The sequence below is a fragment of the Pelophylax lessonae genome, assembly GCF_965119305.1.
Source record: "Pelophylax lessonae genome assembly, chromosome: 8".
NCBI classification, from domain to species: Eukaryota; Metazoa; Chordata; class Amphibia; order Anura; family Ranidae; genus Pelophylax; species Pelophylax lessonae.
Genome location: NC_138775.1, coordinates 80,710,770 through 80,854,948, shown reverse-complemented (window position 1 = coordinate 80,854,948; position 144,179 = coordinate 80,710,770). Strand labels below are relative to the sequence as shown.

Genomic DNA, 144,179 nt, shown 5'->3' with positions numbered 1-144,179 from the left:
CCACATGCAATCTGCTTGCACCTGAGAACACATTACAATGTTTTGACCTGCAAATACCGTCTTTCAATCACCTGCCACATCTTGTTGTCTGCTATACCTGCTACTTGCAATAAAGATCCACGCTGTTTTGGTGAGTTTAGCTATCTGATAAAGACTGTCAGTGGTGATTGTATCTGCTTTTACAGGCCAGGCATAAAGGTCCCAGCAAGAGATAAGTCACTATTATAACAGCTTGAGTCAGAATACCTTTGTTGCCTTGGTGGTATATTTTGGGTCATTTTCATGCTGGAAGACCCAGCCATGACCCATATTCAGTATTCTGGCTGAGGGAAGAAGATTCCTGCTCAAGAATTTACAATACATGGCTCCGTCCATTGGCCCCTCAATGCGGCAAAGTCGGCCTGTAGCTTTAGCAGAGAAACAGCCCCAAAGCAAAATGTTTCCATCTCTGTGCTTTACTGTAGGGATGGTATTCTTTGGGTCGTAGTCAGCAATCCATGTGTTACCAATGGTTTGTGTGATGACTGTGGTCCCAACTGTCTTGAGATCATTCACAAGCTCCTCCTGTGTAGTTTTGGGCTGATCCCTCACTTTTCTTATGGTCATCCTTGCCCCATTGGGCGAAATCTTGCATGGCGCTCCAGACTGTGGGTGATTGATAGTTATTTTGAATTTCTTCCATTTGCAAATAATCACTCCAACAGTTGTCTCCCTTTCACCAAGCTTCTTGCTGGTGGTCTTGTATCCCATTCCAGCCTTATGCAGGTCTACAATCTTATCACTGACATTCTTTGACAGCTCTTTGGTCTTGCCCATGATGGTGAGGTTTGAATGGAAGAAAGAGATTCTGTGGACAGGTGTCTTATACACATAACGAGTAATCATTAGAAGCACCTTCTTAAATTGACAGGACTAATTTGTGTACCACATGATCACATACTGTAGCCAATCTGTGGGAGCCAGAATTATTGTTGGTTGGTAGAGGATCAAATACTTATTTTGCTCACTGAACTGCAACTCAATTTATAATTCTTGGATCATGTTGTTTGTTCTGGATTTTTGGTTGATATTCTGTCTCTATCATTTAAAATACACCTATGATAACAATTATAGACCCTTAATTTCTTTGTAAGCAGCCAAACTTACATTAGCTGCAGGGGATAAAATAATAATCCCCCCCCCCCCCCCTGTATATACACATGCTCTAGATTGTGCCCTGTTAAATGGGCCCCTATGTGACTACAATAATCATAGATTAGCAAGGCATTACAGTTAAGAAAAATACTAGTATATCGGTATTATGGAGATTGTTAGGTGGTAAAATTGTAATAGGTAAGTGTTTCCTAATCCTACTGTAGTATTATTGCATCAAAATTGAAATACCTAAATTAGAGAATGTGGTAAACAAATGACTTCTATAATATAATTGGTAAAGACGCGATCACTAAAAATGGAGGTGTAGTAAGTGATCCAGCACCAGATTTATATACAGACCTTGCAATGACTCATCCAAATGAACACAACAATAATTAACATGTGACCATATTTAAGATTAGATAATGAAGGCAACCTCTTTATGTGAAAAATAAAAATCACATTTTGTTGCTTTGCAGCCGTAAATGAAGACAGACACTGTTTTTGTTTTATCCAGCTGCATTTACTAGTGCAATTTAAACCATCCAAGTCAAAGCTATAACCCCAACATGTCAGAAAAAGTTCAAAAAAAGAGACTCACTGAGTTGGGATACATCTCTACAAACTTTGCAATATTTGTCCACTCTTCTTTGCAGAACTGCTCAATTTCAGTTATATATGATGGTGACCATTTGTGGACTGCAGTCTTTAAGTCATTCCACATTTTTTTTCAATAGAGTTTAAGTCTGGGCTCAGACTAGGTCATGCAATAACTTTCACCTTTTTTCTCCTTCCGCTGTGTGGTCATTTTTCCAGTGTGCTTTAGGTCATTGTCATGTTGGAAGGTAAACCTTCCTCCCATTGACAACTTTCTGGCAGAGATGAGACTAAAATTGAATTATTTGGCCTCAACATTAAATTATATGTCATTCGGAAATCAAATACAGCTCACCATCCAAATAACACCATTCCTACAGTAAAGCATTGATTTGGTAATATTGTTACGGGGGCGTTTCTCTGCAGTAGGAACTGGAGAACTTGTCAGGATAGGAGAAAAATGGATGGGGCAAAATACCATCAAATTCTTGCGGAAAATCTGCTGCCCTCTGCCAGTAAGTGGTCAATGGAAAGAAGGTTTACCTTCCAACATGACAATGACCCAAAGCACACAGCAATGACCACACAGTGGTTGAGGGAGAAAAAGGTGAATATCCTTGCTTTGCTTAGTCAGAGCCCAGACTTAAACCCCATAGCAAATCTGTAGAATGACTTTGACTGCAGTCCACAAACAGTCACCATCAAATTCAAATGAACCCTAGCAGTTCTGCAAAGAAGAGTGGGCAAATATTGTAAAGTCTAGATGAGAAGATAGTAGAGACATACCCTAACAGACTAATGGCTGTAATTAAAGCAAAAGGTGGTTCAACAAAATACTGACATAAGGGGTGGGTGATCCTTTTTCAAATTCAGTGATTCTTTTTTCAAAACCTGACATGCACACTGCGCATGCACCGCCGCCCGGGAAAGCCCGTAAATGTTCGGCTATTTCCGGGAATAGCTGAACATGTACGGGCTTTCCCGAGCGGCAGCGGCGCATGATTGGTGACGTGTTGGCGCCGGGCGGCGCCATTTTTAAATCCTAAGGCGCCTTTAGGAACAGGTAAGCGAGACTGCTCCACAGCCCTACTACCTGCCATTATGCGGGGCTGCAGGCATACTACAGAAGATGCAGTGCTGCGGGCATGGTACATGCCCGCAGCACTGCATCTCCTGTAGTATGCCCGCAGCACTGCATTCTCTTGCACCATGCTCGCAGCCCCCCATTCTCCTGTACCATGCCCACAGCCCCACATTCTCCTGTACCATGCCCGCAGCCCCACATTCTCTTGTACCATGCCCGCAGCCCCGCATTCTCCTGTACCATGCCCACAGCCCCGCATTCTCCTGTACCATGCCCGCATTCTCCTGTACCATGCCCACAGCCCCGCATTCTCCTGCACCATGCCCACAGCCCCGCATTCTCCTGCACCATGCCCGCAGCACCGCATTCTCCTGCACCATGCCTGCAGCCCCGCATTCTCCTGCACCATGCCCACAGCCCTGCATTCTCCTGTACCATGCCCGCAGCACTGCAGGGCACTGTGGCACTATAGACAGTAGAAAGCCTGGTGCGCTCATCTGCCCGGTGTCTACTGCTCTGTCCTGCTCCTGCTGTCACTCCGTACACACTCACACCCCTCTGACTGCTTTCATAGTCCTACAGAATGTGGGGGCCTCTTGGAGGGCGTGGATTTTTTTTTGGGGGGGGGCAGCATTTCATTCTTGGACCCAGGCAGCACAATGTCTTGGGCCAGCCCTGGGTACTATATTCAGAAGAGGAGTGCAGAGTGTATGATGACAGATAGAATTTCAGGAAGAGAGTGCGGAGTGCATGAAGACAAATTGCATATTCAAGAGCGGAGTGTATGATAGCAGGTATTATGTTCAGGAGAGGTGTGCAGAGTGTTTGATGGCAGATCGTATGCTTGGGAAAGGCATGAGAAGTGTATGATGGTAGGTATTGTGTATAGGAGAGGAATGCGGAGTGTATGAAGGCAGGTAGTATATTCAGGAGTGGAGTGTATGATAGCAGATTTATGTTCAGGAGAGGTGTGCAGAGTGTATGATAGGTAGTATGCTCAGGAGAGGAGTGCGGAGTGTATGACGGCAGATATTATCTTCAGGAAAGGAGTGCGGAGTATATAATGGTAGGTACGTTTAGGAAAGAAGTGAGGAGTGTATGATGAAAGGTGGTATGTTTAGGAAAGCAGTGCAGAGTGTATGATGGCAGATAGTACGTACAGAAGAGGAGTGCAGAGTGTATGATGGCAGATAGCACATACAGAAGAGGAGTGCAGAGTATATGATGACCAGTAGTATGTTCAGGAGAGGAGTGCGGAGTGTACGATGGCAGGTAATAGGTTTAGGAGAGAAGTGCAGAATGTATGATGACAGGCAGTATGTTTAGGAAAGAAGAGCGGATTGTATGATGACAGATAGTATGTTCAGGAGAAGAGTGAAGACAACAAGTAGTATACTTAATAGGAGTGCATAATAGGAGATAGTATGCTTGGGAAAGGCATGAGAAGTGTATGATGGTAGGTATTATGTATAGGAGAGGAGTGCGGAGTGTATGACGGCAGATAGTTTGTTCAGGAAAGGAGTGCGGAGCGTATGATGGTAGGTATGTTTAGAAAAGAAGTGAGGAGTGTATGATGAAAGGTAGCATGTTCAGGAGAGGAGTAGAGAGTGTATGATAACAGTCAAAAAAGCCAAGGGCTTTCCAGTCTCAACTTACTAACCAGCCTGCAACCAACCTGTAGTGCTGGCCAACACTGTATCCCCAATGTTGTACTCTCTCAGGGGATTACTTTCCCCTAGGTACATTATTTTACATTCAGAAACATTGAACTGCAGTTTCCCTTCTTTGACCAATTTTCCAGCAATGCCAAATCATGTTCCATGTTACAGACACCTCCAGGGATATAAACCGTATTAGGCACCTTTGTGTCATCAGCAAAAAGACATACCTTGCCCAATAAACCTTTATTTTTATCACATATAGATTAAATAAAACAGGACCTTGTGTACAGAGCCTTGTACCACTCAGTCACCACTAGTGACGGACCGGTTCTCTGTTCTGAATGAACCCCATTTACAACCACTCTCTGGTATCCAACCTTTAGCCAACCACATATTCACTCAACTTTTGTATTAGATCATTATGTGGAACTGTATCAAATGCCTTGCTGAAATCAAGATATGCTATGTCCACATCACCACTCTGTATTTGTTTTACTATATTACCACTGTTTTGGGGCCAGAGTAATCTGACATGATCTGCCCTCAGTAAAGCCCTGCTGCATTGGGTCCAGCAAGTTGTGTATTTTTAAGTGATCAATGATCGTCCTTTTCAGGAGTGATTCTGTTAACTTGACTACAACTGATGTTTAACTCACTGGCCTGTAAATGCCAGCTTCTACCCTGCTGCCCTTCTTGTGGAAATGTACATTATTAGCTGTCTGCCAGTCATGGGAAACTTCTCCTGTTAGAAATTATTGATTAAAAAGATCCATTAATGGTCCAACAACTATACCTCAAAGTTCTCTTTGAACTCCAGGATGAATACCATCAGGGCCCATGGCTTTAAGCGAGCCAGTTCCTGCTACCTTTGTTCTCCAGAAATCCTAAAAATGAACCGTTTTCACTAGAACCAATATGATTCCTCAACTTATTTGCTAATTGTATTTTTTCCTTCTATCACTAATGTACCTTAAAACGGTTTTCTCTAATTTCTTAATAGATTTATATTCTCCTCTTTCTGTGCTTTGGCAGCACTGATAGCGTTTGGCCTCTTTTTTGTCTATTTTTATACTCTTCTCTGTCAGCTACAGCTCCCGTTTCCTTAAATCTTCTATATGCTATTTTTTCCCTTTACTATCCTACTTGCCTCTTTAGTGAACCATATTGGTTTTTTCTTTTGTTTATTCTGACTAACTTGCCAACATATAATCTAGTTGCCTCCAGGATGGTAGACTTTAATAGTGCCCACTGATTACCTACTCCTGTCATTTTACTCCAACCTTTAATTCAGTTTTAAGAAATTTCGCAATTTCAGCAAAATTTGTCCTTTTGAAATCTAAAACTTTTGTTTTTGTAAATTATTTTTCAGTGTTTTCTTGTTTTAATATTAAACCTAAGACATTGGTGATCACAAGAACCCAATTCTCAGAAAGTCAAGCCCCATTTGTCAGTACTAGGTCTGGAATATGGTCACCTCGAGTCGGGCTTTTTACTGTTTAGAGAAACCCCATTCAGTGCTTCCATTACCAGTTAATGTCAGGCATGTTGAAGTCACCCATAATCAAAACCTCTCCCTTCGTTGCCATTTGAGTTATCTTGTCAATCACCAAGTTATCATAATCTTCAGTCTGTCCTGGGGGTCTGTATACTAGACCAAGCCTAAGGAAAGAGCCCTCTCTGTTTAGAGGGCAGACCCAAATGGTTTTGAGAATTTTTTTTTTTTTTAACAAATGTTAGCGTTATGCTCTTTTTGACATATATGGCAACTCCACCTCCCTTCTTCCTTACTGTCGTTCCTGTATAGTGTGTTCCCTGGTATAGGTATTTCCCAGTCATTTGAATCCTTGAATGTCTCTGTACTTGCAACAAGATCCAAGTTGTCCCTAGAAATAAGAGCTGTACATTCACAAAGCTTGTTGCCTAAACCACAAGTATTATGTGCACATGACATGACAAACACTGCTATCTACTGCTTTATTTACCACTAGAAACTTCAACTGAAGTGACCACCCCATCAGCCCAGTCCTTAGCAACACAAACCCTCACATTCTTCCCCCCATTACTTGCCATGGCAGTGAAACTTTACCTCCTCCCCCATCTCCCTTACTTATTCACAGGCTCCTATGTCTCGCTCCCCTAGCCTGGGACATTCCATGTACTGTGGGTAGAGAGAACTCTTTACTATTCCATAGTCTAGTCTGTCTCATCAGTAAGGGCCTGGGACACAAAGTGCCATCTTATGCCCAGCACCCGCTGCCACTTTGCTATGATGCCCAACAGCCTGCGAGTCACACACACAGAGGGGTGTGTATTGGGCATCAGGACTTTAAAGGTTGCCATTTACTATTAGGCCTGCTCAAATTTGCAGATTTGGGGTCTGAGGTGGAATCACAGCAATTCAAAATCACACTGCAATCCTGGGAAAATGCAAAATGCTAAAGTTTGGCTGGGATTGTCACTCAGCAAACCGCATTGTACAAAGCTTGTCACCCAAAAGAAGCTATTGCTCCTTTTTGGGCGACAAGTGGATGGGCGTTTCTTTAACCCAGAAAAACAGCACCACATTTGAGGTGACATTAAAACGAAATGGCATACAAACGAGCGTGGTGCACTTTGTCAGGATTGCAATTTCACCCACAATCCCCAAAGTGCAGATTAAAGGTGTGATCATCACCACACTGCCAGCCACCTGTTATCCCACAAGACAGGGAAGGAAAGTCATGAGCTATATCCGGGGGGGGTAGCAGATGAGGGAACACTGGGAGGTGATAGGGGAATATCAGCTATGTCTGTCCCCCCCCCCCCCCCCCAACCTTTCCTGGACTCCTGGACATTATCATCTCTACAGCCGTCCATTCACTACCTTCAGCCCCAACCAGCACAATATGACCTACACCATAAAGCAGCCCGGGCCTCTTCCACCCCCTGCATTCTACTCACCACCATCGGCCTACATTATCCATCACACCTCATCGTGGCCTTCTCCCCACCCCTCTGTCCTCACCTGCTCGACTGTGGTCTCCCCGATGGCCATCATCCCCACCAGACCGTTTCTCTTGCACCACGTACTGGCAGATTCCCCTCTCCTCCGGGCTCAGCCTTCTATACATTACACTAGACAAGATGGCAGCTGCAAGAAAAAGTATGTGAACCCTTTGGAATGCTATGGATTTCTGCACAAATTGGTCATAAAATGTGATCTGATCATCATCTAAGTCACAACAATAGACAATCGCAATCTGCTTAAAATAATAACACACAAAGAATGAGTCCCCGTTCACACTGGGGCGACCTGTCAGGCGACCTGGTCGCCTGACAGGTCGCCGTAGGTCGCTCGCCATAGAGAAGCTATGGACCCGTTCTAATAGGAGCGACACAAGTCGCTCCGACTTAGAAAAAGGGTCCGGAGCTTCTTTGGGGCGACCCGGCGCGACCTGCATAGACTTCAATGTTATGAAGTCCGTGCCGGCCGCTCCGAGGTCGCGGTGCGAGCAGCGCGCCGTGACCTATGAGGTCGCCCCGGCAAGTCGGATCGCCCCAGTGTGAACGGGGCCTGAAATGTTGCCATGTTTTTATTGAACACATCATGTAAACATTCACAGTGCAGGTGGAAAAAGTATTTGAACCCCTAGACTAATGACATCTCCAAGAGCTAATTGGAGTGAGATGTCAGCCAACTGGAGTCCAATCAATGAGATGAGATTGGAGGTGTTGGTTACAGCTGCCCTGCCCTATAAAAAACAAACACACACCAGTTCTGGGTTTGCCTTTCACAAGAAGCACTGCCTGATGTGAATGATGCCTTGCACAAAAGAGCTCTCAGAAGACCTACGATTAAGAATTGTTGACTTGCATAAAGCTGGAAAGGGTTATAAAAGTATCTCCAAAAGCCTTGCTGTTCATCAGTCCACGGTAAGACAAATTGTCTATTAATGGAGAAAGTTCAGCACTGCTGCTACTCTCCCTAGGAGTGGCCGTCCTGTAAAGATGACTGCAAGAGCACAGCGCAGACTGCTCAATGAGGTGAAGAAGAATCCTAGAGAGTGTCAGCTAAAGACTTACAAAAGTCACTGTCAAATGCTAACATCCCTGTTAGCGAATCTACAATAAAGTAAAACACTAAACAAGAATGAATTTCATGTGAGGATACCACAGAGGAAGCCACTGCTGTCCAAACAAAACATTGCTCCACGTTTACAGTTTGCACAAGAGCACCTGGATGTTCCACAGCAGTACTGGCAAAATATTCTGTGGACAGATGAAACCAAAGTTGAGTTACTTCTCCTCAGAAAAGATACTTTTCACATTCACTTGTCTGTTCTTCAAGAACAAAATGGCATCCATTGCAGCTATGTTAAAAAGAAAGTAATAAGATGGGAATGAGAAAAAACAACCATAGCTATTGTATCTCACTCACTCAGCGCTATGGTGTTAGTTGTGTGGCCACAAAATTAAATCAAAATACAATCAGGGTTCATACACATTTTTACCAATAAAATTCCATGACTTTTCCATGACTTCACGTAAATATTCATGACCTAAAGTTTCATGAAATGTCTATGTATACAAGTTAAATAAGAAGAAAATCCATGTCACACCCAGCATATTTTTACTAAAATAAATGACAATCTTTGTAGTGTACAGTACCTCTGCAGTTAGGGTTTCGTTTCTGGATACAGCGCGACTCAAAATGGTCCCTTGTTTTACAGTGGATGAGATGGAAGCACCACTGCAGCAGCTCGGAGCGGGTGTCACTTGAGGCGCACGGGTGAAAAAGCTGAGAACTCTGATGTAGGGGGGACTCTGGTGACCAGAGACCACTTTCCACAGAGTGAATGCACTAAGGAAGGGAGGGGGGGGGGTCCTGATATAAGGAGGAACCTTTATAACAGTGCCCCCTTACATCAGTGACCCCCCCCCCCTCAGACTGGCTGGGCAGCACTGTCACTGACCTCCTCTTAGGTGCACAATGCTCTGGTTTTATCCTGTAGTCTCCTCTCCCTAGTCCACACATGTCTGACTTCTCCTGTGATCCCCATCCCGACCGCACTCCCACTTTTGACTCCTCTCCAGACCCCCTCAGAGACTGCAAACATGATAAAAGACAAGAGATGGTCACAGATTACGGACATGATAGAAGAGATGGTTAGAGGCTGTGGACATGGTACAGGAGATTTTCAAAGGCTGCGGACATGGTACAGGAGATTTTCAAAGGCTGCGGACATGGTACAGGAGGTGGTCAGAAGCTGTGGACATGGTACAGGAGGTGGTCAGAAGCTGTGGACATGGTACAGGAGGTGGTCAGAAGCTGTGGACATGGTACAGGAGGTGGTCAAAGGCTGTGGACATGGTAGAAGAGATGGTCAGAGACTGCGGACATGATACAGGGGATGGTCAGAGACTGCGGACATGATACAGGGGATGGTCAGAGACTGCGGACATGGTAGAAGAGATGGTCAGAGACTGCGGACATGGTAGAAGAGATGGTCAGAGACTGCGGACATGGTAGAAGAGATGGTCAGAGACTGCGGACATGGTAGAAGAGATGGTCAGAGACTGCGGACATGGTAGAAGAGATGGTCAGAGACTGCGGACATGGTAGAAGAGATGGTCAGAGACTGCGGACATGGTAGAAGAAATGGTCAGAGACTGCAGACATGGTACAGGGGATGGTCAGAGACTGCGGACATGGTACAGGGGATGGTCAGAGACTGCGGACATGGTAGAAGAGATGGTCAGAGACTGCGGACATGGTACAGGGGATAGTCAGAGACTGCGGACATGGTACAGGGGATGGTCAGAGACTGCGGACATGGTACAGGGGATGGTCAGAGACTGCGGACATGGTACAGGGGATAGTCAGAGACTGCGGACATGATAGAAGATAGAAGAGCACGAGGGGGGGCCAGAGAGCACAGGGAAAGCAGAGAGCACTGGAGGAGCTGAAGGGCATGGGGGGGGGGGAAATAGACAGAATTAAGGGGGGGGTTTGGAAAGCATTGCAGGGGGGTTGGAAGGCGCAGGGGAGTGGAGAGCAATGGGGGGGGGGCAGGCAGGGAAAATGGGGATGATTGAGAGCACAGGGGGAGGGAGGAACTGGAGAGCACTGTCTGGGGGGGGGGGGAGAACAGAAAATCACTGAGGGGGAGCCAGACTAAGAGCACAGAGGGGGCTAAGAGCAGGGGGGAGGTAAAGAGCACTGGGGGGGCTAAAAAAGCACTGGGGGGGCTAAAAAAAAGCACTGGGGGGGGCTAAAAAAGCACTGAGGGGGGGCCAGCAAAGGAAGTTGTATAGGAGGGGGATGGGGCAGCTGCATATAGATGAATTGAACTTTCCATATTCCTAGTGCAGCTTCTGAGAGGAGGAGTAACAACACTCAGCGACATGAGGAATATGAAAGTTCAATTCCTCTCTATGCAGCTGTACCATCCCATCCCCCTCCTATCCAGCACACGAGACTCCTCACTGACCTTCCTTCTGCCGCTGCCTTCTTCACACAGAGATGCGGCATGTACACCGGCCTGACACCCCGAAGTGATCGCGGCCCCCCCGCCCTGCCCGATGGACACCGGCCTGACACCCCGCAGTGATCGCGGCCCCCTCCCGCCCGCCCTGCCCGATGGACACCAGCCTGACACCCCGCAGTGATCGCGGCCCCCCCGCCCCGCAGCTACGTCCCTCAGAGCGGGACAGTAAATGCACAATTTCTCTGTTTCAGTTTCAGCAGATCAATCCGCCGCAGAGTTCCTAGCCTGTCACGGTCTATTCATATTGAAGAGACCAGTGATCAGGCTTCAGCTGTGCAGTGCACTGCGGCTGATAAATCCACCAAACCCGAAACAGAGAAAATAGTCCACTTACTGTCCCCCGCTCCCACAGAATACAGGGGGCCCAGAGACAAAAATAAATAGTGTCACAACACTTTTCCATGACTTTTCCAAAACTTAGTAATTTTGCCCATTTTCCAGGTCTTTTTTAGGCCTGGAAAGTGTCATGTCAAAATCCCATGACTTTTCCAGGAATTTCATGACCGTACGAACCCTGTACAATGCACATAAAATTTATAAAGCAGCTGCTATTAAAAGTTAGTAAATCTAAAACGTAGGTGTATGTATACTATCTTATTGGAAATGCATACAGACACTAGCAGCACTATCTGCATGACTCAATGCCAAGTCCCAGTGCAATACTCCATAAACAGAGAAAATTCCGGGGTGTTAAACATGTGTCATATAATATAAGAGTCCAGCAAAATAAGCAGGCCCGTCGTCACTTCCTGGCTCTGCAATAATTCCTGGGAGCTGAACGTCATAGCTCCCAGGAATCATTGCGCCTGCACCGGCCCCGACGTCAGTTCTGGGGCGCGCGCGTCATCCCCTTCTAAACAGCTTCTGGGCATGCCCAGAAGCTGTGGAGGGATGACGCGCGCGCCCGGAAGTGACGGCGGAGCCGGTGCAGGGCATCGTGGGACCGAAGAAGGCGGAAGAGGACTCCGAAGAGGATCGCGCTGGCTTCAAGCTGCCCACATCTGAGATGGCAGCGCTGGACAAGACTTTTTCAAGGTAAGTATTTGTCCTAACAGGTAAGTGCAACCCGGGACAGATCAGAGGCTAGCCATTGTGGAATGCACTAGCCCTGACTGTCCCGGGGGTATTTAAAAAAAAAAAAAAAAATTCCAGGGTGGAACTCCGCTTTAAGGTCATCAATCCAACTAGCAAACAGCAGACCACAAATCCCTTTGCTCCGGATGGATCCTCCTGTAGACTCACAGTGCATAACATGCAACAAAAAATTGGGACTCAGTGTAAAACCGCACACACAGCTTTATTTAACTAGAAAAGTCCAATGGTTATACTCACAATATACAACATATTAGACAGCGTTACTTGTTGAGCAGGCTCCCTCACAGCTGTATAGTCAATCACCGATTTCCGAGACTCGTACTATCTGTGGCTCGGTACCAGCCAGCGGACTTCCGGGTTGCGGGGTGTGACGTTAGACGCTCCGGTTGCCGGGGGTGACCGCATGCTCACGAATTAACACGTTTCGTCACAGAGGACTTCTACGGAGGGCGTGGCCATACGGCGCAGTCACCTCCTTGGTGCATACCTCCCAGCCGGCAGTGACACCGGAAGGTTAACAAAGATGTCTCAGTCTACGCTTTCCTTAGTATCTCTATCCGGTAAGATAAAAACATCAAAACATAGGGTTGTTTCTCTTCTTCAAACAGCCATACATTATCCACAATCACCATCAGATTAAGCTACGGGACAATGCCGCACAGGCTGCTTAAATCGCAAGAAGGTCATCAACATCCATGTATGACAAAACCCACACTGTATATATGCATCATAATTAACTAGATATTCCTAGAACTAGAACATATATTGTTATTAAAAAAGGGGACTTCACATTTTATCTACAAACAGTTGCAGAAAGCAACCAAAACATGTAGATACAATTGCTAAAATTTTAAATTTCCAATGTTATATTGAAAAAATATATTAAAAATATATATATTATTATGGAGGTGAGGAAAAATAGGTAGAACATCTACCCAGAAAATAGCCTGGGGTGCGGATAATAATATCTAATTATTTTGATCACTAATTATATATTCCTGCCATAATCCTGCCAAACGAGACGGGAAGCTGGCTGGAACAAAAAACATAGTACATCAGGAAAACATGAGGAGGGGATCAAACTGAAAACCTAATAATTGTTTATAAAGCAGTTTGAATCAAACTCCACATTTAATCCATTTGGATGGAGGACATTGGTGAGATAAATCCAATACGTTTCCCTTTTGGATAACTCTGACTAGATTTGAGCCCCTCCATGATCTATTGATTTTTTCAATACCCCAAAACCTTAAACCAGATATGTTTATGCTTGCTGTTATGCTTGCGTTTGAAGTGTAAAGAAACGCTGTGGTCTTTATAGCCCTTGCATATATTTTCAATATGTTTAGACACTCTTTTTCCTAGGGTCCTCTTCGTTCGCGCAATATAAATCAACCCACATGGGCATTCCAGACCATACACTACATGTGTGGACATACAGGTTATGCAATCCCGAATATCGAAAACTCGCCCGTTAGCAGAGGACCTAAAGGAAGTGTATCCTCTTAAGTGGGTATTCACCTGCCTGCAGGCTTTACACCGTCTGCAGAAATAAAACCCCTCTCTATTATCCAAAAACATATTGGGCTTGTGGGGTGGATCCAGAACCTTTTTAACTATTTTATCCCCAAAGGTTGGGGCCCTCCTGTAAATGAACACAGGATCCTTAGGCAACACTTTGCCCAGAATCTTGTCCATACACAAGACGCCCCAATGCTTCTTGAAAACCTCAACTTCCTTATGTTGAGCATTGTAGCCAGAAATAAAACCCCACTCCTGTTTATTGTTTGGTTCCTTGATTCTCTCCTTTAACCACTTAAGCCCCGGAGGATTTGGCTGCTAAACGACCAGGGGGTATTTTGCGATTCGGCACTGCGTGACTTTAACGGACAATTGCGCGGTCGTGCGACGCCGTACCTAAACTAATTTGACGTCCTTTTTTTCCCACAAACAGAGCTTTCTTTTGGTGGTATTTGATCACCTGTGCGACTTTTTGATCACGCGCTATAAACAAAAAAAGAGCGTCAATTTTGCAAAAATAACAATATTTTTCACATTTTTTTTATATGAAATTCCCCAAAAAAAAAAAAGTAAAAATCAAAATTTTTTAACATTTTCGGCCAATTTGTTTTATGCTACCTATGTTTGGTAAAAAAAAAAAAAATCGCAAAAAGCGTATTTTGATTGGTTTGCGCAAAAGTTATTGTGTTTACTAACAAAGGGAAAGATTTTTGTCATTTTTGTTGTTTTTTTTTTAACGCGTAATGGCGGCGATCTGCGATTTTTTTGCGGTACTGCGACATTGCGGCGGACAGATCGGACCCTTGACTGACATTTTTGACACATTTGGGGTTACAAGTGACATTTCTACAGTAATCAGTGCTATATATATGCACTGTTACTGTAAAAATACACTGGCAGTGAAGGGGTTAACTTTATTTGAGAGGGAGGGGCTGTGTGTGTCCCTAGGGGCGTGATTCTAACTGTGATTGGCTGTCTGTTGAGCTGTAGTTACACTGATCAACGGTCCTACATAGTAGAACCGTATGATCGGTGTCTCTACACAGGGGAGAATGACAGGCAGCTTGTTTACACAAGCTGCCTGCCTTTCTCCCTCTCCCCCGCCGATCGCAGAGTGAGCGGCGGACATCGGGTCCGCCGGTCACACGCGCGGGGGGGTGACCAGAGCCTCACAGGCTAGTGACGTTAATTTACGTCACTTTGCCTGTGAGGGGCTGACCGCCGCAGTAAATCTACTTGTGGCGGTCGGCAAGTGGTTAAACAATCTTCCTGTGAGGATTCCCCAACTTCTTCAATAATTACGTCCAGATTCCTCCCATCATAGCCTTTTTTCCATAAAGCGTTCTTTGATGACCTCCGCTTGTGTAAAATAGTCAAAGTCTGTGGTACAATTCCTCCTGATTCGTAAAAGCTAGCCCTTTGGTATATTTTTTAGCCATTTAACATGGCTCCCGCTTTGAATGGGAAAATAGCCATTCCTGTCGGTTGGCTAAAAATACACCTTGGTAACGAAGCTTGATTCCTGGACCATCACTTCTACATCCAAATAATGTACCCTTTCACGACTCCAACTACATTCCAATTTAATATTATTCGGGTTGGTATTGAGATCCTCTGCAAAACTCTAATGATCCCTCAGAGCCAGACCAAATGAAAAACAGATCATCTATGTACCTTTTGTATATAATTAACGCTTTCCTCTGAGTGGCATAGATGTATCTGTCCTCCCACTCCCCCATAAAGAGATTAGCTAGACTTGGGGCGAACTTGGCTCCGATAGCTACACCTCTCCTTTGGGTATAGTACTGGCCCTCGCACCAGAAGTAATTGTGGGATAGACAGTACTCGAGAATATGGCCAAGTAATCTCTTCTGGGGGTCAGGTAGGTCATCACGCTGACTAAAAGCCCAATTAAGGGCTAATAGCGCATCGTCATGTTGTATGACCGTATATAGAGACGCCACGTCCACAGTAACTAAAAAGACATCTCCTGTAACTGGAAGTTCTGTTTATCTCAAAATTTGTAGGAAATCTTTAGTATCCCTTAAATGGGATTTAGTTTTCACTACACTATGCTGTAGGAAGAAGTCCAAATATTGTCCTTTTCTGGAGACAAACGAATCGATACTGTTGACAATGGGACTCACAGGGGTATTTACTTCATCCTTGTGGACTTTAGGTAATGTGTAAATCGTAGGGATCCTACTGAAACTAGGTACCAAAAAACGCTTTTCTTTTTTTGTTAAAATCCTTCTATAAGTGTATCATGACAAAGAATTGTGAAAGGAAGAAGCAGGAGAAAGCACCCAAACCAGTGAGCGAAAAAGGGAGAGCACCGCAGATACCATGCCAAAACCGAAAATATATCATGTTCTAATGATCCAATAGAGGAGGGGATCCAATCCAGAACCCAAAGCCCAAAACAAGAGGGAGATCGATCGAAGATCTCAAATCTCAGATACAGCGATGGAATTGGGGGATAAACAAGATAGTTAATGTAGACTTAGGCTTTCTAAAAAAAAACTGCCAAAAGTAAAAGCAAGAAACAAAAAGGGAAATTAATACATATCCCAATTGCTCAAAAAAGTCCATCAGGGAATACCAAAGTGTCAAACCCGATGGATGGCAAAGCTTACCATAACAGAAAAGTTGCATGTCATCTAGTCTCAACCTATGCAGTAAGTGTTACCCAGGTATAGAATGAAAAGACACTGAAACAGTCCTATGATTTAAATAGAGGAGAGGAAACCTCCCCTTCCGCACGCCTCCCGCCCCCCACACCTCCCCGCCAAAACGCAGCTAGTTGCGTGTGTGCAGGGAGATGTTCCTATATTCTGCCATGTCAGTTCCAGTGTAAACATACCCGGAAATTACGTGTTTGGCGGCTCACAGCGCAGCCGGAGGGAACCCCCGGCAGACGCAGCACACAGGAACTGGCGGAAGCCGGGAGAGAGGAGCGTGCGATCCACGCCCCTCCCCACCCAGCCGACACCAAGCAGTCCCACATGAACATGGAGAACGCCACCCATAAGACAACAATAAACAGCCCCCAACCGATCACACAATCAGGGAGAGGGGGCACAAATGCAAAAACCCTCTGCCAAGGGAGAAAACTAGCAAGGATAATCACCTAATCATGAGTCCATAGGCACTAATTGCATAATTGCAAATTTCTAAGATGAGCTTTCTTGCCCTTAGTAGCCTGCAGAAGTAAAGTACTCTTTCCCCCTGTGAGACCTTTAATAAAGTCATCCAGGGTAGCCCCAAACAGGCGATTCTCTTAAAAGGGGAGATCAGTAAAGGCCTTTTAATAAGTCTGATCCGAAACCAGCATTTAAGCCAAAAGAAACACCGAAGGACCACTGCCGAAACAGCCACTAGGGGAGCCGCATCCAAAGAGGCATCACAGATAAACTGCAGCCTCTGGACCAGCTGGTCCGCCAGCTCAGCAAAGGCAGGGGGAGATGTTCTCCCTCTAGATCACGACACAAAAGCTTAGCCCATTCAGTCAGAGTTTGCAACACCAGGAGAATGGTGAATACCGGCTTCAGTGCCGAACCAGCCAGAGTGTACATTTTGCTGGCCACAGCCTCTGCATTCCTGTCAGCCGGATCTTTAACCACTTAAGCCCCGGAGGATTTGGCTGCTAAACGACCAGAGGGCATTTTGCGATTCGGCACTGCGTGACTTTAACGGACAATTGCGCGGTCGTGCGACGCTGTACCGAAACGAATTTGGCGTCCTTTTTTTCCCACAAACAGAGCTTTCTTTTGGTGGTATTTGATCACCTGTGCGATTTTTTGATCACGCGCTATAAACAAAAAAAGAGCGTAAATTTTGCAGAAATAGCAATATTTTTCCCTTTTTTTTATATGAAATTCCCCCAAAAAAAAATGTAAAAATCAAAATTTTTTAATATTTTCGGCCAATTAGTTTTATGCTACCTATGTTTGGTAAAAAAAATCGCAAAAAGCGTATTTTGATTGGTTTGCGCAAAAGTTATTGCGTTTACTAACAAAGGGAAAGATTTTTGTCATTTTTGTTGTTTTTTTTTTTAACGCGTAATGGCGGCGATCTGCGATTTTTTTTGCGGTACTGCGACATTGCGGCGGACAGATCGGACCCTTGACTGACATTTTTGACACTTTTGGGGTTACCAGTGACATTTCTACAGTAATCAGTGCTATACATATGCACTGTTACTGTAAAAATGCACTGGTAGTGAAGGGGTTAACTTTATTTGAGAGGGAGGGGCTGTGTGTGTCCCTAGGGGCGTGATTCTAACTGTGATTGGCTGTGGCTTCAACTGTATGAGGAGTGATCAATGGATCTACATAGTAGATCCATGTGATCAGCTCTCATACAGAGAGGAGAATGACAGGCAGCTTGTTTACACAAGCTGCCTGACTATCTCCCTCTCCCCCGCCGATCGCAGAGTGGCCGGCGGCGATCGGGTCCGCCGGTCACGCGCGCGGGGGGGTCCGTGACCACGCGGGAGCGGGAGCGCGCCTCCGGCGGCGCGCGCTCGCTCCCTAAACCCTCACAGGCGAGCGACGTAGACCTACGTCACTTTGCCTGTGAGGGGCTGACCGCCCACGTAGATAGTCGTGCGGCGGTCGGCAAGTGGTTAAAGGTCGAGGACTCTTCCACTGGAATCATGGTTGCCTTGTTCAATCTGGAAACCAGAGGGTCCACAAACAGACAGTGGCGGCCCGTGCATAGCGGGCGCCAGGGCGCCGCCCCCCTACCCCTAAAAAAAAAGAAAAAAAAAAATGACAGCAAACAAATAAAGTTAAAAAAAAAAAATTGGGTTCGCCGGCCTTTGTAAGGGAAGTGGTGGCTAGGGGGGGGGGGGATGGGGTTACGTCCCAGAAGAGGCGCCGATCGGCAGCCTTCTGGGGGCGTAACCCGATCGCAAGTCCTTGCGATTGGACACCCCCACTTTCGGATATCCTGGCTGTGATTGGTCCAGTCTCCAGCCTGGACCAATCATCATCCAGGACATCCGATCCCTGACGTCACAATGGGGGCGGTGCCGGTGCGTGAGTCAGTCACTCACCGTCACCGCCGCTCGGAGGACGAGGGAGAAGCCGCTCTCCTTCCCGCCGCCGCAGAGAGGACGGACTGGATCGAGGAGGGAAGAACCCGCCGCCGCCAGGTAAGTGCATTAAATTGAAGGGAGCACGCACGCTGCACTCTGCATTGATTGGGGGACAATGCTGTGGGCACTCTGCATTTATTGGGGTACATTGCTGTGGCACTCTGCATTTATTGGGGTACAATGCTGTGGGCACTCTGCATTTATTGGGGGACAATGCTGTGGGCACTCTGCATTTATTGGGGGACAATGCTGTGGGCACTCTGCATTTATTGGGGTACAATGCTGTGGCGCTCTGCATTTATTGGGATACAATGCTGTGGCACTCTGCAATCATTGGGGTACAATGCTGTGGGCACTCTGCAATCATTGGGGTACAATGCTGTGGCGCTCTGCAATCATTGGGGTACAATGCTGTGGCACTCTGCAATCATTGGGGTACAATTCTGTGGCGCTCTGCATTTATTGGGGTACAATGCTGAGGCGCTCTGTATTTATTGGGGTACAATGCTGTGGCGCTCTGCATTTATTGGGGTACAATGCTGTGGCGCTCTGCATTTATTGGGGTACAATGCTGTGGGCACTCTGCATTTATTGGGGTACAATGCTGTGGGCACTCTGCAATCATTGGGGTACAATGCTGTGGGCACTCTGCATTTATTGGGGTACAATGCTGTGGCGCTCTGCAATCATTGGGATACAATGCTGTGGCACTCTGCAATCATTGGGGTACAATTCTGTGGCACTCTGCAATCATTGGGGTACAATTCTGTGGCGCTCTGCATTTATTGGGGTACAATGCTGAGGCGCTCTGTATTTATTGGGGTACAATGCTGTGGGCACTCTGCAATCATTGGGGTACAATGCTGTGGGCACTCTGCAATCATTGGGGTACAATGCTGTGGGCACTCTGCAATCATTGGGGTACAATTCTGTGGCACTCTGCAATCATTGGGGTACAATTCTGTGGCACTCTGCAATCATTGGGGTACAATGCTGTGGCACTCTGCAATCATTGGGGTACAATGCTGTGGGCACTCTGCATTTATTGGGGTACAATGCTGTGGGCACTCTGCAATCATTGGGGACAATGCTGTGGCGCTCTGCAGTGATTGGGGACAATGCTGTGGCGCTCTGAATTGAAAGGGGCATGCACGCTGAACTCTGCATTGTGGGGGCACAGCACAGTGTTTATTGCATTGAAGGGGGCACAGCACAGTGTTTATTGCATGGAAGGGGGCACAGCACAGTGTTTATTGCATGGAAGGGGGCACAGCACAGTGTTTATTGCATGGAAGGGGGCACAGCACAGTGTTCATTGCACTGAAGGGGGCACAGCACAGTGTTCATTGCACTGAAGGGGGCACAGCACAGTGTTCATTGCATTGAAGGGGGCACAGCACAGTGTTCATTGCATTGAAGGGGGCACAGCTTCAAAGTCACGCAATTTTTTTACTGCGTTTTTTGGCGCGAAGCAATACCTATTACATTTTTCTTTTTGCGCCCCCCCCAAAAATTTTGAGCACCAGCCGCCACTGCAAACAGACCACTTCTTAATAAGGGACTCCTCATAGGGATAACGGTTAGTAAATCGCTTAGGAACCCCAAGGAGATGCTTTGGTCATCCCCTCTCTTTAGCGACAATTCTGTCAAAATAGGCGGGAAAAGTAAACACCTTTACCGCTCTGGATGACTTGCGAGTGCCAAAGGGAACCTGCGCCTCCGTCTTCAAGGTCTCACGCACAGATACAATCAGTGCTTTCACCAGCGCCTTTTCGTGCGCAGTTGTAGATGTGAAGGAATCATCCTCACTATCTGAGATTCCGGGAGCGTGGTCGCAGACCCAGCAGGGTGACCCCCGTACACGGCCGGCGAATCAGATTCAGGATCTGATGAGACCAGGGAAATGCGGGGGCACTTTTTGCCAGCTCGTCGTCCGAAAATCACCTCCAGCCGGGACGCAAAGGTCTCTAGGACCACTGTCAGTGCATCGATGGATGGTTGGGACCCAGGGAAATTGGCAGCCTCAGAGAGGGGGTCAGGTAGAGTTGTGCTCCAAAGACTCCATGAATCACCAGGGGGACCCCACAAAAAGTGTAAAACACTGCAAAGGGACAACCCCTGCCGCACTGGCAGCACCACCCGGTTGCCAGGCACAAGCACTAAGCGATCCTCAGCAGAGAGGTAGAGAACCCCACCAGACTCCCCACCCAGCAGAAACAGGCACCTGCAGCCACCAGGATAGTCTGCACTCCACGTGCGACGATCAGGAAGTGAAAAGATCCAGGAGTCAGCTCCAGGGGGATGAGGAGGGGCTCCCACCGCTGAAATCGCCGCCCACAGGGCTCCACTGTCATGGCCGCCGCTATTTTTAATGGCAAACCACCCCAAAATGGCCACAGGACTATACAAACATGGCAGTCGTGCATAGAAACACACAGGCTACAGCAAAATGGGGACCCCATGAGGCTCCCAGGAGGGATCCCTAGGCCTCAAGGACAGACCCAGGCAGGACAGGGGGCCCTCGCAGGTGCCCCCATCAGGTACAATCCCCCTGCACAACCGATCGTCTGGTCACCGGCGGCGCACCCCTCGGGCCCCCATCGCCAGCACAGCACCCTGCCCCCCACCTCAGGAAGTGGACCAGATCACCCACACAGCCCCAGCATAAGTGGGGGGGGGGGGGTAGGATGGGGGACAGATGAAAGGGGGATGCATAATGGGAAGGAGGGGAACCCACGTCCAGCCCTAAACCCTCCAGGGGGAGAGGGGGGACAGCTACTCACCATACCAGGAACCAGGCTGGCACCGCTCCAGACAGAACCCCTCGCCATCAAAATGGCGACCTGGTGTGGAGCTGAGGTCTGTGTGCACTCGCTGGCAAGACTGAGGTGACCACTGGATCTAGATTATCCAGCTCGTCGCCCAGTCCAGCAGTTAATTGTAGATCTCACAGGGAAAAAACAGGAGAAAAAATTTCTATCTTAAAAAATTTGCCAGGACTAGACATCCCAGCAAGGGAACTAGGTCCTTACTCCTCACTAAGCAGAAAAAACGGAGTACCTATAGCAGGGAGAGGGAGTATACCCCCCCTGGGACTGCCAATAGGTGTAGCCAGATTATTGTTCTGCCTAGTGTCCTACTCCTGTAGGGGGCGGTATAACCCAATGGTTCTAAAGATCAGGAGCTGTGCCCGTCAAAGAACGAAAGAGAAATGCACAATTTCTCACTCATTCCTGTAACACACTTGGTGTGAACAAGCCCTGAAATGTAGTATGGGGGGCAAAGATCTGTGGTCAGTAGGTTGTGACGCAGAGTTGCCTTGTACCTGTAGAAATACACTCACTGGCCACTTTGATAGGTACACCTGTTCAATTGCTTGCTAACACAAATTGCTAATTAGCCAATCACATGGCAGCAACTCAATGCAATTAGGCATCTAGACGTGGTAAACACAACTTCCTGAAATTCAAACAGAGCATTAGTATGGGGAAGAAAGTGGATTTAAGTGACTGAACGTGGCATGGTTATTGGTGCCAGACGGGCTAGTCTGAGTATTACAAAAACTGCTGATCTACTGGAATTTCCACACACAAGCATCTCTAGGGTTTACAGAGAATGGTCCCAAAAAGTGAAAATAACCAGTGAGGTTGTGTGGAGAAAAACGCCTAGTCAATGTCAGAGAATGGGCAGACTGGTTCGAGATGATAGAAAGGCAACAGTAATTCAACTACTCGTTACCACCAAGATATGCAGAACACCATCTCTAAACAAACACATTGAACCTTGAAGTAGATGGGCTAAAGCAGCAGAGGACCACACAGGCTACAATTCGCACAGGCTCAGCAAAATTGGACAACAGAAGATTGGAAAAATGTTGCCTGGTCTGATGAGGCTTAGTTTCAGCTGCGACATTCAGATGGTTGGCTCAGTATTAGGCATAAACAACATGAAAGCATGGATCCGCCTTGTATCAACCGTTCAGGCTAGTGATGGTGTGGAGGATATTTTCTTGGCACACTTTGGGCCCCTTAGTACCAATTGAGCATCGTTTAAACACCACAGCTTACCTGAGTATTGTTGTTGACCATGTCCATCAATTTATGACTACAGTGTACCCATCTTCTGTTGGCTACTTTCAGCAGAATAATGCACCATGTCACAAAGCTAAAATGATCTCAAACTGGTTTCTTGAACATGGCAATGAGTTCACTGTACTTCCAATGGCCGCCAGTCACTAGATCTCAATCCAATAGAGCACCTTTGGGATCCGGAATGAGGGATTTGCATCATGAATGTGCAGCCAACAAATCTTGTAGCAACTGCATGATATGTCAACATGGACCAATATCTCTGAGGAATGTTTCCAACACTGTTGAATCTATGCCACAAAGAATTAAGTCAGTTCTGAAGGCAACATAAGGTGATCAACTAAGTAGCCATTTTGAAATTCTACCTATAAGCAATGAGCAGCTATACAGTTGATAAACAACAGGTCAGGGTTTTGGATAACAGTCCACAAGCAGTGTATGGGGAGAAGGACCTATCTACAGTCAGGTCCATAAATATTGGGACATCGACAAAATTCTAATCTTTTTGGCTCTATACACCACCACAATGGATTTGAAATTAAACAAGCATACTGTGCTTTAACTGTAGACTTTCAGCTTTAATTTGAGGGTATTTGCATCCAAATCAGGTGATTGGTGTAGGAATTACAACAGGCAACACAATATCTTAATTGTGGTGGAAAGCAGACACCACCTTAGGGAGAAAAGATTAGTTGGGTCGCAGAACAACCTTATCCCTATGAACGACCAGATAACGCGAACGGCAAGACAGCGCCGCCAACTCAGACACCCTGCGAGCAGAGGTGATAGCCACCAGAAAGGCAACCTTCTGGGACAACACAGGCAGAGAGACTTCTCTGATATTCTCAAAGGGAGTTCGTTGCAAAGCGGACAAAACCAAATTCATATCCCACAGAGGCAAGGGGGATCTCCTTGGAGGAGCAAGATGACGCACCCCTTGAACAAAGGTGCGAATCAAGGAATTAGTCGCCAAGGGACGCTGGAAGTAAATGGCCAAGGCCGACACCTGACCCTTAAGCGTGCCCAAAGCCAAACATTGCTCCACACCCTTCTGCAAGAAGGCTAAGACCCTCGCCACTGAAAAGGAACGAGGATGCAACCCTTGCGACTCACACTAGGCAAATATAAGCCTTCCAGGTATGATGATAAATCTTCCTGGAGGTAGCCTTTCGAACCCTCAACAAGGTAGGAATCACGGCATCAGAGAGACCTCTAGGCTTCAACAGCCACGCCGTTAAAGCCAGAGACCGTAAAGCAGGATGGAAGATCGGTCCTTGAAAAAGCAGACCTTTCCTCAGAGGCAACCGCCAGGGAGGCTTGACGACCATACTTACGAGTTTTGCGTACCAAGACCCGCGAGGCCAGTCTGGGGCCACCAGAATCACATGCACCCATTCCAACGCAAATCTGCAGAGGAAATTGACAGTTGAATCGGAGGAAAGGCATAAATCAGCCAAAACCGTTGCCAAGGCACCACCAACGCGCCCGTGTTGTCTGCCAGAAGATCTCGAGCCCTGGCCACAAACCTGTCCACCTTTCTGTTAAGACGAGATGCGAACAGATCCACGTTCGATGTTCCCCACCGGGCACACAGGAGACGAAACACCTCCGGATACAGGGACCATTCCCCCTGATCCAAGGACTGACGACTCCGATAGTCCGCCTGCCAGTTCTCCACTCCAGGAATGTGAACAGCGGAGAGAGCTGGAGCGTAAGATTCCTCCCTTGACCACACACCTTGGGCACAAAGAGTGCCCAGAACTCCACCCCAGCCCGTCAGGCTGGCATCCGTGGTGATCACCGTCCACAACAGTGGCACAAAGGACTTGCCCTGGCTCAGAGCAGGCGTCAGAAGCCATCACAAAAGCTCTGACCTCGAGAGACGGCTCAAACGAACCATGATGACTGAGGGTCCTTGTTCCATTTCGCAAGAATTTCTGCTTGAAGAGTCCTTGTGTGAAACTGGGCAAACGGGATCACCTCGAAGGCCGACATCATGAGCCCCAGAAGCCACATGCAGGTCCGCAGGGAGGAGAGATCGCTGTCTCTGAGGACTCTGATCTCGCCCTGCAAGGTCTGAAGTTTCCCCTCCGGGAGGAAAACTTTCGCTTGAACGGAGTCCAAGACCATGCCCAGATAATTCAGATGCACCAACGGGGTCAGTGCCAATTTCTGGATGTTGATGGTCCACCCGAACTCCTGGAGCGTCTGAACCGTGACTGTCAGAACGCCCGACAGAGTGCCACACGAGCTTGCCCATAGCAGGAGATCGTCCAGATAACCGAGGACCGCAATCCCCTTCTTGCGCAGCACAGGGGCCAAAACTTTGATGAAGACCCTGGGAGCATAAGCTAGACCAAAGGGTAATGCCACAAATTGAAAATGTTCCTCCACTACTGCAAAGCGGAGAAACCGCTGGTGACCTTCGTAGATAGGGATGTGCAGGTACGCATCCTTTAAATCGATGGAGGCCAGAAAATCCCCTTGATTTAAAGACGCAGCCACCGACCGGACGGATTCCATCCGGAACTTCTGCACCCGTACAAAAGTGGTTCAGATATTTGAGGTCCAGGATAGGACGCACTTTGCCCTCCTTCCTGGGTACCGTGAACAGGTTTGAGTAGAAGCCTCGAAACCTGTCCCGCTGAGGAACTGGGACAATGACGCCCTGTGCGAGAAGATCTTGCACAGCCCCCTTGAGATCCCTTAAATGATCCGCGGACAGACGGAGATTCGATGGAAAGAACCTGTCTGCTGAACGAGATCGAAATTCCATCTTGTACCCTGTACAAATCAGTTCGTGAACCTATTTGTGTTGAATCAGAGACATCCAGGGTTCCTGAAAGTAAAGCAGACGTCCCCCCACCCCTGAGCCAGGTGAGGGTGTCCCTTCATGCAGAGGAAGACTTGGCCGCAGCACCGGACTGACCGGCCTTAGGCTTACCTGGCCAAGCCTTCTTGTTGCCGCCAGAGGCTTTGAACGGTTTTCCTTTTTCCTGTGCCCCTGAGGCACGAAAAACCCCCCGGTGAGCCTTGAAGCAGGGACCCACTTACCACGGGGCACCTTGCCCTTCACAGACTGGGGCAGAAGAGTACTCTTACCCCCGTGAGACCCTTGATCATCTCATCCAAGGAGTCACCAAAAAGGCATTCCCCCAAAAAGGGGAGATCAGACACGGTCTTCTTGGAGGCTTGGTCCGCCAACCAGCTCTTCAGCCAGATCATGCGGCGAATTGCAATCCCCACCGCAGACAATCTCGCGACCAGGGGGGCCAGGGCCGCGTCACACAGATACACCATGGCTTGGGACATTTGGTCTGTGAGCTTGATGAGTCGGGGGAACCGATTCCACCAGCAGGTTGCTCTTAAGCACCTTCCGTGACCGTCTAAGAGACCAGCATGGAAGCGAACACAGGCTTGAGGAGCGAGGCCGCCACCAGCACTTGAAGGAAAGAGATTCCAGGTGCCTGTCCACCGGGTCCTTAAACACCGGGGAGTCCTCCACGGGAACCACCGTGGATTTATTCAACTGGGACACAGTGTGGTCCACTTTAGGTGACACCGTCCAGCAAGTGGAAACTGCATCTGCAAAAGGGTAGCGACGCTGAAAACGCATAGGCACTGCCAGCATGTGCTTAATGCACCGCCATTGCTCATTCACGGTCTCTTGAAACTCCTCGGGGCAAGGGAAAACCTGACCCGATTTCTGGGCTTTGTGGGAGCCGAAGACAACCCGCTTCCCTGACCGTGTGGGATCATCATCAATATGCAAAATCTCCCTGATGGAGCGAATCAGTCCTTCCACCAAAGCGCGTTCCCACGCTGCAGCTGAGGACGACTCATCCTCCTCCACCTCCGAGTGGGAGGATCGGGATCCCTCAGGGCAGTGTCCGTGGCAACCACTTCAGGCTCAGAATCAGAAGATTGAGAGGGCATCGGCCGTTTCTTGTGACATGACAAGATCAACTTTTGACGCCAGAGCTTCCACGACTGCAGACAGGGATGCTAGGGAATGAGATCCGGATGACCTGGATGCACACACAAGATCAGCGGAGAAATTTTCACTCTGGGACTCCATTTTGGTAAAATTGACAAAAAAAAAAACTGGCCCTTTAAATCCACGATAGCGGCCCGCATCGCCAAAAATCGCGCTACTGCTGGAATTCCCCTTTAGCAGGCAGACCCACTGACTAAGGCTAAATGTGTCTGAAGAATGCCCAAAAGGACTAAAAAAAAAACACACTTACTGTGTCCAGAGAAAACAGGATGAGCAGCCGCTATCCACGCTGTCTGCAGAAAGTGAAACGACTGGGAGGAGGTGACCTCAGATCACCAGAGGCCAAACTCGCCCTGAGCCACAAGAAAATGGTGCCAAAATAAAGAATAGGAGAAGCACAGGGAAAATGGCCGCCGCCCATATAGTGCGGCCTGCCCACATCCAAGATGGCGCCCGAACAAGGCGACAAAACACTTCAACAAGGTAGAAAATGGCTGCTGCCCTTACAGCGATGCAGCATGGCTGCCCACACCCAAAATGGTGGCCGAGCACGACACCAGTGATCAGGAGCCCAGGGAACAAGGCCACCGCGGGAATCCACCACAGGGACCCCCTCCAGGACAAGGTAATAGCCATACACCCCCCCTAGGCGTGAAACGCCACGATAGTGCCCCCATTAGGAGCAGGGAGGGCAAGACCTGTCCTGACAGGCCAGGGTGATCTTACAGAGACTGCAGCTCTGAAATCCCCAGGAGTGGGCCAAGATCCCCCCACCAATGAATGTCACAGGGAGCACCGTCGTGGCAAGGCCTGGGCGGACCATAACCTGCGCACGCTCATTAGCCAGGCTAGGAGACCACAAGGATCTAGATTATCCAGTGCAAAACCTTAGCCCGGCTGTCGCTTGTAGTTCACCAGGAAGATCCCCCTGACACTAGCTAGCGATAGTGAGTAAAGAAAAATAAACAGAAACATTTCTTAAAGAAAATAAAAAAACTGAGACAGGAGTCCCAGCAGGGAAACCTAGGTCCTACTCCTAATACTAGACAGCAAGAAACTGATTAGTAAGCTGGATGTGTCTGGGGTAATGTCTGAGGGGACAGCCCCCAAGGGTGTGTCTAGTGAAAAGACTTTCTAAATTGTTTCACTGCCTAGTCTACTCCTGTAGGTGGCACATTACCCATTTGTGAGGAAACTATGAAGTGGCTGCTTCTGTCAGAGGATGTAAGAGAAAGTTGCGTTTGCAAAATTCGCTGTGCAAACACAGTGTGACAAAAAATTGCAACCAACTTTTTATTCGCTAGGATCTCTGCTTTATAATATATATATATATATATATATATATATATATATATATATATATATATATACACACACACACACACACATATATATATATATATATATATATATATATATATATATACACATACATACATACATACATACATACACAAACACACACACACAGCTATATACAATAAAATTATATTATTATTAATTATAATATATAATAAAAAGTGCGTATATATGTTTGGCACTTCTAAGTACCAAAAAGATGGGATTTTTGACTTACAGTAAAATCCATTTTTCTGATGTTCACTGACAAACACAGCTTTTGATTCTTCTTAACCATTGGGTCATACTGCCCCTACAGGAGTAGGACACTAGGCAGGAAAAAGCTTGACTACACCTATAGGCAGTCTCAGGGGGTATATATACAAGCAGTGTCAGAAGAAAACCAACTCCACAGAGGTGTGGGTGCTGTGTCCGTCAATGAACATCAGAGAAATGGATTTTACGGTAAGTCAAAAAACTGGATTTTTGTCTTCCCGTAAAATCCTTTTCTCTGAAGTTCATTGACAGACGCAGCTCCATATAAATTCTTGACCATTATGGTCAAGAATTATATATAGATTATGCTGCACCCTACAGAAGTAGAACACTAGGAAGGAAAAACTTTACCACGCCTATGGGGCCATCCCTAAAGGCATACACCCACTCACTCTGCTATAGGATTCAGTTTCATTGCAAGCAGTGTTTAGGAGGAAAACCCCCAACCCACTCAAGATAGAGGGGCGGGTGCTGCGTCTGTCAATGAACTGATTTTACGGTATGACAAAAATCCAGTTTTCTCTATCGTTCATCAACAGTCGCAGCTCCATATAATTCTTGACCATTGGGACGTCCCAAAGCAGTATTTGCATGAAGGGTGGGAAAACAACACAGAAAAAGAGCGTAATTCCCAACAAGGCTAAAACTTTAGCCAACCAGAAAATATAGAGCTCAACCAGGAACAACAGGAGCTCACCCGGACAAACACCCTCAAAGAGACTAAGTTTCTTTCAAACAGCAGCCTGAAAACCTTGCTGCCAAAAGAAGCATCCGATGATGCCAACACATCTACTTTATAAAATTTTGTGAACGTGTGCACAGACGACCAAGTTGCCGCCTTGCAAACTTGTATCACTGATGCCTGATGGCGAAAAGCTCAAGAAGCACTGAGCGCCCTAGTAGAATTCGCCTTCACAGGGAAAGGTAGAACCTAATTTCAGTGAATAAGCCTGAACAACCGTCTGCCTGATCCACCTAGAAATGGTTGTATCAGACACAGCCAATCCCCTTCTAGGTCCTTCAGTAAGGACAAAAAGAGAATCTGATTTCCTGAAAGATTCAGTAATCGCCAGGTAACCCCTAATCGCCCGAACCACATGCAAAGAATGCAAAGCAATTTCCTTAGGATACTTTGGCCTAGGACATAAAGAAGGCAGCACGTCTTCATTTAGATGGAAATCAGAAACCACCTTAGGAAGAAACGACTGACTAGGTCGAAGTACCACTTTTTCTCTGTGGATCACCAAATAAGGCGAGTGGCAATTGAAAGTTCTGATAATTTGCGAGCAGAAATAATAGCCACCAAAAAGGCAACCTTCTGAGACAAGTTAAGCAGAGGAATCTCTCTAATGTTCTCAAAAGGAGGTTTTTGAAGAAGGACAGACAATACCAAATTCAGATCCCACGGAGTAACGGGGATCGCCTCGGAGGGGCCACATGACGGACCCCTTGGATAAAAGTGCGAATCAACGAATGCGAGGCTAAAGGACTTTGAAAAAACACAGCCAAGGCAGACACTTGGCCTTTAATAGAGGACAAGGCCAACTTCTGTTCGACACCTCTTTGAAGGAATGCCAAGATCCTAGCCACCGAAAAAAAGGCGAGGATGCACCTTCATGGATTCACACCATGAAATGTACGATTTCAACGTACGATGACAGATCTTCCTGGAAGTAGACTTTCTGGCCTTCAACAGTGAAGGAATCACTGAATCAGAAAGACCCTTATCCTTCAACACCTGGCTTCCAACAGCCACCCTGTTAAAGCCAGCGACTGTAAAGCAGGATGGAAGATCGCCCCTTGAGACAGCAGATCTTCCCAAGCATCAGCGACCAATTAAACCAGATCTGCGTACCAAGACCGGCGAGGCCAGTCTGAAGCCACCAGAATGACTGGAATTCCCCTCCACCTCTATTCTGCGCAGAAGCATCGGCAGGAGTTTCAGCGGCGGAAAGGGATAGATCAGCCGATAAGGACCCCAAGGAGCCACCAGTGCATCTATGGAGTCGGCTAGGGGATCCTGTGACCTGGCTACAAACCTTTGTACCTTCTTGTTGAGCCGAGAGGCCAACAGGTCGACATCGGGTGTCCCCCCACCGAGCACACAGGAGATAAAACACACCTCCGGGTGTAGGGACCATTCCCTCTGATCCAACACCTGATGGCTCAGGTAGTCTGCCTGCCAGTTTTCCACACCTAGGATGTGTAACGCAGAGAGAGACAGAACAAAACTTCTGTACCCGAACGAAGCGGTTCAGAGCTTTGAAATCCAGGATTGGACGCACTTTGCCACCCTTCCTGGGCACATTAAACAGGCTTGAATAAAACCCCTGAAAAACGTTCTTGAGAGGGAACTGTCACAGTCACTCCCTGTGACAGCATATCTTGCACCGCCTCTCGTAGGTCCGTTAACCCAGTGGTCCTAAACTCCGGTCCTCAGGGCCCACTAACAGGCCAGATTTTAAGTATTACCTTGGGGAGATGCAGACTGGAGTACTGCAATCACTGAGCAGCAAATTATATCACCTGGGATAAATTTCAGTTATCTTGCAAACCTGGCCTGTTGGTGGGCCCTGAGGACCAGGGTTGAGGACCACTGCGTTAACCGATCTGGAGATAGGCGGAGGTTGGACGGGAAGAATCTGTCCGGCGATCGGGACCTGAATTCAATCTTGTAACCCGATCGGATCAGTTCGTGAACCCATTTGTCCTGAATCAAGGAAGTCCACGGTTCTGGAAAGAAGCAAAGACACCCCCCCCCCACCCCAGAAACGGATGAGGGCGTCCCTTCATGCAGATGAGGATTTTTCCGCAGATCCGGATTGGCCTGTTCTCAGCTTACCCGACCATGTCTTCTTGGAACCCCCAGAAGACCTAAATGGCTTAGCTCGTTTCTCCTGTGACCCGGAGGTACGAAAGGACCGCCTATGAGCAATACATGAAAGCCCCCGTCTATTACGTGGTGCCTTGCCCTTGGTGGATTGGGGAAAGAGGAGTACTCTTCCAAGCCATAAGGCCTTTGATCAACTCATCCAGGGAGGATCCAAACAACCTATCCCCTGTAAAGAGAAGGTCAGAAAGAGCATTTATGGAAGCCTGGTCTGCAGACCAGCTTTTAAGCCACACCATGCGTCTAAAAGCAATCCCCACCGCAGACACTCTGGCTACCTGTGGAGCCGCATCCAGCGACGCATCACATATATAGAGAAGGGCTTGGGATTTGTGGGTGCCAAAAGACTGTAAATACAGACAGGGGCTGCGACCTAGAGGGTCCCGCAACCTCGCTGAGGAGGTCTGTGGGTGAGATTTGGTCCTTATTACTTAATACAAAAAAACTGTCACTTTAGGAAAAAACTGCAAAAAACAATCCACACCGCTGCACCACAAGTCCCAGCCCTAGCACAGCATGCAGCAGGGTGAATATGAAATACCTACAGAGACCCCAGTAACATACCACCAAAACAATATGGAGGGATATAGAAATGTTCTGTGCAGAGAGAAAAATTATCTGACACAGGAAATACCTGGGTCATGTACTAGAGTCACCCTAGCTTCTCCCTGCTGTCCAGCAACCGTGGACTCCAAGAAAATGGCCGCCCCATGCATTTCAATGGGAACATTTTTACATTGATGCAGAGTGAAACTAAAGCAAAATGGTGGCCCCCATGCGGTCTCCAAGACACCCCCAGGGGGGTCATTAGACAGTGGCATTGGGGGTCCCCAAGAAGGGCTCCCATCAGGATAAAACTCCCCCCCCACAGAACCGCCGCAGTGGCCGCCTCAGGTAGGAACCTGCTTGTGGAGGCGAAAAGCCTAAAGGGGGGGGGGGGCCTGGTATCACAGAGGCCAGGGGAACAGAGGGATACCCGAGGGTCCGACTTTCTCAGGGAGGGGCCCAAGTCCACCTTGAGACCGTCAGAGAAATAGGGAGACACTTACCATACCAACGGCATCAGGTGGCACCACTCCGAACAGACTACCTCTCCACCCGGGGTGGGGATGCTGACGGCCAGGGGGTACGCTGCAACTCAGGGAGACCCAGGTCGTATGTGTCCCAGCGAGGTGTTTCACTCGCAGGCCAGCCCCCGTCTATCGGGGCTCTGTCGTGGCGAGGGCTAGTGCTGGACTATAACCTGCGCACGCTCGCTGGCCGGGCTGGGAGACCTTAAGGATCTAGCATATCCAGTCCGAAACCTAGCCGGCTGTTGCTTGTAGTTCTCTCAGGAACAAAACAATATAGTCTTACAAAAAGGTTCCCAAAAAAAAAAAAAAACAGCCAAGCCCAAAGTCCCAGCAGGGAACTAGGTCCTTCTCCTAAACTAGGCAGAAACAAACTGAATCCTATAGCAGAGTGAGTGGGTGTATGCCTGCAAGCATGGCCCCATAGTCTTGGTAAAGCTTTTTCCTGCCTAGTGTTCTACTCCTGTAGGGGGCAGCATAACCCAATGGTCAAGAATTATATGGAGCTGCGTCTGTCAATCAAGGATAGAGAAATCACATTTTCTCTTTCCTTCATTGACCCAAAGCAGTGTTAAACATGAGGGGTGGGAAAAAAATTCCCAAGGCTAACCATAGCCAACAGGGTAACATGGAGCTCAACCAGAACGACTGGAGCTCACCTGAAAAAAACAATACACCCTCAGAGGATATGGTCTTCTAAACAGCAGCCTGCAAAACCTTGCGGCCAAACAAAGCATCTGCCAACACATCCATTTCATAAAACTTTGTAAAAGTGTGCACAGGCGACCAAATGGTCACCTTGCAAACCTGCATAACTGATGCCTGATGACGGAAGGCCAAGGAGGCACTAAGAGCCTGAGTAGATTGTACCTTAACAGGGAAAGGGGACACCTGACCTCTAATTGAATAGGCCTGAATCACTGTGTCTGATCCATCTGGAAATGGTCGCAGCAGAAGCGGCCAACACTCTGAGATACAAATAGTGAGAGTCTGACCTCCTAAAAGACTCCATAGCTGCCAGGTACACCCCGAAATACATCCAGGGAATGCAGAGCAATTTCCTTAAGGTGTTTATACCTGGCACATAGGGAAGACAACACAATGTCTTCATTCAAATGAAAAATCAGAGACCAAGAACCACCTTAGCTCTATAAGCAAACAGGTAAGGTGAACAACAAGACAACGCCGCCAGCTCCGACACCCTGCGTGCAGAAGTAATAGCCACCAAAAAGGCCACCTGCTGGGACAACGTAAGCAGGGAAACCTCCCTATATTTTTGAAGGGAGATTCCTGGATAACTGACAACACCAATTTGAGGACCCACGGTGATAATGGAGACCACACTGGAGGACCCAAGTGTCAAGCTCTCTGGATAAAAGGTACACACCAAAGGAATGTGTGGCCAATGAACGTTGAAAGAAAACTGCCAAGGCCGAAACCTGGCCCTTGATGGTACCCAAGGCCAGGCGCTGCTCAATTCCTAGTTGGAGAAAAACCAAGATCTGAGCCACCGAAAAAGGAGAACCCCAAAAGACTCACACCACGCAACATACGTCTTCCAAGTACTATAGTAGATCTTTCTAGAAGTAGATTTTCTAATCTTTAAACAGCATAGGAATCACCGATCCAGATAAATCTCTATCCTTCAGCACTTGACCTTCAATAGCCAAGCCATTAAAACCCAGCGACTGTAAAAGCAGGATAAAAGATTGGCCCTTCGGACAGCAGATCTTCGCTGAGAGGAAGTCTCCAAGAAGCATCTGCGACCAGCCATACCAGATCGGCAAGGCCAGTCTGGAGCTACTAGGAAGACTGGAATCCCTTGCTGCCTCGATCCTGCACAGGAGTCTTGGCAGAAGTTTGAAAGGGGGAAAGGCATAAATCAGACGATACTGTCTTCAAGGAGCCACTAATACGTATGCAGCGTCAGCCAGAGGATCCCGAGACCATGCCACAAACCTCTGTACCCTCCATGGAATGTGTACAGCAGAGAGGGCTGGAACGATCGCTCGGTCCACCTTAGAATGCCGGCTACTTCCTGATCCACCAGGACACTTCTTTTGCCCCCATGGTGATTGACATAGGCCTCGGCCATGGCATTGTTTGATTAAATTCGTACCGGATACCCCTGAAGATAAATTGTCCAATGATACAAAGTCTGATCGATTGAAGTTCCAGTACGTTGATCGGCAGTCTGGACTCTTACCGAGTCCAGACTACTTGAGCACAAGCTGTGCCAAAAATGCCTCTCCACCCGGACAGGCTGTCATCCATGGTGACAACCGCCCAGTACAGGGGGAGAAGGCTTTCCCTGTCGAAGTGCCGGCGAACGAAGCCACCTCTAGAGACTGTGGATTCTTGTCCCATTTCCCCGAATCTCTTTTTGCAGAGATCTCGTGTGGAACTGTGCAAACAGAACCGCCTCAAAAAGGTAGACACCCTCAGGCCCAGCACCCGCAGGGATGACCGAAGCTGAAATTTCCTCCTGCAATTTCTGGATTTTTTCCAGAGGAAGCAACACTCTGGCTGAGGCCGAATCCAGCCAGATAGTGCAGTTTTGTGGACAGAACCAGAGCAGACTTCTGAAGGTTCAGAATCCAACCAAACTCCCTCACAGAGTAATCTCCAAAGTGTCCATCAGAGCAGTCGGAGACTCTGCTTGCAGAAGAAGATCATCTAGGTACCCCAGTACCGCAATCCCCCGCTGATGCAACAATGCTAGCACCGGGCCAACACTTTGTGAAGATCCAAGGAGCGGATGCGAGACCAAAGGTAAAACGCCACAAACTGATAATGCTCCTCGCCCATGGAAAAGCGAAGGAATCGCTGGTGACCGGCACATATTGGAATGTGAAGATAGGCGTCCTTTATGTCGATAGAATCAAGAAAATCCCCCAGATGTAGGGACGCCACTACCGTGCGGATGGACTCCATTTAGAACTTCCGTACCCGCACAAGGCAGTTTAACGCCTTGAGGTGCAGAATTGGACGTACCTTGCCTTCCTTCCAGGGAACTGTAAACAGGTTTGAGCAAAACCCCTGAAAACATTCTGAAGCCAGAACCAGGACAATCACCCTATGAAGTAACAAGACTTGCACTGCTCCAAAGAGACCCCGTAAGCGATCTGGGGACAGGTTGGAAGGGAAGAACATTTCTGGAGGAAAAGACCAAAATTCGACCTTGTAGCCGGACCGAATGACTTTGTGGACCCACTTGACTTGTACCAGAGAGGTCCACAGATCCGGAAATCAGCAAAGATTTCCCCCCACCCCAGATACGGGTGAGGGTGCCCCTTCATGCAGAGAAAACCTTGTCGAAGGTCTGGAAGAACCCGCTCGTGACTTCCCGGCAGGTCTGGAAGAGCCCCTCGTGGCTTGCCAGACTCGGTCCTCTTGGAGCCTCTGGGGGAGGCCCTGAAGGACTTTTATCCCTTGAGGGACGAAAAAGGACTCTTATGAGCCAAGAAGAATGGCCCACGTCTACTAATGATGTTATCCAAGGAAGCACCAAACAGGCAATCCCCCACAAAGGGGAGATCAGATAAGACCTTCTTAGAAGCCTGGTCCGCAGACCAGCATTGTCAGCCAGATAAGACACCGAAGGACCACTGCCGATACAGGCAGCCTAAAATCAAAGGAGCCACATCCAAAGAGGCAGATAAACTGTAGCCCCTGGATCAACTGATCTGCCAGCTCTGCAAAGGCAGAAGGGAAGCCATTTCCCTTCCAGGTCCTGGTGTAAAAGTTTAGCCCAATCGTCAGAGCTTGCGACACCAGGGCAATATTAAATACCGGCATAAGCCGATGCAGCCATAGTGAAACATATGGCAGACCAGAGCCTCTGCTCTCTTATCAACCAGATCTTTAAAGGCCAAGAACTCCTCAAATGGAAATAAGGTAGCTTTATTTAACCTGGAAACCGGCGAGTCCACTACAGGTGGGACCGTCCAATTTTTAAGCAGGGAATCCTTAGGATACCGCATAGCAAAACGCTTAGGGTGCGTTTTGGACATCCCCACTGTTATGTGACAATGTTGTCAAAGTAAGCAGGAAAGGGGAACATCCCCGCCACAGTGGAGGACCTGTGGGGCCAAAAGAGACCGGCGCCTCCGACGCAGCATCCTCGCCATGTTTAAAATTTCCCACTCTGACACAATCATTGCATCCACCAGAGCCTTTTCATGCACGGCTAGAGGAGGAGAGGAAATATTCTCACTGTCTGATCACTCAGGGTGCGTGGACACAGACCCAGTAGGGTGACCCACTCCCACCGAAACAGATTTAGGATCTGAAGGACAGATGGGGGAGGGAGGTGGACGCTATATACTATAATAAGTCACCCGGAAAAACAATTGGGGGGGGGGGCGGCCAACCAGAGATCCCAGCAAACAACTAGGTGACTATAGCTGAGTGTGAGTATATACCCCCTGGGACTGCCCATAAGTGTAGTAAAGCTTTTTCCTGCCTAGTGTCCTACTCCTGTAGAGGACAGAATAACCCAATGGTTAAGAAGAATCAGGAGCTGTGTCCGTCAATGAACAAATGAGAAATACTGATTTTAACTTATAAACAAAAAGTGTCAGAAGAAAGCCTGGTCTTGCAGTGGTTAAACAACTCTGGCATTTAGACCAGAGACTAAACAATTTAACTCAGCAATAGACAAAGCCATGAACTGTGTAGATAGCAAGAGATTGTTCTTAAAAAAAAAAAAAAAATAATAATTTAATTACTCTGTCCATATATACTGTATGTTACCATGATATGCCAAATAAAGTGTAAAAAGTGAGCCAAAAAGAACCTGGTTATAATACCCAGGTCTTACTATAAATGTCTAAAAAAACCAGATCGTCATACCAGATAGTACAAAAATCAGTCTATATTTTTTTCTCTGGAGTTTCTGTACAAAAAGTAACAAAACATGGGAAATATACAAGGATCTCAAGGGTTGGTTTTAGTATTTACAATATTATATGCCTAAAAGTCGCTTAGCATCTTCACTCTGCGCCATTAGGGCTTCGCTGGCATATTTTTGCAGGAGTTCCATTTTCTTTCGTCGGATCAAAGCTTCCTCAATCTGTACAAAACAGACAATGTGAAAGACTCAATAGAAATCTTGATGGCAACGGATTGTTATAAGAATTAAAATAAACCACAACTAGAAATAACTTTTGGAAATAGTGCTTAAACAAGATTTATAGACACAGCATACACTTTAATTTTGAAACATTTACATTGTAATAACAAAAAATAGTTCATTTTGATAATCCAATACAAGCTTACTTGAAGAATCTCCTTTCATGTTATGAGTGCTACCTGTCTGCTGGTCATCTCTTTGTACCTTGCTGCCATGATGCCTTGCAGCAAGGATTCCTATATTGCCTGCCTCCTGAAACTCCTCTATGCCCCTCTGTAGTTCAGGCAGCACTGTGTAGGTGTGACACAAGCCATGAATATTCACAGGGCATAGTAAATACGTGTCACAGAATCCAAGGAAGTAAATGTGTGGGATTCTTCAAGCCTCCTAAAACTCCTCCTCTCAGCACCTCTGTAGATCAGAAGGCAGGCTCTATGAAGTGTGTGACGCATCAGTGCTTACTCACGGGCATTGTGAATATGTGTCAGAATTCAAGGAAGTAAATGTGTGAGTATCTTCTTCATTCAGATTATTAGGAGTAGAAATAGTTGAACTACAATGTGAGGATGAATATATGATTTTACATTTTGATTATAGATACATTTGAGGATTTAGGCCTCATTCACATGCCCTATAAGGTCTGAACAGTGCATTCTTGTAGCAGGAACCACAGGTGGTTGTGGACAGCTGTCTGCAACTGATAACATTATCATCAGCTGAAAGCCCTGTCCTGGTGGAGCAGAAGATACCTGTTGGAGGTCAAGTCATGAGTAGAGCAGCGGGTACCCTTTCCTTGAGTGCGGGCTGAGTACTTTAGGAGCGGATCAAGATTATTACCCTCCTTGGGGGCGGCACCACCTTTTAAAGTTCCTCTTATCTCCTCCATCCGTTGTGGGCGATTTCCATGGTCGCAAGAATACCTGATCTTTAGGATTGACTTCAACACTTTCCTTTATATGGCAATTTGATCTTTTGTTTCTTGTATCTGGTAAGCAGAATTTACTTATGGTGGTGGATTGATCACTGGCGGTGGAGGACATCATATCCCGTGTGATCATTATTTGAAAGATTTTCATATTTATCACCAGTTGTGTTTATATGAAGATCCGTGATTCAAATTTCACAGTATTTTGGGACATTTTTTATTATTTTATATATAATATATTATTATTTTTTATGTAGACGCCATTCATGTTTGATTTATTTAATCAATTTTCTTTATTTATCTGTATATTTATATATACTATTGATCACTCTCTATCATCACTTTAGCGCAACTTGTATTATTATTGTTTCTTGTGGTATCTCACTGGAAGTTGCTGCTGTTCTTGATTACAAGCGCGGTTAAATACATGTATCCACGCACATCCAGCAGTTACCTGTGGCCGGGAAAGTAGTCATCTGTACATATAGTAAATGCTTTCAACCCCTTTCTCCATAAAAAAGGGGAATGATCAGCAGTCAGTTGTGCATAGGTTTTCCAACATGTTAGAAGTTCACTAACATGTACCCCACTTATCAATTCAGACCAGTCTGAGTACTCTGTATTTATCACCACCCTTTGGACGCACCCCTGTAACCAGTTTCCTACCCAAGAACAAACCCTATGATCCATGCCTATAGACTTATATCGTTTTTAAATTTGGGGGACTGTAACAAATGCTTTTGCGAAATCGAGATGCACCACATCCACAGGCATACCTTTATCTAACAATTCAAAGAAAATGTGACCGCACTCAGGAGAAGTTGAAGAAAGAAGTGTTTAATCCCCCGTATAATAGAATACATACAGTGCTTCACATAGACACGGGACAGGTAAACGCGTTTCACGGTTCCACAGATCACTTAATCATTCCTTGTGGAATCTGTGGAATCGTGAAACGCGTTTACCTGTCCCGTGTCTATGTGAAGCACTGTATGTATTCTATTATACGGGGGATTAAACACTTCTTTCTTCAACTTCTCCTGAGTGCGTTCACATTTTCTTTGAATTGTTGGACTATTGGATGACGGAACCGACCTGCACCGGAGCACTTTGCCTCACCTGAGCAGCTTTTTCCCTTTACCTGCATTGTTTCTCCCTACCTTTATCCAGATGGCAGCTAACTTCGCTGTAGAATGTTAACAGATTAGTTTGGCAAGAACGACCTTTTGTAAACGCATGTGGAATACTACGAATGATACTATGCTCTTCTGCAAATTCTTAGATATAGTCCCTTATTATCCCCTCCAATAGTTTACATACTATTGATTAGAGCCGAAACAACCAAATCGAATTAGTTGGTCAGCCGATTAGTTGGCCTGCATACAGAATGCATTATTTATTTGTTTACATAACAGAAAATACAGTGCAGCACACATACAGCTCAGTACACCGTCCATACATGCCTGAGAACTTGTGAATGTGTGAGGAACATTGCCTCATGGGACATATAGTCCTGGACAGGAAGTGGGTGGCTCTAAAAGCAGAAGCTTTTTTTTTTTACCTTGCTATAGGGGCACTCTAAACAATACTTTGCAGCTTGCTATTGGGGCACTCTGAATGCAGTAGGATCCAGAAGCGTCAGCAGGGGACCTCAGGAGAGGAGAATCAGGGCTACTTTGTGCAAAACCATTACACAGAGCAAGTGAGTATAACATGTTTGTTGTTTTTAAAAACAAAACACTTTAAAGACTGTGCAGGGAAGATTAGCATGACCCAGAGAAGGTGGAGACTGATAGACTGGAGGTAATAGAAGGCATTACAAAACTTTTACCAGTGTAGTGCAAAATATTAAAAATGAGCATATCCATGAAAAAAAAAAAGTCTCCATTTTTAGTACTACTTTAATATAATAGATTTATATCCCTTCCACCCTTCATATAGCTTCATGTGTGACTCCTAGTTAAAATGCCCATAAATCCTACTTCTCTGTGTATTTAATTAGGGCTGCAACTAACGATTATTTTAATAATCGATTAGTTGCCGATTATTTTTTCGATTAATCGATTAATCGGATAAAATAATAAAAAAACTCAATATGCCTTTTTTTTCATTTATTTAAAATAATAATGAGCAAACAGAGTGTAAGTGCCGGTTCACACTTGTGCGATGCTGGAAGGCTGCGTATTCGCAGCCTGTTCCCGCATCGCATCTGCACAAGAGGCAGTCTACACTGCCATATGCGATACGCAGGGGGTGTCAATTAAATGTTAACGACATCCCCAGTTTGATCGCATATCGCAGTGCGATCTGACAGTTCGCACAGGATCGGATCGCACAAGTGTGAACCATTGTGCGATCCGATCCTGATGCGGCTGAAAAAAAGGGTCCTGTGCGACTTTTGTGCGGGTGTAGTGCGAACCAGCGCACCTGCAGTAGTGTGAACCAGCACTTAGTGCCGGTTCACACTTGTGCGGTTTGCGAGATCGCATGTAATTCGGAGCGCACTGCTCCTTCATTACATGCGATCTCATGTGCGGATGCGAGTTCAGCCATACACTTTGTATGGCTGAATTCGCAGCGCATCCGCACCAAACTCGCACATGAGGCATTTTTTGAGCCGCCTCAGGATCGGATCGCACTGCACAGTGGTTCACAGTTGTATGATCCGATTCTGTGAAAACTGTCAGATCGCACTGCGATATGCAATCAAACTGGGGATGTCGTTAACATTTAATTGACACCCCCTGCGTATCGCATATGGCAGTGTGAACTGCCTCTTGTGTGGATGCGATGCGGGAACAGGCTGCATATTCGCAGCGTTCCCGCATCGCACAAATGTGAACCGAGCCTTATACCAAAACTTTTTTTTTTTTTCTCAATTAAGCTCCTATATACTGTAAATAATATAATAAATGCTTATCTAGATAAAAGAGTTAATATTCCTTATAAGGTGCAATATTATAATAGAAAAATAAGTGAATAAAAACATCCATGTCAGCCATAGATATGAAATAGGCAGCATAGAAAGACCCCCTATATGTGCTCTATGGAGGTTTTTAATCACTTATTTTTCTATTAGAATATTGCACTTTATAAAGAATAATAACTTTTATCTGGAGAAGCTTTTATTATATTTTTTGGCGGGACAGTGCATGGACAGTCACAGGACACTGTAGCTCTAATCTCGGCACTCACGTTCTGCTGGCTGCTTCTGTCCTCTTTTCTGCCTTGATATGACTCACTGACTCCCTCACTGACATCAGCAAGAGGGCGGGGAGGAAAGGCAGAGAGGAAAGGAGGAGGGAGGAGGGGGGAAGTCACGGAAGTGCAGAGCTGTGTGTGAGAGAGAGACACAGTGAATGCAGCCGTCGGCTTCACAGAGCAGACAGCTCGCTGATAGGCGGGGAAACTTCACAAAGCAGCACAACTAATCGACGGAGCAACTAATCGATAATTACAATCGTTGACAACGATTGTAATTATCGATTATTATCGATTTAGTCGATTAGTTGTTTCAGCCCTAGTATTTATTATTATATACAGTTGTGCTCATAAGTTTACATACCCTGGCAAAAGTTTTGATTTCTTGGCCATTTTTCAGAGAACATGAATGATAACACAAAAACTTTTCTTTCACTCATGGTTAGTGTTTGGCGGAAGCCATTTATTATCAATCAACTGTTTACACTTTTTAAATCATAATGACAACAGAAACTACCCAAATGACCCTGATCAAAAGTTTACATACCCTGGTGATTTTGGCCTGATAACATGCACACAAATTGAGACACAGGGGTTTGAATGGCTATTAAAGTTAACCATCCTCACCTGTGATCTGTTTGCTTGTAATTAGTGTGTGTGTGTATAAAAGGTCAATGAATTTCTGGACTCCTGACAGACCTTTGCATCTTTCATCCAGTGCTGCACTGACGTTTCTGGATTCTGAGTCAAGGGGGAAGCAAAAGCATTGTCAAAGGATCTGCGGGAAAAGGTAGTTGAACTGTATAAAACAGGAAAGGGCTATAAAAAGATATCCAAGGAATTGAGAATGCCAATCAGCAGTGTTCAAACTCTAATCAAGAAGTAGAAAATGAGGGGTTCTGTTGAAACCAAACCACGGTCAGGTAGACAAACTAAAATTTCAGCCACGACTGCCAGGAAAATTGTTTGGGATGCAAAGAAAAGCCCACAAATAACTTCAGGTGAAATACAGGACTCTCTGAAAACATGGGGTGCGGCTGTTTAAAGATGCACAATAAGGAGGCACTTGAAGAAAGATGGGCTGCATGGTTGAGTCACCAGAAGAAAGCCATTACTACGCAAATGCCACAAAGTATCCCGCTTACAATATGCCAAACAGCACAGAGACAAGCCTCAAACCTTCTGGCATAAAGTAATTTGGAGTGATGAGGCCAAAATTGAACTACATAAATGCCTCATTTGGAGAGTGTATGAAGGTCTATGATGAAAGGTACACGATTCCTATTGTGAAACACGGAGATGGATCGCTGATGTTTTGGGGATGTGTCAGCTACAAAGGCACAGGAACTTTGGTCAGAATTGATGGCAAGATGAATGCATTATGTTATCAAAAAATACTGGAGGAAAATTTGCATTCATCAGCCTGGAAGCTGCGCATGGGACGTACTTGGACATGCCAACATGACAATGATCCCAAACACAAGGCCAAGTAGACCGGTCATTGGCTAGAGCAGAATAAAGTGAAGGAGTGGCCATCTCAGTCTCCTGACCTCAAAATCATTGAGCCACTCTGGGGAGATCTCAAACATGCAGTTCATGCAAGACAGCCCATGAATTGATAGAACTGGAGGCTTTTTGCCAGGAAGAATGGGCAACTTTACCATCTGAGAAGATAAAGAGCCTCATTCACAAATACCACAAAAGACTTCAAGCTGTCATTGATGTTAAAGGGGGCACTACACGGTATTAAGAACTGGGGTATGTAAACTTTTGATCAGGGTAATTTGGGTAGTTTCTGTTGTCATTATGATTTAAAAAGAGGAAAACACAGTTGATTAATAATAAATGGCTTCAGCCAAACACTAGCCGTGAGTGAAAGAAAAGTTTGTGTTATCAGTCATATTCTCTGAAAAATGGCCAAGAAATCAATCCTGCAAGGGTATGTAAACTTATGAGCAAACAGAGTGTACGCATACGCAACACAGGATAGTATATTATTGAGTGGATTAAATCAAACACTGTCTTATTACATCTCTTTAAATGTAATAGTGTCATTGTAAGGCAGGCCGTACATTATACAATTTTCTTTCGACCATGGTTAGAGGAAAGAAAATTGCTAGTTTCCCCCATCAGTGTCGTTGAAGGGATCCTTCTTGCTGCACTTTTGTATTCTGACAGTGGGAGGTTTCCCCGTTGTCAGAATGCAGTGATCAACGCTGTCAGCTATAGCTGCCAGCAGTGACCAAACACAAAACTCCTAACAGGCTGGTTGTACTGAAGACTTTTGATAGCTTGACTTCAGTACAACCATCCTGCCCATAAATAGATCGAAATTCGTACGGTTCAGAATTTCGATCCATCGATGTCCAGCTTAGGATGACAGATGTGACAACTGGCCTCACTGCTACATTTCTTCTGTTAGTCCTATGGACAACTCTGTTCAAAGTTGTATAAGACACTGCACAGTCCTTGGTTTCCCTAAATAATGGAAATGTATGTCACTATGCCAAAAATAAAAAGGTTTATAGTTTAAAGTCAGATTTCAAAACTGTGCTTTTGTGAATAAGAAGCTTTTCTAAATGGGCCAGCATAAATATGTACCTTGTCCCTTATTCCTTTATGCCCATCTTGTACAAGGGTTACAATTCTGGTTAAATCACAACAAGGAATCAGAGTTCAGCCAAGTCTAGTTCATTTTAAAATTAGCCAAGCTGTGTTGACATTGGCCCATATACCAAGTTCAAACACAACCAATATTGATCTATGTATTGTCCTTTGTAATAAATCTAGTTAAACTAAAAAAAAAAAAAAAAAAAAAAAAAACATTTGAACCATGCAAACCAAATTGACTATTTATGACAGTAGAGTTTTCTCTTATTAAAATGAAGAAATTATTCTACTCCTGAATAAACAATATTTAAAGAGGACCTACTATTTATTCACATATTTCACTTGACTCTATAGGGCATGTCAGGAGTCTCTAATGGTGTGAAACACACACAGTGCTTATGTCCGGCAAAGACCATGTGATCTTTACTTAAGCTTTAGGTCATATGACGACACTTGAAAGCAGCGTATTTATTATTTTGCATGGTTTTCTTAGGAAATGTAGGTATTTAACAGATGCATTATCCCATATATGTTCAGGAAAGCACAAGTGTTACTGCAGCTTTCACTGTGTGGCTGTCATTGGCAATAAAGGGTAGGTGGACATGCAGACACATAGTGATGCCCTCAAGCATCTATCCAAAAGCAAACTTTAAATAAATACACTAAAAAGCCTATATAGGGAATCCAAAGAAATATACGCCAACTGACTGGGGTGGATTTAATAAAACAGGAGAGTGCAAAATCTGGTGTAGCTCTGCACAGAAACCAATCAACTTTCATTTTTTTTTGTCAGAGCCTAATTAAACAAGCTGAAGTTAGAAGCTGATTTGCTACCATAAACAGTTGCACCAGATTTTGCACTCTCCGGTTTTAGTAAATCAACCCCTGGCATATAAATCACGGCCAAGTCAGTGACCATATTACAGAAACCAAGTGGCATGTAAAGAATATTCCAACTAAAATCTTTTTTAGTATAAAATCACGCAGAAGGGCATATTATTTACACCTAAATAGTCAAAACATCTACCCACTAACAATTACCACTTTAAAACAAAGCAATGTCGTCTTTACACTAACACAGAAACATTATCCAGGAGTCATCTTGGGTATAGCCCAGGTTGGACTGATGACAGAGATGCAAGATGTTTTGATGAAGCATCAAAAGCATATGTCTGTGCTTGACTTAAGGGCCATACACATGGGCCGAATATCGGGCGGTATCAGACCGTATTGTCAGGCAGCCATATCAACAGAAGCCGGGGCATGACCGAAAAAGGTCTGCTGATCGGCATCGGAGAGGTGTGTTCTGTTGGGGGCATGGGGGAATAGTCAGTACAGCGGCTCCTCTCGAGCGATTCAGTTTTTTTTTTTTTCCTTCAGCGCACTGGGTTGAAGGAAAAAAATACAAACATTGTGTACTAGGCTTATGGCTGGGTAAGTTTGTATCAACTAGGGACAGTGTATAAGATAAAGTGATGCAAATTGGAACACTATACAAGAATCAGCCAATTGATTAAGTCTCTATGCTTGCATGGTCTCTGAAGGATCTGTCTGCATGACCAATTCTCTTCTCCTATTCATCTGTCCTTATGCTTTGCAATCACTACTTGCTTTAACAATACTGTGGCTGAACTTTAATAAGTGCAGCTGTTGCTGAGATCTGCTTCATAGCTCTAACCTATACATGAGTGCAATGAACATTTGCTTAAGGTTCATGATATTCTGATTTGCCGTGGTGATTTTTGATGAGTGCATGTATGGTATGGTATAGGAGTTAACCACTTGCCGACCGCCGCACGACTATCTACGTCGGCGGTCAGCCCCTCACAGGCAAAGTGACGTAGGGCTACGTCGCTTGCTTGTGAGGGTCTAGGGAACGAGCGCGCGCCCCCAGAAGCACGCTCCCGCGTGTTCACGGTCCCCCCCCACGCGTGTGACCGGCGGACCCGATGTCCGCCGGCCACTCTGCGATCGGCGGGGGAGAGGGAGAAAGTAAGGCAGCTTGTGTAAACAAGCTGCCTGTCATTCTCCTCTATGTAAAGACACTGATCACACGGATCTACTAAGTAGATCCGTTGATCAGTGTCCTTACAGCTCAAGCCACAGCCAATCACAGTAGAAAGCACGCCCCTAGGGACACACACAGCCCCTCCCTCTCAAATAAAGTTAACCCCTTCACTACCAGTGTATTTTAGCAGTAACAGTGCATATATATAGCACTGATTACTGCAGTAATGTCACTGGTAACCCCAAAAGTGTCAAAAATGTCAGTCAAGGGTCCGATCTGTCCGCCGCAATGTCGCAGTACCGCAAAAAAAAATCGCAGATCGCCGCCATTACGCGTTAAAAAAAAAACAACAAAAATGACAAAAATCTTTCCCTTTGTTAGTAAACGCGATAACTTTTACGCAAACCAATCAAAATACGCTTTTTGCGATTTTTGTTACCAAACATAGGTAGCATAAAACAAATTGGCCGAAAATGTTAAAAAATTTTGATTTTTACATTTTTTTTGGGGGGAATTTCATATAAAAAAAAAAGTGAAAAATATTGCTATTTTTTGCAAAATGTACGCTCTTTTTTTGTTTATAGCGCATGATCAAAAAAATCGCACAGGTGATCAAATACCACCAAAAGAAAGCTCTGTTTGTGGGAAAAAAAGGACGCCAAATTCGTTTAGGTACAGCGTCGCACGACCGCGGAATTGTCCGTTAAAGTCACGCAGTGCCGAATCGCAAAATACCCCCTGGTCAGGAAGGGGGTAAAATCTTCCGGGGCTTAAGTGGTTAAAGGAGGCATATTGACACATCAACCATCACTGCAAAATATTTAAGCTTTAAACGGATGGATGGCATTTGCCATAATTGGTTGTAATGTGCTTTATAGACCTAAAATGACACCAAGACAACATTTCTGTGTGTGTGAATACAAAGTTGCCTTTTTTTTTAGGTGATAACTGGTGGAGGGTTGATGTTTAGATTATGCCCTTTTTGGCGATTCTGTACTAATAAAGATTGTTCATTTTATAGATTTGTTGGATTATCATTTTCATGGCACATGGTTTCAATTAGTATGGTCGCTGTCTTGGTCAGTCTTTTCTGTGCATACATCTATCCCAAAGCAACCCTTCAATAAACAATCACAAAATGCCTATGGACTAGGGAGATGAGGAATGCTTCACCTTCAGTGCCTGCTCAGCACTGGTTAAAAAAAAAAAAAAATGAACTTGTCACTAACACTCTCCATAGAAACTGTGAAGCAATGCTGGTAGGCTTCCTAAACTGTTCAATTGTTAAAAGCTGGTTGAAATTACCTAAACTTTTCAAGTGTATAAAAATCGGATAAAATTCGGCCTCAGAACTATCATGGCAGCAAGTGCAGGTAGACCATGCCATAAAGCCGGCCATAGATGGTTTCAATCTCAGCCAGTTCAGCAGGGACAGGGATAAGGTTAAGGAAGGCTAAGGAAGGTTGAATGTACCCAAGTCGATCCAAGTCTGTACAACCAGCATGTTGGATTTTCAGAATGCGATTATTGCTAGCGGCTATAATCACTGTATTCTCCTGGCAGGGATGGCTCCCTGAGTTTCCCACTTCGGGGAACACAATAGCTCCATGGGAGGGATTTCCCCATCAACAATGACTGTGTTGATGGGGGAAGAGAGCACATTTCTTTTCAGCAACCTCTGGTTGCAGGAAAGAAAATCGCACCATCTATGACCTGCTTTAACAATCAAATATAATATTGAATCCATCAACTCTGAAATACCAACACAAATTATTACTCAATAATACAGCAAATAATTAGCTTCTAAAAGTGATGCAGTGAAATAAAACTGATGCATACTGCTCTTTTAAAAATATACATGTAACATATATATCAAGAGAAGTGGCGTTGCCACTCTGCCTTCTAAACAGAACAAGCCAAAGCTCTGTAAAAAAAGGAAGCAACGATTAGAACATGGAATCCTTAGTTGGGACAGAATTAATATATCTTTGAAGCCTTTTTTAGATCAGGGATACAGATGTAATATGAAAAGAGAACCAAAAATTAAATACATTGTGTTAAGGTGTTTAAAGGCATTAGTTCATAGTCTAGTATCTGTGATTCCAGCACATCATACGGCCGGACTGACCATATAGGATTCTTGGGACTAAAATGTAAAAGGTTATTGGTTAGCTGGGAACGTTTAGAAAATATCCTAATTTTTCCCAACCCAGAGAGTAACATAAAAGAAAATATGTGTGTAAGAGCCGCAAGAGGAGAACAGGAAATCTGATGGGAAGAACATGACCTTAAATCTGTGATTATTTCCATTAGAAGGGGCACACTGTGCCAAAGCAACTTTTTATATATTTTTTATCAGTTCTTCCTGTAACCTATTAGCATTCTGTTAGAACTTGGAGGGTGAATAAGCCCACCAGCATATAGCCTTTATAAAAGAAAAATGAATGCCATTATTTGCGAACCTCTTTTTCAAAATGATAGTGGTTTGGCTGGTTCTTGCTTCAGTACTTTACAAGTCAAAAGCTAGAATATGTAGGCAGCAAAAGGACCTAGCATGTTTCTTTTAGGTACATTTTCCTGGGAATATGTAGTTTCACATCTTCACCCATAAAATAAAGCTATTACAATGGAAATTTACTCTCTCTGTTGGATAATTCATGTTACATTATAGGCTGCTGACACTTCTTCTACAGCCATCATACTGTATATTGTTTATGTGTAAAGAACAGGAACAATAGCTAGGAATCTCATTATTGGAGACTTTCAAGTTGCATTAGTAATCAGTGTATTATGCTCATCCATAACACATCTATTGAGATTTTGCCTAAATGACCTTGTATGTAAACGAAAAATGAAAACATGTATTGTTTCAATACAGCTTACCTCTTTCTGAGATGGCACTGGTACATGAGCAATAAACTGCTGTCCTTCCTCCCTTTCATTTTCAGGGTCGCTGTCTTCTCCAGACTTAGGAAAACAATATAACACAATGATCAAATTGGTGAACAATACATAAGCATTATAAACTTGTGATTTAAAGGCACTATGCTAGAAATCTCCATCTTGTCTTTAGGGAGCTCATTTTTGTACTGTTAAGCTTGTCCTGCAAATAGCAGGATAGAGGGGCCAGCATTTTTTGTTGAGAGGCCTTCCTAAAAACTACAACTGTAATGGAAGGATTTGCACCTTTTAAAACAGGAAGTGCACTGCTATGTACTATTCAGGGGCAATGCAACAGCATAGGGGGATCTTTGGAAAATCTTGCTGAAGAGGCACTTACATTTTAAAGGACACATTATGTATACGGACAGATATTTTAATAAAAACGACAGAGTACATAATAGACATAAAAATGTGTTTCTGGAAACTCACAACTAGACATAAAAGACATAAACATTGCTTAACTACCAAAAGATATCAACAAATATTGAGCAACAAAAGCATGCAGCATTTTCATGCTCGGAGTGTCTGTTTGTTTTATGACATTTTGTTCTGTCCAGGTCATATGATCTGTATTCATAAGCTTCCCTGGTCAACTGACCCTTTATCATGCTCACAACACGTGGACCACCCGTTCATTAAAATAACAATGCTCTACTGGAAAGCCAAAACTGCCCACCTGTCAAAGATAAGCATCGTTCTGATTACAGGAAGTATTGCAAAATACAGTGTGTACACACTCCTAGCACAAAGGGTATAAACCTTATGAGGTTGGCCATAGATAGGCAGATGTCTAGGTCATCATACCACACCTGAGACCTGCTGCATTATTTTTTCTGACAGCATATAATTCATATGCAGTCACTCTTAGTGTACTCAAGCAGCCACGGGTGTCTCAGCTCGACTAATACAATAGCCGACAGCAGAGACTCCCCTATTTATTATACAACAGAAACCTATGCGTGCATGGCTAGGCTTAAGCTGGCCATACACTGTTCAGTTTTTTCTTTTTGTTCAGTCAACGGGTTGAACAAAAAACCTGAACCAAATCGACTATCCAAACAATCGAGGTGTGTAGGGGAATCCTCCCTGCTGTGCTACTGCATTCTGACAGCAGGGAGACTCCCTATCTGTCACAATACACATATCAGCTCTGCAGCCAACAGAAATCGATCCATAGATCAAGCTCGGTTCAACTGCAGTAGTCACACATGGATCGAAATTTGGCCTGTCCCTACAGAACTAATAACATTTTGATCAATGTATGACCAGTTTTAGAAGTACAACAAGAAAAACCTCCCTGTGCTGTGAGTAGCACCTCCAACTGCCTGAGACACACCTTACTAACCTCCAGTGCAAATGTAAAAGCCTGATATTACAAACAATGCTAAAATCGAGCAGATCACTTGCTTTTCTTTAGCCATTTATGGGCAGCCTAAACACAAAAGGTTTAATTGTGTTGCAGTGTAGGCAATGGTTAGGTTGGTCTATAGCGCAAATTTTAATCTACTGAACTTCTACTGCCCATAATATTAAATTTAGATTGGGTTACTGTTCAGCTCGGTAGAAAACAAAATATTCTTCACCAACGTGTTTAAAGAGACATCAAACGATATTGATGCCCGATGACGGAAGGTCCAAGAAGCACTCAGCACCCGAATAGAATGCGCCGTGACAGGGAAAGGTGGAACCTGACCTTTAATAGAATAGGCCTGAGTCACTGTCTGAAGCGGCCAGCCCTTTTCTTGGTCCGTCTGTAACCACAAAAAGCAATTCTGGCCTCTGAAAGGACTCAGTAGCTGCCAGTTACACCTGAATGGCACAAACCACATCCAAGGTATGCAAAGCAAATTCCTTGGAATTAGCCGGCTTGGGACACAAGGAAGGCAACACAATGTTCTCATTCAAATGGAAGTCAGAGACCACTTTGGGCAGGAATGATGGAAAGGGACAAAAAACCTATTTATCCCCATGGACCACAAAATAGGGACTGCAACACGATAATGCCGCCAAATCCGTTACCCTGTGGGCCGCGGTAATAGCCACCAAGACTGTCACCTTCTGGGATAACATAGGCAAGGGAATCTCCCAAATATTCTCAAATGGAGGTTTCTGGAGAACAGAAAGTACTAAATTTAAATCCCATGGCGGCAAAAGAGACTGCACAGGTGGAGTCACATGTCGAACCCCCTGAATGACGGTACCAACTAAAGCGTGCGTGGCTAGGGGTCGCTGAAAGACGATTGCCTGGGCAGACACCTTGCCCTTGATGGTACTCAAGGCCAACTTCTGATCAATGCCCTGTTGAAGAAAGGTTAAGATCCAAGCCACAAAAAAAGGATCGAGGATGAGCGCCAATCGACTCACACCAATAAATGTACACTTCCAGGTACGATGGTATATCTTCCTGGAAGACGACTTCCTCGCCTTCACCATAGTAGGGATCACTGATCCAGACAGACCTCTATCCCTCAGTACCTGTCTTTCAATAGCTAAGCCATTAAAACCTGCGACTGTAAAGCAGAATGGTAGATCAGCCCTTGGGACAACTGGTCTTCTCTGAGAGGAAGCCCTCAAGGCACGTTTATGGCCACCAGACTGATTTGAAGATCATCGCCCTTGGTTCCTTGCAGGAATTGTGGAAGAAGCCTGAGCCGAGGATGATACTGGCCTTACCGTGGCCCTTAAACGCCTGCAGCATCTGCCAGAGGAACCCGTGATCTCACCACTAACCTCGGTATCCTCCTGTGAAGCTGAACCTGCTAAAAGGAGCTGCATGTAGGACTGTGCAAACAGAACTGTCTTGAAGGTAGATACCACCAGACTCAGAACCTGTATGCAAAATGGGAGAGAGAGCTGTGTGTGTGACAGCACTTGGTGAATCATGGCCTATGGTTCCTGAAGTTTGTCCAGAGGAAGGTCCACCCTGGTCAGAGTTAGAATCAGACCAGGGTAAATTAATGGACAGGGATAGGGGGGACCTTAGGTAGTCACCTAAACCTTTTCAGGAATCAAATCCACACAAGGAGACTCAGTAAAAAAAAAACCTGAAAAAAGGACAAACTTTGCCCCCTTTTTGGGTACCCCCAAAATAATCATTTCCTGGATACCCTTGATGTTAATGAAGGAGGTCCACAAGGCCGGAAACCATTGAAGATGTCCCCGCACCTCAATAATGGGTGAGGGCAGACCTTCATGCTGAAGGGGTCTTGTCTGCAGGTCCGGCGAAGCTAGCGCTAGGCTTACCAGACCAGGGATGGTCTGGAACACCATGATCAGTGCTCACAGCCATTGGCTGCCAGTGCTGATCAGATCTCAATCAGCTGCTGGTTTTCTACCATGCTTTTTTGACAAAAGCCAGTCGTGGAGTTGTACACATGGGCCAAAACTCGGTTGGTAAATGTTTAACCGACCGTTTTCGGCAGATTTTCGGCCCATGTGTACTTAGCTTTAAGCTTGAGATTTTACTTGAATTTGCTACAGATTCCTATTCTCCCCCCTCACCTGCCCTGGTTAAAGGGGGAAGTCCAGCCTAAAACTAAAACCTCTAAATCGAAGACTAACCTATCTAGCCCTGTAAAGCAAAACTCGCTATACATACATTTTCTGAAGCAGATCCGGTCTGGTCTCCAGCAGCAAATGCTGTGTACAGGACACAGCCGACAACGACTGTGAAATGCCTGGGAAGTGACGTCACCCATAGATTTACTATGAAGCTTCTACAGAGAAGCCGCCACTGACAGCTCAGCGTGGGATCGGATCGGCTTCAGAGAAGGTATATATAGCGAGTTTTGCTTTACATGGTTAGATAGGTTAGGCAAGTAGATTTAGAGATTTTAGTTTTAGGCTGAAATTCCCCTTTAACCTATATCCCCCACACCCCCACCATTAATGTTGTTGGGTCCAGTTCTGTGAGGGATACAGAAAATATTTTTTGCACAGCAATCTTAACTATCAATGTTCAACTTCATTTTACAAATGTATAATTGCTGTTTAACATGCTGTACCTACTGTTCTATAAGGAACGCATGGCTGAAGTTAGGATTTTCATATTGTAATCTTACAGTAGAAATTTCCATTTATTATTGTACTACGCTGTATGTTGTAACTTTATGCAACCAAAAACTGAAAAATAAAAGATTCCAAAAAAAAAAAAAAGGCTGTTTGTGTTCAAATTTTTCTCTTTTTTTTTTTTAATGAAACCTAGGCAATATGAGCATACGAAAGCAAAAGCAGAGGATACCTTCATTAAAAACCATATATAACATGATCAGTATTATACAGGGCTGTTACTACACAATATTACCAAAAGTATTGGGACGCCTGACTTTACACGCACATGAACTTTAATAGCATCCCACTCTTATTCCGTATGGTTCAATATTGAGTTGATCATCCCCTTTGCAGCTATAACAGCTTCAACTCTTCTGGGAAGGCTGTCCACAAGGTTTATGAGTGTTTCTTTGGGAATGTTTGACCATTCCTCCAGAAGCATATTTGTGAGGTCAGGCACTGATGTGAATGAGAAGGCCTGGCTCGCAGTCTCCACTCTAATTCATTCCAAAGTGTTCTATCAGGTTTAGGTCAGGACTCTGTACAGGCCAGTCAAGCGCCTCCACCCCAAACTCACTCATCCATGTCTGTTCATGGCACGGTAATGGGATCCTCATTGGGTAAATCATTTGGTGGAAGGGGGATTATGATGTGGGGTTGTTTTTCAGGGGTTGGACCTTGTTTTGTGCACTGGTAAGCAGTTATGTTGGAACAGGAAGGGGCCATCCCCCAAACTGTTCCCACAAAGTTGGAAGCAAGAAATTGTCCAAAATGTTTTGGTATGCTGATGCCTTAAGAGTTCCCATCACTGGAAATAAGGGGCCAAGCCCAACCCCTGAATATCATAGACATGGATGAGAGAGTTTGGGGTGAAAGAATTTTAATCCAGCAGCATATACCAAGAACTGACATTTCTAACCCTTTTAGTCCTCAAGTCATAAAATAATAAAAGAACTGACAGCAAATTAGAAGCAACATTCTCTCAATGTGCTGTATAGTTTTATTACTCCCACAACATTCTAGCTTCCTCTCCTTTTTTGGTTAAAATGATAACTGTCCTTGGATGCCCTCTCCTTTAAAGATATTCCTATTATTAGTTAGATTTATATAGGGCCAACAGTTGAAGGAGAAGATCAGGCTCGCAGAACACTATATAACTTCTTTAACAGCAATTTGTGATGAGATACTACTGAAGAGGGGGGCAACTTTCAGACAAGTGTAAGTGGGGTCTAAAAACTTGTTTAAGATGCCACTATTCTCACATTTTTTGCAATCAAGTTTTAGAAGAATGGCACACGGACTGCTGTGGCCTTAAAACAGTCAAGTACCCCAAACCTACCATCATCTGATAAGATTAATAAAAAAAATTAAAAAAAGACACTTTACTGAACCAAAAAAGTATTTTACCTCATCCGCTGTCACTGCATAGATATTGACTTCCTCTTCTTCTTCATTCTTATCACCAGATGCAAGGCGAGCTTCCTTCTCCACTCTCCATTTTTCTATGGCCTCTGCAATGGCTGATAAAAAAGGAAAGCAAAACAACATTTACTGTACAAAGAATATGTATTACAAAGATCACACCAGCTTTCCTAAAATGTACAACTAAGTGGGTTAGCCTCTCAGAGTTTGATAGGCTGCCTGCAGTGGGGCTGGAAAGCGCAACTGTGCCCTCCGCCTGCAGTTAAACACTAGAGCCCTATGCAGAGGGGCAAAACACCCTGTGTGCATGGATCAGAAGGGTTCTTTTACACAGTTTTCATTAATTTAGTCCCATTTTGTGCCCAGAAAAAAAAATTAGGAATACTGGTTCAAGTTAAGGTCCCTTTTACATAGATTAGATCCATTTTTCACAGCAGGGGATCTGTTTGCTGATCCCCTACTGAGCTAAGTGGAGTAGGGGGATTACAGGTTGGTGTCTGCCCCCCTTATGCAGGCACGGACACCAGCTGTCTGTTTACACCCGATGGAGGGTATTGGATCCCCTTTTGTTTGTTTTTGCGGGATCGGATTAGGCTTGAGGTAGGTGGGTGCAGTGTTAATTTCGTCGACTAAAACCGACTAAAACGTTTTCGTCGACTAAATTAACACAATTTTAGTCGACTAAAATATGACTAAAACTAAAACAATTCAGATGACTAAAATACGACTAAAACTAAAATGGCATTTTAGTCAAAAGACTAAAACTAAAACTACATCGAAATTTTCTGCCAAAATTGGTGCATGCTCAAAGCTTAATACCATAAATAATAACATATTAGATTTTTCACTCCAGGACCAGCAGTAGTATATAATGAGTTTGGAAATTGTAGAGAAATGCTTAAATAATGCATTACAAATCACAATTGAACTACACCCATTCGATTATAGATGACTAAAATGAGTTTTAGTCGACTAAAATGTACTGGAGTTTTAGTCGACTAAATACGACAAACTAAAACACTTGCAGAAGACTAAAATGGGACTAAAACTAAAATGCCATTTTAGTCCTAAGACTAAGACTAAAACTAAATTGAAATTTGCTGCCAAAATTAACACTGGGTGGGTGTAAAAGGGACACAAGTCTGTTTACATCCGCTGCTCCATAGAGGAGAACAGAGGGTCTGATTGAGTCCACCTGAAAAAACGGACAGGCGGACCTGATCTGACCGCTCGTGTGAAAGGGGCCTAAATCAGTTTACACATCCCTTTTCAGTTCAGTTCAGAATACATGTTTTTGCATCCATTTTTTACATGTCGGTTTTTTAAATTGAAGAAAATAGTCATAGGTGACAAAAGTATACACAAAAATATGTTTTTTCCCTAAAAACGGATGTAAACAGAACAAATTTCATTTATTTACATCCTGTTACGTCTACAAAAACATTAAAGTTTGCAGACCTTTTCCATTTTTTTTTTGTTGCGGACATAAATGGATTTGGATGTAAGCAGGCGTAAACAGAAGTACATCCATTCGCCCGATCACAGACATGCACTGTGGTTTAGTCTGGATCCATCTGACACACTGGTAGATAGATGTGGAAGGGCCCCAAATACTGTTGTAGGCTGACACACAAGATGTTTTACTAAGTGGTGTCAGTCCTGCCCACTGTCTTTTGATAAGCTAATCAATCCACTTTCAGATCTCAACAATATAAAGGGTAATCATTCTGTAGTCCAAAATATAGACCGCTAAATAGCCTCTGTAATACGCAGGTAGTCTGTAAAGGACACCTCTGAATTTTTGAAAAGATTTTGTTTTTTTTAAACTTATCAAACCTATAAATTAAAACGCTTTCAACTGTATATTTAACAGATAAAAAGGAAGCAAATAAGAGAAGCTGTTTTTTAACGTAAACCTTCATATTCTACATCTTTTACTATCCCTTTAAATCCTTTTCTAGTATCCTTTGACAAAAATACCTCAACCACTGCTCATAGCACAGCAGTGAGAGGAACCATTTACTCTGCATCATTAAAATGAAATATAAACATTTTAATGTCAAGGTGTGATTTTTACATTTTTAATGACCATAGAGGGGAATTTATCAAAACAGGAGCAGCTGTCTACAGCATCCAATCATATTTCTTTATCAGAGCTTAACTGAACAAGGTGAAGGTAGAAGCAGATTTGCTGCCACGCACAGCTGCTCCAGATTCTGTCTGTTCAGCCTGTTTCATACTGACCTCCACATGTGTAAGAGCAGTGTGAACAGCAATATTTAACAAAGCATGTGCAGAGCTTTCAGCAAGCTTTGTTGACATTTTTAAAGTACCATTCAGCTTTTGTGGTTTACACTCTATTTTTTCCTATTTCGGATGATATTTGTTCCCCTTTTTTTTTCTCCCTCTCTTTTTTTTCAAATTTTCTTACCATTGTGAGATCCTGGTATTGCTTTCTTTAAGATACTTCAGGTATGATTGCCTTGTACACTACTATCACTCTGATATGGTTTACTGTTCATTGTAATATTCTGTATTTGTATCAGTTGTACAAGTGCCTTATTTGATGTCTGTATTATTGGAGAAATTAATCTATGGGTTTATACAATAAACTTTTTTTAACTGATAAAAAAAATAAAAAAAGTATCATTCAACTCCAGTTTGTAAATGTTGAACACAGATTCTGATGGGAGTGCTGATTGCCACTTTAAACCAGCTCCTAGCAGGCTTCAGCACTTCTTGAAGCTTTCTGAAAGCCTGCTAGCAGTTTGTTTAAAGTGGCCATCAGCACTCCCATTAGGATCTGTGTTCAACATTTACAGCTCGTTTTACACTCCTGCTAAAGCCCGCATGTTGGCTGATGTCAAAGCTGGTCCAGGTCGGAAAAGATCACAACCATATGGTTGGGATCTGTCCACATGCCTGGAATAGCATCGGGCTCAGCCTGTCGGCAAGCTGCTGAGAGCCTGAGTTGGCCGCTCCTGCCCCCTCTACAATCCAGCCTTCCAATGAGAGTAGGAAGACAGAGCTCTGAGGACTGAGCAATCGGCTGTGTTTGATCGCTCAGTTCTCAGTCTTAGAGCTGGCAGGGGACAGATGCAGCATTGGATCGATGCTGCATCCACCTAGGTATGATTCAAGAAAAGAAATAAAAAACATTCCCATACTTCTCTTTTAATACACTATGTTATAATACCTCGTTTCTCTTGTTCTTGTTCCAAAGGTATGAGCACACCATCATCTTCATCCCGGTATCCATAATACTCAGCATCAATATCTTTCATCAGCTCAACACGGGTTTTCCGAGGCGGTGGAGCAGCTACAATAGAAAACATTGATCATTCACATAAAGAATGTTTCAACAAATGAGACAAATAACTATGAAAGACTTTTTGAAGATGTTCATATTTAGAACAGAATTAACAACACAAAATGTAATTTATAGATGACCAACTCTACTATCCTACAGATTAGCCAGCACAGTGGTGAAAAAGCATATGAATTCAATGTTACTGCCTTGAAATTCGTGTGTAGCCCATGAGTCCAATAATGGCACGCTATCGGCGAGTACTTGTCCGGAAATATCGGTCATACTTGCCGGTAAAAAACTGTTTTCGGTGCATTCCTACTTTCTAAACTTATTTAAAAAAAAAATGACAATAATTGAATTCCATGTTGGTTAAGCCCCCGTTCACATAGGGGCGATCCGACTTCGGGTGGCGACCTCCGAGAACGGGTCCGCAGCTTCCCTATGGAAGGCGACCTGCGGCGACCTGTGAGGCGACCAGGTCGCCTCACAGGTCGCCTCTATGTGAACGGGGGCTAAAGCTAAGAATAAAACAAATAGCACTGTGTTATTGGCTATTAATAAATAAATAGAGCCCTGCCTAATCTAGAAAAAAAAACATGATAATATAGCAATTTGGTATTCGACATTAAAAGTTTAAAGGGCTGTTCTGCTGCATTTTTTAAAGAGCGGTCATTGCAAAAAGAAAAAAAAAAAAGAAAAATAATCCCTGCTACAAACTCTTCTGTAATAACATGGATGAGCCCTTTAGCGCCTATTCACATATAAGCAATGCGGGAACCCTGCAAATCCACTGCGGGTTCCCGCATCGCACAACTCGCAGGCAGTTCACACTGCCATATGCAAAATGCTAGGGGTGTCAATACAAAGTTAACGACACCCCCAGATCAGTTTGCATATTGCAGTGTGAACTGTCAGTTCGGACATGAATCAGATTGCATAGATGTGAACACCCATGCGATCCGATTCTGGTGCGGACCAAAAAAAGGGTCCTGTGCGAGTTTGGTTCGAATGCGATGCGAATTTAGCCATACAATCTGTATGGCTGAATTCACAACGCACAGACATCCTATGTGATTTGCAGAGCAGTGCGCTGCGAATCACAAGCGATGTCTGACATTGGCTATGCGTGAAGCGGCAGTCAATTTCAGAACCCTTCATGTAATCAAATGACGGACCTACTTTACTGTGCAGTTGATATTTCCTGGGCATAAGAAAGGCTTAAGCCCACGGATAACATCTTAAGCAGGTTAAAGCGCAACTGCACTTTTGTGGAGTGTAACAAAAAAAAAAAAAAACCCCAGCATATAGAATTGATACACAAGCCATACTGTTATCGAATGTTGTTACAAATTACCTTACCCTTTCAATTTTGTGTAAAATTGAATGCAATATGGCAACCTGAAGGTGTTCCATACACCACTGGTGTACTCAACACCCCCAAAAACGTTTCCACCCCCAAACATTTCCTGCTTGTGTGATTGGTTTACTGATTTTTCCAGAAGTCTGCACTAAGATACAAGTCAGATTTTAGAGATTCTCTGCAACAAAAACGTCATTCTTCGTAAAATACTCTTAATCACGTCTAAAAGGATGCTGACACTGTATTTTCCTCATTAAAACAATGCATGTGCATGAGCTGAAAAAGTCACTCCCATTCAGCTTCACACTGCAAACAACAGATAACCATTTCTTCAGAGTAGAAACAGTTAGGGATCTGCAATAAAGTTTGCTAAAATACTTGCAATGTACATTGATCACCAAGAGGGGATTGTTTTTTTTCTCTCAACAAAAGTGGGGTTACTTTTTAACTAATATCATCCCATATATTTCAAAGCAGATTCATTTTAAAGTGTTGTATAGTTCATTTTTCCCCTAATTCAGATTTATGACAAGTTTCCTACCAAAAATATAAAAAGGTATAGTAGGTGACCAAACTCCAGATTTATATACAGACTTTGCAAAGATTCATCCAAATAAACAGAACAATAATTACCATGTGACCATATTTAAGATTAGATTATAATGAAGGCAAACTCTTTATGTGGATGGAGTAAACAATATACTACTGGGGTCCAGGGCACGCTGAATGTATTGTATGTAAGAATTTCTTATTACCATAATTTCCTTCAGGCGCTACCATTCATTTCAGTGACCATGTTAAAAATAAATCCAGCTATTCATCAGCAATACAATTTGAAGCTTGACATACAGTTTATAAATTATTTAATAGATGAATTTTTTTTTTTTTTTTTAGTAAGCTTTAAGTGCTAGGAAAACTCCAAGCAGAACAAAAAAGCTATACATTTTGTTCCATAAAAAGCCACCCAACACCCCCACACAAACTATCTTCACATTAGGCAAATCTGGTTTCTATGCCAGGGAAATACAGCTTCTGCTGTCCTTCCAGCCCACTGGGATGTAAGCAAAACAGGTCTGATAAGCACCGGCGATACCATATGTCTCGGCCTTCTACTCCAGGTCATTCACAAAACACACAGCTCCAGACTTCATTTTGTGAATGCCAAGGAGGAGAGGGAGGCTTAAATGCAACTGCAAATCTGAGGTCTATGAACCTAAAGATGGGACACAGTACAGTGGAACACTGACACATTAACAAGATTTGCCTAATGTAGTAGGATGTTTGCATGATGGGTTGGGGTGGCTTTTTAGGTTACAAAATGAAAAATTGCTTTAAAAGTATGAGTTTACCTTTCTTAAAAAATATCAAAGGCACATTTTGTGCAAAAAAAAAAAAAGTGCAATTATTATTTTTATAAAAGAAGCCTGAAAAGCATTGCACCCATAATCTGCAGATCACGGGTGCATTTTAAGGCTCCTGCAGACTGTCAGTGTAAGCTGTCTGCTCATACCTCGTACGGCAGGCAGTTACAGAATGAAAAGAAGCATCAATGAACTACCCAGAGCGCTCCCCAGCGCCCTGGTAGTTTATTGAGAACTACAAGCCATCAGCTGAAAATGATGTCGGTAATCGTAGTTCATTCATTCACAAAACACTATGAATGATGCAAATTGTGACAGTGGGTGCAGGTAGAAGATCCCCGACCCACTGTGACAATATGAACGGGGGTCAGAGACAGGCTGCAGGAGAGATTCCTGAAAACGCCATGTTCCCAAAAATGAAGTTATCCTTGAATGCTCGTAGGTTTTCTCTTCCCCAAGATCAACTTTAATTTAGGGACATATGTAGGAATAGATGGAATAGGGTTAAAGTATATGTAAACCCTAAATGTATAACATTTAGTTTGCTCTGAGCACTGTATATTAAAACAGCTGCCATTTTTTCCTATAAAATTTGTTTTCATCTTTATTTTTTCTACCAATGCTGCATCTCAAACAGCCACCGCTTGTGCATGTATTCTTGTGTTGGCCTTAAAGTGGATTACTTGATGGTAACAACAGCAGACTATTCCTGCAAAATGCATGCTGAAACAGTCCCTAATCATAATCAGAAGACCTGATCACAACACAGGAGCATCATTGGGAGACAGTGACATATCATTATCACCCAACAGGAAGTGCCTGAACAAGGACATTACAAGCAACACTATAAGGTAGGTTAAAGAAAGCTACAGGCTTTAAAATAAAGAATATTCCTGTTGAAAATTCATTAACACGGTAAAGCCTATGTGAGATTTTAGTGGCTTAGTTTATTTTAAAATTGTGTATGAAATCAGCCTTATTACAAAAAAAAAAAAATACTTCAGCCAAACTTTTTCTTTTACATTTTTAGCAAAGTGGGATATGGTCTGAACTTCTTTTGGGATTTAATTAATGCTCAGGTTTACTTGATTTTATATATATATATATATATATATATATGGTGCATTCCCATTAGTGGTGCACCAAAATTTCGGCAACCAAATTTTCTCATTTCGGCCGAAAGCGGGTCATATATGCCGAAAACCATAGCTGCAAACTGTCCCATTTTAGACGGGAAAGTCCTGCCAAATAGGACCTTGTCCCGGCTAACTTACTCTACCGGGACTTGTCCCCGCCGGTGGGGAAGCGTGGGGGAGGCTGGAGGGACCGTCTGACCTTTATTTTCCCCAACGGTGTCTCCCTGCTCCAGCCGCTATCTTCAGGCTCAGGATGGCCAGCGGGCGCCCTGCAATTGGGCGAATATGGCGGGGGCTGGTATATGCCTGTCCAGACACGGCGTAGCGTGGGTGGCGGTTTCTTCTGGAGCCGGGCCTCGCCCTCGCAGTCTCAGACCAGCGCGATCAGCCTCAGCACACCAGCCGCCTGCTGCTCCGCTCCGGACCCGACTGCGGACGCTTGCCCTCTTACTGTAAGTGAGTGCCTGCAGATAATTGTCACTAAAGGATCTGATGTAAGCCAAAAGGGGGGACAAGGAGTTTGAGAGCAATAAAAGAATAGAAAGTTAACAGAGTTACAGAAGTAAGTGACTGCTAGAGGAAGAGAGCAGAGTGCTGTTTATTAGAGAAGAGTGGGGAACAAAAGAGAGATATTGGAGAAAATGAGGGGACGTATTGGATGCTAGAGAGGGACTAGTCTCAGTAGTGCCATAAAACAAAAATTCTGTCTGGAAGAGAAAGATAGGGAACAGGGAGAGAATAGAGACACTGTCTGTGTTCTCTCCTTGTTCCTTATCTTTCTCTTCTAGACAGAATTTTTGTTTTATGGCACTACTGAGACTAGTCCCTCTCTATCATCCCAGGCTTCCCCTCATTTTCTCCAATATCGCTCTTTTGTTCCCCAATGTACTAGAAAAACTATTTTAAAATCATTTGGGGGGAAAAAAGTCATTTTCGGTTTTCGGCCAAGGGCATCCTGAATTTTCGGTTTCTGTTTTGGCACATCCCTAATTCCCATTGACTTCTAATAGGACATGGGTTTTTATGCTGCATCATTGATACACTTTCAGAAAATGCACGGTCTACTAGAAGTCAATGGGAGTGCACCTAAAACTCTGTGTAAAACACTGAAACAATCATGCTGCAACCAAACCGCAACAGACCGATGTGAACCCAGTCTAGATGGTCAGGTCTGCATCTCTATTCAGCAGATAAACCAAAGGTTTCCCTCTAACTCTGGCTTGTAACTGTGACAGCAAGTATCAGCATACAGCTAGGATAGTTGGAATTTTTAAACAGCAGATGCTGCATTTTGCTGAAAGAGATACTCAAAATAAGCAGGCTCCGTGTAATCTAATCTCAGGGCAGTGTACATCTCTGCACAGGCTAAATCTAATGCTCAAACCTTTGCATTGGATGTGAACAGAGAAAAATATGTTTAGGCTGGGTTCACACTATTGCAATGCGAGAACCAGCGCCGATCTAGTGCGGGTTCCAGCATGGCATCTCCCTTGCAGGCAGTTAACACTGCTCTCTGTGGGTGTCAATACAAAGTTAATGACACCCACAGATTGATTCGCAGATGGCAGTGCGAACTGTGAATTAGGACCAGAATCGGATCACGAGTGTGAACACTTATGCGATCTGATTCCAGAAAAAAAAGGTTCCTGCACCATTTCCATGCGAATGCAATGCGAGTTTAGCCATACAAACTGTATGGCTGAATTTGCATCGCATAGGCATCACAAGTGATCTGCAAAGCAATGCGGTGCGAATCACATGCAATGTCTGTGTTTGTAATAGTGTGAACCCAGGCTTAAAGTATATACAAAGACATAGATAAAAAAAAACTTGCTGTTTTTTTTTTGTGTTAAAGCCTAACTCCAGGAAAAAAAATAAATTCCACGCTTGCAGCAGTGCCCCCCCCCCCCCCCCCCAAAAAAAACTACAAAGGTAAATAGTAATTTAGATTAGGGGAAGAGAATTAAGGAGAAAACGCACTTTACTCCTCACTCCAGCAGGCTTCCTACACCTGCCCCAGCCTCCTAGACATACAATACAGGGTCTATGTCCCCATATTGTGCATAGTAACACTGAAGAACAGACTGAAGCTTTGGGCAGAAGAGGAGAGCGTTGGAGCCAGTTGGATTGAAAAATCAAGCAAGTTATAAAGCCTGTTTTGCAATCCCCTAGACAAAGCAAGCAATGAACCATTGCAGTGCAGTGTAGGTCCTGCTGCAAGGCTAAATTTAATTATTTTTTCATGGAGTTGATTTTTAAAGTACAGCACCATTGCAGTCATTTGATTGTTTATAACAACATCATTAAGATTTATCTAATTCCGCATGTGAAACACTTATCAAACCAGAGAAGAAACCCACACATCAGAAAATACTTACGTTCTTTTTCAAACAGCTCACGCACGCCTGGCAAATCTTTGGCTGCTCCAAAATACTTGTAACCACGGTTTCCTGGGACCTCTTTCCCTTCATGGTCCAACATTTTGGGACCTATACGCTGAAAGCACATAGATGGGACAGTTTACAGCTTTTCTAGCACAGGAGTAAAAGACCCCTCAAATGTAATGAAAAAGTATATGTTATGCCAAGGAAAGCATTAGGTACAAGATCATTTACAAATAAAAAAAAAATCAACAAGATTGTTATTGATGCTAAAGCTGAATTTTACTGCACCAGCAGTATATGTATGAGAGGAAATGGGCTAAGTTACCGAGAACAGAAAAAAAAAAAAAAAAAAAAAAGGAGGCAGAAGGGACTGGATAAGTCTGCATGTAAAGAAATCCCCTTTAACTACTGCAATACTGGACACTTTCACCCCTTTCCTGCCCAGGCCAATTTTCAGCTTTCAGCACTTTCGCACTTTGAATGATAACTCAGTCATGCAACAGTGTACCCATATAACATTTTTATAATTTTTTTCACACAAATAGAGCTTTTTTCTGGTGGTATTTAATCACCGCTGGGTTTTTTTTTTATTTTTCATGCTATAAAAAAGGAAAAAAGACTGAAAATGTTGAAAAAAAGCATGTTTTCCTTAGCTTCGGTAATAACATTTTGCAAATAAGTAATTTTTGTTTGTTGGTGGGACACTGGCACACTGTGACAGATGTTTTTATGCACTGGTACACTGTAACAGATATTGATGAGATACTTGGACAGATGGTGCTTGGTGTACTGTGTGGGGTTGGCTGCAGTCTGTGTGATCTGTGTAGTTGAACACTAAAATCATCAGCCACACACACACAGATGTGACAGGCTGCAGCATCGCCATCTCCGTTTACACAGTGTGAAGGCTGTGGATGGACACAGCCACCACGTGATCGAGATATACTCACAACCAGGTGGGTGTGCGCTATGTGTTGTGTTTATATTTAGTGGATGAGCTCCCTTTTTATCATGTATAGGTAATCTGTTCTGTACCTTGTAATCCGTTCACAACCATTGTGGCTGTGTTTTTGTGATCGGGAGGGCCAATCACAGAGCCCATGTCCTGATCTGCGATTTGCTGTGTCCAAGGGATACAGCCTTCACAGGATCGTGCCCCTGCGCGGCCCATGTGCTGACGTCAGAGCAGCGAAGCTCCCATCTGATGGTTTATGTGCAGTGGCTAAGTGGGGAGCAGTTAAGGAACCCATTAAACAGCAGAATTTCATGTCATACCCAAAAAACACGTAAATAAATACTGCAAAATACTCCATAGACAAAACAAGACTTAACTTACTGCGTAATCAGGACCCCCCAGTTCTTTAATGCGGACCTCCCAATGTCCCTTTTCTCTGATTAATTTATTAATTTCATCATTTAAATCTCGGATCCTAAACTCTCCAAGGCCAGCTGAAAGCAAAGAAAAATTTAACAGTGAGACAATTGGACAAAGCAGACCCAAAAGACAGCAATATTAAATACAGTAAATCTGAACAGGGGTATAATTGTATTACTTTTGCAAACAGAACAGAAGGATTAGAACCCTAAGGCCAGCCATAAACAAATCTCGAATCTCGGCCGGTTTAGCAGGGCAGACTGCATGTGCCAAGTTGATCAATCAGCTTGGATACTACCAGCCTGCAAGATTTTACATGCGATTATCACTAGCGGCTGGTATAGCCGCAAGCAACAATCACGGTTCCCTCCCAACAGAAACGGCTTTCCCCACTCTAAGAACACAATGGCTCAGCAGGAGGGGTTCCTCTGTTAACACTTACTGTTGATGGGGGGGAATCAAGCAAATTCCTTTCCTGAAAGAAAGTCCCTCAGTGTATGGGCTGCTTAGGAGTTGACATTCATGAAACCCAGTCCCTGCTGTCAGGATACAAAGACTTAGCGGGGAGGATTCCCCCATCCACCTCGAATGTGTGGATGGGGGAAAACAATTAATTTTCTTTAGTTCAACAAACTGGATGCAGAAATTCCAGCATACTTTTTTTTTTAATAACGGGGAATATTTGGTGCCATAGGGGGAAGGTATCAAAGTCCACTGACTAAACAAAGTCATGGGAAGTAGTCCTAAAACAGGGCAATTGGTAGTCCATGCTGACCAACATGATCAATGGAGGATGTCCACTCAGAGGCTGCTTTGTCCAAAGAGCAAGAAGCAACTCTGAAAAAAGGGTACAAGGAAGAGGGACAAGAACCACCTAAGTGTACCTTTTTCAAATTCTAGCATCTCCCAGTATTACTTTACCGTTTCTCCCAGTACTGTGGGAAGACAAAGATAATATCCTCACCAGGAAATGTAAATTATTACATTTAGCGACAGCTTTTACTTGATTTAATTTGGTTTTATTCCTGCAAGATTATTTTACAGTCACTTTAGATGTGGTTCCAACAAATCCAAACTTACCATTTTGAATCTGTGCTACTTTCTTTGAGATCTCACCAATAATCTGTTTCAAAAAAGGTTAACATTTTTTTTAATTTAGTTTCAAGACAACTTTCATAAACATTTCTATAGCTGTTCATATTTCATTTAAATGTACAAAAAAAAACTTGTAGAATATGTGACCTGAAATGCAAAACAAAATTCCTTCTATAAAACATTTAAAAAATTAGATTGCTAACCTCTATAAAAAAAAAAAAATAAAAAAAAAAAAAGAAGAAGTTTCTCGGGGTTTGCTTGAAGGTGAAAAAATAATTCTAAGGCAGCATATACATTCATTATTTTTTTATTTTATTCAACCAGCAGTTTCCACTACAAAAAATGATCAGATTCTCCCATCTACCCATACAATGTGGAAGGGGGAATCCTCCCACTGTGCTATTGAGTTCTGAGGGGAGAATCTTCCCCGCCATCAGAAAATGATCAGTGCTGCCAGCATTAGCCGGAGACACTGATCAATCGGGAAAAACCCGACAGGCGGGTTGTACAGACGTTGATTGGTAGATTCCCTTCTGTACACTCAGGTTGTCCATACATGGATTGAAATTCGGCTGGTCTCTGCTGAACAGGCCGTGTTTTGATCCATGTATGGCCGGAGTTCTGCTGAAAACTCCAACTTGCCAAAATCTCCAACCGCATCGATTCCTGTGACTCTCTAGCACAAAAAGTTAGAGATTTTGACGTTTTGCCTTTTTCACAGACCATCAGCAGCTTGTACACTACGGTGCACGACCAGCTGCCTCTTTACAAAGAACGACCGGTAAGGAGGAACAAAGTTGTCGCTGCCTTGGAGGCAGCCATGTTGTTAGTAGCTGGAGTTACTAACAGTGTGCAGTCAATATAGGATGTACCGTAGTGTACAGGCTGCCGGTGGTCTGCGAAAACAGCAACTTGTCTAAATCTCTAATTATTTCTGCTGTAGAGTCAACGGAAGGGACGTGGTTGGAGATTTTGGCGAGTTGGAGTTTTCGGCAGAATACCGGCTTAACTATGTGTTTTCCAAGCACTGAAAAAAAGAAGAAAAAAAAACAAAAAAAACTCCACAAAAAAAGATTAGCTTATATACTGACCATACAAAAAAACCCATATCGCAGTAAAACAAGAAACCCTTCTGGAGAGAAGACATTTTTTTAAAACTTAGGAGCTGTGTGTGTCCAATACTCCTTAGCTTATTATACATTGGCCGGTGTGATATAATAGCAAAAAAGCTCTACTCCTGTGTGCCAATAACAGCTTTCCCAAGCCTGCTTCAGCTGTGGGTGATAATGAACAGTATGCGGGACATATTAAAGTGGTTGTAAACCCTTAAGTGGGGTATACACTAGTAGAAAATCTGCGGAAAATTCCCGTCCGAGGTAAAATCGTACGATTTTCGGCTAGTGTGTACACAACTTTCAGCAGCCGATGCTGACATTTTCAACGAAAAAAAAACGGAGGGACAAACACCAAAATATTTATCGTCCGTCCCCAGACGACCAGTTTTCGTTTAATGTATATGCAGTACGTCCGCGAAAAATCGGATACAAAAGACCGCGCATGATCTGAAGTTGCTGACGACCCGGAAGTCTAGAAACAAATGTCCCAAAAAAAAAAAAATTTGGACAAGAAATTTTGTGAACATTTATGCACGGTCAACTAAAAACGGTTATGAACGCTGAGCAAGAAAGAGAAAAATCGGAGGATATTTCGTCTGATTTCCGTCAAGTGTGTACGGGCCTTTATAAATGACTGGCCTCAGGTGATACACAGAGACGAAACAAATCCTCATACATAAGTTGCACCTGCTTATCTGCAAATTCTTCAAAAGTGCAGAATTTATAAAGCTTGTCTGAACGGTCAGAAAAAAGGGGGCAGAGAGCTAAAATCACACTGCAGAGCTCAGTGATTGGAGGGAAGAGACACACCCCCCTTCACACAGAACATAGCTATAGCTGTCAATCTGCTGGAGCTCCCTCCCCAGTCATCTTTTTTCGCTTGGTGTCAGGAAAACTTGTCAGAAATGATTCATGCTGATAGAGGAACGAAGCAGCAGACAGAAATGGAACCCAATGTTCTTAATTGAGACACACTACAGAAGAATAGGCTTTGTTCATATTTTATGTCTAAGCTTTACAACCACTCAAACTATAAACAATGCCGCGCTAAAGATAGAAAATTGGAAAAAAATTGGTTCAACATGTGTTATAACACATAGTAAAATTGCAAAAATTCGGTACAAATATGTAAACGTATAAAATAGAAATAACAAGAGTGCATATGTGCAAAAGTCTTTCAAGTCCAATGATGCTTTCACCTTCTCAATGAAAAAAAGTGCAATGGTGCAAATAAAAAAAAAAATAAAATAAAAAAATGGCAAAGTGTCCAAATCAAACAATAAGATCCATTGATGAGAAAAGAAATTCTGTGATACAAAATAGGAAAAAGGATAGGAAAAAGGAAAGACACCGCCAGTGCTTCAATCACTAAATGAAGAAAACTTGGGAGCCCTTACTCTAATGCCAGTGGCAAAAAAAAAAAAAAAATCGCATAAGCATTGGGTATAGAAGCCTTGTTGAAACGACCCTGGATGTCCCTGGATGCTCATTTATGCAACTGTTGTAACATTGTCTGAACGAGTCTGAAGAGAATCCTCCAGATCCAACAAAAAGTGCTCACTGCCCGCTGGACAGTGAATAACTCTCATTGGTTTGAAGACATCTGGGCTTCTCTTGGGGACCAGGTCCCCTGGGCTACTCTGCTGCCTAGATGTGCACCCCAACCAAAGTGACTGGCAAGAATCTTTGTCTTTGTTTTTGGAGTAGTCCATTCAAGGCCTTTGCACAGGTTGTGCTAGGTCTGCCACCACCTAAGGGATCTCTTGATGCTCAAGGTAAGGGTAAATCCAAAGTCCAAAAAAAAAAAAATAAGTATTTTTAATTCCGTTCCAATTCCTTATTAGAAAGGCCTGCAATGGACATTGGTGGAATCTCGCCCAGGGGACTGTGGGAAAACAGGATGTCATGAGGCCCACTACCTGAGACATTTCCCTTAAAGTGACTGATTGATTGTCCTGAAGCTTTGACACTAAATCGGTCTATCTCTAGAAATTTTTCCTTCCACCGAGGAGATCTCGTACCCTAGGATTTGTCTTGATTGATCAGCCAACCCAATGCCTGAAGCTCCGCTGCTAGTTGGTGATATGATCCGGCAATCAAAAGTAGATCGTCCAAATAAGGAATGATCGTGATCGCGCTCAAGAGTAAGAAAGCCAAGGCTTCTGCTAGAATGTTCGTACAAATTTTTGGTGCCTAGGCTAGGCCAAACGGCAGAGCCTGACATTAGAAACGGCTTACCTCTGAGCCCATCTTGACTGCCAATCTGAGACATTTTTGAAAAGCCAGGTGAATCGAAACATGGAGAAACGCATCTCTGAGATCCAGCATGGCCATAAAACAATTTTGATACAGGAGATTTCTCACCGAAAAGATAGATTCCTTCCTGAAGTGCTTGTATTTGAGAGATTGATTCAGGGTCGGAAAATCAAGGATCAGGCGAAATTTGCCTGATCGCTTTTTTTAGAGCGAAGACATGAATAAAATCTCTGCCCCTGCTCTTCCTGGGGAACCTGGGTGAGGACTTTCTGTTCCCAAAGATCTCCAATTAATAGACAAAGTGCATCCGCCTTTTCCTGATCTTTAGGTAGGCTTGTCACTAACAGCCTCGTGGGGGGGGGGGGGGAGGGGAAGTGATGCGAACTCCAGCCTGTAGCCATTCTGGATTAGATCCAGAATGTACTTGCTGGTGGAAATTGCTGTCCATTGTGGGAGAAAGTTCCCCAATCCAACTCCCACCAGGAGACAAGAGTCATTGAGGCTTGGCGGTTTTCTGAGGAGGATTAAATAGTATCGCTCCTCTTCCCCTGCCCTTGTGCCCCGTTTTTTTGGACGGTTATCCCTGTCAGGTGCTTGCTGCCTCCAGGCCACTAAAGGAGCTGCAGCCACTTGTTCTCCTTCTAGATTCCAGAAAGGCCTTCTTTTTGTCTGAAGTGCGTTCTAGCACCTTCTCTAGGCCCAATCTGAAAAGATGATCCCCTGAAAAAGGGATACAGCAAAGGTATAGTTTAGACACCGAGTTCCCTGTCCATGTTTTTAGCCTCAGGGCTTGTCTGGCTGAATTCACCAATGCAGCGGATATCTCACAGCCAACTTCACTGATTCTGCCGAGGCATCTGCCAAAAAACTTTCAGCTTAGAAAAACAGAGAGAATGATTTTAAAATCTGTTGCCTTGAGGTCCCGGATGACAGGTGTGAATGAAGCTGGGAAAGCCAACACTCCAGATTTCTTGCAACTCAAAAATTGCTGCTTAAGCTGGTTTTAGGCTGATAGAGGTAGAGTCCCAGGCTCTGCAAAGTAGGACATTACCTCTTTTGTCCATGGGGTCTTTCAGAGCCCCCATATCATCGAAGGCTAAGTCTGATTTTTTAGAGAACTTCGAGAGGGCTGCGTATAGCTTTTGCACCTTATTGCAAGGTTGTGTCAGGGTGCCAACAAACCACACCACACAGGGATGCAGGTAAAATAAAGCAATTTATTGGAGCAAACATCAATAAACGCACAGAAAGAGTGAAGAAGTGAGAGCAGAAACAAGCTGGGGTCAAGTCCAGAAGCGGGTAGTCATCCAAGCCTGGGTCAAGTCCAGAAGCGGGTAGTCATTCAAGCCGGGGGACGAGTCCAGAAACGATAGTCTACCGATGCGGGGTCCAGAGCCAGGAGAGTCATCAGCCAAGCCAGATCATACACAGAACACGGAGAACAGAAGACTGCTAGCAGAGATGCATTTTGGAGCACAAACGCAAGGGCAAGGGCAAGGACTGCAACCATTCAGGTGATAGATATAGTCAGGTGTGCAACATCATCACTGTGTGACACCCAGGCAGCAGGCAAATGATGATGCAATCAGAGTTTATAAGAGGCAGCAGTCATCACATGTCCAAGATGGCTGCCAACAGGAGGGCAAGGTAAGAGCTTGACAGGTTGAGACATCTTCCTCAACGGGGAATCTCCTTTTTAAGAACCGAGAGAAAAAAAAAAAAAAGGCACTTTTCGGGTTTTGCCATTCCAATTACAGGGAATCCACCAGAGAGCTATGGACTGGTCTCTTAGCATGAGATCCCTCATACATCAGGTCATGCATGGATAGATGTACTTTTCTTCTTCAATCTCTAAGGTGTTGTAAATGGCTTTAAGCAGATCGACAACATCATCAAGAGACAATTTGTATCTTAAGCCCCTGGAGGAGTCACCCTTCGACCTGCGAAGAGGCTTGGGATCTGGGATCCTCCTCTGGGTCCTCTCTCCCACACCCCTTGGGTGGGGACAGATATAACAGGTACCGCATGAACGTGTATTTTCTCTATCAAACCTTTAATTGATTTAAAGGTTGAAACAATTTCATCCTTGACTGACGTCAGAATTTTGTGACATGCAGTTACAGATTCGTCTTTTACCAGACTATCCACACAACTACGGCTAAAGGGCTTTTCCCACACAGAGCTTAGCCTAGCCGCAAAAACAGCACATTTTCTTTTGGGGGCCGCCACCTCGGTCTTAACCTATGTCAAGACAGGAGACATAAACAGCATTTGAGGCCAGGCCCTATTTGAATACACCACTGTGCAGGATAACAACAAAAAGAGTACCCCTGACTACTAAGACTATGCAAATAGCCCAGGTCAGTAAAAGAAAAAACATCTCCCAGGTACATGCCAAAAGGACCCAATCCCCAGCTTACCTGAGAGGAGCAACAGCCGTTTCTTCTGCCTTTGAGCTCGCAGGGTTGTCCATGCTGTCCCCTAGGTGGTCTTTTCATAGCCTTGCAGGATCACACCCAAATAGCACCAGCAGCCCGATCTGTTTGCTGCCTGCGCCACTTTAAATGATGCCGGAACCAAGTGCCTCTGGTGCCCGCGGATGACGTCACTCGGCCGACCAACTGCCTATGCAGCTTCCGGTTTAACCAGCCTGGAACGCAATGGCTCCGCCCCCCGCCAGAAGGGACACGCCAGACTAAAAGCTCCTTACACAGCAAGGCACGCCAAGCCGGCTGGGACACATGGGAGGTGCTGGGAATCCATCAGCAGCTGTCCTCTCTCTACCCAAAGCAGAAGGCAGCCAAACCACAGTTCCACTCCACTTCTCCAAGGAGGGATCGTGCAGGCAATAAAAAAGGTACAGCCATACCTTTTCAGAAAAGCTCCACCAGACAACCTCTGAGACCTAGAGCTCCCAGGTTCCTTCATGTGCAACATATCCTCCTGGAGGAAACACTAATACTGAGGTGTGGGCCTGGAGGACCGCCTTTTATTTTAATTGGGGTACATGTTTCCTGTCCGGAGGGAGGAGCCCTAGGTCTCAGAGGCTGTCCTGGAAGACGATTGAAGAAAAATTATTACACATGCCAACATTTTTGGCGTTGGACCTGGAGGTGTTCTGTATCCTGTTGGCCTCCATAAATTTAATTTACTAGTGGTTTGATTGGCTCACTGATTTTCTCAGAAGCTTGCAGTAAGATACAATTCAGTTTCTAGACTTTCTCTGCAATAGAAATGTAATTTTTGGTGAGATACTCCCGAAACTTTTAAAGGGATTCCAACACTGCAACTTTTCTCATGAGAACACAAAGTGAACCAGGTGATTATAATGAACCAGACCCTCCCATTTAGAATCAGTATCCAAAGGACATGATGAAACAGACGGCTATTATCTCTGAAGACCAGAAACACACAGCAATGCACATTGATCACCCACTGTTTTTTTTTTTTTTCTTCCTAACAAAAGTGGAGCTACTCTTCAAAGTAACTTTAAAGGTGCCAGAGTATGCAGTGCAACGCAGTTTGTTGTGTAAGACTGCGCAACTGCAGACTGTGTCTACAGTCAAAAGTGCCTATAATGGGCATACAAGCATCCACAGAGCAATGTAAAAATCTGGAAGTTTTGAGCTTCACCGTCCCCGCAGAGAGTAATAAAGTGGTGTTTGTTTGGAACATTACAGCTCGGCTATCCGAAGGGGAGATCTATTGCTCCTTGATGGTGTTTTCTCAGTTTGGACCTCTGAAGCTTTTCCCAAACGCTGGTGTTGCTGACCCTGGTTATTATGCAGTTGTTAGATATTTATCATCACAGAGTGCCAAGAAAGCTCATGTAGCGTGTGACAGGAAGTCTTTGTTTCAGGACACTCCTCTAAAGGACATCCTGAAGGGGCCCCAGTTCATATCCACTGGCAAAGCCTTTTAGACCCCTGGACTATAAGGTCTTAAGGGTTCCACGCATTCTGGTAAGTGGACTCACTTGTGGGGAAGAGGGCACTTTTGGATCCACAAGAACCACTTGAATTCACTTTGAAGCATTTTGGATCACGTGTGATCACACTATTATCTGCACAAAAAACTATTTCACTGGACACTTGCTTAATAAAAAATTTTATTATTTCACTGGGCACTTGCTTAAATAATATATTATAATTTTATTATAAATTGAACCCAGTTCAATTTATCACTGGGAATTGGATATCACTTATTTATTGATTATTTGCTAATTTTTCATTATAGAATTTGTATGAATATTTGTGTCACTAGATTTAGATTTACACTGTTTCAGCACTGTGTTATTTCATGCATTAATGTAAAAAGGTGAATTGGTCTGATGAATTCAAGAATAGTTTGAGGAACACAATAACAAATTTTAGGTGTTGACTTGGCCTCTATAATCTACAGCAAACAGACTGCACTTTGCAAAGAGCAGTTGCTCCAGAGCTTAGTAAATGAGGTAACTCTTCACTTTACAATGAATACCCAATCACATGCAAGGAAAATAAAAAAAAAAAAAAGCATTTTTGCTCGCACATGATTGGAAGATGGAAGTCAGCAGAGCGTCTGCTCATTTACCAAGCTCTGGAGCAAGTGCACCTACACTTTGCACAGTCTTTTTTCCTTTAGTAAATCAACCCCAAAGAATCTGCTACTGACGGCTTAGTGCCAGATACCACAGCATATCTTTAGAGGTCTAGTGGAGTCCATACCTTGACGGGTTATAGCGGGTGGTCATAATGTTATGGCCAATCTGTGTACATTAAAAAAAACACTTAAAGCTCCATACATTTCCTTTATACGTTACCTGTCTTCTCCACTTCTCTGCTTTTGGCAGTTCATTACATTCAGAAGCAAGAAACGGCCTTCGTTCCTGAATGAAGAAAATAAAAGTCATATATTGTTTAAGAATAGTAAAATCACAGAAGGGAAATCCTATATTGTTCCTCTGAGTGGGCCTGACAAAACCATTGTTGCATTTTTTTGCACACCTTTAAAAAAATAATTTAAAGCCTGAAAATTAGTTAAAATCCCCAAAACAATATTTTCTAAAGATAAAAAAATACTGGTGGTTCCAGGGATAATTAAACATTCTTACCACCTACATAGACTGAAATTATAAAGGTCAAAACTCTTCCACAATTGAAAATGTTACCGTATTTTCCGGCGTATCAGATTACTTTTTAAAGAGGAAGTAAACCCTCCTCTACAACTTGTACCTATAGGTAAGCCTATGATAAGGTTTACCTATAGGTTCTGTAAATATCTCCTAAACATGCACCGTTTAGGAGATATTTACCTTAAATGCCGCCAGTGACGTCACTGGCGCATGCGCTCTGAAGGAACGGCCGATCGTGCCGTTCCTTCAGAGTCCCGTGCCGTGACTGTCGACTGTCGGCTCCCGCGCGCGTGACGTCACCGCGGCTCCGGCCAATCAGATGGCCGGATGCCGCGATCCCGCAAGACGGGCGACTGGACATGTCGCCCGTCATAGAGGTGAGTGAGCGGCACGGTGGGGGCTCGTTCTAAGGTAAGTATTGCATAATGAGCTAGTATGCGATGCATACTAGCTCATTATGTCTTTCTCTTGCAGGGTGTAAAAAAAAACAAAAAAAAAAACAAACGAGTTTACAACCTCTTTAACATCAAAAAATCCCCCAAAAATGGGGGGGGGGGGGGTCGTCTTATATGCGGAGTATAAAAATCTCCAAGGTAAGCAAGTAGGTGTAATCTCTGAAAGCGCTGGCTAGATGTGCCCTATTAATCTCCAACGTACCGTAAGTACCGTATGAGTAATCTCTCATATATCTCCAAGGTACCGTAAGTATTACCGGTAGCTGTAATCTCTCAAGGCGCTGGCTGTCTGTGCGGGAATCCTGTACCGGTAAACCGTAGCTTCGGCTACATACACTATAACGCGCTAAGCCAATCACGGTTAACGATGTATTCTATTATTAAATACAAAGCCTGCTCGGATTGGCGGAGTCAGAGAGAGTAACATCCGCCCACCTCTCTGAGTCCGCCAATCTGAGCAGGCTTTGCATTCAATAATGGAATACATCACTGACCGTGATTGGCTCAGTGCGGTATACTGTGTGTAGCTGAAGCTACGGTACATATACCAGTACAGGATTCCCGCACAGACAGCCAGCGCCTTGAGAGATTACATCTACCGGTAATACTTAAGGTACCTTGGAGATATACAAGAGATTACATTTACGGTACTTACAGTATACCTTGGAGATTAATAGGGCACAGCTAGCCAGCGATTTGAGAGATTACATCTAATACTTACGGTACCTTGGAGATCTATGAGAGATTACATTAACGGTACCTAAGAGATTAATAGGGTGTTCAATGGTGTTGCCTTGCCTCGGAAGGGGTAGTCTTATACGGCGAGTATAGCCCAAAACCTATGTTTTAACTTGAAAATTAGGGGGTCGTCTTATATGCCGGAAAATACGGTACTAAATCTTCATCTTAATAAATAGTGTTGTGCCATTAAAGTGCTTTTAACCACTTAAGCCCCGGAAGATTTTACCCCCATTCCGACCAGGGGGTATTTTGCGATTCGGCACTGCGTGACTTTAACGGACAATTGCGCGGTCGTGCGACGCTGTACCTAAACGAATTTGGCGTCCTTTTTTTCCCACAAACTGAGCTTTCTTTTGGTGGTATTTGATCACCTGTGCGATTTTTTGATCACGCGCTATAAACAAAAAAAGAGCGTCAATTTTGCAAAAATAACAATATTTTTCACATTTTTTTATATGAAATTCCCCCAAAAAAAATGTAAAAATCAAAATTTTTTAACATTTTCGGCCAATTTGTTTTATGCTACCTATGTTTGGTAAAAAAAAAAAAAAAAATCGCAAAAAGTGTATTTTGATTGGTTTGCGCAAAAGTTATCGCGTTTACTAACAAAGGGAAAGATTTTTGTCATTTTTGTTGTTTTTTTTTAATGCGTAATGGCGGCGATCTGCGATTTTTTTTGCGGTACTGCGACATTGCGGCGGACAGATCGGACCCTTGACTGACATTTTTGACACTTTTGGGGTTACCAGTGACATTTCTACAGTAATCAGTGCTATATATATGCACTGTTACTGTAAAAATACACTGGTAGTGAAGGGGTTAACTTTATTTGGGAGGGAGGGGCTGTGTGTGTCCCTAGGGGCGTGCTTTCTACTGTGATTGGCTGTGGCTTCAGCTGTAAGGACACTGATCAACGGATCTACATAGTAGATCCATGTGATCAGTGTCTTTGCAGCGAGGAGAATGACAGGCAGCTTGTTTACACAAGCTGCCTGACATTCTCCCTCTCCCCCGCCGATCGCCGAGTGGCCGGCGGACATCGGGTCCGCCGGTCACACGCGTGGGGGGGGACCGTGAACACGCGGGAGCGTGCTTCTGGGGGCGCGCGCTCGTTCCCTAGACCCTCACAAGCAAGCAACGTAGCCCTACGCTAGTTTGCCTGTGAGGGGCTGACCGCCGACGTAGATAGTTGTGCGGCGGTCGGCAAGTGGTTAATACATGTATAGATGAATAAATAATATTAGGTGATTGTAGAATATATAAAAAATATATATAAAAGTGCCCCACTAACCGAAGTGTTAGTGGGGCACTTTTATAGTAACCAAAACTTGTGAATAAATATGCATAATCGCTGACTATATAAATATATATATAAAATCCAAATAATCTGGTAAACAATGCACTCTTGAAAAGTGCCAATAATGCTATGAATGAGCACCACCGTGATCAAATTGGTAATTCACTTCCCAGTGAAAGGTGATTAATGAATAGTCCACTTCAAATGTGAAAAATCTGTGATAAATAGATCCTGTGATGAGTCACGCCTAAACCTCAGACACCCTGTGTGAATGGGTACTCACCTCAACTTCAGTGACCTCGCACTTAAGCTTGGTATAAAAGGGCAGTGCACCCTCTCAGGATCACCCTCTTTGGGGTCAGAGGTGGTTGATCGATCCCCCAGATGAGGGTCCTAATCTGGTTAGATTCCCCTTATGATGATCGATCGATATGCCATATAAAAGAAGGATCACCATTAGTGCTTATATCTTTATTAAAAGGTTCAATTTATTAAAATAAGAGATGTACTCACATTTTTAAGGTGCGGGAGTGCACCAAACTCAAAAAAGCATACGACAGTAATGCACAGTATAGGATTGCAACCAGGATAAGTGAATTAACCATTTGATCACAGTGGTGCTCATTCATAGCACTATTGGCACTTTTCAAGAGTGTGCATTGTTTACCAGATATATATATATATATATATATATATATATATATATTTTCAGCGATTATGCATATTTATTCACAAGTTTTGATAACTATTGTGCATGTGTTTTAACACTTCGGTTAGTGTGGCACTTTTATATATGTTTCATATATTTATTCTACAAACCTAATATTATTTATCTATCTATACATGTATTAGGGCCCTTTCACACAGGCGGACCGTTCAGATCCGCCTGTCCGTTTTTTTTTTTTGCCAGATCTTAACGGTCACCCCCATGCATGTCTATGGGGCATCGGATGTCAGCGGAGACATATCCGCTGACATCCGATCCGTCGTCAAATCTGGATGGATGGAAACCCTATTTTCCATCCGTCCAGCGGATCGGATGAGAACGGACAGACGGTCGGTTCCCACCCGATTCCCCCATAGAAATGCATGGGAACCTGACAGCTGTGTCTCCGCACACAGCATGGAGACACAGCTGTCATCCTCCTGCTCAGCGGAGGATCGGCGGATCGATCCCCCGCTGAGATAAACGGAGTCCGTCTGACGGACGGACTGTGTGAAAGAGCCCTTAGAAGCACTTTAATTGCATGACACTATTTATTTATTGAATCCTACACTTATGTGAGAGTGCTGTGCTCGCTGAAGTTTGTAAATAGTGCTTAGTCTTGTTTTGCTCGCAGGAATTTCTTTATTTTAAATCTTCATCTTACCTTGACTTTACCGTCTTCAAGCTGTGCCTGGCGAAATCTCGCCAAGGCCGTCCTAAAAAAAAAAAAAAAAAAGGATCAATTATCAGTTGGCAAAAAGGACTATAGATATTCAAATTTTTAGTAGTCCCTAAAGTCAACAACATGTAATCTTCTGGTACCTTTGGGTACCCTAATTACTCTTTCATAAGTGTATGCGCCCCACCATTCTCTTTTGGTAAGGTGCGCATACACCTTAAGACTGATGCTGTCCTCACTGAGCGCCGGACTGGATGGCTATTTAGATCGCCGGCTCTCACTCACATGTGTTCGTTCAAACTGCTTTGTGCCTTGATGCTAACCTGTCTTGAAGCTCTCATGCTTGCAAGCATACCTCGCTGTCGGAACCACGCTGCGCTGATCCCTGTATCCCGCTACCGGATCATCCGCTCTTGCCGAACCTCTCCTCTGCTACATTGCTATTAGTGATAAGTACCCCACAGGGGAAACCTCTATAACCTTCATACTAAAGCTTACACTATCTAGCTCTGCATACTAAGGACTATTACTACATCTGCATTATCTAAGATTGCTAGCTCTTGAGCCTACTACCACCTGTTCTTGCACTGGGTTGATCTCTCTTGTATGTCCACCTGCTACTCTGTCATCTGCTACCATACATGATTGCTAAACCTATCTGCATCACATCTGCTACTATCTTACTTTCAAGAACATTTCCTTTCAAGTGTCTGTCATCTACCATCTCTACCCAACCTGTCTCTTCAGCCTATCATCACTGTGTTACTATATACATAAGTCACTCTAGGAAACATCTTATTGAGTGTGTGTATTTACTTGCTGAATTGAGATCATCCACACATGATGAGTCATTGGGAGTTGGGATTGGTGTCTCAGCGTTTCTCTACATGACTACTGAAGTGGAATATTTCTGCAGCTGAAAATCCACATCATACATAAAACGCAGGAGCGCTACACAACATGGGTTCTAACCTAATAGCACAATATTCCTTAGACTTACTAACAACTATGTAGTGAGAAAGACTATCTGACCAATTTATGCAACTTGTGTCCAAACAGGTAAGTCTTCACATTATAATGTTCTTGGTATATCTAAAGAGGATTGTACAGACTGTAGTGCGTGGCCAGCGTAAGACTGCAGTAGCTATGCTTGGGTTCATGACTATGTGTAAGTGTGATAAAACATGACAAATATGGACAATCTATAAAACAAAGCACAGGAACTCTAACACTGTAATTTTAAGCTTGCAGGAAAGGAGGAAAAATGGATGGCAAATGAACTAGACATTCAGCTGAGAGCTAGAAGGCACATATTGGTGGACAGGGTATCTGACCACGGCCTTCAGTCATTTACCACCTGCATTGCACTGCAGCCTACACATTGTTAAGGTTTACATGTTGGTCCTGAATCCAATAGGCAAGAGTGTAGGATTTGTTTATGCTGTATGAATGTATTTTTTAGCACAAGCATTTACACATCATTTTTCTAGTTTTAGTTTACAAAGTTAAATGCTACAGATCAAAAAGGAACCATGTGAATTGCCCCACAGAAGAGCTGGCCGATTCTGGATAAAATGAGAATCACTATTTTTGTTGCTTAAAATAAAGATCATGATTCTCGGTGTAACATCATCTTTCACGTTATATCAACAAATTGGGCTGACTTTACTGTTTAGTTGTTTTTTTTTTTTTTTTTGGATTTTTCAAAGTGTATTTTTTCCAAAAAGATTGCTTTTGAAAGACCGCTGTGCAAATATAGAGTGACAAAAAAATATTGCAACAACCACCATTTTATTCTCTAGGGTCTCTGCTAAAAAAATAAATAAATATATATATATATATATAATGTTTGGGGATTCTAAGTAATTTTCTAGCAAAAAATACTGATTTTAACTTGTAGGCAACAAATGTCAGAAAAAGGCTTAGTCTTTAAGTGGTTAAACTGGCCTCCTTAGCAGACCAAAGGTCATCCCTTTGATCTAAACGAACCAAATGATACAAAGTTGCTTTTTATCTCTGCACTGAGTAATTTTTATTTTGACAGCTCTGAGCAGAGAACGGCTCTGCACATGATTACCATGAATCGTGGAAATGCCAGATTTGGATCATTAAGGGGGTTGAATCAAGATTGCGTTTTTTTTTTTTTTTAATGATTAATCCTGCAGCTTTACCCCACAGCATATAATACGGCAGTGTTCACATCTATATATAATACTGATCTGAGCTTAAGAGTACTATACGTCCCTGTTCATTTGCCTTAAGGGCCATTCACACCAGATGTAATAGGAATGCGTTGAGCGGCTATTCCAGTGCAGTCCCACAGCAGGACAATGCAAAATGCTTTGTCTCCTAAGTGCCCAGTTCACACCACCAAATTGTGGTGGTGTGCACTCAAGAAAGTAGGGTAGTCTGTACTTTTTTCCACTGCAGTGCAGTCCAAGGTAATTCATCACTTCACACCACACAGCAGCCACTAAACCTTAATGAAAGGTCACTGCGTGATACTTAAAAACAAATTCCATTTAAAAAAGTGAACAGTGCATTGTGCCAACATCGGCACTGTAGTTATCCATCTGAATTGATGTGAATAGACCCCAAGGCCTTGCGGTCAGAGGGCAGCAAAAATACACAGCGCATCTTTGCCGCCCGCCAAACATCCCCCCCCCCCCCCCCAATGTGCAATAAGCAGCGGACGGGGCTATTTACATGCAATCCTTTGCTTTGCACCGACAGCAAAGTTAACCTAACTTGTAGTGAACGGAAGGCCGCAAGCCTGCCAAACACTACACATTCAATCTAGAGGGGAAAAGCCTCAAACGCCTCGCAACCATGTGCAATGCGACATGTTTGTTGGCAAAAATGAGGTTGGTGGTGTGGAGGCTTCACATCCCTTCCTCACTGCATATCAGTTGTCTCTGGAGCACAATTCAAGTGTGCATCGGGATTCAGACGTATGTCTAAATCTATCCTAGGTGTACTGACTCTGATGTACTCAAAATAATCTGCATTTAAAAAAAAAAAAAAAAAAGTGTATATTAGCAATTGATGACACTTACATAGCCTTCTCCGCATTACGGGCCTGTAAAAAAAAAAAGGAAACAAAAAATTTTTAGTTACAAAATGTTCCACAATTCCATAAATGTAGTTAAACTAAAGGTAAGATTTTTTTTTTTAACAGTTTTGGATTTACTGGAGAGGGATTAGAACACTTGCCAGTTCTTATTGCTGCCTGTGTCCCCATTAGGGAGATTCGCCCTCTCTATTTGTCCTGTATACTATTATCATTGAAAGTCAAAAGTAAAAGAAATCCCAAATTTTGGGCTGTCCCCAAAAAAGTAATAGCATGGAAATCTTCCATATAGAACACTAGTTCTGGTGGCCTGGGGGGCCCCAAGGAATTCCCTTTATTTGCAGGGATTTCCTCTCACTTCCTGTTTGGCAATAGGACAAAAATTGAAGCGAAATATCTGCAATGGGTAAAAAAAAATCTGACAGGGGTTATAACCCTCCCTTAATCTATCCAAAATGAAAAAAAAAAAAAAGGTTTTAACCTTAGTTCTACTTTAAGTCAGGTTTTGATACAAGTACAGTGGGGATCGAAAGTTTGGGCACCCCAGGTAAAAATTTGTATTAATGTGCATAAAGAAGCCAAGGAAAGATGGAAAAATCTCCAAAAAGGTATCAAATTACAGATTAGACATTCTTATAATATGTCAACAAAAGTTAGATTTTGTTTCCATCATTTACACTTTCAAAATAACAGAAAACAAAAAAATGGCGTCTGCAAAGGTTTGGGCACCCTGCAGAGTTAATATCTTGTACTGCGCCCTTTGGCAAGTATCACAGCTTGTAAACGCTTTTTGTAGCCAGCCGAGAGTCTTTCAATTCTTGTTTGAGGTATCTTTGCCCATTCTTTCTTACAAAAGTCTTCCAGTTCTTTGAGATTTCTGGGCTGTGTCACGCACTGCTCTTTTAAGGTCTATCCATAGATTTTCAATTATGTTGAGGTCAGGAGATTGTGAAGGCCATGGCAAAAAGTTCAATTTACGCCTCTTGATGTAATCCCCCGTGGATTTTGAGGTGTGTTTAGGATCATTATCCATTTGTAGAAGCCATCCTCTCTTTAACTTAAGCTTTTTCAAAGATGGCATCAAGTTACCATCCAAAAGTTGCTAAAATTTTATTGAATCCATTTTTCCTTCTACTCGTGAGATGTTCTCTGTGCCACTGGCTGCAATACAACCCCAAAGCATGATTGATCCACCCCCACCCCCATGCTTAACAGTTGGACAAACGTTTCTTTGCTCATTCCGGCCAAAAAGTTAAATTTTAACCTCATCGGTCCACAGAACTTGTTTCCAAAATGCATCAGGCTTGTCTATATGTTCATTTGCAAAGTTCAAATGCTGATTTTTGTGGTGGGGACGTAGAAGAGGTTTTCTTCTGATGACTCTTCCATGTAGACCATATTTGTACAAGTATCTCTTTATAGTGGAATAGTGTACCACAACTCCAGTGTCTGCCAGATCTTTCTGGAGGGATCGTGCAGTCAAATGTGGGTTTTGAATTGTTTTTCTCACAATCCTGCGAGCTGTTCTGTCTGATATTTTTCTTGGTCTTCCAGATCTTGCTTTAACTTCCACTGTTCCTGATGACTGCCATTTCTTAATTACATTCCGAACAGAGGATATTGACATCTGAAAGCGCTTTGCTATCTTCTTATAGCTTTCTTCAGCTTTGTGAGCGTCAACTATTTTCAGTTTTCTAGACAACTGCTTAGAAGATCCCATGGTGCTGATTGTTGGGGCAAGGTCAGATGAGTCTGGGCATTTAAAACCTTTGAGATTGACATCAACTTTTGTTGACATATTATAAGAATGTCTAATCTGTAATTTGATGCCTTTTGGAGATTTTTCCATATTTCCTTTGCTTCTTTATGCACATTAATACAAATTTTTACCTGGGGTGCCCAAACTTTCGATCCCCACTGTATGAATATCCATGGAGGATCTGACTGGTAAAGTTGTTGAGCAGATGAATGGGCTCTTCTCCTGTACTGAAATTGTTTACTACACACTGAATTTCTGAAACCCCTATGTCATGTAATGACATATGGGTCAGAGGATAGAACTAAAGTGAGCAGCAGGGTAGAATGCTGAAGAGCCTGATGGAGGCTGCAGCACTGGAAGAGAGTAAATGTAAAAGACAAAGACTAACAGAGAGGGGAGTATCCTACTGATTCTTTTGCAGAGGATCACTATTTGTAATTTTTAAGTAATTATGTTGCTAACTAGAAATGTGCATTCAAAGCTTACTAACTCCTCAACAGGCACGGACTTGGATTTTTACGAGTTTGCAGAGGAACACTGTCAAAAGAATCTTCAGTAGCTGACACACTTACAGGTGTGTTAGCTGTCTGGGGCCCCTGTCATGCTCTGTGGTTCCATCCGCCAACCCCTACATCACTGCTGTGTCAGATCACCAGTGGATGGAACCACGGCAGGCAGAGGGGGAACTAGGAATCAAACACTCTTCTGGGGCTATAGCTCAGCAACAGAGTGAAGATCCAAGTGAGCACCTGATGATAAGCTAAGTATTAAGTATCTTGTTTTTCAGTTAAGCTTTTTTTAAACTCTGGACAGCCGTTTAAAAAAAAAAAAAAAAAAACACAAAATGATGTTAGGTAGACAAATTAGTTATAGGAGTTATAGTGTCTCTTGCCAAAACTTTTTGCTGTAGTTCTGTATAGAGTGTGAAAGGGGTGGAACACCTATCAGCTAGTTATTGCTGTCTGTGTGCCTGCTGGGAAGATTAGATCTCTATTTGTGCTGGTAATCATTGTAACTGAGAAAGAAAGTGATGAGAAACCCAACATTTTACAACTGTCACTGAACAGGAAGTGAGTGGGAATCTGCCACTTGCTGTGGCAAAAACCATCTAGGAGGAATTTCTACCCTCTCCCTGTTATGTCTCCAGGGCCGGAAGAGAGAGTTATCCCAACAGGACATAGACATCACACATAAAAAACAAAAAAAAGACAACTTAACTACAGATACACATTATCTGACTGATACTAGTCCTCCTGTTAGATTTAATACTTGTTGATCATGCCAGTGGCTCTGTCAATTTGCACTGTAATGGGGGTGAAACACTATTTATTCTGCAGTGAAATCACACAACAGCACTGTAACCACAGGGGATCGCTCAGCACGAGTACCATTCAGAGAATGCATTGCATTTCTCAAGAGTGACACTCTATGTTATACCCTTCACTGCTGCCCCAACTGCTAAAAAAAAAAAAAAAAGAGTTATGTAAGGAGGTATGTATTGTACAGTTGGGTGAATACGGTGCAGGGATGTACTGGATGCCTTCGCTGCCACTGTGCTCTTGTTGGGCATCATGCGTATCACTGTGCCTTCTGGGCTCCCCCCCCAGGCATAACTGCGCTTAATATATCCATTCTTATATGTGCTTCTAGTATGGAGGCGCAGCAAATTTAGATTTAAGATCGCAGTATATACAGAAGTCCCTTGGCATGGGGACTGCAGCCTATGCATAGATTTGTGTGCAAACAAAACCCTCTGATTTTTAACATAAAATGCCAGACAGGGTCAATTTGTTGTTTTGTAGGCTGGCAAGTGTGTTGGGAAATCACGCAGTAAGGAAGGGGCTATCCCAGAGAACTGACTCTCCTGGAGGAGTCCCATTTTCTAGTAAGCGAATAAAATATCACATATTTAAAATACTTGATCTTCTGTGCTTTGCAGTTGGTGACAGAGTCTCTTTAAAGCTGAACTCCAGAAAACTTGAAAGGCCTCCTGTGCAGTGCAAGGGTTAACTGCTTGCTTAGGTCTAGGGGGCTTGGAAAAGTTGATTTCCTTACCTGATCCTCTATGCTGCTAGACCAGGCCCTGAAGAGCCCTCTGCCCCATGCTCTGATGGTCTAAGGTCCTCTGATGTCTTCAAGACCAATCAGAATCCAATGACCCTTAACCTCTTGCCAACCGTAGTATTACTGTGGCAGGGCGGCTCGGCTGCGCAAAATCACTTAGTACTACGTGATTTTGTGCACAAGGCCCGGTTTCACAGACACAGCGGGAGGCGGGCCACGGGAGGATCGGCGGAGATTACCACCGGCCTCCCGCGATCGTCAAATAAACTGACAGAAGACCCACCTGCTTATGTAAACAAAGCAGGCGAGTCTTCTGTCAGACAGGCAGGGAGAGATCAGAAATTTCAGCTAAAATGAAACCCCGATCTCTCTGTGCCTGTCACAGAACCCTTCCCCCACACAGTTAGAAAGCATATTTAGGAACACATTAACCCCTTTGATCAACCCCAGAATTAACCCCTTCCTTGCCAGTGTCATTTATACAGTAAAAGTGCATATTATTTAGCACTGATTACTGTATTAGTGTCACTGGTCCCCAAAAAGTGTCAAAAATGTCAGTTAGGGGTCCGATCTGTCTGCCGCAATGTTGCAGTCCCGCTAAAAAATGCTGATCGCCGCAATTACTAATAAAAAAAAAAAAATTAATAAAAATTCCAAAAATCTATCCCCTAGTTTGTAAACGCTATAACTTTTGCGCAAACCAATTAAAATACCCTTTTTGGGATTTTTCTTACCAAAAATATGTAGCAATATACAAATTGGCTTAAACCGATATATAAATTCGATTTTTTAAATTTTTTTATTGGGAATGTTTTATAGCAGTAAAAAATATGGCGTTTTTTTCAAAATTTTTTTGTTTATAGCCCAAAATCTAAAAACCGCACAGGTGATCAAATGCCACCAAAAGAAAGCTCCATTTGTGTAAAAAAAAAAGGACATCAATTATATTTGGGTACAGTGTCGCGCGAATGGGCAATTTTTCGTTAAAGTAATGCAGTGCCAAATCGCATAAATGGCCTGGTCATTAGGAGGGTAAAACCTTCCGAAGCTGAAGTGGTTAAATTGGATGTGAAGATGCCTAAAGACAGTCCACCGCCAGGGCATGCCATCTACCGGTAAAGCAGAGGATCATGGAAATAAAATTGCTTTTATTATCCCCTCCAGTGAAGAAGAACCCTGGCACTCCAGATGTTTTGGAACTACGTTTCCCATGATGCTCATGCACTCTGCAGTGAAGTTAAGCATCATGGGAAATGTAGTTCCAAAAAATTTGGATTGCCAACTTGCCAAGGTTGGCCATCACAACCCTTGAAGTGAGAGTGCAGTCCCACCACAAGGAAGGATTTTCTAGCTTCCTGTAGTTCAGCTTTATAGCAGTATTAACCACTTAAGCCCCGGAAGATTTTACCCCCTTCCTGACCAGGGGGTATTTTGCGATTCGGCACTGTGTGACTTTAACGGACAATTGCGCGGTCGTGCGACGCTGTATCTAAACGAATTTGGCGTCCTTTTTTTCCCACAAACAGAGCTTTCTTTTGGTGGTATTTGATCACCTGTGCGACTTTTTGATCATGCGCTATAAACAAAAAAAGAGCGTAAATTTTGCAAAAATAACAATATTTTTCACATTTTTTTTATATGAAATTCCCCCCCAAAAAAATGTAAAAATCAAAATTTTTTAACATTTTCGACCAATTTGTTTTATGCTACCTATGTTTGGTAAATAAAAAAAATCGCAAAAAGCGTATTTTGATTGGTTTGCGCAAAAGTTATCACGTTTACTAACAAAGGGAAAGATTTTTGTCATTTTTGTTGTTTTTTTTTTTAACGCGTAATGGCGGCGATCTGCGATTTTTTTTGCGGTACTGCGACATTGCGGCGGAGAGATCGGACCCTTGACTGACATTTTTGACACTTTTGGGGTTACCAGTGACATTACTACAGTAATCAGTGCTATAAATATGCACTGTTACTGTAAAAATACACTGGCAGTGAAGGGGTTAACTTTTTTTTGAAAGGGAGGGGCTATGTGTGTCCCTAGGGGCGTGCTTTCTACTGTGATTGGCTGTGGCTTCAGATGTATGGACGGTGATCAACGGTTCTACATAGTAGAACCGTATGATCATCCTTCATACACAGGGGAGAATGACAGGCAGCTTGTTTACACAAGCCGCCTGACTTTCTCCCTCTCCCCCGCCGATCGCCGAGTGACCGGCGGACATCGGGTCCGCCGGTCACACGCGCGAAGGGGGGGTCCGTGACCACGCGGGAGCGCGCCTCCGGCGGCGCGCGATCGCTCCCTAGACCCTCACAGGCTAGCGACGTAGCCCTACGTCGCTTTGCCTGTGAGGGGCTGACCGCCGACTTAGATAGTCGCGCGGCGGTCGGCAAGTGGTTAAACCTAAAACCAAAAATATAATATATTGCAGCGTATCAATCTTTAAATGGGGTGGCTGCATTTGTTTTACTTTTTTAGGCTTTCCCCTCTGTTTTCACTCGGTGATCTGGCCAGTAACACACCTCCTGTATCAGACTGCCTACCCTGTGCTCATTCATTTAGAGTGTAGGTACTCTAATACAGGGGGCATGTTACTGGCCAGATCATCAGGTGATGGGCAGCAGCATTTGTGGGGGGGGGGGGGGGGGGATAAAGGTTTTACATAAATATCGGCTGATCATTGTAAGCACTCCTGTCAGTGGTGTTTCTCGTAACCCTAAATTTTGCTTTGCTGCCGGCCCCTCTCTTTCAAGCTCCCATCCTGCACTGTATAAGGGTTTGCAAGAAACAAAGGCTCTCAATACCTTTTTGTGAATTGTCTTCAGGCCGGTCACATGACTCCCGGCCGCTCTGCTATTACTATCCAGGGCTACAGCAGGAGGAGCCGAGCTTTTCCTCTGACGCCAGCTGGGAGCCACGTGACTGCCGAGCTACCGCTCGGCTCCTATTGCTGTAGCCCTGGATTGCGTTAGTGGCCGGGAGTCACGTGACCGGCCTGAAGCTACTTTCACAAAAAGGTATTTAGAGGCTGCGTTTCTTACAAACCCTTATACAGTGCAGGATGGGAGCTTGAAAGAGAGGGGCTGGCAGTGACATCATACTTTTCTTATGAACAGCAGCGGGGGGTGGAGACAGACACACAGACTTCCGAGCTGACATGCAGGGGGGGGAGCAGAGAGGAGAGCTGCGGATGACAGAGGCACGCAGGCAGACCACAGTGGTCGGGGCTCATTAGCCATGATTATCGTGGTCAGCACAGAGAGGGACACAGGAAGTGGCAGGGGGGAGGAGACAGAGACACAGACTTCCAAGCTGACAGGCACGGGGGGGAGAGGAGAGCTGCGGATGACGGAGCACGCAGGCAGACTACTGTAGTTAGGGCTCATTAGCCATGATTATCGTGGTCAGCACAGAGAGGGACACAGGAAGTGGCAGGGGGGTGGAGACAGAGACACAGACTTCCAAGCTGACAGGCGGGGGGAGACAGAGACACAGACTTCCAAGCTGACAGGCAGGGGGGGGGGAGAGAGGAGAGCTGCGGATGACGGAGGCACGCAGGCAGACTATGGTGGTTAGGGCTCATTAGCCAGGATTATCGTGGTCAGTACAGAGGAGGACACAGGAAGTGGCGGGGGTGGAGACAGAGGCACAGACTTACGAGCTGACGGGGGGGGGGGGGCAGAGAGGAGAGCTGCGGATGAGGGAGGCACGCAGGCAGACCACAGTGATCATGGCTCATTAGCCATGACTATCATGGTCAGCACAGATAGGGACACAGGAAGTGGCAGGATCAGCCAGGTTTTTTAGCTAGACAGCACAAGCACTGTTTAACCTGCTATAGGGAAACAGGATCTCTATTTTTTTTTTTTTTTTTTTTAGGGTAACAAACACTTTAAATGCTACACACACATGGCAACATGTCCTGTTGAAATACAACAGACTTACTGGCTGGATCAGCAGGTGAAAATAAAGGAAAGAAAGCCTAAAAAAGACAACGAATGCAGCCATCACATGTAAGGATTGGTAAGCTGCAATAGAATGTGTTTGTTTTGGGATTAATACCAATTCAAAGCTGAGAGACAGGATGCAATGTGACGTGACAATGTATGATATGTAATCAGATGTCACCAGTGTAGAGGGGTGAGATTCTCAGAGCAATGTACAATGACTGGAGGCTGCAGCAACTCGCCTGTAATCAGCTTACAGTCGCTACAAAGCAGTGCATGTGAACAGGTTTGTTCACTGACACCCTGCACTCAATATATAGTGATCTATGTCTATGAATCTCACCATCTCCGGCAATGTGTCACTTCCCAGCCACCAACTTCTGCACGAATCCTTCACCACCAGCCGGCGCACCGGAAATGACCTCAACAAAAGAAGCCGTGATGAGAAGATCATTAAAGTTCCACGTGCGCCACCTGCTGATCACACGATGGTAGTGCAGATTTGTATACCAGTTCAACATAAACAAACGAAAAGTTGCTCTTGCTGCATAGTACATAAAATTGCTTTCCTTTCCTTCTTTTATTTCCATTTTTTAAATGTACAAAACTAGTGAGCTGCACACGTGACAACCTCACATAACATATTATAAAATGATATTACTGTGACAGGCTGGAGTAGTCTTTAAAGTGGTAGTAAACTATTTTTCTTACATTTGTACCTACAGGTAAGCTTATAATAAAGCTTACCTGTGGGTTCAAGGAATATTTCCTAAACGTGCACTGTTTAGGAGATATTCTCTAGCTCTGCAGTCCGTAACGTCACCAATGTTCTGTCAAAATCTCCAACTCGCCTAAATCTCCAACCACATCACTTCCGGTGACTCTACAGCACTAATAATTGGAGATTTGGATGAGTTGCTGTTTTCACAGACCACCGGTGTTCCATGAAAAAACCCTACCCGTGAAAATTCCCTACCCTCGTCACTTTCTGTTCACATACGTCATGGAACAGTTGAGCCACTTCCCACAGCGCATGCTCATAGCTCCGGAGGGTAGGGAATTCTCACGGGGTAGGGTTTTCTAACGTTACACCACATCAGCTGTTGCCGCGGGTACATTAAATCATCTCCGCTGCCACATTGAATCATCTCCGCTCCTACCCCTGTGACTTCCCTGATCTAGGCTACTAAATGTAAAAGCGGCAGGTGTATGAAAATATAAATCACGGAGATCTTGGCTCCGTGAGTTATATTTTCATAGACCCGCCGCTGCTTTTACATTTAGTAGCCGAGATCAGGGAAGTCACAGGGGTAGGAGCGGAGATGATTTAATGTACCCGCGGCAACAGCTGATGTGGTGTAATGTTACACATCACTATCCCGTGAAAATTCCCTACCCTCCGGAGCTCTGAGCATGCGCAATGGTAACCTGCTCAGCTGTTCCATGACGTATGTGCACCGGAAGTGACGAGGGTAGGGAATTTTCACCAGGTATGGTTTTTCAACGTTACACCGGCAGCCTATACAGTACAATGCATGCTATAATGAGTGGACATTGTTAGTCCGGCAGCTATTACCCAAACAACATGGTCGCCTCTAAGGCAGGGAAAACTTTTTTCCTTCCTAACCGGTGTTCTGTGAAAACAGGCAACTACTCATGTACCGTACTGTATAGGCTGCCGGTGGTCTGTGAAAACAGGAACTCATCCAAATCTCCAATTATTGCTGCTGTAGAGTCACAGAAAGTGACGTGGTTGGAGATTTTGGCGAGTTGGAGTTTTCGACAGAACACCGCCACATGCGCACTGCGCTCTGAAAGGATGGCATATTGAGTACTCCCTCCCTTTGGAGCTCTCTGCTGCGATCGTGGCTTCCATGCCCATGCACGGGAGTGACTTTATTACGCTTAGCCAATCAAACGGCCGCAGCTCGCGAACCCAGAAGAAAGACCAGGTGAAGATGGAAGCCTAGTCAGCAATGACAGTACGCCACTGGAGGGCTTAGTTTTGGGGTAAGTGTTTCATAATTTACTAGTATGCAATGCATACTAGCATATTATAACTTTGTCTAGCAGGGAGAAGATTTTAATTTTTTTTTTAAATCAGCCTTAGCTACCATTTTAAGGTATACTGTAACTAAAGGCAAAGCTTTTTTCTTTTTTTTTTTATGGATGGACTGGAGAGGGTTTACAAAACCTGTCAGGTTTTTATTGCTATCTGTGCCCCTGTTAGTAGGATTCACCCTATTAGCCGTGTTTACCATTATCTTGGAAAGTAAAAGTAAAAGAAAATCCCAAATATTAGGTTGTACTCAGAACAGGAATAAGAGGAAAATCTTCCAATAAGGGCATTCGTTCTGGAGACCCTGATGACACCCCAGGATTCCCTCACTTTAGAGGGACTTCCTCTCATTTCCTTTTTTGACTATGGGACAGGAAGTGAAGGGAAATCTCCTCAATGGGACACAGATGGTAAAAATAAACCTGACAGGGGTTATTACCCTCCCTAAAGCCCCGTACACACGCAACGATTATCGGCCGACCGATCGTCTGTCTTTTGTCCAGGATTGTGTTTTGTTGGTTGGAATGTGCCTAGACTTCACACAAATTTTCTCGCACAACAAAATTCTACTTCAGAAGTGATGTCATGTGTTGGTTAGCTTTCTTTGTGTTCTTTCTTCACTGAACAAGCCCAGAATTGCTCATCAGATTTTTCCCTGTCGAAATTTGTACTGACTGCACGAAAATCGGCCGTTGTGTTGACGGCCAACAAAAATTTTATAGCCTGCACACCAGATTGTTTTCGGCCAAAAAGTCGAAGTTGGTTGTTGGAAGCATCATACTAACAAGCCGAAAATCGGCAGATCGGTCGTCGGACGAAAATTCCCTGCCAATTTTCGACGCGTGTGTACGGGGCTTTACACTATCCAAAATGAAAAAAAAAAGTTATCATGTGACCCCAAGGATACCTCAGAAAGCTACGTTTGGACTTCCTCTTTTTCTTTGTTACCTGGTACCTCATGCTTGGAACCTGCATAATCTTACTGCATATGTTTCCTTTTTACTATTATTTATTTTTATTTTTTGCTTTATGTTTACTCATCATACAAAGTAACCACCTAACTGCTGACCTGATATGTTGGATTGAATAATAATAAATCCTTTTGTAATAGAAAAAAAAAAGTTTTGCCTTTAGATCTACTTTTAAGGCATATTTCCCCTTTTGCAAACAATTCATAAATTCACCCACATCGAATAAAAAAACATTATTTATTTTATTACTTTTTTTACATGTGAGCCTGAAAAGCTTGCAACCACAATTAGTGAATCGCATGCTCTGGTTTCTGCAGACCTTTCCTCCTTCCCGGGTCTGTCCAGGAGCTTTAGCTATGAAATTGGAGAAAGTATCAGTGGCCTACAGCTGTGGTAACATCACTGCACTTGTGCTCCAGTCCCTCTGCCAACAACCAGTCCCTCTGCCACCATGGCAGATGGAAATTGTAATCTTTTCATTTACAATAGGTGAACTGATGATGTGGTTTTGCAGACGGGTCTTGGTAAAGTCACGCCAAACTCAAAAAAACTACAACATGTTCTCTAATTGGACGAGGTGGAAATCGTGACATCACTGCGCTTCCTCCGCACCTTATTCAGTCAGAGAATGCCTTATATTTATTGAAAAAACAAGGCAATCTAGAAATTGTGGAGGTGCCAAGTGTGCCCCTGATGGTCAGTGTATACAAGGGAAGATGCTCAGAAAGAGGACTCGGAAGATCGTGGCTATCACTGTAGAAGCACTGGCCACTACACTGATTTTCACCTTCCCCAGTGGCCCATCACGTATGGCATATGCACATTTTCATTGAGCCAAGATGGACCAGTGTAAGTATGCGATACAAAGCATTTCTGGAGTTCCATTTTAACTGATTCGTTTTTGCATTTAAATTCTCCATGGTCCTCAAAAACTGGGGATGTAGCAATGATGTGTCTTTCACCTGCATACAGTATATGGTGCTAAAGAGTGTCCTTCTTTATCATCTCAGAAAATTGGGAGGTATGGATAAACTGAAAAAGTATAATAGTAGTTTAATGCAGGCAGGTGACCAACTGAGTGACTGGAGGATGTAAAAATTTTTAATGCGGGATGTCATGGTGCCCATACACATTACAAATGAATTGGCCAAAAAATGTAAAAAAATTGTTTGTTTAGTTTTTTTAGGCAAAATTTTTTTTTTTAATACTGAACACTGTTTAAAGCGGAGTTACGGGCACAGAAGTCATTTTTTACTAAACATACCCCGGGACAGTCAGGGCTAGCACATTCCACAATGGCTAGCCTCTGATCTGTCCCGGTTCGCACTTACCTTTTAGAAGAAATACTTACTTATAAAATTTCTTCCACAGCGTTTCCATCTCTCTTGTGGGCAGCTGAAGCCGGCGCGGTCCTCTTCTGTGTCTTCTTCCGCGTCTTCTTGTCCCAGAATGCGCCTGCACCGGCCCCTCTCGTCACTTCCGGTGCGGTGCCGCATTCCTCCACAGCTTCTGGGCATGCCCAGAAGCTGTTTAGCAGGGGAATGCAGCGTCGCCCGAAAATGACGAGCGGGGCCGGTGCCGTCGCATTGATTCCTGGGAGTTATGACGTTCAGCTCCCAGGAATCATAGCGAGACAGGAAGTGACGGGGTGAGCCGCGGCTCAGAGGGAGGAAGTACTCTGAGGTGAGTATCTTCGATCTTCAATTACAAGGTAAGTAAACAAAAAAAAAAATAACTATCCAATTCCTTTTCAGGTGAGGTCTACCTAGCGGAGGGGCACAAAAAAAAATATTGTTTTTGTGCCCGGAACTCCGCTTTAAATAGAACACTGTATGCCAAGTTCGCACGCTAATTGGTATGCACACAGTACATCTAACATTGCCTCTTTGCTCAGAAAAATGAACATTTGTTCAATGCGCACACGCATGAGCTTGAGCAAAAGCTTGCACTGTTTTTCTGGTGATAGGAATCCGGCTTACCTTATAGAAGTGCGCATACATGCACTCTAGCGCACAGAGCAGTTGGTGCCCCAGCAATCGGGACCAGACCTGCATGGTGGAGACCCTAGGGACTTAGCCATAGGGTACAGAAGAGAAAGAGGTAATCATGCACATGCATGGGGTCCACGCTGACTGCTGGAGGTGTGAAGGAATGTGATGAACACTTGTGAATTAAGCAAAATGTCTATTTTTCTATGTCTGTTTCTCTATACATGTACATATCTTTTCTGTCTTCCTTACTCAAAATGGCCGTTACTAGATACTCCCCACCACCGACAATGGAATGCGAGGAAAAGATGGAGCCTTGGCACAGTGCCTTCAAGAGAAGATAACATTCATGAACTCGAAGGGGACCACCTTATAATGGACCTGACTAATCAGAAAGCTGCAAATAATCAGTATTATGCTAATATTCTGCTTATGACGTACTAACATATGACACCGCCTACTAACTATATAATAGACTGTCCATTAGAAATAAACAGGAAGTATCATTTACCTGAACAATGCGTCAGTCTATGATATCCTCGTGCATGCACTCTAATTACCTATTTAATCAGATCCAGCAGCAAGAAATCTCTTTTGAACCTGATTGAGGTTCGCTAACCATTACAAATGGCGCCCTGAACGTGGAGCCCTCAGGTGTTCATCTGACGAAAAAGCCGCAAAGGAGGTTTGGCGAGTGGATGAGACAGACCAAGAGGGACTTGCGCACCCCTGAGAGTACGGTAGATACTTTTACCTTACCACTGTATGACTTGTTTCTGTCTTATCTTAATCGCAGATCTCAAGTGCTTTTCGAAAGACGTCTCAGAGGTGGGTAATTTTAATCCTCACCTGGGGCTGTTTTTATTAACCTGCCGTAAGATTTCTGCTGGCTGTATATTGTTTGTTCAGTGTCTGCCACCCTGGCTGGTTGGGACTCTGCAGACTGAAAGACAGTCCATCCTGAGTGATTGGGACTCTGCAGACTGAAAGACAGACCACCCTGAGTGATTGGGACTCAAAAGGAGGTTGCCCGACACTGGGGTGGATGTACGTCCTTCGGGACGGGTTACTAAGGGGGTTGACTGGTTACAGTGACCTCCTGAGGGGTAAGCTCAGCTGCAAGTGGATACCCGACAACAAGGGAGGCAGGAGTAATGTCTCAGTGTCTGTCGTTTTGTTTGATGTGTGTCTTTACAGACTGAAAGGTTGCATTTGTGTGTCCTGAGAGGGCGGATATTTGCAACGTCCTTCGGGACGGTTACTTGGGGGGTTGACTGGTTAAAAGGTACCCCTGAGGGTTAAACTCACCTGTTGAGGTCACATGACAAGAGAGAGATGACAGGAGTTATGTTTTGTTCTGTGTGTGTTGTGACATGAAACGTACATTATAGCACAGATAGATCCAGTCAGGTTTGAGGTTGCTACGGGCAACAGAGAGAGAGACAGAGAGAGGAAGGGGTTACGTTTTGAGTTTTTTTCTTTTCCAGTTCAACCCCCTCCTTCTGTGCGTCCCTGACAGTTTTTTTTTTCTCTCTCTGAGACTAGCACTGTTGTGCTGTTAGCTGGTAAACCCCCCCCCCCCCCGCACGCAGCTGGCATACTTTTTTTCTCGTGAGAAAGCAGGAGGGGGTCACTCCTTGCGCGAAGCTTGGAGGACAGTCTCAGCATTACCAAATATATGCAATTATTACTTTTTTTTTATGGAATTTTTGGAGTTTTGCCATTTAAACATTTGTGTATAAAGTGTAGGAACCGCTGGCAAGAGTGCTAATCGTGATAAAAACTGTTTTTATCAGGAAACGCAGTTTGCCGTGGTTGGCTGGATATTTTGAGGCTATTTTTTATAGAATTAGAGATAATGAGAACTTACATTTTGCAAATGGGTCCCTATGTAAAAGGGAGCTCTGGGGGCAAAATTTTTAAAATTGGCTACTTGCCAAGGGGGGTTCAACTGTGAATATCTTTGTTCCTGTAATAGTTATAGAATTTATTTTTGGACAGAAAGGGTAACCGCAATTAGTGTAACCATTGAACCCTATTGGCACTGAGCCAAAAGTTTTAACTTAGATTAACTTTTTATCTGATTACAATATTTAAGAGATATTTAGGGGGCATCCTCTATTGCAGGAGGGGAACCTGTGGTCAGCTCTAGTCACCCCTGGTCTGAGTTTTTGAAAATTGGCACACAGCCAAAAGTTTTAAATCAAGTTAAGCGATTGGTTACCAGTACTGACCCCTCCGGCTGTCAGCTGAGACAGCGGCAGGAGAACAGAAAAGAGTAAGGGACCTTGCATTTGAGCTGGGTGGCACAGAGAGGGGGGGGGGAGGAATATGGATCAGCATATTAGCAAACCAGAGAAGGGAAAGAGTTCAAACAAACAAAAGTGCAGACAGGCTGCAGAGCAACCATAGGAGTAGCAGCATACGCTGATAACAGAACAGAAAGGAATGTTGTGTGAGAACAGCTAAGAAATTGCATAACAAATGATGTAGAAGCTAAGAAAGATGACGATCAAGGTTGTAAATTGCATCATGTATGAGTATTATCAAGTAGATCGTAAAGCCAATAAGCCTCCGCCCTATCATGGCATCTGGAGAGATAACGGGGAGGGTCCTTACTCTCCGCCTACCGCCCATTATCCTCACACCACTCCTACTCAAACGCAACCCACAGGGACAGTTCCTGCAAACGGCCATCTTGGTGCAGTCATGTCTTCACTTCCTGCCCCGCCCAGTACAGTTCCTGCAGGCGGCCATCTTGGTATACCAGGAAGGCCTAACAAAGGCCTATATCCAATTCTCCCTGTTCTAACACTCCCATCCTCCCTGGATTACAGGTCCAATATACTAATGATGAAGACACATCCGACTGGGATGACCAACTGCAGGTGACAAGCGCACCCAAAGATTTAACCCCATCATAAACAGCGACCTTAATGACAAGTCTGCCTGACCCAGAAACACAGCCAATGCCCCTATACCACAGGATAGTGCAGCTACAAGAAATTTACCTAGTCCCCTTACTGAGCCAATCCAAGTGGGGACATTTCCTGATTGAGCCAATCCAAGTGGGGACATTTCCTGATTTGCTTGCCAGATTTGTAGTGTCTTCTACATGCCCCTTGAATCTGCTAGGAGCTGATTCGCTGTCCGGACTACAGGCCTCAATTATTTTTACGCCGAAGGAGGAGTGTAACTACATACTCCCCTATCCTTAGAAGACTCATCTGCCTTGTGTTCTCTGGCTCTCATGAAGACACTCCGTGAAGCGACAATTCCAAGCTCAGTATCACTGAAGTACTTGGCAGGATCCCTGCATGCCTATGGTCCACAGAACCGGAAGACATTGATCACTTAAAAGTACCACCAGTCATGGTGCAACTAAAACCTGCGGCACTCCTACCTAGAAAACCACGCCTCCAAAGAGACTGGACCCCTTGAAGCCAGCTCAATCCGAAGCTATCTCAAAACAGGTTGAGACCCTTGTGACTAATGGTGCTTTGATACCCTATACTTCTGAATGAAACACACCTTTGTTCCCAGTGAAGAAACGGATCCCAAAAAGGTGAAATACAGAATGGTCCAAGATTTCCAAGCCAATTTGCCAAAGCCATAACCCCCATCCTTGATACCTGGCAACAGGAACACCCTACAGTGACTCTTTTCCACTTTGCAGATGACTACCCCGCTGCTGAAGAAAATTCAGAAAGTCTACTATGCTACCTTGCAGAACAAGGCTGTAAGGCCTCCAAAGAGAAAATACAGTGGTGTTCCAAGACTGTCACCTTTTTAGGCCACTGCATTTCTAAAAGGCACAAGACATATCACATCAGACCGAGTAGCCGCAATCCAGAATATTCTTCAACTGAAAGCAGCTAAACAACTGCATGCCTTTCTTGGACTCATATCTTACTGCAAGGCATGGATCCCTGATGCATCAATCCTCCTGCAACCACTCTATGATGCTCTCAAGTCCGTGCCATTTACCCTGTCAAAAGAGGCCCTGGACAATTTTATTCTGCTGAAGCAAGCAATATCCACAGCTCCTGCTTTGGGCCTTCCAGATTATGAGAAACTCTTCAAACTATTTGTGTCAGAGAAGAATGGCCACGCCACAGGGGTCCTGGCTCCAGAACATGGAGGACGGACTAGACCCATTGGTTACTACTCTTGCCGCCTAGACCCCGTGGCTAGAGGTGGTCCTTCCTGTCTAAGGGCTGTCTTTGCTGCCCAAGCACTCCTAGACAAAACTTCAGACCTTGTCTTAGCACATCCCCTGCTTCTTCTGGCACCGCATGACATTGCTGCCATCTTAAATCAGGTGCAACTTCGACACCTGTCCACGGCCAGACATCTATGGCTGCAAATCTCCCTCCTACTTCCTGACAACGTGACCCTCCAAAGGTGTCTCACTCTCAACCCGGCCACCCTTCTGCCATTTTTCGAGGGGGGAGAAGGAGAAGGTGAAGAAGGAGACCCCTATGACACTCCACATGACTGCCTTGAAATGATGCGCTTGGAAACCTCATATCTCCCTACAGTGAGTGAAATTCCTCTGGAAAACCCTGACTACATGCTTTTTGTGGACGGCTCTAGATATACAGATGAAGGAGGCAAGTACCACACAGGTTATGCTGTGACTTCTGAATTTGAAATCCTACAAGCAGAAGCATTATCACCAACTGTATCTGCCCAGGAAGCAGAGCTTCAAGCCCTCACTGCAGCGTGCAAGATAGCAGAAGGCAAAAGAGCCAACATTTACACAGACTCAAGATACGCCCTTGGAGTAGCTCATGATTTTGGCATCATCCAGAGAGCTAGAGGGTTCCTGACAGAGGCCGGAACATCGGCGAAACATGGTCCTGCCATCAAACATTTAATGGATGCATTACTTCTACCGGAACAAGTGGCTGTCTTGAAGGTTAAAGCACATGGCAAGCTGAATTCTCAAGAAGCCAGGGGAAACCACTTGGCGGATAAAGCGGCTAAACAAGCAGCAACAAACCAACGAAAAACGGCCGAAGCGGCTGAAGAGCAGAGTGAATCCCCAGTGCAGATGCCTTTGGCAGTGCATGTGCCATCTGACAGACTATACCTAGCTTCTATGCAAAGGCAGTCTACCCAGATGAAAAGCTGGAATGGATCGACAAAGGAGAAGAATACGAAAGACGGGGAGGACAGAAAAGACACCGCAGAAACATTTGGAAAAACCCTTACGCAGTCACAAACATGACAACTAAAACCACAGCTAAAAAGAAAAAAACTACTTAGTGAGATAGTATGTAGATTTGGGGTCCCAGAGGTGATAGAGAGCAATCAGGGCCCAGCTTTTACAGACACCCTAACAAAAGAGATTTGGGCAGCACTGGGAGTTCAGTTGGTTTTACACACCCCATACCACCCTCAAAGTAGTGGGAAGGTAGAAAGGATAAATGGGATTCTAAAGAACAGGATGTTAAAGATGGCCCAAGAGACTAACATGAGTTGACCAGACAGTTTGCCTATGGCCCTGTTCAGTGTCAGGCACACCCCCCGGGGGGGAAACATGCCCTGTCTCCCTATGAAATTTTGTTTGGTTCAGGCCCCAGACTTGGCTGTTACTCCCACAGCAGTCGCAGTTACAATCTGATATGTTAACTAGTTATGTTACATATTTGTCTAAAGCCTTAACTAATATCCATTCTCGAGTATTTTCCTCCATTCCAGATCCAGAAATAGACTCGGGAACCCACAGTCTTCAGCCAGGAGATTGGGTGTTAGTGAAGAAATTCACTTGATCCCTGATACGAAGCACCTGGATACACGCCTTTCACTGCAAGAAAGCCCAATCTCCTGAAGACAAGATCCTGCTGGCAGCACAATGATTGTGCTGTATATCCTTTTTTTTTCCTTATAAGTTTGATAAAAGCTCAGCAGGTGATTATCACCAAAACAGGTACTCAACAAGCGGCTATCACTAAGACAAATGGTGTCACTACATTTTGGTACAATTCATCCAGCACACAAGTGGTTAAGTTTATATTTTGATCTTTGTAGTATGATACCCCTGATAAATACACTGACCCAGCACCCAACCACAGGAGGAAGCGAGCAACTCCCGCTGGAAGCTTTGATCCTCATGTGTACATAGATGCCATAGGGGTCCCAAGGGGGGTCAAAGCCAAAGGATCAGGTAAAAGCTGGTTTTGAGTCTTTACTCCCCATAATAACCGCCAACAAGAATGTAGATTGGATTAACTACATATATTATAACCAACAGAGATTTGTGAATTACACCAGGGATGCTCTCCAGGGCAATGTTGACCAGTTAGCCCCCACTTCCTATATGACATTCCAGAACCGGATGGCCTTAGACATGGTGTTATCTGAGAAAGGAGGTGTCTATAAAATGATAGATAAAAAAAAAACGGGAACCTGTTGCACATACATTCCTGACAACACTGGTCCAAATGGTAAGGGTACTCTAGCTATCAAGAAATTGGAAGATCTGTCGTTTGAGTTGAAGAAGAACTCAGGTATTACAGACCCTTGGGATCAATATTTTAGCTGGATGAGTGGGTGGCAGAAGGTACTCGCCCAGATAGGAGTAACAGTACTGATAATCCTAGTTCTTTTAGCCCTGATTGTATGCTGTATTCTAACATTTGTAAAGAAGCTAATCAGCAAAGCTGTAGACAATAGCACACCTACATTTCTCCACCAAGAAGAAGAAGACCGCCTTATGATGGAAGAGGACAAACCCTTCACCCCTCTACAGTCACTCCCTGATCATAATTTCACAGTTCTATAGGGTTGTATAGGGTTGTAGGGATAGATAGCACCTGACTGCCCTCTCCAGGCTGTATCGAGGGAGGTGGTGAACTAGTTACTGCTCTTCTCTATGTACAGCCCTAAAAAAGTTCCGGAGGAGTATGGGCCAGGTGAGTAGGCACTTTAGTATGAGGGACAGAAGAAATATAGCCATTTTAGGGGGGCTTGTGAAGGAATGTGATGAACACTTGTGAATTAAGCAAAATGTCTATTTTTCTATGTCTGTTTCTCTATACATGTACATATCTTTTCTGTCTTCCTTACTCAAAATGGCTGTTACTAGATACTCCCCACCACCGACAATGGAATGCGAGAAAAAGATGGAGCCTTGGCACAGTGCCTTCAAGAGAAGATAACATTCATGAACTCGAAGGGGACCACCTTATAACGGACCTGACTAATCAGAAAGCTGCAAATAATCAGTATTATGCTAATATTATGCTTATGACGTACTAACATATGACACCGCCTACTAACTATATAATAGACTGTCCATTAGAAATAAACAGGAAGTATCATTTACCTGAACAATGCGTCAGTCTATCATATCCTCGTGCATGCACTCTAATTACCTATTTAATCAGATCCAGCAGCAAGAAATCTATTTTGAACCTGATTGAGGTTCGCTAACCATTACAGAGGGACCCACTTCGTCAATAGGAAAGAAGTGGTAGAGTCAAGCAGGACTGGTGGAACAGGATACTGCTCTGTGGTATCTCCTCCAAAATGTCGCATCCTTAGCAGGTGTATGTATCATGGATCCGGAAGGCATCTGTATGACAGCTTCAGGTTATGATATAGAGACCCCGGGGTGTATGGCTCACTTCTAAGTTGAGGTACCGTCATATTGTTGTCACATGAACATGGCCCCGCCTGGTCCTGCGCGTTACAAACTCCGGAACCTTGAACTCTGTACATTGCACACCCTTGACCCCTGCACTCTGCCTTAACGGCTCCTGTACTATATACACTATATTGTACATTTCATACCTTTATAAGTACAAAAAAGCTCAGGTTTTGTTTAACCATGCCTCTTAAATCCCTCCCACTGTTAACAGTTTGACTTTTCACTACCCCGAGGTGCACACGTCGCATTACTACACTCCCTGGGGTGCCTGGGGGGCCTCAGTTTTGTTTTACAATTCACGTAATCCCCCTAGCGCTGAGGAAGATTGTCCCCTCCAAGCCACCATAATATAACTAAACCCAATTTTTCTTGCAGTGAGCTATGAATGCTGCAGGCCTCTGTCTCTTGAAGTGTCCCTCATTCTCGGGTTATAAATTTGGGAGGTATGAAATATTATCATAAGCACTTTTGGCTTAGTTGTCAAGACTTTTCTCCGCAGGGCCAGAAATCTAAATGAATATGTATGCAATGAAAACATAGCAAACTGTTTTTTGTCTAGGTTCATTTTAAGTGTAGCTCTGAGCCTGATGTTGAATCAAAGTATTTATAACGCTTAAGTTCTTTTTGACATAGTAAACATGTTGTACTTTCCTGCTCTGAGCAAAGTATTGCACAGAGCGGCCCTGAACCTCCTATTATGAGGTCCCTTAACAGCTTCTTCTTCTCAGTAGACCACCAAAGAAAGCTGCTTCCTAAGGTACAACAACTACGGGCTCGCTCCCGAGCCAGGCTGGGTGCATCTATAGACACACTAGCCCCCACCTCCATGCTCTATGGTCACAGAATTTGATTTACAGCAGTAGAAGCCAGTGTTAAGGGACAGAAAGAAAAGTTTGAAAGCTTGAAAGAGATAACCTAAACAAGCAAATTAAGCCAGTGTGTATGTCAGCCAATTGGTAATAAATAAAGAAACTATTACATTTTTGCAACTTTTTGTTTAAAACACTGTTTTATTAACCCCCAGTTTTGATTATTTAAAAAAAGGATGTAATATAATATATACCATAAACTCATCAAACTCTTACAAGATGACACAGATCTTGGATGTGTTTTGGTCTGCTTGGTTATTTTCTTCTGGATATTCATTCTCTATGCAGATGGGCTCAAATTTATGCTGTGGGTTATTCAAAGACAGGCTTTTTGCTTGGGGTATGTTCGTTCTTTCATCTATGGCTCTCTCCATCTTCTGCTGTATAATCCTTCTGGATTTAATGAGTTCCTCTGTTAGGAAAATAATGTCCTCCTCTTTTTTCACATTTTCCCTGTGAAGTTCTGCTATCTCCTCCTTTAAGTACTCAATGGTTGTCTCGGCTTCCCAAAGCTGAAGGGTAAACATAACATTACGTCTCATTAGGATCTATTAATAAATGCATCTAGTTTACTCTGTTATATATGAATCCAGAGGTAAGACCCCAGCACAAAGTACTCTGGTGCAAAGCCTATAAAGAGGTTATGTTATTTTTGCTACAAAAACCTCTTACAAACCATTCAACAAACAACAGGAAGTGAAGTAAAGACAAAATATGGAACACATGCAAATAACCGGTGAATAATGGGCCTTCTAACTGCAAACAAAGACTATATATACAGTATATTATATATATATATATATATATATATATATATGTATATGTAGAACCCTCCTAGGTAGGTGCTAGGAAAAAGCATATATTGGCCCTGTCTGCTTATCAGGGGGGCTGGATCTGTTAGCTGTTCTGTCACATGCCTCAAGGTGTGGCCTGTTGAGTCTGGGGAGTCTCCCCACTGTATCCACTGAGGGATCTTATTGGACAGTGGAGGAAACCTAGCCAATAGCACACAAGGGTTTATGACTGTCCCAGTGGGCAGGGTTTGCCGCAGTGCACCCTGGGATTGGAAATAAATCTGTGGGGAGCATGTGACAGAGTGTCTTTTGGGAGCATCAGTCCTAGGAGGAGGTGACGGCTGTCTCTCCTCCTGTAAAAGTGATAAGGTGGTCCAGGCAGTCGGCCTAGGGACCAGAGGTTGAGCTGGGCTGTAAGGGATCCAGAGTTGCTGACCGAGTGGAGCTGCTGGGCAGAGATCTTCAGGAAAAACAGTGTCGTGAGCACTCAAGATCTGCCCAGGGGTCTGCCTAAGAGAGAGGAGGAGACCACTCCGGAGAGGTCAAAGGGGATCCAGGAGCCAGCTAACCAAGAGTGTGCAGTAAAGGGGGTGCCAAGTAGTAAAGCCCTGAAGTTTGGGGAGTAAAGGGGGCGCCAGGAAGGGCCCTCATGTGTTCAGCAATACAGTTTGCATTAAAGTCAGCTACCTCATACTAGCGGTAACCCAGGGGGACCCACACTGAGCAGCTCCCTTGGGAGTAGTGCTACATATATATATATATATATATATACACACACACTAAAATATCAAAAGTTTTGGGGCGCCTGCCTTTACATGAACTTTAATGACATCCCAGTCTGAATCTGTAGCATTCAATGTTGAGTTGTCCCTCTCTTTGCAGCTATAAGAGCTTCAAATCTTCAGGGAAGGCTGTCCACAAGATTTAGGTGTGTGTCTATGGGAATGTTTGACCATTCTTCCAGAAGCGCGTTTGTGAGGTCAGGTACTGAGGTGGACAAGAAGGCCTGGCTCACAGTCTCTGCTCTAATTCATCCCAAAGGTGTTCAGTCGGGTTGAGGTCAGCACCCTGTGCAGACCATTCAAGTTCCTCCACCCCAAACTCACTCATCCATGTCTTTATAGACCTTGCTTTGTGCACTGGTCCAAATCATTTGGTGGAGGGGGGATTATGGTGTGGGGTTTTTCAGGGGTTGGACTTAGCCCCTTAGTTCCAGTGAAGGAAACTGTTAAGTCGTCAGCATATCATGACATTTTGGACAATTTCATGCTCCCAATTTTGTGGGAACGGTTTGGGGATGGCCCCTTCCTGTTCCAACATGACTGCGCACCAGTGCACAAACAAGGTCCAAAAAGACATGGGTGAGCGAGTTTAGGGTGGAAGAACTTGACTGGCCTGCACAGAGTCCTGACCTCAACCCGACAGAACACCTTTGGGATGAATTAGAGTGGAGACTGCGAGCCAGGCCTTCTTGTCCACATTAGTGCCTGACCTCACAAATGCACTTCTAGAGGACCTTGTGGACAGCCTTCTCACAAGAGTTGAAGCTGTTATAGCTGCAAAGGTTGAGCCAACTCAATATTGAACCCTACGGACTAAGGCTGGGACGCCATGAAAGTTTATGTGCGTGTAAAGGCAGGCTACCCAATACTTTTAGTAATATAGTGTGTGTACAGTATATATATGTACTGTACATAATCATCTTTTCATATTCTAGTCATGTAAATTATAAGCATAAAATACATCCTTTACCATGCATAGAAAGCTTAACTACCCTGGTCTGCTTAACGTCAATCGAGATCTTAGTAGTTGTAGTGTGGGTAGAGCCAGGAGCCCAACTGAAGCCCTTAGCCAATCTCAGTTACAATTCGAGTGTCGGAGGCCTCTCAATTGGAGTCCTAGAAAATTTTCATAAGTAGGGCCGTTTCACCTCTATGCCCAGATGGTGCTAAATTTACAAGACAGTACAAAAAGTAAACCTAATATGCAAAATGTTGTAATCCATAACAATCAATCAGGTTTTAGTTCACTGTAGTAAAAGATTTCTGAGTGACAGATGAGAGAACTCTGTCCATCATATCTTGACCTACTGAATGAGGAACATCTTTGCTAGTAACCTTAGCTGATGCTAGCTGAGGAATTTCGAATGATTGATGTAGACAGGGCTTTTTTTCAGCGGCAACGCGGGGGAAAGCAGTTTCGGCACCTCCAGCACTGACTGTATGTAATGGCAAGGGGTGCTGGGATGTGCTGCAGGGTCTTATGATACTAGCTTCTGGGAAATCTATTCTAGCTGGAGGGAATCTCTTTTTGCATTGGCAGTCTATTGCCACTGAGGAGGTCTATTGTTGCTAGTGGGGGACCTACTGTTGCTGGGGGTGGGTCCGTCTTCTATTGCTGGGCAGTCAGTTGTTGCTGGGAGAGAGTTACTGAGAGGGAGGGGCCTATTGTTGCTGGCTGACAGAGAGTGTATTGATGCTGGCTTGGGGAGATCTGTTGTTGCCGCTGAAAGTCTATTATTGCTAGGAGGGGGATGTTGTTGTGGGTGGTCCATTTTTGTTAGGGGGATCTATTGTTGCTGGTGGTGGTGGTGTGTGTGGGGGGGGGGGGCTGCAGGAGATCTATTTTACTGATTTTCTTGTTAACATTACCAAATTCCATACAAATTAATTAGCACCATAAAATGATATGTGGTTACCGATTCTGGGGTTCTGGGAGGTGGGTAGGGGGTGGAACTAAGGAATGGTGCTCGGAGGTGGGTAGGGGCAGAGAAAAGGGCTGACTCGGAAAGAAGGAGTTCCTGCACCTATTTTTTGAGAAAAAAAGCCCTGAATTTAGATTATGAGATAATTGAAAAACTCATAACACTTACTCTGTGACCCAGTTTAATAGAGCCAACTCTTAGCTCTTCCATTTGCTCCAGCTTGTGGTGACATTGAGTAAGAAGGTCAATTAGAAATAAATGATGGGCTTCTTCGTCATTGTTGGTTTCTTCCACTGTAGACTTTGGAAACTTGGAATCGCTTTCATCAGAGCTAGAAGAGGTGTCAACATTGCTTTCCAATCCTGGTTTATCCAGAGCAAGTTGGTGACTGTTGTATTTCAGCTTCAGATCAAGTAGTCTGAGGTTCTTCAGAGTCTTCTTAAGAGGGAGATAAATTCGGGTATTACTATGTGATGGTTTCATTTCTTCTGGAAGATGTGAAATTGTTTGATCAACATCCAACTGTGTATTATCTAAATGGGATGGAAGTTCTTCCTCGCACTGAAGCTCTTCTTCGCACTGAAGCTCTCCCTCACAGTGAAACTCTCCTCCACCGCCTGTCCAATATGTGGCAGTCTTTTCATTACACATTTTGGGTTCTTCAATGAAATGTTTACTTTGTTCTTCATCTTTCCTTTCTGTGTCCACATAGACATTTTCAGAAATGACAAAGTCTTGCCCCGTAGTATCAAGATTCATCATCTCCCTCATCTTCGATTCAAGTGAACTTTCAAATATTTGACTTTCTTCAGTCTGAAATCCTTGACTGTCAACCTCCTGTTCAGTAACTACTTCATCATCTCTTATGAGAAGTGGGGGGCTGTGTCCATGTATTAACACATCCCCATCCACGTGAAATTCTGTGCTCCCTTCCCATGGCATAAGTGAGCTTTCCATTTTGGATAAAGTATGTTTCCTAACCTGGAAAAAAAAAATATTTGTGTATAAAAATGTACAGACATACTGTATACTGGGAAATGTTAAAACATACTTAGGCTTCTTTCACACGGCCGCTCCGGATTTATTCTCCGCTGCGGGACTTTTTTTTTTTTTTTTCACGGAGCGGATGACACTTGTGTCATCCGCTCCGTGTGTCCGCATATCATCCCATCCATTTGTGGATGATATGCGGACATAATGTAAGTCTATTGCATTGCGGATGTCAGCGCTGACATCCGATTTTCCTTCCTTTCCGTTTTTTGAACGGATGAAAAAATAGGGTTCTGTTCCAAAAAACGGAACAGAACTGAAAGGAAGAAAATCGGATGTCAGCGGTGTCATCCGCTGACATCCGCAATGCCATAGACTTACATTATGTCCGTAAATCATCCGCAAAAAAATAGGATGATTTGCGGACATACGGAGCGCCCGTGTGAAAGGGCCCTTAAACTATTTTTGGTTTCATTATTATTGTTGGTGTTTTTTTTTTTCTTGTAGACCTTTAAATACTGTAAGGCAGTATACTTACAACTCTTTATTTGTTCCATGACTGGGCACTAGTCCTGCTCACACTTGGAATGACATAAATGATGTGGATGCCATTACACAATAGTCTGTTGGTGGAGTACTGACAGTCATAATAAAAGGAGGTTTCTGGGTTGAACATTTAGCTAAATCTTAACCACTTTACCACCGGAGGATTTTGCTGTCTTATGTCCAGGCCACTTTTTGCGATTCGGCACTGTGCTACTTTAATGGACAATTGCGCGGTCGTGCGACGCCGTACCCAAACAAAATTTACGTCCTTTTTTTCCCACAAACAGAGCTTTCTTTTGGTGGTATTTGATCACCTGTGCGCTTTTTACTTTTTGCGCTATAAACGAAAAAATGCGTACATTTTGAAAAAATAACAATATTTTTCACATTTTTTTATATGAAATTCCCCCCCAAAAAAATGTAAAAATCTAATTTTTTTTACATTTTTGGCCAATTTGTTTTCTGCTACATATGTTTGCTAAAAAAAAAATCACAATAAGCGTATTTTGATTGGTTTGCGCAAAAGTTATTGCGTTTACTAACTAAGGGAAAGATTTTTGTAATTTTTGGTGTTTTTTTTTTTAACGAGTAATGGCGGCGATCTGCGATTTTGTTTGCGGGACTGCGACATTGCGGCGGACAGATCGGACCCTTGACTGACATTTTTGACACTTTTGGGGTTACCAGTGACATTTACTGCAGTAATCAGTGCTATATATATGCACTGTTACTGTAAAATGACACTGGTAGTGAAGGGGTTAACTTTATTTGAGAGGGAGGGGCTGTTTGTGTGTCCCTAGGGGCGTGATTCTAACTGTGATTGGCTGTGGCTTGAGGTGTAGGAACAATGATCAACGGTCCTACATAGTAGAACCATATGATCACTGTTCCTACACAGGGGAGAATGACAGGCGGCTTGTTTACACTAGCCGCCTGCCTTTCTCCCGCTGTCACGGACGATCGTGAGTGAGCGGCGGACATCGGGTCTGCCGCTCACATGCGCGGGGGGGTCCGTGACCACGCGGGAGCGTGCCTCCGGCGGCGCGCGCTCGCTCCCCAGAGCCTCACAGGCTAGTGACGTACCAGTACGTCACTTTGCCTGTGAGGGGCTGACCGCCGCAGTATATGTACTTGCGGCGGTCGGCAAGTGGTTAAACTGTATTTGTTTCATTATTATTGTTGGTGTTTTTTCTTTCTTGCAGACCCTTATATACTGTAAGGCAGTATACTTACAATTCTTTTTTTTGTTCCATGACTGGGCACTAGTCCTGCTCACACTTGGAATGACATAAATGATGTGGATGCCATTACACAATAGTCTGTTGGTGGAGTACTGACAGTCATAAAATAAGGAGGTTTCTGGGTTGAACATTTAACTAAATATTAAAGTGGTTCTAAAGGCAGATGTTTTTTTATTATCTTAATGCACTCTACGCATTAAGATAAAAATCCTTCAGCGTGCAGCAGCCCCCCTAATACTTACCTGAGCCCCATCTCAATCCAGCGATGTTGCACGAGTGTTTTGGTTGTCCGGGACTCTCCCTCCTGATTGGCTGAGACACAGCAGCGGTGCCATTGGCTCCCGCTGCTGTCAATTAAAGTCAGTTAGCCAATGAGAAGAGAGAGGGGCCGGCCCGATCCACGGCTCCATGTCTGAATGAACACACAGAGCTGTGGCTCAGCTCAGGTTCCCCCATAGCAAGCTGCTTGCTGTGGGCGCACTCGACAGGAGGGAGGGGCCAGGAACGCCGGCGAGGAAACTGAGAAGAGAAGGACCCAGACTGCTCTGTGCAAAACCACTGTAAGTATAACATGTTTGGTATTTTGAAAGAAAAAAACAAGACTTTAGTATCACTTTAGGGCTTGCTCTACATTTCCTGACTAATAGGAGATGCCATGAAAATCTTCTTTCCTGGCTTCTGGAAGCTTAAAAAATATGTTACCCCAGCATTTCATATTTCTGATATGTGTCTGCTGTACCCTGTACTTGTGTTAAAAAGTATCCTGTTCTCTTTGTATTGCTTCCTTTGTGTGAAATACCTGGTGATCCTGCCAGCCCATCTGCTTTCCTTTTAAAACTGACCATGCTAACCATTAGCATATCCATCCCAACATGGTCAGTTTTCTGGCTGTGCCGAGAGAACAGCTTGCCTGTCCTCTAATGATTAGACTTGTGCTGATATGCACCCATGCACAGCAATTCACTGGGAAGATTAGTGTACTGCTGTTTCTTCACCCCAGCCTTTTTAAGACTCCTATGCAACTGAGAAAAGAGATTTATAATCACATATAAAAAATTAGAATTTTATGAGTACACAAGTGTTTTGCCTTTCATTTCCATTTTAAAATCAATCGATTGTTTTAGAAGGAGAAGGTTTAGATATATTTTTTTTTATCATTCTGTATCCCAACTCCTAGCTTTAACCACTTCAATACAGGGCACTTTGACCCCCTTCCTGCCCAGGCCAATTTTCAGCTTTTAGCACCGTTGCATTTTGAATGACAATTACGTGGTCATGCAACATTGTACCTAAACCAAATTTATGTCATTTTTTCCCACAAATAGAGTTTTTTTTTTTGGTGGTATTTGGTCACCACACATTTTTTTCTTTTTTGCTACACAAATAAAAAAATACCGAAAAGTTTGAAAAAAAAAAAAAGTTTTTTGTTTATGTTATAAAATTTTGTAAATAGATTAATTTTTTCCTGCACTGATGAGCACCCATGAGGCCGCACTGACAGGCACCGATGAGGAGGCACTGATGGGGTGGCACTAATATGCAGCACTGATAGGTGGCACTGATATGCAGCACTGATGGGCACTGATATGTGGCACTGATAAGTAGCACTGATATGCAACATTGGTGGGCACTGATGGGCACTAATAGGCGGTACTGATGGGCACTGATAGGCGGCACTAGTGGGCAATAATGGGCACTGGTGAGTGGCACTGATAGATTGCAATGATGGGCGGCACTGATAGATGGCAATCATGGGCAGCTCTGATGGGGAGAGTACTGAAAGGGTCCCTGAGCACTGATTGCCATCCCTGGTGGCCATGGGTGGGCATCCCTGGTGGTCATGGGTGGGCATCCCTGGTGGCCATGGGTGAGCAATCCCGTGGTGGTTCTAGTGGCACCCCCTCCAAGGGTCTGCACTGGTAATCAATGCTCTGATTACCAGCACAGACCCCCCCCCCCCTGTCAGGAGAGCCCCAGATCGGCTCTCCTCTACTTGTGCCTGTCAGGCATGAACTGAGGAAAGCCGATCAATGGCTCTTCCTATTTACTATGTAGCAAGTGAGGAAACTGCTACCAGCGTAGTTATGGCTGATATACAGTTCCTTTAAGTTTGCTGCTTATTTTGAGGTTCTTCTGAAGAGTTGCGTGTTGGATTGTGGGATATATAGTCCAGAGGAGGATGAAGATTGTGCAAAGTGGGCTGGATGGAACTATACTCCCAGAGAACTGTGGGTTCCGCGTGGGATTCTGGGAGAGTCTATAAATAAGGGGCGGAGTCAGATATTTTGTCTTTGGAGCACTACACACATCTCTGTAGACAATAATCTGAGAAGAAGGAAGATTCTGGCTTGTTGGAGAGAGTGATAGCAGTACGAAAAGGTTCCCTTAGCTTTTCAATTAATTAATTATATTCCGGTGGTGTCAAGAGGCACCCACATAAGGGAGATTGATCAGATCTGGTGATTATCTGCTTATGTCTTTGAGTTACAGTCATAGCTTTCCAGCAACAAACCTAGACAAGATGCTAAACGCTGGCATTCCTAATGCTACAGTGGGTTAGCACAGTGGTTCTCAACTCCGGTCCTCGAGACCCACCAACAGGCCAGGTTTGCAAGATAACTAAATTACATCACAGGTGATCCCATTTGCTGCTCTGTGATTGCAGTATTCTAGTCTGCATCTCCCCAAGGTAATACTTAAAATCTGGCCTGTTAGTGGGTCCCGAGGACCGGAATTGAGAACCACTGGGTTAGCAGACAGAAGTAAAAAAAAAAATTCCCACATTTCACCCATCCCTACTAAAACCTCCCCCCCCCCCCCCAAAAAAAAAAAAAAAAAGACATACATTGGCTTCAGTTCCACTTACAAAGATACATAGCTAAAGTAAGGTTGGTACACTATGTTCTAGCTGTTGATCAGTGATAGAATCAGTTTATACAGTGAGCCTAAGGTCAAATCTGTTTAATAGAAATTTGAATACTACAAGACACTAAACGATTTCTTCTGTTCTCTCACACCACAATAGACAAAGTGAAATTTCGACTGTTATGGGAATCACGTTGAATGTACCTAACAAAAAATAAAAATTGTCCAACTGCCAATGAACATTTTTTGTGAAACCAAAAGTTCAGAGGTTTAGTTTTTTTGGGGGGATACAGGTTCAGTAACATCACTTACATTGAATGTAATGTACAGTATCCCACATTCTGCTGATTACACCTTAGTGTGGTAATGTTCTCTGCAGTGACAACGGGTCCTCTTCACCATAGTGGCCTGAGGTTAAAGTGGAGTTCCACCCTAAATTTATACTTACCTTCATCTTCTCGCTCCGGGTCACCCAAAAAACAAATGGATAATCGCAATTTTTTTTTTTTTTACTTAGCTCGTATTACCTTACTTCCTTCTTCCTCCCCTCGGCGGCCACGGCGATTCGTCACTTCGCAATGATTCCTGGGAGCTGAACGTCATCGCTCCCAGGAATCAATGCGCCTGCACCGGCCCCGACGTCAGTTCCGGTGTGCGCGCGTCATTCCCTTCTAAACAGCTTCTGGGCATGCCCAGAAGCTGTGGAGGGATGACGGGCGCGCACCGGAAGTGACGGCGGGGCCGGTGCAGTGCATCGTGGGACCGAAGAAGACGGAAGAGGACGCAGAAGAGGATCGTCGCGCTGGCTTCAAGCTGCCCACACCTGAGATGGCAGCGCTGGACAATACTTTTTCAAGGTAAGTATTTCTCCTAAAAGGTAAGTGCAACCCGGGACAGATCAGAGGCTAGCCATTGTGGAATGTACTAGCCCTGACTGTCCCGGGGGTATTTTTATTAAAAAAAGTATTCCCAGGGTGGAACTCCGCTTTAACTTCCTTGGCTTTACCATTGCAGGACATTGAAGAAGTTTTGATGGCCACATGCTCATTTCTGTCCTCTCCTCTATTCAGAAAAGTCTTTGCATTGTTTTCACGGAATGCAACACATTCTGTGAATGAGGGAGAGGCAGATGAATAACAGTGTAGCACCCTCCTAGGTAGGTGCTAGAGAGAAAGTATAGTTTTGAGTCCTGTCTGCTTACCAGAAGGCCTGCAGGTAAATCTATATTGTTCTCTGCCTATCAGAGAGCAGGATCTGTTAGTGAGGTCATTGTGCTCAGGTGCAACTTGTTCTGTCTGCAGAGTGTTTCACACTGGTCCAATAGGGATGCATATTGGACAGTGGGAGGAAACCTGACAAATAAGTGCACAGGCATTTGATACAGCCCTGGTGATTTGGCAGAGGAAAAGTGCCTCGGCGCATGCTGGGATACTGTATAAAAGCCAGGAGCACATGTGCCTGGGGTCTTTCGGCTGGATAGTGGAGTCCCGGAGGGAGGGGGCAGCTGCCTCCTCCTCTGTAGAGGTGCCATGCAGCCTTAGGTAGTCGACCTGAGCGCCTGGAGAGTGATAGTGAGGAACTGAACCTGGAGGTCTGGTGAAGCTGAAAAGGGAGACACTTAAGAATCTGATTCTGCAGTACAGTGAGTACAGATCTGTGTCAAGGGGCCTGACCTGAGGGGGGCCACCCCTGCAGCTGGAAGAGTCAGTGGATGGGTGTCAGTAAAGGGGATGCTAGTGAGTGTCCTGAAGATAATGTAGATTCAAGTCTATTGCTGGAGAGAAAAGAGCAAGGAGACTTAACCCTTTCCATACATGTGGCAGTATGGTAAAGCAGTGCAACTGCTTCCACAAGCAATCTGGTGAGGCCAAGTGAGAGTTGTCCTCATCCATTGTGAATATTTACAGTTGGAGTATCCCACTATTTCCTTCTCCCATCCAAGTTCCAAAATAGACACTAAAAACCAATAACCCTGGACTGTTTATTATGTGACGAGTCATCTGGAGTAAGGAGGGATGTGTGAACTGTTCCCTAAGTGACTGTGTGCTGGTAATCAGGGGAGGCCTGAGAAGTCATTATACAGCAAGGCCTACAGGGACAGTGCTACAACAGGATCCCTTCCTCCACACGAAAAATGCTGCATTCTGTGAAAAAAATGCAAGAGTTTTCTGAATATAGTAGAGGACACAAAGAGGCCAGTGGCCATTGGGACTTTGTCAATAAAGTGAAGAAAATGAACCCCCAACAGTGCCAGAAGTTTAGCGCTGCAAAGAGAACTTGCCTGCTACAGGGAACATTTGTACGCTATTGAGCAGTCAGCAAGACATTGGATGCACTTCTTAGAGGTAAGTTATGTGACTGAACCTTTAACAGATGTTCTCTACTCTGTCAATCTGCTATGACCATTACATTATGGGTTGTCATTCTCTTTCATTTAATAATATGTTTGATGTGAACATTTCAGCAGGAGAAGTAAAGCTCTGTTCAGAGGCGTAACTAGATTTCTCAGGGCCCCGATGCAAGAAATCATGAAGGCCAGGGCCGGATTTAGAGCATCATGGGCTTGGTGCTGAGGATTTTGAAGGACCTTAAGAGCCGTGCCTTGGCATGCACCCAGAGGAGGAAGGGTGCAGCCATGCATGCCTAATTCCACATGGGATGCTGTCTCTGAAGCCCATAAACACATCCATGCATCGCAACTGTCCCTCCTTGTCCGGCCTTCGTGCTGTGTGGGGAGGTTCTGAGGGAGCTGCCTGGGGAAGCGAGCATAGAAGCCAGACTTCTGTGTTTACAAGTGACAGAAGAGCGGTAACAGTGAATATGGCCAACCCGGGGCCTATATAAAGGTAGGGGCCTGGAGCTGCAGCTCCAATAGCCCCTACGTTAATCTGGCCCTGATGAAGGCCCCCCTCTGTTCAAGGGATCAGTGGCGGCAATGGTGGGGAGAGGGGTGGGATCAGTGGCGGCAATGGTGGGGAGAGGCAAGGGATCAGTGGCGGCAATGGTGGGGAGGGAGTTGGGATCAGTGGCGGCAATGATGGGGAGGGGGGTGGGATCAGTGGCCGCAATGGTGGGGAGAGGCAAGGGATCAGTGGCGGCAATGGTGGGGAGAGGGGTGGGATCAGTGGCGGCAATGGTGGGGAGAGGCAAGGGGAGAGGCAAGGGATCAGTGGCGGCAATGGTGGGGAGGGAGTTGGGATCAGTGGCGGCAATGATGGGGAGGGGGGTGGGATCAGTGGCAGCAATGGTGGGGAGGGGGTGGGATCAGTGTCGGCGGTGGTGGGGAGGGGGGTGGGATCAGTGGCAGCAATGGTGGGGAGGGGGTGGGATCAGTGTCGGCGGTGGTGGGGAGGGGGGTGGGATCAGTGGTGGCAATGGTGGGGAGAGGCAAGGGATCAGTGGCAGCAATGGTAGGGAGGGGGGTGGGATCCGTGGCGGCAATGATGGGGAGGGGGTGGGATCAGTGGCAGCAATGGTGGGGAGGGGGTGGGATCAGTGGCGGCGGTGGTGGGGAGGGGGGTGTGATCAGAGGTGGTGATGGTGGTGAAGGGGGGTGAGATTAGTGGCGGCGATGGTGAGGTGGGTGGGATCAGTGGCGGTGGTGAGGGGGGGGTGGATGGTGGGGTGGGATCAATGGCGGTGGTGAGGGAGGTGATGGTTGGGAGGGGGGTGGGATCAATGGCGGTGGAGAGGGATCAGTGGGGGCGATGGTGGGGAGGGGGGGATTGAGGAGGGGTGGAATTAGTGGTGGTGTCATCCTCCCCCACCACCACCTCTGTCTTACTGATCCCACCCCCCCCCCCCAACACCTCTGTTGTAGATAGGGTGGAGTTTGGGATCATCATTCTTCACTTACATAGCAGTCGGTCAGACGATTCCCCCTCAGCAACAAGTGAATCCACTCCAGCCAGGCAGGCACGCTTGTAGCAGCATGTGGTCTCTTCACAGAGGGGAGAACTCCTCCCCCTGCACTCTATTGGTGTCAGCTGGTCAGCTGACTTTCTTTCAGCGTCCACCCCTGCCTCCCTGCATCAGCCTTCTCTGTTTATTGGAGAGGATCGGCAGGGCTGAGGGCGGTGCAGGCAGCAGCAGACTCCTTTTCAGAAGACTCATCTTAGCAGTCGGCCGCTGTAGACACCTCCCCACCCCGCGCAGTGCGGCGCAACGATCAGGGAGGGCAGTTACAGTAGCCAGACGGATGGACAGGCCCCCCCTCAGTGGCGGAACTCCAGGGCCCAGTCGCAAGCGCGACCGCTGCCACCCTGATAGTTCCGCTACTGGCCTCTGTTCACGTGCATTTTTTCCACTTTTTTTTTTAATTTCTCCATGCATTTAAATGCCTTTTACACTTGCACTTTTGTGCATTATTCATTTTTGTTTTGGCCAACTAAAATAAAATATTGGTTGCTAGGGGATGGGGGGCCAAGACGCATGGAAATGCTTCTTTTACATGTGGTTTTTTTTTTTATGTGTTCTCCATTGACATCTATGAGCCCGAACATGCACTATGCTGCACCCAAGGCTCCATTCACATTCGTACGATGCAGGAACCCAAGCAAAATTGCTCATGTTCTCCATAATGGCACCTCAACGCACCTTGCTATCGTGTGTAATAAAATGTGTTGCCAAAGCACATGGCTAGTGTGAACTAAAAAAAACTTTTTCTAAAAAAGGGTATATAGCAGTGTGCAGAGGATTCATCCAGAATTTCTAGTGTTAAACATGTAGTCACACCCCTTTAGCACCTGATGGAATATACATGTGCAAGCCATTTGGATTTGATCACAGGTATATTTTATTTCTGATGTGGTTTGATGCAACACAGTTTAAAAATAAACTTTTTGCACTTCTTTTGTTTGATCTTCACACGCTGGGCAGCCTACTGAAATGAATGGGCTGCTCTAAATGCGATGCACCAAAATGTGCAAAAACAAGCACATGGTCGCACCTGTATAACTGTGAACGGAGTCAAAAGAATCACATGTGCCTTTTTCCAAGTTTAACTGCAGCACAACACATAGGTGTGAATGGACTCCATAGAAAATAATAGTATTCCTCTTGTTCTGCATTGTCGTGCAACAGAGAAGTGATTCAAATTGCATAGGTATGAATATGGCCTAAATCTTCCTCCCTTCACTCTCTATGAAATTACACAGGAGAAAATAGAAAAATCAGCAGTTTGTCCTAGAATGACAATTTAACAAAACTATTTGAGAGGGAATATTGGTAATTGGGAGACCACAGGTACATCAGAAACTTGGTTGAGCTTTATTTCATTGGCATCCTTTGGGTTATGTAAATTATAGTTCGTATTACAGCAGCGAGCTATGACATGTATCCATATCACAATCATTTAACAATAAAATAGAGACTTACCTGAAATTTCCTGTTCAATGTCTGCAGACAAAGCGTTGTCACAGCCTTCTGGCCATCTGTTCTCCTGTAGCTCTACAATGGTGATGTGACGGAGTCTCTCATCGGATAACACCGATCACCTTACACTTTCTACACTCTGCAAACAGAGACGCCACATGAAACGATCCAGAAACCATTAACTGTTTCCGCTCTAAACACAATCAATAATATATTTAAAGAAAATAAATGCATTTATGTCACAATCATGGTATGGTCCAGTGTGATTCAATATTGGAAGCAAGTCTCCCTAAAGTTCAATTAAAAATAGTTTTCTATCATTTTGGATAGAGTAAGGGCTCTTTCACACGGGCGTTCCTTTTTTTTTGCCCGATCAGGTCCTTTTTTTTTTTTTGTAACGGACACGGATGACACTTGTGTCATCCGGTCCGTATGTCCGTTTTTCATCCCATCCGTTTGCGGATGAAAAACTGACATAATGCATGTCTATGTAAATACGGATGTCTGCAGATGACACCACTGACATCCGTTTTTGCTTCAGTTCCGTTTTTTGAAAGGAAGAAAAAACGGAAAATTGTATCATACTTACCGTAATTTTCCTTTCCTGGTGCCTATCCATGGCAGCATACTAGTGATAGAGCTCCGCCTCGACTCCACCTTCAGGATCAGTGAATAGCATAAATTAAAAGGTATAGCCCCCCCCCATCATTCTCCGTAAATAGGAAAAACCGAGGGAGGGATCGTATGCTGCCATGGATAGGCACCAGGAAAGGAAAATTACGGTAAGTATGATACAATTTTCCGTTTTCCTGGTGCCTCCATGGCAGCATACTAGTGATAAATAACTAGCTTACACGGGTGGGATAATGCTTAATCAAAAAATAAAGTTTAATTAGACAAAGACATTGCTGCTTGAACAACTCGTCTTCCATATTCAACTGTCGTTAGAGCCCCTGGATCAACTCTATAGTGTCTGAGAAACGTGTGCTGTGACGACCAAGACGCCGCCCTGCATATTGTCTCCAATGAGACGTTTGCTCTCGTTGCCCATGAAGTTGACACTGCTCTTGTTGAGTGTGCGTTCACTCTGGAAGGAACATCCATGTTTTGTGCAGTATAGGCTTTTTGAATGGTCTTGACTACCCAGGATGCCAAGGTCCTTTTTGAGGCTTCCTTTCCTCTGTTTTTACCCCAAGGAATCACGAAAAGCTTTTCCGAATTCCTGAAGGCTGCTGTCATTTCCAGATAGGCTTTTAGTATCTTGGGAACATCTAGTTCCTGACACGAATCTGAGAAGACTGGTAATGCCCATGGTTCACTTAAGTTGTCTGGCGTAGTCACTTTCGGAGTGAAACCTCGAAGAGGCCGTAGCTCCACCCTGTCAGGGAAAAACGATATATGCTCCTCCCCTATTCCCAGGGAGTGCAAGTCTGAAATTCTTTTGCCGGACGTGATCGCCACTAGAAAAACTGTCTTCAAAGTCAGGTTCCATAGCGAAATTTGTTCCACCGGCACAAAAGGGTGTTTGGACAGCATCTCCAGAATCAGAGGAAGGTCCCACTGAGGAAAGGGACTTCTACTTGGAGGACGAATCTTAAGAACTCCTCTGAGAAAGGTGATTACCAGCGGATTATCTGCCCATCTGATGCTGGTTGCCGCTGAAATCGCTGACACCTGAACTTTAAGTGTACTCAAGCCGAGACCCCTGTCTAGGCCAGACTGAAGGAAGGCCAATACGTTTGAAACAGAAGGCGTGATGGGATCAAATTCTTCTGTTTCCGCGTAGGACACAAACCTATTCCAGATCTTAGCATATACGGAATTGGTTGCTGGCTTTCTGGCTTTGAGGAGAGTATTGATGACTTGCTGGGAGCATCCTAAGGATTCAAACCGCCTCCTCTCAACAGCCATATTCGAAGGTTCAGAGTCTGTGGTCTTGGATGGAACCTCCCCCCCTGTGATAGTAGGTGAGGAAAGGGAGGAATCTTGATCGGGGAGCATACGCTCATGCGTAGGGCCAATGGAAACCAAGGCCTCTTCGGCCAATACGGAAGGATTGCCAGTATCTGTACTGGTTCCCTCGTCAATCTCAGTAAGAACCTGTGAATTAGGGGACGTGGTGGAAAGGCGTAGCCTGTCGTGAACCGCCATGGGCAGGACAGAGCATCCACTTCCTCCGCTTGCGGGTAAGGGAGACGTGAGAAGAAACTCGGGAGCTTGGAGTTCTCTGGAGTTGCGAATAGATCCACTTGTGGGAGATCCCATAGGCTGAGGATCTGCTGAAAAATGTGCGGATGTATTGCCCATTCGTTGGCGTCCTCGAAGTCTCTTGATAAATGATCCGCCACTGTGTTCAATCTGCCTGGTAGATAGGCTGCTCTGAGGGCCACCAGATTCCTTTCTGCCCAGATCATAATGGGCTCTACTTCCCTCAGGAGGGTCCTGCTGCGGGTCCCTCCCTGCTTCTGGATGTATGAAACCGCTGCCCTGTTGTCTAGGCGTAGTAGGACCCTCTGCGCCCTCACCTGAGGAGCTAGTGAGGTTAGTGCCATGAATGCCGCCCTCAGCTCTAGAATGTTGGAAACCAAGTCTTTCACCGGAAAGGACCATCTCCCCTGAATCTGTATTGTTTCGCAATGCGCTCCCCATCCCTGGCTGCTCGCATCCGATGTGATCATGGTCCAGGAATGAGAACCCAGATGGTGAGGTTTGGCGAGATTCTCCGGATCTGTCCACCAATGAAGGCCTCTGCGCATTATCGATGTTATCTGGATCGTTTGCGAGAGTTGACGTGTGCGCCACTGGGACAGGAATCCCGACTGAAAGAACCTCAGGTGCCAATGTGACCATGGCACTAGAGGGATGCAGGAAGACATTGAGCCGATCAGACTCATACATTGTGAAGCTGACATGTAGTCCCTTCCTATGGCATGAAGTGTCTTTTGAATTATTGCTGTTGCCTTCATTTGGGGTAGAGAGACCGTGCCTCTGGCCGTGTTGAATTCTGCCCCTAAGTATACCATCACCTGGGTTGGAGATAGTTGACTCTTCTGCCGATTTACTAACCACCCTAGATCCTTCAGGGTTTGTAGTAGAATGTCCCTGTGGAGAATCAATTTCCGTGGACAGTCGGCTAGGAGGAGGATATCGTCCAGGTAATGATATACTCTTAACCCTTTCTCCCTTAGGGGGGCAAGGGCCGATATCAAGACCTTTGTGAAGACTCTTGGGGATGTGCACAGGCCGAAAGGCAGAGCTTGAAATTGTAGGTGGACATGACCTACTGCGAACCTTAGATATTTTTGGAAGGCGGGAAGTATAGGAATGTGTAGGTAGGCATCTTGCAGATCCACAGATATCAACCAATCCATAGGCTGTACTGTTTGGATTATTGTCTGTAAGGACTCCATCTTGAATCTTTCCAGATGAATATAGCGGTTTAGACCTTTCAAATCTATAACCGGCCTCCAACCCCCTGTCTTCTTCTCCACCAGGAACAGGGTTGAATAGAAACCTGTGAAGCGTTCCCCATAGGGTACCGGTACCGCCGCTTGTTGAAGTTGAAGTGAAACTAGAAAGTCCTTTAAGGCCTGTGCCTTCTGTGGGGATGATGGTAGTGTCGTCTTTTTGTAAGTCGCCCGAGGTGGTTGCTGTTGGAATGTCCAGAAGTGACCGTAACGGATGGTAGAAAGGACCCAAGGGTCCTGGCATTTTGTCATCCAATTTGGTAAGAAGTGGCGAAGTCGGGCTCCCACTGTATCGGTCACTTCTTTTCTGGCGTCAAAAGGACTTTGTCTCCCCTTGTGGGGTAGTGAGATTTTTATTTTTTCTGGATGCCAGAAAGGAAGACTGGGTACCTTTCCAGGGCCTCTTATTGTCCCTGAATGGACGGGTCTGTCTGTAGCCTCTAGAATTTGACTGGCGGAACCTTGAGAGGAAAACCCCTTGTTCTGCGTTCCTTCCTATCTTGTGGAAGAATACCAGTCTTTCCTCCAGTGACCCTGGAAATGGCCTTCTCCAATCTTTCACCAAATAGCGATTTACCATCAAAAGGTATTTTGCACCAGCTCTGCTTTGATGCCAAGTCAGCCGTCCAAGGCCTTAACCATAGTGCCCTCTTAGCCATCACTGAGTGGAGCATTGAACGAGAGGCGCACCTAATTGTGTCAATGGCGGCTTCTCCCACGAAGTCTGCCGCTAACTTCAATTCCTCAAGTGACTTGATAATATCCTCTTTAGGGACATCCTGTCGCAGAGCTGTCTCAACGTTGTCAGTCCAGGAATGAATGGCACTTGAGACTGAAGTCAGCGCAATAGCGGGCTTACAAGCTGCCCCTGCGGCCAGATAGCATCTTTTTAGGTCAAGATCAATGCGCCTATCCAATGGATCTTTAAATGAAGTTGAATCTTCCATTGGAAGGGTCATGTTCTTCGCTAGACGCACCACCGCTGCATCCACTACTGGCATGGAGGATAAGGCTTGTATTCCTTCTTCCGGCAACGGATAAAATTTATTCACTCTGTTGAAGGAGAATTTTTTATCTGTCTTACTCCATTCATTCTCAATCACTTCCCTTATTTCTCCCATTAAAGGGAAAGCGACTTGTTTCCTCTTGAGGAAAGGGAAATATGACTTTGACTTAGGCCGGGGTTCCGCTGGTTCATCCCAGGCGATGGCCTGCTTAACCGCCTGAATAAACGGCTGAACTAAAGCAAAGTTGAAACCTGAAGGCTCTTCTTCATCTGAAGATTTGTCCGAATGTTCCTCCGAGGAAGGATCTCTAGTGGCTGGAACTGCGCTAACAGTGATAGCGGAAGGACCTGCGATCACCGGATCCGATTCCTGTGGCTGAGAAGCCTGTGGTATAGGACGAGCTGGGATGGTGGACACCAACTCTGCAATTGAGTCCTTCATTGTTTGTTTAAGTAGATCAACTACTTGGCGGCTCTCCGTGTCACAACTGGCCGCATAATCCCTGAGACAGTCTTTACAGACCAGCTTTCTCGGGAGGGGTTCCGCGCCACAAGACCAGCACTTTTTTCTTGAAGAATAATGTGGTGAAGGAGAGCGATAACGGCTTCTGGATCTTGATCTCTCTGGGTATCTTGAGGAATGTGACCTGCGATCAGGACTGTGGTCATCCCGTCTTCCCGATGATTTTTGAGATCTCTTCGATGGTACTGGACTGTGACAAACCAAAAATAATGGATGTCAGTGGCGCACTCTTTTTTTTTTTTTTTTTTTTTTTATACTCACGAAAAGTTGGTCCCATACCTATTACGGTCAGGTGGATCTTGGTTTCGTGAGGAATGACTCATGGTAAGGGCAAGAGGATCAGCTGAAAAAGGAAAGATTATAGTAGAAAAACATGTATACATATATATATATACATATACACACATACACATATATACAGAGAAAGAGTAAGAACCAAAGCATAAAAACCACCTACCGAGAGAGAGCAAACGAAAATGGTCTGCAGGGCAAGGCTAGTTGAAACCGAAGACACCGCCTCTCTAAACTTCCTGGTTTAAGTACATCAGGCTCCACTCCACCTGAGCCGAAGCACCAATAGGAAGGCAGGGAAACCATTGACTGGATTTTTTTTTTTTTTTTTTTTTAAAACAACACTGCCCCTTTAAGACATAATTTGTAAATGTGCTGCCCTATACCTGAGCCAAAACCTAACTTCCTGTAACTTTTTTGAATTCTGCCTTCTTCAAAACAACACTACCCCTCTTTATTTCTTTATACTGCAGCTTTAAATAAATTATTCATTTATATACATATATTTTTTTTTTTTTTTTTTGAGACCACGGCAAAATGGCCGCCGTTGTCTCTACCGCGCATGCGTCGTCCCGCAATTCTTACTGCGCATGCGCCGCAACCCGACATGTCGCCGCACAGAGACTCCCACCGAAAAGATGGCCGCTGTGGGAGTCAATGCACATGCGCCGGCCGCCGCGTCATCACGGCGCGACCCGGCGCGAACAGGGGAACAGGACGCCGTAGCCATTAGAATGCTGCGTGGGGGAATCGCCCCCAATTGCCCTAACGCCAGACAAGGTAGCCATAACACACGCAATTAAGAATATAACTGGGAATAAACATCACAATCAGTGCCCACAAAACTATGCATAGTGATGGAAAGACAGAGAAGTGTAGAAGGGAAAGCTGATCTCTCTGCCACCATGAATCCCCACATTATACATGTATCCTTATCCACATACTCATGAATATTATATATATATACATATATATTTTATGAAAAGACGGCATATTTGTTCCACATTAGGAAACGCCGTTACTCACAGACCCCAGAAGATCCACAGAAGGGGTTCCCAGTCTTATTAGCGCGTTTAGCGGCCCAAGAACAGGGACTGCACACGGGAGAGGCTGAACCCGGTGGAAGCTGCCCGTTTTCACAGGCAGAGGTAGGGACATACTGCTGCAATCTTCACTGTTCAAGAGGTTTGAGGAAAAAAAGGAGAATGATGGGGGGGGGCTATACCTTTTAATTTATGCTATTCACTGATCCTGAAGGTGGAGTCGAGGCGGAGCTCTATCACTAGTATGCTGCCATGGAGGCACCAGGAAAATAGGGTTCTCCTCCGTTCAAAAAAACTGAACTGAACTGAACTGAACTGACAAAAAACGGATGTCAGAGGATGATCATCCGATGACATCCGTATTTACATAGAGATACATTATGTCCGTTTTTCATCCGCAAACGGATGGGATGAAAAACGGACATACGGAACGCCCGTGTGAAAGAGCCCTTAGGCTTCTTTCACACGGTCCGCCTCCGCAGGCGGATCCGTGTTGCTCAGCGGGGATCGATTCGCGATCCCCGCTGAGCCGGGCGGATGACAGCTCCGCCTCCGCTAGCAGAGCGGAGAGGGAGGTGTCTCAACGCCCGCTGCCCTCTATGGGGGATCGGAGGAGAGCGGACCGCTTGTCCGCTCTCATCAGATCCGCTCCGCTCCGATTACTGAACGGATGGAAAAATAGGGTTTCCATCCGTCCAGATTTCAGCACAGGATCGGATGCGGATGGCAGCGGGTGTCAGCGGAGGTGACCTCCGCTGACACCCGCTGCCCCATAGAGCTGCACGGAGGATCCGATCAGATCCGCCTAAAAAACTGACAGGCGGATCTGATCGGACCACCCGTGTGAAAGAGCCCTTAGGGAGGGTTATAATCAATGTCAGTTTTTTGCCATCTGTGTCCCATTGGGGAGATTTCCCTTCACTTTCTATCTCATAGCCATAAGAAGAAGTACAAAGAAATCCCTTCAAAGTGAGGGAATCTCTGGTTGTCACCAGAGTAACCAGAACTAGTGTCCCCATTGCAAGATTCCCCCTCTATTCCTGTTCTGGTAACAACCCAAAACATTTGGGATTTTCTTTCACTTTTACTCTCAATAATAAGTTAAATAATACAAATAGAGAAGCTGAATTTCCCCAATGGGGCACAGCAAGAAAGAAGGAATTGTATTCAGTTATACTTTAAACCAACTCTTCTTCTGGGTGCATGGTCTTCAAACATCTTGTTTGCCCAGGTCAGGATGACGTAATGTAATTCCGGCGTATTTGCACTAGAGATAATTAATCCAAGCACACAGCAAGTGCCAGAATTGTACGCTGTCCTGTGCATGCATAGCAGCCTTTCTCAACCTTTTCAACTCAGAGGAACACTTGAAATATATTTCATTTCTTGGGGAACCCCTGCTAAAAATTAAAAATCTACAACTCATGACACATTAGTGTGACAGTCAGTCGGAAGAATGCTCCTAATGGGCCATACACACTATAAGATTTTCTGAAGACTTTTTCCTTTAGACTTACCAAAACCATATAATATGAGGTCAAACCTAAACACTTTCAATTTGTATGCAATCTGGCAGGCCCTTGCACTACATAGAAAAGGTAAATCTGAAGGAAATCTAACCACAAAAGTTGTATAGTGTGTATCCAGCTTTACTCCTGTCATCATTGGGAATAATTACCCCCTTAGGGCCCTTTCACACGGGCTTTCCGATCAGGTCTGCCTGTCAATTTTTTCAGGCGAACCTCATCATATGCTCCATTCACCCCTATGGAGCAGTGGATATCAGTGGTGACATGCTGACACCCGCCGCTATCTGATCCGATCCGATCCTGTTTGTGAAATCCAGACGGATGGAAACCCTATGTTCCATCCATCTGAAGGATCGGATCAAATATGATCGGATGAAAACGGACAGGCGGTCCGTTTTCATCCGATCTCCCATAGTGGAGGGGAAGGGGCTCTGACAGGTCCATCTTTGCTCACAGAAAACGGAGTCCGCCGGGCAGAAAGCCTGTGTGAAAGGACCCTTACAGATAGCTAGATACCCTACAGAAGGAACAACGGTGTCATTGGGAACTTATCTGAGGGGCAGAAATTACCCATTACTCAAGGAACTCCTAGCAACCTCTGGAGGAACTCTGGTTGAGAAACCCTGATGTATAGTGTAAGCAGTTTACGAGAAGGATAGTAAGAACCGTTTCTCTCTTCAAAAATAAAAAATAAAACTTTCCTGCTCAAAAGTTTTTCTTTTTTAACCAAAGGTTAACTTTTAAGTTTCTTGAGGGTTGGTTAATTGTCAAGGAGTGATAGGTTAAGTGGTAAAGTTGAACTAGGCATGGCTATTTTTGTGCAGTTACATTGGATCAACTTGGACCAATGAAATAGCTATACCTGGAATTCAGCTTTAAAGTTTGTGGCTTCATGTGGCTAAAAAGATCCCTAATTATATGACATTTGTGGGGTCTATCCATAAAGTGTAGAAATGATCAGTCCACAGTTTTTCTGGTTCTGCACTTCCGCATTTTAATAAAAGTTTACCTGACATTTTTACTTGTTTAATTTCCCAAATGTTTCACTTTGTGATTCCACCCTATTTCATTACTTTTGAAGGACTGGCACAGCACTATTAAAGGGGCATAAATGAGTATTTGTGATACAGGTCTCTTTAACCACTTTACCACCGGATGATTTTGCTGTCTTACGTTCAGGCCACTTTTTGCGATTCGGCACTGTGCGACTTTAACTGACAATTGTGCGGTCGTGCGCTGCCGTACCCAAACGAAATTTACGTCCTTTTTTTCCCACAAACAGAGCTTTCTTTTGGTGGTATTTGATCACCTGTGCGATTTTTACTTTTTGCGCTATAAACAAAAAAAAGAGCGTAAATTTTGAAAAAATAACAATATTTTCACATTTTTTTATATGAAATTCCCCCCCAAAAAAATGTAAAAATCAAATTTTTTTTAAATTTTTCGCCAATTTGTTTTCTGCTACCTATGTTTGGTAAAAAAAAAATCACAATAAGCGTATTTTGATTGGTTTGCGCAAAAGTTATTGCGTTTACTAACTAAGGGAAAGATTTCTGTCATTTTTGGTGTTTTTTTTTTAACGAGTAATGGCGGCGATCTGCAATTTTTTTTTGCGGGACTGCGACATTGCGGCGGACAGATCGGACCCTTGACTGACATTTTTGACACTTTTGGGGGTACCAGTGACATTACTACAGTAATCAGTGCTATAAATATGCACTGTTACTGTAAAAATGACACTGGCAGGGAAGGGGTTAATTTTATTGGAGAGGGAGGGGTTAATGTATGCCTGGTGCTTACTGACATGTGTGGGGGGAGGTGACTGAGTGACACAGGGACAGATCGCAGATTCAGCTATGCTGAATCCTGCAATCTGTCACTGTTTGTCACTTAGGAGATCCGCCGCTTTGTTTACACAAGCGGGCGGATCTCCAGACTCGATTCCCCGACGATCGGGGAAGAGCGGCGGTGATCACCGCCACTCCTCCCCTGGCCCGACTCCCGCTGTGACTAAAAACAGCGGGAGCGAGCCTCCGGCGGCGTGCGAGCGCCGCCCACAAGGGGAGGAGTCCAGCAACGTAGGTCTACGTCGCTGGACGGGAAAGAGCCACTTTGTCGCAGTACAGTCCCAGTGACTGGTCGGCAAATGGTTAAATGTATTCTTTTCCCAGACTTCACAAAAAAGTATGTGTATTTCACAGGATTTTTTAAAATATGCTTTATTCTTTTTTATGTTTCTTTTTTTTTTTTATATTGGATGGGTTTTTAATTCATATCCTTTAGTCCATATCTTTATAAAGATCAACAAGATTAAAAACAAGAAAGCTAGACCTTTGCAAGTTTGTAAAAACAAGAAAAGGACGCTAAATTATAAATATCCTTTAAGGGAAGAAGAGTGACATAACAGTCTACATACTTCTGCAAAGATGTTGTCTACATTATTTAGACAAACAGTGCTCTCTAGTGGGTTATTCTTTATATTTATAAACAGTGTTTTCATACCAAATGCATACTGTTAGGTTCATTTAAGCGGAGTTCCACTTGTTTTTAGATTTATTAAAAGTCAGCGGCTACAAGAAGTGTAGTTGCTGACTTTTCATTTCCAATGATTTTTATTGGGTTTTTCAAATCAAGCAATAATAAATTAAACAGAACTGGTCAAACAGTAAAATCCACATAAAAGGTTGCAATGCACATAAGACTCAAGAGGGGAAGATCAAATAAAAATGGGTACAACAATACTCGTTTCATAAGCCATGAGACTGTTCCCATCACACAGTGATCCACAAAGTCCAGACCGCCCGGCCACCAACATGGCGATATGCGCCCAGGCACCTCAGAAAGGTGCGTGCCGCCCTCCCCCCCCACCCGACCTCAATCACTGTATGGTCATAGGGCAAGAGGGTGAGCGCCACAGCTCAAGCTACCATAGGATGAACAGTCCCTAACCCTATCATGGCCAAACCTCAATAAATCAAGAAGAAAACAGAAAAGGAAAGTAATAGAGAAAAGGAAGCAGCTGACAAAAGAAAGAGAAAAAGAGACAGAAGTCCAAGAGTGAGTGAATCTGTACAAATATTGCTAAGCTAAGGGGGCTCAGGAATGCCCAGGCTACAAAGGAGCCGAGAGATACTGGATCCAAGGTTCCCATGTTTTGTCAAATTGAGGTCGTCTATCCAAGGTGGTGGGTTAGAGGCGTTCGTTAAGCATAATCCAAGTAAGTTTATGTTTTACCAGCTCAAACGGAATGGTCGGGGACCTCCATGACCTGGCTACCGCCAATCTGGCAGCTGTGAATATAAACACCACCAATTTCCTGGCCCTGTGCGACACCTTCACCGCGGTGTGCCCTAGCAAAGCTTGTTCATGGGAATTTAGGTAAATTGACTTGTGTGAGGGAATAAATAAAATATAAACCCGGATCCAGAATCTCTTAACCTTAGGGCAGGATCACCATGTATGCAGTACTGCGCCCTGCATGCCACAACCTCGAAAGCAAGCAGCCAGAGCCCCCTGAACATAAGCTGCTATTCTCGTTGGCACCATGTACCATCTCATCAGTACCTTATTATTGGCTTCTATTAAGGATGTGTTAATGTACGATCTAGAAGCACACTGGGCGATCCAAAACCAGTCCTCAAGATCAAGAGTGGAATGGAGATCCTGTTCCCACTTCTGCATATAAAACAATTTGGTCAAGGAGGAGGTAAGAATTCCATAAATTTTCAAGATGTGCCCCGTGTGCTTATCATAAGATCTGCAAAGAAATTCCATGGGAGTAGATGTGGCAAGATCTGAGACTGACTGTAAAGATCATAAATACGTGAGCTGCACATAGCGATAAAATTCAGAGTTAGGGAGATGTTATTTTTCCTGTAAAGAAGCCTTAGACATGATACCCCTGTTATCACAACAATCAGCAATGCGTATAAGACTTTTATTAGTCCACCAAGCAAAGTTATGGGGTTGGAGACCAGGGGTGAAATCAGATTGCCCGCTATTGGAGCCAGAGGGTTATGGGGGGATTTGAAGCCCTGTGTTTTTGATAGCCTATCCCATAGACTCAGGGAAAAAGAGGTGGTTGGACAAAGCATTGTTGGCCTATCCTTCTGTTTCAGACACATCAGATGACTAATGGGCTTGGACGGATGTTGTGCTGACTCAATGTGCATCCATGTGGACCAATGAGATGAATGGAAATGAATTAATTGGGATAGTTGCGCTGCATAAAAATATTTCACCAAATCTGGCGCTCCAGGGCCACCCCTTAATTTGGGCGTAACCAACGTGCTCCTGTTCACCCTAAGTCTCTTTTTCCCCCATAGAAAACGTAGCAGTTTAGATTGGAAGGCCTGTAAGTCAGGCAGGCTGACAGAAATAGGGAGGGTCCGGAACAGATAAAGCAGTCTCGGCAACAGGTTAATTTTTAAAGTGTACAGTCTGCCAAACCATAAAGGGGGGATTTCTTTCCCATCTTTGGATGTCCTGTAGCATAGTCCTATACAAAGGAGGATAATTGGCCCGATACAATGCATCTATCGTTGGAGTTAAATAGATTCCAAAATAGGGGAGAGCCCTGCTCTGCCACTTAAAAGAAAAATTGCTCTGCAATAGGCGTAGAGTGTCAGCATCCAGATTCAGGTTTAGTGCCTCTGATTTGGAGTGGTTGACAGAGAGACCCGAGATAAGTGTGAAATTCTTTAGAATGCGGTATAGACTCGGCAGGGACGTGATGGGGGATGATATCAGTAGGAGGATATCGTCCGCAAACATGGCCCATTTGTGTTCCACCCCCCCACAATGGATACCCTTGATGTCCGGGTGTTGCCGGAGTTTGATAGCCAGGGGCTCGAGGGCAAATATAAATAATAAGGGGGAGAGGGGGCAACCCTGCCTCCTTCCTCTCAAAATATCCAGCCCAGGGGATCTGAACCCTTTAACTACCACCTTTGCGGAAGGTGCCGCATAGAGAGCACCCAATAAAGTTGCAGACTTTTAATAAACACACACTCACCTGTCATACTGTCCAGTCATGCTACCGCCCAAAGCCTCGCTCCTCTCTGGCCTCTCCCCAGCGCCAGCATCACAAGTGTGGGCACCCAGCTGTGGCAGCTTGCAGCTTCACAGCCAGGTGCGCACTGCGCCTTCTCAGTGGCTGGGCAATCTTCTGGGACCTGTGACGTGTCCCAGAAGATTGCAGGGAGGGAGGGGGAGAGGAGAACTTATGCTTGAGTCACCTAGACGGCCCGTGCGGAAGTGGGAGCGCGGTACCTGTCAAAACTAGGTACCCGCTTTCCCACCAAAAAAATAACATGCCAAATGTGGCATGGAAGGGGGTGAGGAGTGCTTAAACTGTTAATTATACCAAGTCTCTGGTCATTATAACCATCTACTCCTGCTTTCCTCTCTGATCATTATCTATATACTGTATAAGCGGGTTTCCTAAAACAAAACCGCTACATCTTTATTGGGTCCCTGAAGCTCTGACAGCATACTGCTGATATAGTGGTATAAGCCCACAGCACAGCCATGTGCACCTGGTAAAAAGTGCCTAATGTGCCAGTTAAGGTTCCATTCACACCTGAGCGATTTTCTGCTCTAAAGCGCTCAACAAGCCAAATCCCATTCATTTCAATGGCTCCTGTTCACATCTGAGGGTTCTGTTGCCGAAAGCAAAACGCCTGTCGCTCAAAAAAATATATGAGCTTCTTTTTGGAAGATTGGAGGCAGGTTAGACCCTATAGACTTCCATCGAAACGCCTATATCCATATATTCCTGCTCTCCTCTCTGTTCATTCCCTATATCTATATATTTCTACTGTCCTTTCTGTTCATTCTCTATATCCATCTATTCCTGCTCTCCTCTCTGTTCATTCTCTATATCCATCTATTCCTGCTCTCCTCTCTGATCATTCTCTATATTCATCTATTATTGCTCTCCTCTCTGATCATTCTCTATATTCATGTGTTGCTGCTCTTCTCTCTGATAATTATCCATAGCTGTCAGGGCACCATCAGCAACAGAGGTGCTTTAAGACCTGGCATCCCTGCCAGTACCTTGCATGGGCACAAGAATTCGCACTGGTGCCTAACAAATGCACGGGGGAGCGCACTGATGCGCATTGGCGCATGCAATGCGCACTGGCGAAAACAGGTGGGTGCACGTATGCGCACTGGAACACGCATGGGCACTGGCACACAGTTACAGTATGCATGCCCCCAGCTTAGTTTGGCGCCAAACAGCCTTTAAAAGGAATCTGGTCAGTATCTGCAGTTGCTGGTTGATCTTCGGCTCCTCCAGTGCCTTGTTCTTGTGATTCCCTTGTTCGTGTAATTTCCTGTTACTGACTCGGCTTGTCCTGAAACTGTCTCCTGCCTGCCTCCTGACCTGTTCTCTGTGCTACCGATAACCTGCTATGTCTCACGGGCGCCACCTGTGTGCAGATGCCACTCCAATGCATCAGCTGCACTCCCGGGTTCTTCTGACAAGCATCCTAGTCAGAACTTCACTGCAAGCATCCCAGCAAACGACCCATGGTACTTTGGGCCTAACTCCTCCTGTTCCACCTTCAGGGGAGTCTGGAACCTACCTGCAAGGAAGCCCTCTCTCCACTGGCCTCCAGCACCAGGTACATGATAATATTTATCTATTCTATTCTATTTATCTATTCCTGCTCTCCTCTGTGATCATTCTCTATATTCATCTATTATTGCTCTCCTCTCTGATCATTCTCTTTATTCATCTATTCCTGCTCTTTTCTCTGGTCATTTGCTTATGTAGCACCCTCTTAGGTAGGTGCTAGAAAGAGAAATTTAGTACAGCCCTGGTGATTGGTAGCGGAAAGTGCCTTGGTGAATGCTGGGATACTGTATAAATGCCAAGAACACATGTGCTCAGGGTCTTTCAATTAGAGAGTGGAGTACCGGAGGGAGGGGGTGCTGCCGAACCTGGAGGTCCTGTAAAGCTTATTGGAAGGGAGACACTGGAAGGATCTGATTCTGCATACAGTGAGTACAGATCTGTGTCAAGAGCCTGACCTGAGGAGGGCCATCCCTGCAGCTAGAAGAGTCAGTTGACGGGTGTCAGTAAAGGGGATGCTAGAGAGTATCCTGAAGATAATGTATTTCACCAAGTCTATTGCTGGAGAAAGAGCAAGGAGACCCAACCCTTTCCATACATGTGCCAGTATGGTTAAAGCAGTGTGACTGCTTTTACAAGCAACCTGGTAAGGCCAAGTGAGAGTTGTCCTTATCAACTGTATATACTGTAGTTCCAGTTGGAGTATCCCACTATTCCCTTCTCCCTTTCAAGTTCCACAATAAATACTAAAAACCAACACCCCTGGACTGTTTTTTGAGTGACATGCATTGGGAGTAGGGATTAATGTGTGAACTGTACCCTAAGTGACTGTCTGCTGGTAATCAGAGGAGGCCTAACAAGTCATCATACCGCAAGCCCTACGGGGACAGTGCTACACTTAGTTTATCTATATCCCCGCTCTCCTCTCTGATCGATCTCTATATTCATCTATTCCTGCTCTCCTCTCTGGTCATTGTCCACATCTATTCCTGCTCTCCTCTCTGGTCATTGTCCACATCTATTCCTGCTCTCCTCTTTGGTCATTGTCCACATCTATTCCTGCTCTCCTCTCTAGTCACTATCACCCTCATCACATTAATGCCTGCTCTACTCACTGGTCATTCTCCTCCACATTCATACGTGCCTGCTTTGGTTATTCTTGTCCAGATCTACCCATGCCTCTTTTTCCACCCCACCCACTCTCATCTGTAGTCATTCTCCTGTGTGTATTTAAAGTTAGTTCTATTGAATGGAAGATAATCACACTAATGCTACTTATTTGCATGCAAATATCGAGCCAATTGCAGAGCACTTCAGTTTCTCCAAATTAGAAGGTCTTAGTACAAATTTTAGTTTCACATACTTTTTGAAGCAAGTTTCCATGGACACATGAAAAGATGCTAAATATAGAATGAAAAGCAAATTTGAACACTTTTAGAATTTCGTCTGTAGTTTTGCAAGAGGAGAAAAAAGCTGCTGATGAGATTTTTAGCTTGCCTAAAAAAGAACTTGCCAAGACACAGATATAGGCGCTGCTTTAAATTGTGTTTGAGCATATAAAAATGAGCATATTCTGAGACTAATATTGTGATCCTTCAGGACTCCTGATACGCATTGTAGTTTTAGGTCTATAAAGTAGAATGAGAGTGACAGCCTCAGGACATTCATTTTAAATGCAAGTGTATAATTTCTACCTGTTACTCATTTACATGGGGAAGCTGGCATCTGGAGACCCCCTTATTTTAATAGGGGGGGATATAGAATTTAAAAAGCCCCCACTTGCAGGCCCCCACAACCAACAGGCCAGGGTTGTGCAGAAGAAGCTCATGTCCTCATCATCACCTGGGGACAAGGTACTTTGCCAGAGGGATCCCCAGGGATCTGGTAGGGTACCCTCCCCCTCCCCATGTTGAGGGCATGTGGCCTGCTATGGTTCAAAAAAGGGAAAACACTCAAGCAGGCCCCCTGCCCCCACTTTCATGGCCTTCCAGGCTGCTTGCTAAAATAAAAGTCTGGTATGGATTTTGGGGAGTTCCATACATTTTTTCCATGCAATCCTCCATAAAGGAAATACTATACCTGAAGGGCCTGGTATTAATTTGGGGGTGGGCTACTAGTTAAGAGAATGCTGGTTGCTAACAGGTTTTATAAAACACTTAAGCACACCAACAAGACACCCTCAGACATTTTGAATGGGTGGAGTAGTTTTGAACTACCCTGGCCAGATAGCTGCACAAGCAACTTGCAGCTCTCATAATAATATAACTATAAAGAATTAGTGATGAGCTTGGGTTTAGCCTAACCCAAACATTTGCTGTCATTCCTGGGCCAATGAGATGCAGGTGGTAGATACCCTGCTTAACAGCTATGTATGCAAAGGACCAATGATACTTGTGACATCATTGAACTAATATGGCCACATGACCATATTAGGTCAATAACATTGATCTAATATGGCCATGTACCTTTGTGTTTGTAATATTTGAGGGCCAGTGACTCTGGCAAAATCAGATTGGATTTCATTTTCAAATAATCTGTAGTGTACTAAAGACCAGGTGGACTTTACTTAAAGCCCAACTCTGGGCAAAAAAAAATGTTTTTTCCCATGCAGTGGGGTTGTGTCTACACTGCACGGTTTAACTGCTCATTTTTTTTCCAGAGGACAGGAGAGCAGAGATATACTTACCTGATCCTCCCAGCACAGGACCGGCCCGGTACTGCTGCACTCCAGCAGTCTTGAATAGTGGACTGTTTCTGAAGTCATTTACGTATAGAGCAGGCTACATAAACCTAGAACAGTCCACCGCTGGCCTGTGGGGAAGCGCCATTTTCCAGAGGATCGAAGGATCAGGCCCCCTTGAACTTTTCGACCTTTTGCCACATTTCAGGCTTTTAACATAAAGATATAAAACTGTAATTTTTTGTGAAGAATCAACAACATGTGGGACACAATCATGAAGTGGAACGAAATTTATTGGATATTTCAAACTTTTTTAACAAATAAAAAACTGAAAAATTGGACGTGCAAAATTATTCAGCCCCCTTAAGTTAATACTTTGTAGTGCCACCTTTTGCTGCGATTACAGATGTAAGTCACTTGGGGTATGTCTCTATCAGTTTTGCACATCGAGAGACTGAAATTTTTGCCCATTCCTCCTTGCAAAACAGCTCAAGCTCAGTGAGGTTGAATGGAGAGCGTTTGTGAACAGCAGTTTTCAGTTCTTTCCACAGATTGTCGATTGGATTCAGGTCTAGACTTTGACTTGGCCATTCTAACACCTGGATATGTTTATTTGTGAACCATTCCATCGTAGATTTTGCTTTATGTTTTGGATCATTATCTTGTTGGAAGACAAATCTCCGTCCCAGTCTCAGGTCTTTTGCAGACTCCATCAGGTTTTCTTCCAGAATGGTACAGTATTTGGCTCTATCCATCTTCCCATCAATTTTAACCATCTTCCCTGTCCATGCTGAAGAAAAGCAGGCCCAAACCATGATGCTGCCACCACCATGTTTGACAGTGGGGATGGTGTGTTCAGGGTGATGAGCTGTGTTGCTTTTACGCCAAACATAACATTTTGTATTGTTGCCAAAAAGTTTGATTTTGGTTTCATCTGACCAGAGCACCTTCTTCCACGTTTGGTGTGTCTCCCAGGTGGCTTGTGGCAAACTTTAAACAACACTTTTTATGGATATCTTTAAGAAATGGCTTTCTTCTTGCCACTCTTCCATAAAGGCCAGATTTGTGCAGTATACGACTGATTGTTGTCCTATGGACAGAGTCTCCCACCTCAACTGTAGATCATCTCTGATCAGTCTTCTCCTTGTATGAGCTGAAAGTTTAGAGGGACGGCCAGGTCTTCGTAGATTTGCAGTGGTCTGATACTCCTTCCATTTCAATATTATCGCTTGCACAATTCTCCTTGGGAAGTTTAAACTTGGGAAATCTTTTTGTATCCAAATCCGGCTTTAAACTTCTCCACAACAGTATCTCAGACCTGCCTGGTGTGTTCCTTATTCTTCATGATGCTCTCTGCGCTTTAAACGGACCTCTGAGACTATCACAGTGCAGGTGCATTTATACAGAGACTTGATTACACACAGGTGGATTCTATTTATCCAAGTAGTAAAACAAAACCTCCTGCGCTCAAGTGCTGTCTGATGGAGTAGAAAGAGGTGCACTACAAACTCAGATGTAGAGAGAGCTGTTTGGTCTTGCTGGCAAACTTCAGGATCAAAGGTATCCAGAACCACTGGTAGAAAAGACAAAAAAGAAAAAGAGGGGCGCACCGACCTAGTGCATTACCATAAAACCATTTATTAAAATATTAAAATGTGTACAAAGTACTCACAAGACTGGTGTGATACAACACACATCAAGAATAGCATATACAGTCTCCAAGGTAGCCAGGTCCCAATTGTGACGAATGGACATGCAGATGGTCGCATGGGGCTGCTGTGGCTAGGCTGACGCGTTTCAGGGGCGAGCCCCCTTCCTCAGAGCCAGAAAAAATTCTGCTAGATCACAAGCCGAACGGCCGAAGACTAAATGGGAGTTGGCCCCACCTCTTCCTGCTCCGCCCCAACCCCAAGGGCAGGACAAAGGGGAGGGGGGAAGAGAAGAAAAGGGAAGTGGAGGGGAGAAGAATAAGACGGAAAGGGCAGCAAGAAGGAGAGGGAGGGGAAGGAAAAGTGGGGATGCTGGGACAGGGAAGGAACATGGAAGTAGGGGGGGGCCAAGGACTCTTGTCCAGCCCGAGCCAAGCCACACCCACCTTCCAAGGCCAGCTCGGACTATGTGATCAGCGGCAAAAATGTACAGCAAATGAAACACTTGTTCGAACAGGAAAGGAAACAATAACAAACCAAATGTGATGAAAAATGCATTGAGGAAAAAAGTGGTATATATATATATATATATACATATATATATATATATACATACACATACATACACACATCAACAGTCAATACTTTAGATCGCCATAGGATCAGGAGAATACTCCACTGCTTTACCCGTGCATCTCCACTAGCAAGCAGAACAGTGTCAACCACCCCCGACCTGCAACACTGCAGGGGGGACACTACCCATGGGAGCAGAGCCTGCACAGCTCACCTGGCATGGTGCACGGGGATCCCACTGGCCTCCACACACAGATGATACCTGTGATCCTGATGTGAGGAGGGCGCCGCTGACCGTCCCCATAACGGTCCGCTGCATATTTGGAAATTGCCATTCGGATGGCTGTGTCCCTTCTCTGGGACGCACGCCAACCCGTACCCGGAAGTGGGAAACCGGAAGTGCGGGTGGGTGCGTTCCACCCGCATCACTTCTGCCATCACTACGGGGCGCCGCACGGACTATTTGTCCACAGAACACTAACTATGCTAACCAGCAGTGGACATGGCCCCCCCCCTTTTCCATGTTCCTTCCCTGTCCCAGCATCCCCACTTTTCCTTCCCCTCCCTCTCCTTCTTGCTGCCCTTTCCGTCTTATTCTTCTCCCCTCCACTTCCCTTTTCTTCTCTTCCCCCCTCCCCTTTGTCCTGCCCTTGGGGTTGGGGCGGAGCAGGAAGAGGTGGGGCCAACTCCCATTTAGTCTTCGGCCGTTCGGCTTGTGATCTAGCAGCATTTTTTCTGGCTCTGAGCAAGGGGGCTCGCCCCTGAAACGCGTCAGCCTAGCCACAGCAGCCCCATGCGACCATCTGCATGTCCATTCGTCACAATTGGGACCTGGCTACCTTGGAGACTGTATATGCTATTCTTGATGTGTGTTGTATCACACCAGTCTTAATATTTTTAATATTTTAATAAATGGTTTTATGGTAATGCACTAGGTCGGTGCGCCCCTCTTTTTCTTTTTTGTCTTTTCTACCAGGGATTCTATTTATCATCATTAGTCATTTAGGTCAACATTGGATCATTCAGAGATCCTCACTGAACTTCTGGAGAGAGTTTGCTGCACTGAAAGTAAAGGGACTGAACAATTTTGCACGCCCAATTTTTCAGTTTTTTATTTGTTAACAAAGTTTGAAATATCCAATAAATTTCGTTCCACTTCCACTTGTGTCCCACTTGTTGTTGATTCTTCACAAAAAATTACAGTTTTATATCTTTATGTTTGAATCCTGAAATGTGGCAAAAGGTCGCAAAGTTCAAGGGGGCCGAATACTTTTACTGTTATTTGTGTCTGTTTTGTTATACCTTTTCTTTAAATATTTCATGCACCTTTTTTCTTTTTACTAAATGATATTTGAAAAATTGTTAAACTGAATCTGGCTGTTCTAACTAGAAGTTGAGGAACTCTGCCTCTCTGAAGAAGCTACTGTAGTGTAAACACTGTTATATTCCTGTCTGGGCATGGTAGCAAGTAAGGATGGCCATAGATGAGACCATTTATTTTGTTCAACCGGGGGGGGGGGGGGGGGGGGGGTTGAACAAAAAAATTACTTGATTCTCCCATCCACACATTCAAAGTGGACGGGGGAATCCTCCTCCTCAGAATACACTGATCAGCACTGCTGACTATAGCCGGCGGCGCTGATCGAGCAGCGAAAATCCAACTGGGCAGTTGTACAGAAGTCAATCGGTAGAGTGACTTCTGTACAACCACCCTGCCCATACATGGGTCAAGATTCGTACAGTCTCTGCTAAACCAGCCTGATTTTGATCCATGTATGATCAGCTTAATAATGAACGTTCGGGTGAGTATATGCTTTCTCCTCACCCCTAGACAAAATGAACAGTTGACCAGTGCGGTGCAGACACAGCCCCATTGCATGTGAAAACTTTTTGTTTGACCAGGGTTGGGCTTTAACTGTTCAACTGGCCTGCCCCAGTGACAGACACTCTCAATATGGTGATATTTATATAATTGTTTCATAAACTGGAAAATCTCTGGGGCTGAGATTTTGTACATATGTCAAGGTTCTAACTTCAGCAGCAGTATGCTTGTTGAGTATAAATGGCCTACTAGGCAGTAAAGCAGTTTCAGGAGGACAGTCCCAGGCTTTTTAAGTGTATGTCAAGCCAAAAACGTTTTCAATATTGGAAGGGTTAGAACATCTGTTGGGTTTTTATCCCCACTTTTTGTCCTACTGACATTTTACCAGACAGGAAAGGAGGATAATTCTCCAACGGCAATGCAGGCATGAATAAAAATGCTTTAATTTTGTAGAACGGGGAAGGCTATAACTTTTTCCAGATTTTTATTTCTGTCCTTGTCCTTGTTACTGATTTTCCATTGCATTCCTGTCTGGAGAAACTGTTTTCAGCAGGACAGAAAGTGAGAATAAATCTCTCTAACGGAGACTCAGTTGGAAGTACCAACTCAATAGGAGTTCTAACTCTACCCCACTTTATCCAAAACGAAAAAAAAAAAAAGTTTTTGGCTTGACACTTTAAAAACAGATCAGGTCATTTACAGGTTTCCTAAATGCAGGTATTTAACCACTTGCCGACTACCCACAGTAATATTACTGCGGCAGTGCTGCTCCCCTGGGTCCAGTCACTGGAGGGGAAGTGGTTTCGGAGGCGCGCCCAGGGCCGTCTTTACCATAGGGCGCCCAGGGCCCTGTCATTGTTGGGGGCCCAAAAAGCTGCTGCCCCTGGAGCCTTGAATAGTTCTGTAGCGGTCAATTAAGCTGTCCCGTCCTCCCCCCTTTGCTGTTGCACAAGAAAGGCACTGAGAGAGGAGAAGGACAGTTGCGGGCTCTATGTGTAAGAGCTGGCTCAGCTGACAGGGAGTGAGGCAGAGCGTCTCTCCGTGCTTCCCCCTCCTCCCTCCTCCCTCCTCCTCTTCTCAGAGTTCAATAGCACAGAACGTGAAGTGTTGTGGCTGCTCTGATAGGCGGAGACTGCACTGTGTATGTGATGGGAAAAGAGCACGAGCACACACATAACAGAACTGTGCAGGCAGCATCTCTGCACTGACTGTGAGGAGAACTGTGAGTGGAATGGGGTGAATTTGTGAAAAGAGGTGAGAACTGTAAAGGGGTGGGGGGGGGGGGGGTGCAGAGGTGGCTGTAGACATGGGGGGAAGGGATACAGAGGTGGCTGTGGACATTTGGGGTACTAAAATCTTTTCCTGCTGTGAATATTTCCCCAGATCTAGCTGCCTGCATGACATGGGACATCCTTCAGAACAGACAGGTTAGCTAACTAAAGTGAGAGAGAGTTTTATAATGGTTAAACTTTAGCTTTAAAACCATGTTGCCTCATATTAAAGGTTTAAAACTGCCATTTATTTTCCTGTAATCATTTATTCTCCTGAATATTTCCATGCAGAACTGTCTTGAGAAAGCCACACAATTTAGGAACCCATAAAAACATGATTTGGCTTTGTAGCATTCTATGTAAACTGGATAAACGTGCGAGTGTATTTATTCAAAATAGAAAAAAAAAGTGCAAATCTGTTTGATTTCCAATCCAATTCAACCCTGTGACACACTAAACTAGTTCAATGGTTTTCATTTTCAGTGGCTGTGGACATGGGGGGTACAGAGGTGGCTGTGGACAGAGGGGTACAGAGGTGGCTGTGAACAGGGGGGTACAGAGGTGGCTGTGAACAGGGGGGTACAGAGGTGGCTGTGGACAGAGATGGTACAGAGGCGGCTGTGGACGGGGGGTGTAGAGGCAGCTTTGGACGGGGGGGGGTACAGAGGTGGCTGTGGACAGGGGAGGGATACAGAGGAGGACAGGGGAGGGATACAGAGGTGGCTGTGGACAGGGGAGGGATACAGAGGTGGCTGTGGACAGGGGAGGGATACAGAGGTGGCTGTGGACAGGGGAGGGATACAGAGGTGGCTGTGGACAGGGGAGGGATACAGAGGTGGACAGGGGAGGGATACAGAGGTGGCTGTGGACAGGGGAGGGATACAGAGGTGGCTGTGGACAGGGGAGGGATACAGAGGTGGACAGGGATACAGAGGTGGCTTTGGACAGGGGAGGGATATAGAGGTGGCTGTGGACAGGGGAGGGATACAGAGGTGGCTGTGGACAGGGTAAGGATACAGAGGTGGCTGTGGACAGGGGAGGGATACAGAGGTGGCTGTGGACAGGGGAGGGATACAGAGGTGGACAGGGGAGGGATACAGAGGTGGCTGTGGACAGGTGGGTGAACAGAGGTGGCTGTAGACGGGGGGTACAGTGGAGGCTGTGGAAAGGGGAGGGGGTGAAAAGAGGTGGCTGTGGACAGGGAGATACAGAGGTGGCTGTGGACGTGGGGTGGGGTACAGTGGTGGTGGCTGTGAACAAGGGGGGTACAGAGGTGGCTGTGAACAAGTGGGGTACAGAGGTGGCTGTGAACAAGGGGGGTACAGAGGTGTCTGTGGACAGGGGAGGGATACAGAGGTGGCTGTGGACAGGTGGGTACAGAGTATGTGGTTGTTTTTTGGGGTAGACAGCGAAATTGCATGGTCAGGGGGGCCCAAGAAAATGCTTGCCCAGGGTCCAAACAATATTAAAGACGGCCCTGGGCGCGCCCCCACTGTGCTATTGCCTCCCCTGATCGTCCGGGAAACTGTGAGAAGACCCGCCTGCTTATGTAAACAAAGCAGGCGTATCTTCTCAGTGACAGACAGGAAGAGATCAGCAGATTCAGCATAGAAACTGCGATCTCTGTGTCTCTCACAGAACCCCCCCCCCACACACACACGCACACACACGTCAGTAAGCATGAGGCATACATTTAACCCCTTGATCACCAACAGTATTAACCCCTTCCCTGCCACTGTCATTATTACAGTTACAGTGCATATTTTTATCACTGATTACTGTAGTAATGTCACTGGTACCCCTAAAAGTGTCAAAAATGTCAGTCAGTGGTCCGATCTATCCGCTGCAATGTCGCAGTCCCACCAAAAATCGCAGATCGCAGCCATTACTAGTGAAAAAAAACAAAACAATAAAAATTACATAAATCTTTCCCGTAGTTAGTAAACGCGATAACTTTTGCGCAAACCAATCAAAATACGCTAATTGTGATTTTTTTTTTACCAAAAATATGTAGCAGAAAACAGATTGGCCTAAAATGTTAAAAAAAATGTATTTTTAAATTTTTTTCTTTTGAGAATGTCATATTGCAGAATGTGACAAATATTGTTTTTTTTTTTTTCAAAATTGTCGCTCTTTTTTTGTTTATAACGCAAAAAATAAAAATTGCACATGTGATCAAATACCACCAAAAGAAAGCTCTATTTGTGGGAAAAAAAGGACGTAAATTTCATTTTGGCACAGCGTCACATGACCACGCAATTGTCCGTTAAAGTAACGCAGTGCCGAATGGTAAAATAGGGCCTAGTCAGGAAGGGGATAAAATATTCCGGGGCTGAAGTGGTTAAAGATGCGTGTACATATGGTCGGACACCGTTTCAAAGATCTCAGGGAGCCCCACAGCCTTGGAAGTACTTTTAAAGTAAATTCACACTAAAAAACAGCCCTCACTATGAGCCAGGCTCTTCAACAGTGAGCATACTGACAGGAGGGAAGAGCAGAGTAATGACTCAGCAGTGTGCTGCTTCTTTTTCACTGCCAGTTAAGCAGACTGGACTAGTGTCTGGGCCCTGCTGTAGCTGCACTGGTGATCCCATACCTGGCAGTGTATGTCTGTCTGGCTCATAAGACAAATCCTTTGGCAGATAAAACATTTTCCATAATTGTACTTGTATATTAACCTCATTTTAGTTGCTGGCCTGTAATTCAGATTTTTAAAACAAAGTTAGTTAGGAAAACTCGCATCTATTCCCACGGGGTCCCTTTAAACAGATTTGTTTAGAAACTAGATGTGAATTTTGCAGCACTGGAAGATGAACATAAACTTTTGTAACACATTTACCACTGAGTTGATTCCATTCACCCGTAATCCTCATTTGTTGCTAAATGCTGAATGTGACATATTCAGTCAGGGTGCTGGAACCAACAAGCTCAATGTTGGCACTAGCTGCTGTTGTTTTGTCAGTCTCTCCCTTTCCAGCACATTTAGATGTTACAAATAAGTGAAATAAAGAAATCCGATAAAATTCTACTTTTACTGTATATTAAAGATTTATTGTATATCTCAGAACGTGAAGGGTTGACAAAAGTATACCAGAGCAAATTAAACTGTCAGCAGTGTATAGTGGTTTTGAACTGTGTGTAAGCAGGGGGAAATAATTTTTCACCTTTGTAAATATGAAGTGTTGAATGCTAATATTTTGCACTCTTTTTGAAACAGTAGGTGAAGCTTTCGGTTCATCGTCACATTTTGCAAGGTCTTCATGTGCCTATTTGATAAAAGTGACTGTGTACAGAATTCTATAGCTCTAGATGAAATTTACATTACACAAGTGGATGGTTTAACGTCTTAGCTTCAAACATCAGTCAAAGCAGTGGCTCCAAGCAGGCTGTATTTGCTGTGTTTGTTCCCTAATGCATAGTGGGAAGGATTGGGAGGCAAGGATTTTTTGGCACAAAAAGTTTCTAAAATTAATTTTTATTGATAAGTTCATATAAAAACCAGAAATTATAAGGATTTGTAAAAATTACCTTACATAAGGCCCAAATACATTTTTGTAGCAGTTGACTTGATACTTGCTTCATACAGAATATTCAACTATATATGTGACAGTTTTAAACGCTAAATATAAATAAATACTTCACATCAAGGAGATCTTGACGAAGGGTGACAGAGGATGAGATTGCCGTCCAACCAGATCAATTGATGCTGTATTCAATTATTCACTGTATAAACATTCACATTGCTCGACATGTTTCGCCTTTTACGGCTTCATCTGGAGCGTTCTAATAGAATAT

The 144,179-nt window shown here is 44.5% G+C and overlaps 2 protein-coding genes across 2 annotated transcripts; both read right to left on the bottom strand.

Moving 5' to 3' along the window:
- Positions 1-37,237: 37,237 nt before the first annotated feature.
- ISY1 (ISY1 splicing factor homolog) lies at positions 37,238-90,347 on the bottom strand (the record flags this gene model as incomplete). The annotated part of the gene is made up of 11 exons (XM_082265957.1): positions 37,238-37,453; positions 49,141-49,224; positions 54,658-54,770; positions 57,869-57,991; positions 64,218-64,335; positions 65,560-65,672; positions 66,679-66,721; positions 74,866-74,931; positions 79,041-79,092; positions 82,112-82,134; positions 90,237-90,347. The coding sequence occupies 11 exons, from the start codon at positions 90,345-90,347 to the stop codon at positions 37,346-37,348; spliced, it is 954 nt and encodes a 317-aa protein (XP_082122083.1). The 3' UTR covers positions 37,238-37,345.
- Positions 90,348-103,649: 13,302 nt separating this feature from the next.
- Positions 103,650-118,054, bottom strand: LOC309562310 (uncharacterized protein; the record flags this gene model as incomplete). The annotated part of the gene is made up of 3 exons (XM_082266451.1): positions 117,954-118,054; positions 107,104-107,916; positions 103,650-103,949 (listed from the first exon to the last, which is right to left on the bottom strand). Exons 2-3 carry the CDS (start codon positions 107,890-107,892, stop codon positions 103,650-103,652), a joined length of 1,089 nt encoding a protein of 362 aa, XP_082122577.1. The 5' UTR covers positions 107,893-107,916; positions 117,954-118,054.
- Between the last annotated feature and the right edge of the window lie 26,125 nt (positions 118,055-144,179).